At 47.8% G+C, this 144,179-nt stretch overlaps 1 long non-coding RNA gene across 1 annotated transcript; it reads right to left on the bottom strand.

Annotated features, from left to right (window-relative positions):
• Positions 1–38,315: 38,315 nt before the first annotated feature.
• Positions 38,316–93,968, bottom strand: LOC127491737 (uncharacterized). The gene is made up of 3 exons (XR_007920630.3): positions 93,870–93,968; positions 52,255–52,360; positions 38,316–38,469 (listed from the first exon to the last, which is right to left on the bottom strand). It is a non-coding gene; the product is annotated as an uncharacterized LOC127491737 (long non-coding RNA).
• Between the last annotated feature and the right edge of the window lie 50,211 nt (positions 93,969–144,179).

Raw genomic sequence — 144,179 nt, 5'->3', positions numbered from 1 at the left:
AGGCCCACCATAAAATGAGGTCAGAAATGTAGGCAAGACCCGAATCACATCAAGTCACATGAGCCACAGCAGAGTTGGGATCTTGTTTTAAGTACAGTGGAGGCCGGCGCCGTGGCTCACTAGGCTAATCCTCCGCCTAGCGGCGCCGGCACACCGGGTTCTAGTCCCGGTTGGGGCGCCGGATTCTGTCCCGGTTGCCCCTCTTCTAGGCCAGCTCTCTGCTGCGGCCCGGGAAGGCAGTGGAGGATGGGCCAAGTGGTTGGGCCCTGCACCCCATGGGAGACCAGGAGAAGCACCTGGCTCCTGCCATCGGATCAGCGCGGTGCGCCAGCCGCAGCGCACTGGCCCGCGGCGGCCATTGGAGGGTGAACCAACGGCCAAGGAAGACCTTTCTCTCTGTCTCTCTCTCTCACTGTCCACTCTGCCTGTCAAAAAAAAAAAAAAAAAAAAGTACAGTGGAAAAAATTAGAGGAATTTAAGCAATGAAGCAGCATGATTCTACTTAGATTTAACAAAATGCCAACTCCAACTCATACATGGAAAATCACCCGAAGAGAACCAAAAAGGTGGGCAGGGAGGCCATTAGGAGGCAATTGCAAGAGTGTGGGGCAACGGCAATGACAGGAGCTGGTGGAAGCACTAGCCTTCAGTGGGGGCATAGCCTGTTGACCCAGCGCACAACCTGGTAGATTACAGGGCTAGCAAAGCAAGATGGGAGTAGATGTGGGGGTAGGAAGATACAGTTCTGTTCTCACTGCTTCCACGCTCTTGGAAAAATGAAGGGTGGTACTGTCAGTTGACAAGATAGAGGAGGATTCTTGGAGGTCATAGGTGGAACAAGCCAAAGATAAAAAGAGTCTTAGAGACTTTACCTTTATATTACATAAAAACATGAAAGGACACCATCCCCTTCTTCTATGAGAACCAGTTATCCTCATACAAAATAGCAGTGTAGTGGTTCTCAACAGGGATGAGTTTACCCCCAATGTCTGCAGATGTCTTTGAGTGTCATGACAAGGTGGTGTTACAGGCATCCAGTGCACAGAGGCCGGGGATGATGTGTAAAATATTACAGAGCACAGAACAGCACTCCCCCACCATAACGAAGAATGGTCTGGCCCTCAATGCCAGTAGTGACAAGGTTGGAAAACTTAGTTAGATGTGGCATATGCTTTAAAGAAAATGTTGACAGAGCTTGGCAATGATTAGATGAAGGGTAAAAAGGTAAACAAACAGCATTAATGATGGGTGCTAAGACTTGGCCCAAGCAACCAGGAAGCACCTTACTATAATGAAGAAACCTGTGCAATCGGCAGGTTGGAGGCAGGGGAGTACTGGGATATAGACTCAGGGTTTGGCTTTATTAAACTGTCCTCCAGTAGATGCAAATGTCTCCTTGTGGTAAAGTGCTAGGTGTGTGCAGGGCTAAGTTTGCTGGTCATCAACACACCTGTGCTATTCAAATCCATGGCTTGAAATGGATAAGATTGGAGATTGCCTCGGGTTAGGAAATAGGGACAGACGGATATTCAGAGGTCAAGAGGCAAGTGAGAGTGAAAAGGAGCAGCCCAAGAAACTGAAGAACTAGGAGTGAGTGCTGTCCTGCAGGCAAGAGTTGAACAAATAGAACGTAAGATGGAGAGACACCCAGAGCTTCAACTGTGTCCAAGATGTTTTCAGTCTTAAACAGGATGATAGCATTCTAGCCCTTTCACATTCCTGTTGTAGGAATGAAATCTTTAATTTAAAAAAAAGTTTATGGAAAACAAAGGAATGATTGGCTATAACAAACGCCGCTGAGATCACGTAAGACAAGAATCAGCTCATTGTATCTGGCAAATGTGCACCATAGGTGAGGAGGACAAGAGTGGTTCCAAAGGAGGATGGAGGATGAAAGGGGTCCTTGGAGTGAGCTGAAGAAGCCAAAGAAGTGGGGATGGTGAATGTGGGCAACTTCCTCAAGGAATTCCTCTATATAGGATGGCAAAGAACTGGGACAGAAACCGGGGGAGATCCGGGCTGGCCTTGTGCTGCAGTGGGTTATGCCACTGTCTGTGATGCCAAAATCCCATATGAGCACCTGTTCAAGTCCAGGCTGCTCCACCTCCGATCCAGCTCCCTGCTAATGTGCCTGTGAAAGCAGTGCCAGACGACTTGAATGCTAGGCTCCTGCACCCATGTGAGAGAGCCTGGAGAGAATTCCAGGCCCTTGCTGCAGCCACCTGGAGAATGACCCAGCTGATGGAAGACCTCTATCTCTTCTTCTCTCTCTCTCTCTCTGTAACTTTGCCTTTCAAATAAGTAAGTCATTAAAAAAAATAAAAGAAGGAAGGAAGGAATGATCAGGGTCCAGTGTCGTGGCATAGAAGGTGAAGCTGCCACCTGCAAACCCAGCATCCCATTTGGGTGACAGTTGAGTCTCAGTGGCTCTACTTTCAATCCAACTCCTGCTAATGGCCTGGGAAAAGCAGCGGAAGTGGCCTAAGTGTTTGGGCCCCTGCCACCCACATGGGAGACCTGGATGAAGCTCCTGGCTCCCAGCTTCAACCTGACCCAGTTCCAGAGCAAACCAATGGAAAGAGGATCTCTCTCTCTCTCTCTCTCTCTCTCTCTGTGTGTGTGTGTGTGTGTGTGTGTTCTGCTTTCTCTGTAACTCTGACTTTCAAATAAATAAACAAAATTTTTAAAGAGAAAAAAGGGCAAAGGAGTTTTAGAGCCAGGAAAGCATTTGGACTCTGTCAACTTATGTTTGGGGTTGTTGTTGGATTGAATGAGATACTATAGCATATACAGACCAGAAGAAAATAGTCAATGGTCCTGGAGAGAAAAGAATAAATGAGAAAGCGACATCATGGAGTTGATAAGAGAACAGGAGATCTGCAGGTGGAAGTGTTGGCCTTCAGTAAGTACAGGGCCGCCTCACGCCTTATACAGCATGGTGGCAAAGAAGAGGGCTGCAGCTGCCAGGCAGCAGTCATGGCGAGGGGAAGCTGCACCTCTGTCCTCATGGCTTCTGTGTTCTTGGGAAAACAAAGGGGGTGTCACCCGGTGACAAGACGGGGAAAGGATTTTGAGAAGTTAAGGAGAAAGGGAGTAAAAGGCAGACAGAATCTTAGAGATCTGAAGAGTGAATTAAGTAAGAAAATGTAGTAGAAGTGCCAGACAGAGCGAGGGCCCACTTGAGATTAGTGGGATAAATTTGGTGGGTTCTGGGTTTCCTCCAGCCACTCTGCACTGTTCGTGGGCTCACCTAGCACCGACTTTTTGCCACCTGTATCAAGAAGAGGGTGAGATGTAGGGGAACTAAAGATATCGCTGAGTCCTTCAGGGTCAGCACAAGAATTTATTCCTTTGCCTTGGTGATGACTCCCTTAGGGATTTTCTTTTAAATTAATCAGTGTATTGATTATTTGCTTATTGAAAAGCAGAAAGATGCAGGGAGAAAGAGAGAGAGGGAGAAAGATCTTCCATCCACTGGCCCACTCCCCTAAAAGGCCTGCAACATTCAGTGCTGAACCAGGCCAAAGTCAGGAGCAGGGAATTCAACCCACGTCTCCTATGTGGGAGGCAGGAACCCAACGACTGGGGCCATCAGCTGCTGCCTCCCAGGGTGCACATTAGCAGAAGCTGGGATTGCAAGCAGAGTTGGGACCTGAACACAGGTGCTCTGAGATGAGATATGGGGGTCCTGAGCAGTGGCTTACCTGGTACAACAAACGCCCACTCCCCTTCAAGACTTCTTTTCTTTCCCGTCTAGGAACCACGATCCAGACTATCCTGGTCTGTCAGAGAAGTTCTAACACTGTTGAAGCCCCCTCAGCCCTTAATGCACCCCTCTCTCCCCACAAACCAGCTCTGTCCCCCATGGAAAACAGAGAAGGGCAAACTTTGCCAGTCACAGCGGCGGGGTTATCCTGGAGTCCCCAAGCCAAAGATTCCCTCACGAGGAATCCCCGCTCCCATTAGACTAGAGCTGCCCCCTGAAGTCTGTCTCTCCTCTCACCGTGGCTGGGAGGGTGCAGTGGGCTGGATGCCCTGTGCCAGCAGGCAGAAGCATGAATGGTGGGGAAAGCCCTCCTATCTCTTCCTCCATCTGAGGGAACCCACAGAAACTTGCACTTTTCATTGTTACGGAATTTAACAAAAGCAGGTAGTTTGTGATTTAATGAAATGATTCAGACCGTGGCTTAAAGAGATGACTGCAGGTGTGCAGAGAGCAGTCTGGAACGGGTGCAAAGATGTTGAAGGCTTGGCTTTGGCAAAGGAGATAAATACAGATGCAGCAACCAGGGGACAACCAAGTAACGCATGGGTGGCTGTGTATGAGTGATGGGCTGGTGCCTACACAACCAATGCATGTAAGTAAGTTTGGCTCCAGTGCCCTGGTTCTTGGCTCTGCATCCACCCCCTCCACAGTCAGACAGTGCCCTCCAGCTGCCCTCTCCCCTGAGGGCCCGCCCTGCCCTGCCTCCCCAGCTGGGCCACGCTGCTCCTCTCCCCAGTCCCAATCAAAACCACTTCCTCTGAGCACTCAAAGGGCACTAGTGCTAACTGATAAATTAATTCAAGCTAATGCAAATTATGGCTTAATATGTTCCCCATCCCAGACAACATTTACATTTTTAAAAGTAGCTTCAGTTTCTTAAATCTAAATGAGTGAGTATTGTGGGAACATCAAGCCTTGTGGCTGGCAGCCAAGTGAGACTGTGAGAAACAATAGCACCTGTCTGGGGCCCTCTGAGGTCAGACATGGAATATCCCATCTGCTCCCCCCGATCATCAAGGGCCTCAGGAGCTAAGAGGCACCAATGTCAAATATTTCCCCCAAACCAGGAGATTTCTATCCTGAGAAAACATGCTTATAATAATCTCGGCTATTGCCTATATTACTCTAATATATGCAGATGAGATTACTCTGTGCAATCAAAATAAATCTATGATAGTGGGTTGCCTAATTTCCTCTTCTGCACCAGGGAACATGAGTTCCCTGAGTACAAAAGAAGAGAGGAGAAGAGGCACCTGCCCACCACCAGCTGAGAAGACCTCTCTCCCCGGGACTAACAGCCATGCTCAGGCTGTTCCAGGGCCATCTGCACAGGTGGGTGTCAGGTGAGGTCTGCTTCAGCTGCCTCTCTGCTCCTGGGAGAAGCAGAAGGGATTCCTGGGTTTCCAAGGGCTCAGCTACTGAAAGCAGGGCTGGGGCCAGTGCTGTGGCCTAGCGGGAAAAACCTCCGCCTGCAGTGCCGGCTTCCCATTTGGTGCTGGTTTTGAGTCCCAGCTGCTCCACTTCTAATCCAGCTCTCTGCTATGGCCTGGGAAAAGCAGTGGAAGATGGCACAAGTCCTTGGGCCCCTGCACCCACATGGGAGACCTGAAGGAAGCTCCTGGTTCCTGGCTTAAGATTGGCCCAGCTCTGGCTGTTGCAGCCATTTGGGGAGTGAACCAGCAGATGGAAGACTTTCTCTTTCTCTCTCTCTCTTTCTCTCTCTCTCTCTCTCTGCCTCTCTGTAACTCTGCCTTTCAAATAAATAAATGAAGAATATGAAGGAGGAGGAGGAGGAAGAAAGCAAGTCTGCAGCATGTCATGTAACTCCAGCCTTGCCAGAAAACTCCGGGGGGACCTGTGGATGTCTACTTTGAGAACCAACTCTGTGAGTGCCAAAGTTTTTCTCAAGAAGCCCAAAGCCTGACGCCAAGATGGTAGCTGTATTAATCCATTTTCTGTAGCTATAATGAAATAGTTGAGGAAGACTAAGACTACTTCATAGAGAAAGGTTTATTTAGCTCACAGTGCCTGAAGCTCAGGGACACGGCACCAGCATGGGCTCAGTTCCAGCAAAGTCCTCAAACAGATGGCACCACAATGCCAGGGGTGTGCACAGGGGAGAAATCACCAGCAGGAAGCCATGGAGCAGCTGGGCAGTGGCCGTACCTGGTCTTCTACAACAGCCATCTCATGAGAACCAACTCGGGGGGCCCAAAAGACCTCCCTCCAGACCCCATCTCTTAACCGTTCCATACCAACTTCCAACGCTTCCATCCTGGGGACCAATGTCCATCACACGAACCCTTGGGGACCAACCACCTCCAAACCATAGCAGCGATTAAGGCACAAACAGCTCCCAGCCCCAGCCCCAGCCCCGTGCCCCTCCCCCGCCTCCTCTCAGTTTTCCTTGGTCTGTGAATGAAACAAGTCGCAGTCCTCTGCTTTTCCTGCCCTCCCACCCCGAAGAAGAAAAAAGCTGAACTCATGCTCCAGAGGATGAGATACCAGGACAGGGAAGGGAGTTAAGCTGCCAACTGCAACTCCTGCATCCCATACCCAAGCACTGTGTTTGAGACCCTGCTGCTCTCCTTCCAATCCAGCTCCCTGCTCATGTGCTGGGAAAGCAGTGGGAAGATGGCCAAGTCCTTGGGCCTCTTCAACCCATGCGGGAGACCCAGATGGAACATCAGGCTCCTGGCGTTGGCCTGTCCCAGCCCTGGACATGGCCACCATTTGGGGAGTGAACCAACCGATAGAAGATCTCAATCTCTTTCTCTATCTCTCTTTCCCTCCCTCCCTCTCTCTCTCTCCTTTCACATAAATAAATCAATCTTTAAAAATAGAAACACCAGGACAAAGGCAAGGTTACTACCTGCCAAGGAACCCTCAGATAGCCTTGGGACTCAGATGAAGAGAGACCCACAGAGCCTCTGAATTAAGCATCCACCAAAGCTCTCAAAGTGGCCACGCACGCCGTTATTCATTATTTTTAGCTAGAGGACCCAGCAGGCAGCCCTGCTCCGTGTACAACTGATGGCTTCCAAGAGCAGTGGGACACACTAGTCCCCCAGGTGAATTCATTCTCCACTCGTAGTGCGTTGTGCATTGGTGTTACTGTGAAGTGAAGAATGTGTTTATCTTTGGGGATTAACACAGAGCCCAGTCACTCCCTAGGAGCACAGACCAAGAGCTGCTCCTGGTTCTCACTCAGTGATGGGAAGCCAGAGGTGACCATCTTGACCCTCCACCCCCAGGCCAGTCACGGCATTCCTTCTATGAACCTAGTATTCTCCAGAGTTAATCTTTCTTTTTTTCTTTTTTTTTCTTTTTTTTCTTTTTTTTTTTTTTAACAGGCAGAATGGACAGTGAGAGAGAGAGACAGAGAAAGGTCTTCCTTTGCCGTTGGTTCACCCCCAATGGCTGCTGCGGACGGCGCACCGTGCTGATCCGAAGCTAGGAGCCAGGTGCTTCTCTTGGTCTCCCATGGGGTGCAGGGCCCAACCACTTGGGCCATCCTCCACTGCACACCCGGGCCATAGCTGAGAGCTGGCCTGGAAGAGGGGCAACCAGGACAGAATCCGGCACCCCGACCGGGACTAGAACCCGGTGTGCCGGCGCCGCAGGGGGAGGATTAGCCTAGTGAGCCGCTGCGCCAGCCAAGAGTTAATATTTCACTAAATGTCTCCATGCATCTGGATTTTTGGTTACAGCCCCTCCACCCTCAGGCAGATGCTGTTGCTGTGCAAATGCAGCTGAAGTCAGCGTACACACGTTTTCCCGTGCTTCCTTGTGTTGGTACAGCCTTCCCACCCCCACTGTCTCCAAGGGCCCCATTCAGCCTGTTGTAGAACTCCCAAAACCTGGGCCCTCTCACCTGACTGCAGCAAGACAATCACTGATTATAAAACGCAGGAAAATAGTTTGTTTTTCAATAGGCAGAGAGCAAGGAGTCAGGCAGTTATGGCTCAATTCTCAAACTCCCCAAGAAATTAAGGGTGATGAATCTTACAGATTAAAGTTGGAGCTATGTAGTACACGATCACATGTGGGTCTCTACTCAGCCCATAGTGCTCCTGGCCTTCTTGGGATTGGTCAGTGATAGGAGGCTGGTGATGAAGAGCAGGCCCTCTGCCCTATCTGGAGCCTACAGGTAGATCGGGTCTTGCTTTGTTTGATCAGGGCCTGGAGTCCCTGTGGAGCATCTCAGAACAGAGCCTAGTATTGGACGATAACCACAGAGGCAGTAAGTGAATTCTGAGTCTTTGTGGTTTGAAGTCTTAGGGGGTGGGCCTTCTTCTTGTGCCCATCCCTAATGCTGCCTGGTACCCATCAAAGCGAAGGCTGAGGAACTGCAAGCTCAGGGCAGAGACAGGCCTGAGAGCATCTGCATGAAAGGCGTCAGGGGCAGGGGCTGGGCTGCAAGCTGCTCCTGCCTTCCCCCTGCTCCCAAGCACTTGGCACAGCGAGGCTCTCTCCAGCACGGGGCCCCCTGAAGCCTCCAGTGAAGCCTCTTCACTCTCTTGTCTCAAGGATCCTCTCCACTTTCTGGTTGCCACCTCCCAGTTCTCAGCTGCTGACACCTGCTCCAAATCCCTTTCTTGCTTTCTGCTACTCCCTGGGGTTCAATGCATCATTCTCCTCCCTGGTCCCCAGCCACCCACTCCTGGAAATGTGGATGTGCGTCCCTTCCCTATCTTGTGTGTTTTTGACTCCCCTCAGTTCTCACTTCCAGGCTAAAATCTGGCTTCCAGGGGTGGCAGGTCAGGCCATGGCTCCAGGCCCCTACTTCATCAGGAGAGGAGTTCACACACACCTCTCATTGCCCCGTTGTCCTGAAAATGGAAGTCAGAACATGAGTACTTCTGGTGCTGTTTTAATTCCTTACTTCCAAACAGATCTGCAACCTAATTGCTGGCCACCGAATGTGCCAAGAGCTTCTGAATTGTTGCAGACTGCTCAGAGACACTAAAAACAAGAACCAGGGACCTCCCTTGATTTCCATAAAACTCAGGAGCCCTATGGGAGACACAGGCCTGAAGAGTCAGAGAGTTGTGTTTTGGAAACTCCTAATGGAGAGCTGGCCAGGAGCAGAGGAAGGGCATTGCACACTGCCCAGGGAGACCAAGAGCCACAGAGGCTGACAACCCGGACGAGGCTGGTGACCGTGCACCAGGCAGCACCCGTGGATAGCACTAACATAAGCAGCACGGGACCACCCGTGGCACAGGCGGGCTCCCCAGCGCTCAGTGGAGCACAGGGATCCTCAGGATTGAGGAACTGGCTCTGATGAAATGTGAAGTCAACTTTTGAGAGCCGTGGAGTTTCTGACCTTAGACTGGACTGGTGGAGCCTGAGGGACATGGAGGCTGGACGTGTAGTGTCCTTGGATATTCCCAGAATAGTCATGACAGGAGGCTGGGATAAAAGCCTGACTCCTGCCAGTAAGCACACTGGAGTGTGAGGCGCTGAAATTTTAGGATACTCTTGTGAATGTACTCTGTCAAAGCTCATCAGTGAGCAAAGCCTAGAATATGATGATTATAAGTATGAATTATAAAAATTAGGGGCAGACATCAGGGTGCAGCAGATTAAGCAGCTGCTTGGGATGCCTTCAACCCATATTGGAGTGCCAGTTTCAAGTCCCTGCTTCTTTGCTTCTGATCCAGCTTCCTGCTAATGCACCTGGGAAGGAGGTGGATGATGGCCCAAGCACTTGGATCTCTGCCACTCACATAGAAGCTCTGGATGAAGTTCTGGGCTCCCGGCTTCAACATGGCCCAACCCTGGCTGTTGTAGGCATTTGTGGAGTGAACCAGCAGATAGAAGATCTCTCTCCCGCTGTTTCTTCCTCTCTCTTTGCCACTCTTTCAAATCAATCAATCAATAAATAAGTAAATAAATTTTAAAAAGAAAACTAGATGATTTTCTAGTTAAAAAAAAAAGTTTCAGGCAGTAATATACGCAGAGCTAACCTCAGACTTCATTTAAACTCTAAACTAAAAGAAAATAAGGTTTTGAAAAAAGGATTTTATATGATTCTATACCCAGCCAAATGTTGTTTAATGTGTAAAGGTAACAAACATTTGATATGGCTGTACAAGAATTCAGAAACTGTACCTCCTAATTTCCTTTCCTAAATTTTGCTTAAATTTCTTAAAGACATATAACTGAACCAAGAACGAACTTATTTGCTGTCTACTGAAGCCAACTACAAAAGTATCTAACTAATTGCTATAATTACAAATACAAATGCCAGAAAAACATTCTGATAGAGATGATACATAATGTAAATATAACATCTTAAAATATTCTAGATTAATGAAACTGATTTATATTAAGACAGATGGGGGGCCGGTGCCGCGGCTCAATAGGCTAATCCTCCACCTAGCGGTGCCAGCACACGGGGTTCTAGTCCCGGTTGGGGCGCCGGATTCTGCCCCGGTTGCCCCTCTTCCAGGCCAGCTCTCAGCTATGGCCCGGGTGTGCAGTGGAGGATGGCCCAAGTGCTTGGGCCCTGCACCCCATGGGAGACCAGGAGAAGCACCTGGCTCCTGCATTCGGATCAGTGCAGTGCGCCGGCCACAGCGCGCTGGCCGCGGCGGCCATTGGAGGGTGAACCAACGGCAAAGGAAGACCTTTCTCTCTGTGTCTTTCTCTCTCACTGTCCACTCTGCCTGTAAAAAAAAAAAAAAAAAAAAAAAAAAAAAAGACAGATGGGAAGGTGGGGATGGAAGGGGAAAATAAAATGGTAATGGTGAAGAAAGTGCAGTACATGTCAAGCTTCTTCTATGTCCACGGTCATAAGTATTATTTCACCTGCTATTTTTATCCTCAAAATACATAAGACTATATTATCCTACCTAATAATTCAGGTCAACATTTCTGCTGGAAATAACTAAAAATTCAAGAAAGACACTGATTAATTCTTTTTAAATCAGAGAAGCCCTGACAGCATGCCAGGGAATGACCAGGTCAGTGTGTGAAATTAGAAACCCAGCCAGGGGAGCAGAGGGACAAACAGGCTTTGTCTCGAGGGCACCTGTTTATCAAACTCTAGTACTTGAACTGGGAAAGGGGATGGGTGTCATTTCAACACGTATTCAGAGTCACTGCCCCCAGAGCTGGGACCCCAACAGATAGCATCTTTAAGATAACAATGAACTACAGCCGGCACCGAGGCTCAATAGGCTAATCCTCCGCCTGCGGTGCCAGCACCCCTGGTTCTAGTCCCTGTTGCTCCTCTTCCAGTCCAGCTCTCTGCTGTGGCCAGGGAAGTGCAGTGGAGGATGGCCCAAGTGCTTGGGCCCTGCACCCCATGGGAGACCAGGAAAAGCACCTGGCTCCTGCCTTCGGATCAGCGCGGTGCACCGGCCGCAGTGGCCATTGGAGGGTGAACCAACGGAAAAGGAAGACCTTTCTCTCTGTCTCTCTCTCTCAAAAAAAAAAGAATGAACTACAAGTAAATCTTCCCTCCCATCCCCCTCTCTCACCAACACAATCCCCAGATACTGATGAAAGCTGCTTTGGCACTGATCAGAAGAGTACAGAAAGGTGAAAATAAAAACTTACTTAAGAAATAGCAAACACAAGCAGTACTTTAGCAGATTGGTAGCTGAAATTTACTTGTTTGGGGGAAAAATTCCAAGGGCATGAGTTTAATTTAGCATATTTCTAAACTGGTGGTTCCCCCTGGGCATGCAATAAAAGGAAACACAAATCCTCTCTGCAAAATGCACCTTGGTACTGTGCTTTAAACCATCTCCCGGGCCCGGCATTGCGGCACAGCGGGTAAAGCCACTGCCTGTGATGCCAGCATTCCATATGCGCTCATGTCCCGGCTGCTCCACTTCCAACCTGGCTCCCTGCTAATGACCTGGGAAAAGCAGCAGAAGATGGCCCAAGACCTTGGGCCCCAGCACCCGTATGGGAAATCTGGATGAAGCTGCTGGCTTGTGGCTTTGTCCTGGTCTAATTTTATCCATCGTGGTCATCTGGGGAGTGAACCAGTAGATGGAAAAGCTCTCTCTCTCTCTCTCTGTATCTCCATATCTCTCTGTAATTCTTTCAAAATAAATACATTTTGAAGCCCCTTCATAGAATGTCCAGGGACTCCTTGAAACAAACAACATAGTTGGGCAAACAGGTGGCTGATACAGCTAAATGAAGAAGTAAGGAACCAAAAGAGGCTGAAGAAAGTGTCCAGAATATAAAACAGAGAGTTCTCTAAAGAGAAGGGACAGAAGTTAGGGGTATGGAAATAGTTGAAACAATAATGGTAAAGAATATTCCATAATTAATCAAAGACCCATAATTAATGAAAGACATCAATACACAGATTTAAGAAGCCAAGCAAATCTCAGCAAGGATGTATAAAAAGAATGCACACACAGTCTCAACGTATATAAAATGAAGAGCAACAGACAAAAAATTTTAAATCCTAAAACATTGATCATTCCAACAGAGCAATGCACAGATAACTAACTTCTCAGTAGTAATGGTGATACCCAGAAGCAAAATAGTAACTGCAATCTACCAAGAGAAGGCAAGTACCAATCAAGAAGTCCATTTCTGGCAAAAAAGTACCTTTCTTTCAAAAATGAGGGTGAAATAAAGCCCTTTCAGACCAACAATATGTAAGGATTCTAAGAATTATCATCCACCAACCTTAACCAACAGGAATTCTAAAGGATGGACTTCAGGTAGAAAGAAACTAACCCCACATAGAAGGACTGAGTTCAAAGGAGAAATGAACTAAGAGCACAGTGAACATTTGCAACAATGGACTGTATACATAACTATCAGTCCCTAAGATTCCATCACCTAGCGATATAGTAGCCGTCCTCGCTGGCACAGTGTTGTAACTGGCTAAATCATAATGTGTTTCCTAGACAGGATCCCTGTCATTAAGTGATACATGACTGTATAAACCAGGAGGGAAGAGAAAAAACTAAAAACAGCACAAGGCCAAGAAAATGCATTAACTCGAGACAGTACACTTAGCAATAATTTCTCAGGTAGCCACCATGTGAATAGAAACAGTAAATATTTCAAAAATGGCTTAAGAAAAATAAAATAATTATTAAAAATACTTCTCAAGTCCAAAAAAATGCAACAAAATACCATAAGAGAAACAAAACAGATCAAACAGATGGAAACACCAAAATAAGGTGGTAGATTTCAATGTGAACAAATTAGTAACCACATTAAATCTAAAATGGACTAAGTGCTCAATTAAAAAAAAAAACCCTGAATCATTCTTGCAAGAATTATATCAAAACCATAAACATATAGAAATGTTGAAATCAAAAGATAGCATTTTATTGGTATCTATTTACTTAATTTTTCAGTAAGCCTGGACATACATATTTTATGCATTTTAAAAATTATTTACTTTTAAATTGACAAAGAAAAATTGTGTATATTTATGCTATACAAAAGGATGTGTGTATATATACATTCTGGGATGGGCAAGTAAAGCTAATTAACACATGCATTACCTCACCTACTTACTTTTTTGTAATAAATACATTTAAGATCTGTTATAGCAATTTGGGGGTATATAACACATTTCCTTCATATGTTTTATATCACAATAAAAACCTTTTAAAGTACATTTTAAAATGTTTGTGATATTCAAAGGTAATCAACAACATTTAAAATAGGACATGTTTTCCAAGTCACTGAAGAACATAAAAGGATATTAAATATTTGATATAATGGAAGGCAGAAAACAAAGAAAAAGCAAAGAAGCATAAATTTGCAAAGCATAAAACAGTGGCAAATAAAAACAAATAAATCAATCATGAAATAAATATCAGGCATTTAATCACCCTATTAAATTTTTTTTTCCAATTGTGCTACAAGTCAAAAACCTACTATATGTTGTCTACAAGAAACAGACCTAAAGTAAAATAGCAGAAAAGCAAAAATAATGTTGTGAAATAAAAGAATGAATAAAGATTTTTCAGGCAGGAACAAAAAATACAACTCAAAAGTGCCAATGTTAAATCTGGAAGGTTTTATTCCAAGCAAAAAGCATTCAAGGAAACATAAAATGTCACTTCATATTTATAAAAATTATAATTCACAATGAGAATATAATATTCATTGATGTTTATACTTCAAATAATTCAGCAAATAAAAAGCAAAACTTGTTGGAAACACACAGGAAAATTGATGTACATCATCATTGTGAAACACTAAAATACCCACTCTTTCTTGAAAGATCAAGAAAAGAAAAATGAGATTTAAAGGATTTGAATAAAGTTAATGGAACTGAATTAATAGAAATACATCAGATTACGTACGCTACAATCACTCAATACACCTTCTTTTCATGACCCACAAAACATTTACTAAAATTGATACTAAGATACAAAGAAAGCTTCCATTCCCAAATGCTTATATTGTAAGCAATATTCTTTGACAACAAAATAAAACTGGTAATTCATAAGAAAAAATGTTTAGGTGAAAAGACCTGCAAATCAAAAGCACTTGCCTAAATTAAATACCTCAAAGAGAAAAAATTAGAAGAAAATAATCTGAGATACAAAAATATATGTATAAAATGCTATTTGTATTAGTGGAAATTTTTAAAAAATATTTATTTTATTTATTTGAAAGATAGAGTTACAGAGAGAGGTAGAGACAGAGAGAGAGGTCTTCCATCCGCTGGTTCACTCCCCAGATGGCAGCGACAGCCGGAGCTGTGCCGATCTGAAGCCAGGAGTCAGGAGCTTCTTCCGGGTCTCCCATGCGGGTGCAGGGGCCCAAGGACTTGGGCCATCTTCTACTGCTTTCCCAGGCCATAGCAGAGAATTAGATTGGAAGAGGGGCAGCCGAGACTTGAACCGGCGTCCATATGGGATGCCAGCGCTTCAAGCCAGGGCTTGAACCTGCTGCTCCACAGTGCCAGCCCCAAGTGGAAATTTTGAATTAACTTAAAACTTGACAGCAGAGGTCAGAAGAAAAAATAAGGTTCTTCTATTAAGCAGCTGATGGGACGTTTTTCTAAGAATATTAGTGTCATGAGAAAGAAGCTTATGATATAATATTGAATAGTTTCTGGGGCCAGCACCATGGTGCAATAGGTTAATCCTCCGCCTGTGGCGCCGGCATCCCATATGGGTGCTAGTTCTAGTCCCGGCTGCTCCTCTTCCAATCCAGTTCTCTGCTGTGGCCTGGGAAAGCAGTAGAAGACGACCCAAGTGCTTAGGTCCCTGCACCCATGTGGGACACCAGAAAGAAGTTACTGGCTCCTGGCTTCAGATCGGCACAGCTCCGGCTGTTATGGCCATTTGGTGAGTGAACCTACGGAAGGAAGACCTCTCTCTCTGTCTCTCTCTCTCTCTCACTGTCTGTAACTCTACCTCTCAAATAAATAAATATTGAATAGTTGCAAGTGGTACTGAATTTTGCCTATATATTACATACCATAATAATTATTGTAGACAACATCAGGAATAAATGAGTATGTGTATTACATAAAACATAGCCTAGAAGTAAATACACCAAGATCCTAACCCACTAGATATAGTTGGGTTATAGAAGTAGAGATGATTTCTGCTTAAATACTTTTCTCCATTTTTATTATAAATATGTGTACATTTTATAATTACAATAAGACGTGTGTGTTGATAAAAAAGAAAAACACTGTTAGCTACTGAGGGAAAGTTGAATTTGCCACTCTTATTGTTAGTGCATACCACTGAAGGAAAATGGGTTAATATTTATACTCATTTCAAAGGGTTGGCATGTGGTTAAATGAGATGGAATGTGTAAAGTCTTTAGCCCAGTGCCTGGCAAACTAAAGATCTCTGGCTATTATGATGAACTGCTTCTTCATATTTTTTATCATTATCATTCTAGGAGAATCCTTCAGTATCATCTTTTACTTACATACTTACTTACGTATTTAGAGTTGCCATCTGCTGGTTCACTCTCCAAATGCCTGTAGTGGCTGGGACTGGACTAGGCCAAAACCACAAGGGTGGCAGAGATCCAACTACTTAAACGATGACTGCTGCTTCCCAAGGTCTGCATTAGCTGGAAGCTGGACTCAGCAGCACAGCCAGGACTCAAGCCCAGGCATTCCAGTGCTAATGTGGGCATCTGGAGCAGTATGTTAACCATTAGACCAAAGAGTGCACCTTTCAATTCACTGATTCTCACTTCAACTTATTCAAGCCATCCATTTCTTCACGGAGTTTCTACTTCATCCTTTTTATAGCTATCTTTATTTCATTCCTGCCCTTTGGTTTCAAATATTCTTACACTTTATAATAGTTAGAATAGCATTCCTTGGGCCCAGTGCCGTGGCCCACTTGGTTAATCCTCCGCTGTGGTGCAGGCATCCCATATGGACACCAGGTTCCAGTCCTGGTTACTCCTCTTCCAGGCCAGCTCTCTGCTGTGGCCAGGGAAGTGCAGTGGAGGATGGCCCAAGTGCTTGGGCCCTGCACCCCATGGGAGACCAGGAGAAGCACCTGGCTCCTGCCATCGGATCGGTGTAGCACCGGCCGAAGTGGCCATTTGGGGGTGAACCAATGGAAGGAAGACCTTTCTCTCTGTCTCTCTCACTGTCTAACTCTGCCTGTAAAAAAAAAAAAAAAAAAAAAAAAAAAGAATAGCATTCCTGGGGCTGGGGCTGGTGCTGTTGTGTAGTGGATATGGGCACTGGCTTGAGTCCACTTCTCATCCAGCTCCCTGCTAATGAGCCTAGGAAAGTATCAGAGGATGGCCCAAGGGCTTGAGCCCCTGCACCCACATGGAAGAACTAGAAGAAGCTCTTCACTCCTGGCTTTGGATTGGCCCAGTTCCAGCTCTTGCAGTCATTTGAAGAGTGAACCAACGAATGAAGATCTTACTCTTGCTCTCTCTCTCTCTCTCTCTCCCCCCATAACTCTGCCTTTCAAATAAATAAATAAATAAAATATTTTTAAAATAGTATTCTCTATTACATTAAAGATCATTAATGGACTTTTGAAATCATTTTTACATTGTTCTATTGCTTTCATTTCATCTGAAGTGAACTCAACGACCATATGCTTTGTTGTTGACTGCGTCTCCATATTAGTCTTTTATGTGTGTGTGTGTGTGTGTGTGTGTGTGTGTGTGTGTGTTTTGACAGGCAGAGTTAGACAGTGAGAGAGAGAGACAGAGAGAAAGGTCTTCCTTCCGTTGGTTCACTCCCCAATGGCCACCAGGGCCGGTGCGCTGCGCTGATCCGAAGCCAGGAGCCAAGTGCTTCCTCCTGGTCTCCCATGCGGGTGCAGGGCCCAAGCACTTGGGCCATCCTCCACTGCCTTCCCGGGCCACAGCAGAGAGCTGGACTGGAAGAGGAGCAACCAAGGCAGAATCCGGCGCCCCAACCAGGACTAGAACCCGGGGTGCCGGCGCTGCAGGCGGAGGATTAGCCCAGTGAGCCCCAATGTATGTTTTAGAATTTCTGGTTACAGGCTCATTTGCAATGGGAGCTTCCCCCGCCCCTTTACTTTCTCACTCTCATTCTTGCTCTTGGCCTCTCTCCGTTTCACTCTTGAAATATTCTGGCTGTCCTGGGGTCCTAGAACAGAATCCTTCACCCATGAATGACTCCCTGTGACAATGTGGCGACCACAGCCCTGTCACTGCCTCAACAGGTGTCTTTGTCCCGAGTTGGCTGCAAGACTGCATCTGCTTCCTCTGCCCCTGAGGCAACTGCAACTCACTTGGAGGACCTGGAGTGCCGGTCAAGCCCACAGCCCAGAGCACCCCACACCCTGGGGTGAACCACAGCTCTGTGACTCAACTTGCTGTGTGGTGTGAGGAAGAAACAGAACAATCTCTCTTTGTCTTTTTTCTAAAAAATGAGGATGGAAATTAGACTGTCTCATAGCATTGTGAGAATTAAATGCAGGAATCCAGTGGAGAAACTTAGCGCGGTACATGACACGGTGCAAGCGCCCAGTGTATGTTAGCTCTAATTCTAAAGAGCCAGTCGCGGCAGCAACTCTCTCACGGCCCTCCCCTAGCCCCTTACTTCAAGCAGCAGACCAGAATCTGGTGCCCTTGCTTGTAGGGGAGCATTTGGTGTCTCTCGACCCCACAACATAGGCACTCCTGGCTGCCTGAAGCTGCTCTAGTCCCAGCGCCCAGGGGCTTACAGCAGGGGCCTTCTCAAGGGTTTGTGTTTCTGTACCATTTCTAGCCCCACAGGTGGTGTCTCAGTTTTGAGCTCAGCCACGTCTTCTACCCTGTCTCTTTTCTATTTTCCATGACGCCTGGCTGTGTGTCCTGCTGTGGATTTGCACCACCAACTTGACTCTTCTTCAAGCTAGGAAGTCAGTCTGACCATGCAGTACCATCCAGCATGTAACACGCCTGCCTACGGCGTATGAGCAGGTCACCTACAGGACGTAACGAAAGGTTTTAATCTACTTATGGGCTCTTTTCTAAGCTGACAGGTTTGGCTGCTGTACATGAGAGCTGATCCAAATTAGATACATTTCATCTTGAAGAAAGAGCTGCTTCTGCCTCACATCGCTTCTGATTGACCCGATCTGAGCCCCTTCGAAGCAGCTGGATCCAGTGCCATAGAGTGCTATGGCTTTCAGTCCTGGTTGACCATCAGATGGCCCTCTTGTTAAAAGTACAACACGGATGGTGCCGCGGCTCACTAGGCTAACCCTCTGCCTTGCAGCGCCAGTACACCGGGTTCTAGTCCCGGTCGGGGCGCCGGATTCTGTCCCGGTTGCCCCTCTTCCAGGCCAGCCCTCTGCTGTGGCCAGGGAGTGCAGTGGAGGATGGCCCAAGTGCTTGGGCCCTGCACCCCATGGGAGACCAGGAGAAGCACTTGGCTCCTGCCTTCGGATCAGTGCGGTGCGCCGGCCACAGTGTCCATTGGAGGGTGAACCAACGGTAAAGGAAGACCTTTCTCTCTGTCTCTCTCTCTCCCTCTCTCACTGTCCACTCTGTCAAAAAAATAAAGTAATTAATTAAATAAATAAATAAAGTACAACACCCAAACCTCCACCCCCAAAGTTACCATTTAGTAGGACTGGAATGGAACCTGAATCTTTGAAAAGTTCCAAACCTAAATGGCCCACGTCTTATTTGTTATTCAAGTGGCTAAAATCCAAGAGACCACGCCAAGTGTCGTGGGGATGCAGAGCAACAACAGCTTGACCACGCTGCTGATGAGGATGTAAAATGTGGACCGTCCGCCCACGATGTGCCCCAGCCACTTCACATCTAGATATTTACAGAAGAGAAAAATAGAGACAAAGGAAAACAAGCTCATAATAACTGTGCTTTGTTGGTCTAAAACTGCAAATAGCCTGAGTGCCCATCGACAGGTAAGTGATTAGCAAATTGTGATACCGCCATACAATGGCCTGTCTTGCAGCCATCAAGAAGGAATACACTATTGAGACGTGCAACAGCATGGATGAATGGCTGAGGGGAAGAAGCCAAAGTTTCTTCCCTTCAAAAACTACATACTACAGTGTCCCCTTTATATGACACTGGAGACAAGGACAAAAATCGGCTCACATGTTGCCTGGAGGGAGTAGGGCAGTAAGGAGGGACAGCCAGGAAGGTATTACAACTGAATACTGAATACAACCAAACTTTGGAGGATGATGCGCATTGCCATTACCTTGACTCTGCGATGGTTTCACGGATATAGACATAATTCAGAACTTCCAAAATTGTGCACTTTGAGTATGTGCAACTTATTTTACCTCAATTTTTTAAAATCTCAGTAGCCTGCCAGAATGGGATTAGTCTGGTCTTTGTGTTTTGTGTATTTTTTTTTAACTTGAGAGGCCAAAGGACACACAGGTACAGAGATCTCCCATATACTAGTACGTCCCCAAATGTCCACAACAGCCCTCAGCAAAGCAAGGGTTTGCCATCCAGGTCTCCCACGTGGGTGGCAGGAACCCAATTAGTTGAGCCATCACCATTGCCTCCCAGGGTCTGCATTAGCAGGAAACTAGAGTCAGGAACCAAGTATTGAACCCAGGCACCTCATATGGGAAGCAGGCCTAAGGCAGGCCTCCAGTCTGATCTTAAAGAGAAGCCACTGGACTGAAGTTAACCACCAGTTGTGTTCTTAATGCTCCACCCTGACTCCACCCTCGGGACACACCCTAGTACAATAGGTCCTCCAGTCGGACACCCCCAGATCCAACAAACCAAAAAGCACAGAAAATATTCTTTACAAAGAAAAACTGTATCTGTAATGAACACGTGCAGACATTTTCTTGTTGTCATTCTTCCTTCCAAAAGACGATATAACAACCATTTACATAGCATTTATTTATATTGCGTTAGTTGTTATAAGCAACCAAGATGATTTAAACTATATAGGAGAATGTGCATAGGTTAAACACAAATAATACACCAATTTAAATTTTATTTATCTTATTTGAAAGGGAGAGAGGGAGAGAGAGAAAGAGACATAGATCAATTTTCTGTAAGCTGGTTTACTCCCCAAATGTCTGCAAATCCATGGCTGGTCAGGTCAAGTCTGGGAGCCAAAAACTCAATCCAGATCTCTCATAAGGGTGGCAGAGACCCAATTATTGAGCCATCACCACTGCCTCCCAGGGCTCTATTAGAAAGAAGCTGGAACTAGCCGGCACTGCGGCTCACTAGGCTAATCCTCTGCCTAGCGGCGCCGGCATACCGGGTTCTAGTCCCGGTTGGGGTGCCGGATTCTGTACCGGTTGCCCCTCTTCCAGGCCAGCTCTCTGCTGTGGCCAGGGAGTGCAGTGGAGGATGGCCCAAGTGCTTGGGCCCTGCACCCCATGGGAGACCAGGATAAGCACCTGGCTCCTGGCTCCTGCCATAGGATCAGCGCGGTGCGCCAGCCGTGGCGGCCATTGGAGGGTGAACCAACGGCAAAGGAAGACCTTTCTCTCTGTCTCTCTCTCACACTGTCCACTCTGCCTGTCAAAAAATAAAAATTAAAAAAAAATTAAAAAATAAAAAAAAGAAAGAAGCTGGAACTAGAAGCAGAACTGAGACTTGAATCTAGGCACTCTTATATGGGATGCAATGTCTTAACCAAATGCCTGCTCCAATACACCAATTTGTATGAGGGACTTGAGCATCCGTAGATGTTGGACTCTGCAGGGTTCCTGGAAGCAATCCCTGTGCACACCAAAGGAAGACTGTAATTAAGTGAAGATTAAAAATAAATACAGACTTCAAAAAATAACATTTACACTGATTATTTTAATCCTGGCCATTTCTGCTAGCTCCTCAACACAGAGAGCTGTGGAGAACAGAATCACTCAGTGTTGGGCCCACAAGCATTTCTTGACCACCTAAGGGGAGAGCACAGGGCTAGGTTCCCTGGAGTGGAAGGGCGCAGGGAAGGAGACTAAATCAAGATGAATACAACACAGTCCTGCCTCAGAGGTCACGTGCCAAGGTGGCCAGGAGCCTTGGCTCAGCCTTCTGACAGCTAAATCGATAGCTGGGTGGCTGCAAGAAAAGCAGCGCATTAAAGAACAGAATTTTTCACTTTTCAAATAATTAGATTGCATCAAATGGACACACAGAGGTTGGCACCAAGACCTAAATTAGCGCAGTGCTGTTCAGGGACTAAGCAGAGAAGTAATAGCACCCTGCAAACTAGAGCCCACTGCCCAGTGACTGTGAAGACGGAGGCCTCCTGGGGAGACTGGGGTAGAGGAGTGGGACCCAGAAGGGCATCTCATGTGAGAGGGAGGAGGTGCCAGAAAACAGGCCTGGAAGGAGGCTTGGATTTTTAGGTAGAAAAGGGACGTGATTGGATGCATGTTTTAGAAAAATGAATGTAGAAGATGGATTGGATCAGGATGCGACTGAGTTCCAGCAGATGATGAGGGGGCTTTTGCAATCATCCAAGACAGCTGATGAAGCACCAACCCTCAGGCAGGAAAAATTAATCACTGAGAAATAAAAAACACTCTAATGTGGTTGGCTTCTCTGGATTCCTTTTAAGGGGAAACGAAAATTGAATTCATCTGATATTTTAGTTAAGAGCAAGTAATAAATTGTGTTCAGTAAGTACAGTGATGTTTTAAATATACTTAAAATTAAAAATAAAAAAATTCATGATCAAATAGGGAAGGAGGAAGAGGACAAGGGCAAAGGCAGGGGATAGGAAACAGATAAGAGAGAAGTTGCTAAAGCAGATCACAAAGAGGGAAAGATACTGTTGAAGACACTGGAATCATTCCTAGGAACAACAAGGAAGGAAGACTATGAGGGACTGTAAGTAGAGAAACTGCACAAGCTGTTTTGCTCACATCACTCTGTCACTGACCTGGAAGAGAAATTTAAAGGAACAAGACTGGAAGTAGGAAGAACAGCAAGCTGTTGCCATGGGGCAGATGAAGGAAGGCGAGAACTTAAGCCAAAACACTGAAATTAAGAACAAAGAGCAGGAAGGGTTTGAAAGCTAATTAGAAGATAAACTTGGCAGGACTTGATGAGATACTGAGTAAGGCATGTACTATGTTAATCACCATGGCTGCTTGGCCAGCTTCCCCTGTGAAGGATCAGCAAGTCCATGCCATTCAGGGACGAACTGAAGTGGTCACATTGCCTAGCACATTGACCTATGCCTCTTGCTACAAGTGCTTGGAGTGGGACAGGCAGCTAGCTGACTGAGGGAAGGCTTTTGGTACACACACAGCTACCCTGCAATGTGGCCTACATTCCAGGAATCCAAAACACCAAACACAGAGCAAACAGGCTATGAACAGACCCAAATGAAATCAAGTTGAGGCTCTGTGAGGAGGAGGTAGGGTTGGAGCCAGTGGAAGCCACAGGGAGCCAAAGTTATGAGGATTATTTATGATATAGCGAAAAGATAGGGGAGGAGGAAAAGAATTAGAAAGTCAGATGTCAGAGGAGAATACTGTAGATGCTGGATTCCACTAGCTGCCAGGAAGTTCCACCAACTGCAGGTTCTGAGGGCTCCTAAAGCTGACTTAGATGCAGATGTTCTTACGAGGCCTGATTCATCACCTTCAGACCCCTCTTTGCTTGTCTCCCAATAAGCTCCCATCTCTTGAGATAAACTGGCCATGTCTCTACTCCCTGGCAACCTAAAAACATAACTGGACTGTGGAAACTGAGAGGGAAGAAGACTCAAGGGTGACTTCCAGGTTCAGATCTTGGGTGAACAGGTGAATTCTGGCACTGTACATTAGAACAGAAAATCCAAGAACAGGAATTAAGTTAGAGAGGAGAGGATATGTCTATTTTTGGGTATCTTAAATTTGAGCTGACATAGGCCTTCTAGGTGGAGGCATCACACAGAGTTTGAGGGTTGAAATATGAGGAATAGGAGACTTCATCACCCCCGCACATAGTCATTAACTACCTTGGTGACTGCAGATGGGATCAACCAGGGCAAGTGTGTGCAGAGAGAAATGCAGAGGGCTGAGGTTAAAATCCTGGGAGCATCAATATTCCAGTGGCAGATGGAGAAAGAGGAGCCTCAAATTAGCCACAGGAGGGTTGGTTAGAGATGTGCAGGGGGCACTGGGAAACCACAGCACACAAAGGGTAGAAGGGTTATATGTAAGACCATGCAATGTTGAGTATCAAATGAACAGAGAAGTTAAGATAAGAACTAAAGGGAGTCCTCTGGATTTGAAAAATAAACTACAGATCAAAAGCTTTCAGTTAAGAGGAAGGTTGGGGAGGCTGGTGTCATGGCACAGCTGCTGCCTGCAACACTGACATTCCATATGGGTGCCAGTTTGAGTCTTGGTTATTTCACTCCCCATCCAGCTCCCAGCTAATGCTCTGGGAAAGCAGAGAAGATGACCCAAGTCCTAGGGCCCCTACTGTGGGGAGCAACCCGGACTGGACTGAGTTACTGGAATTAAGACTTATTCTATGCGTCTGCTCTCCCACAATATGGCGCTGGGAGAGGAGAAAACAGCTTCTACGCAGCTACCTCTTGCCAACTTGAGTGATGACCTCCAGGAGCTGATCCTGCTCCTGATTGGAGGAGAGCAGCGTACTCGGCGTGTGGGCAGCCGAGTTGGGATTGGCGGAGGAGGACTATAAAGGAGGAGAGAGACGGCATGCACGAGGAACATCTAAGGGGAACACCTGAGGAACATCTGAGCAGCCCCCGAGAGAGCCGACCGGCGGTGTGCCGCTCCCCCGCGGAAGTGGGGAATGTGGCAGGGGGAACCGCCCTTCCACGGAGGTGGAAGGGACGGTAGCCAACCCGGGAAGAACCAGCAGCAAACCTGGGGAGGGCCGAGCAGACGAAAGAACAGCGCAGGGTCCTGTGTCGTTCCTCCACGAAGAGGGGGAGCGACACCTACCACCCACATGGGACACCTGGATGTAGTTCCAGGCTCCTGGCTTTGGCCTAGGAAGCCCTAGCTGTTGCAGCCATTTGGGGATCAAACCAGCTGATAGAAGATCTCTCTGTCCTCCACCTCCTCCTCCCCTTCCCCCTCCTCTCCCTGTGACTCTGCCTTTCAAATAAACAGATAAATAAATAAATTTTTTTGTAAAAAGGTAAGGATGGAAGATCCCAAAAAGTCAAACTAGTTTGGAACTTTCTGTCAAAATGTAACAGGAAGTGCTTATGATCAAGATAGTGGGATCAGTATCTTAAGACAGCTCCTCCCCATAAACTCTAAGCTTACCAGGGAAGTGTGTGTGTGTGTGTTTCAAAAAAACATTAAAAGTCTCTATGAAACTGAAGTAGAAACTGCTAGAGTCATGAGGCCCACAGGGAAAGTGGGCCAGAGAAATGAGAAGTGGATGCTGGGATTTTAATCCCACAAAAGAATTAGGAGCAAATGTGCCTGGATGATGTCAAAGGACTGGACAACGCCAAGAGCTCTCTGCACAATGCCAAGAGGTGAGACTGAGTGCCCCACCTAAAAGTAGAAGTTTTGGTGGTGGTTGAAATGTGTTGCTTTTTCATGTTGAATAGGTAATGAAGGAAAATTAAAAGGGTAGAAACTGATACACCAACTATCAGTTGAACATGGCTATTTGAACATGTAAATTCATCTCTTCTCCCTCCCAATACTCTACTAAAATGAGAATGCAGAATGAAGAACGTAAGATCTAAAAGGATAAAAAGATTAGAAGATGAGCAATGGCAGAAAATCATGGATGATAAGAGGAGAAGGCATTACAGACCCGACAAAGCTGAGGACCAAGTGTGTATAGGAGAGGCTGCCAGATTCAGACACAATGCAGAATACCAGAAGTCTCCCTGTTCTGTAGCCACAGGAGCTGCAGAAAGCAGGGCTGGTGCTTGGGGATGGAAGAGACAGACTAAGAAATGTAATTCCCTGACTACTCCCCGATCTGTGCAGAGCCAAGTAACAACCTTCTTCCAATCCAGCATGAGATGGATGGTTCAATCTGTGGTCAAACTACACCACAGAGGGTCCACATTCAGGGAGACTAGACCAAGGAAAGAGTGGAGGGCAGATGTCTACTTGAAATTAGGATGTGATGGGCCAGCACTGTGGCGCAGAAGGTTAATGCCCTGGCCTGAAGCACCGCCATCCCATATGGGCACTGGTTCGAGACCTGGATGCTCCACTTCCGATCCAGCTCTCTGCTATGGCCTAGGAAAGCAGTACAAGATGGCCAAGTCCTTGGGCCCCTGCACCAGCATGGGAGACCCAGAAGAAGCTCCTGGCTCCTGGCATCGGATCGGTGCAGCTCTGGACGTGCAGCCAACTGGGGAGTGAACCAGTAGGTGGAAGACCTCTCTCGATCTCTCTGCCTCTCCTCTCTCTGTGTAACTCTGACTCTCAAATAAATAAATAAATCTTTAAAAAAAAAATTGGGATGTGATCAAAGCAGGACTCCCAGACTAATATCGTGCCACTCCAAGTTATAATCGTAAATGAACAGATTCCAGACCAGAAATTACTAGACCATTCTCTGAAGACACAGTCCCAAAAGAATGGACCTACAGATAAAATCATTTGTTGGTTTCAAATAAAGCAACAGGCTCATTGATTGGCCATCTCACAGTGAGGCACCAGTCAACAAGCACCCACAGAATGGTGCTTAAGTGCCTTTCTCCTGAATGGGAAAGGTCAACCCAGGACAGCAAGTTTTGAAGAAAGCCTCCAGGAAGAAAGGGGGAGGGAGAGCAAGTCAACCAGAAAAAAAGGAGATGGAGACGTGAAAAGTCAAGGGAAATTTTTTAAAAACTGTAATATCCTGAGAATATATTCATGACACAAGAGCAGACAAAAATAGGTTACTATAAAAAGGAACAGAGAATTAATAAAAAGGTCTTGAAATTTAGAAAAACTAGTGACTGAAATCAAAGAAAATCAATAGGAAAGTTGAAAGGTAACGTTGAGGGCTTGTCACAGAAAATAGAACAAAAAGAAAAAGAAAACATTGGAGAGAAAAAGAAAGATCAGTCCAAGAGGTTCGACAACAAATATCCAGAAAGAAAGGACAGAAAAGCAAAAGGGAGAAAACTATTTTTAAATAATATTTGTGATTTTTTATATTCCATAAAATGGAAGACAGGAGTTTTCAGAATAAAAAGTTGCATGGCATGCCTCGCAAGGCTCAAAAAGAAAAGCACCAATCCCCATGCACATCCATTTTGAAACCGTAGAACAGCAAGGCTGAAGACAAGCTGTCAAAGTCTACACGGAAGGAAAATAAATAGCATACACCTTCCAGAATCAGCATCACTGGCAGCTGGGATGAAACAGACCGATGTCTCCACAAGTCAGTGGGAAAATTATTTCAGCCTAGGACCTATGCTCAGACAAATGACCAAACAAGTCTAGCATAAAAAGTAGAATAAAGGTAATCGCAGAAAGCATAGTCTCAAAAAATTTATTTTCCATGCACCTTTTCTTAAGTGACTAGAGAATGATCCATCAAAAAGAGGATGCAAACTGGGGCTGGTGCTGTAGCATAGTAGACTGTGCCTCCGCCTGCAGTGCTGGCATCTCATATGGGCACCGGTTCTAGTCCAGGCTGCTACCCTTCCAATCCAGCTCTCTGCTTCTGGCCTGGGAAAGCAGTAGAAGATGGCCCCAAGTGCTTGGGCCTCTACACACATGAGGGAGACACGGAGGAAGCTCCTGGCTCCTGGCTTCAGATTGGTGCAGTTCCGGCTGCTGCGGCCATTTGGGGAATGAACTAGCAGATGGAAAATCTGTGTGTGTGTGTGTGTGTGTGTGTATACCTCTGCCTCTCTGTCTTTCAAATAAATAGAAAAATCTTAACAATAAATGAATAATAAAATTAATTAATTTACTAAAAAACCAACTATACATGTCTCAACATGAATTCATTTTTAAAACAAAATTTGATTTAAAAGTCAACCACCAAATTATATGTAGGATGTGATAAGTCTTATGTAAGCTTAAAACACAAAAATACTCCCTATTTGCTAATATGTATAAATGAAGGTAAACGCATAAAACATGGGCTGGAGGGATATAATGTGTCATTATTTCATTTGCTAATGAGTAATAATTAAGAGAGGCAGTATAGTGTCATACAATAGTTCAAGTTCTGCAGCCAGACTCCCCAGGTTCAAATCCCAGCCCCAGGTACTAGTTGCATGACTTTGGGCATACCACACAACCATGATCTCACCCATTTGCCTCATCTATACAATGATGCCATTCATTGAAATCATAGAATTATTGTGAAGGTTCAAGGAGTCAGTAAATATAAAACATTCAGAATAATACCTGATACATAGGAAAGCTGTGTTTATCATTTATTTAGCATAAATAAATTGAGAAAAGAGATTTGGAACAAATCAACCTCATCCTGTTTTAATATGTCTGTGTAGGGATCAATGAACCTGTTGCTTTATTTGAAACCAACAAATGATTTTATCTGTAGGTCCATTCTTTTGGGACTGTGTCTTCAGAGAATGGTCTAGTAATTTCTGGTCTGGAATCTGTTCATTTACGATTATAACTTGGAGCGGCATGATAGGAGTTTGGGAGTCCTGCTTTGATCACATCCCAATTTTTTTTTAAAGATTTATTTATTTATTTGAGAGTCAGAGTTACACAGAGAGAGGAGAGGCAGAGAGATCGAGAGAGGTCTTCCATCTACTGGTTCACTCACCAGTTGGCTGCACGTCTAGAGCTACGCCGATCCGATGCCAGGAGCCAGGAGCTTCTTCTGGGTCTCCCATGCTGGTGCAGGGGCCCAAGGACTTGGCCATCTTGTACTGCTTTCCTAGGCCATAGCAGAGAGCTGGATCGGAAGTGGAGCATCCAGGTCTCGAACTAGTGCCCATATGGGATGGCGGTGCTTCAGGTCAGGGCATTAACCTTCTGCACCACAGTGCTGGCCCATCACATCCTAATTTCTGTATCTGTAATACTGGTTCCTGTCTTTCCAGGTGCTGTGGTTTGGACCAGGTTTGGCTCCCCAATTCATGCAGATGTTTGGAGGCTAGAAACAAGGACAGTGTTTGCAAGGCGGATCAGGGCAAAATAAACAAAAGCACAATTATACGTGTCTCAGGCTGGCGCTGCAATGCACTGGGCAGAGCTGCCGCCTGCAGACTGGATCAGGTTGTGTTGCTGGGGTGGAGTCCTGTGAGGGAATCTTGAAGAGTTTATAAGAGGTGACCGAATGGGCCGGCGCCGCGGCTCACTTGGCTAATCCTCCGCCTGCGGCACCGGCACCCCGGGTTCTAGTCCCAGTTGGGGCACCGGATTCTGTCCCAGTTGCTCCTCTTCCAATCCAGCTCTCTGCTGTGGCCCGGAAGGGCAGTGGAGGATGGCCCAGGTCCTTGGGCCCTGCACCCGCATGGGAGACCAGGAGAAGCACCTGGATCCGCTTTGGATCAGCGCAGCGCGCCGGCCGTAGCAGCCATTTGGGGGGTGAACCAACGGAAAAAGGAAGACCTTTCTCTCTCTCTCTCTCTCTCTCTCTCTCTCTCTCTCTCACTGTCTAACTCTGCCTGTCAAAAAAATTAAAAAAAAATAAAAAAAAAAAGAGATGACCTGTGGGGAGCAACTCGGACTAGACTAAGTTACTGGAATTAAGACTTATTCTATGCATCTGCTCTCCCACAATATGGTGCTGAGAAGGGAGAAACAGCTTCTGCTCAGCTGCCTCCAGTTCAACCAATAAACTGTAGGACCTGCTCCTGATTGGAGGAGAGCAGCGTACTCGGCGTGTGGGCAGCCGAGTTAGGATTGGCGGAGGAGAACTATAAAGGAGGAGAGAGACAACATGCACCAGGAACATCTAAGGGGAACATCTATCTGAGGGAACACCTGTGCAGCCGGCCGGCGGTGTGCCGCTCTGCCACGGAAGTGGGGAAAGTGGCAGGGGGAACTGCCCTTCCACGGAGGTGGAAGGGACGGTAGCCAACCCGGGAAGAACCAGCAGCAAACCCGGGGAGGGCCGAGCAGACGAAAGAACAGCGCAGGGTCCTGTGTCGTTCCTCCACAAAGACGGGGAGCGACAATGACCGAATGAGCACACTCCCAATCGTGTGCTTACTGGCTCACCATATGATCACTCCTGCACAATTCTCCAGCCTCCCCAGATGCCTGGACCAATGACGCTGTCTGATCTCCCACTTTGGAGTCGGAAACCAAAACCGAAAGCTGAAACAAACTGCTTCCTTCAGAAGCAGCTGCCCTCAGGTACTTGTTACAGTGACAAAAACTGACGGATACAGAAAGTGCCTATCAAGGAGTGCAGTTGTTACTATCATCCCTACCCAAAGAGGCGGCGGAGCATTTGGAAATTTGGAACTGGTTTGTCAGAAAAGGTTGGAAGAGTTTGGAGGAATGAGCTAAGGAAATCTGAGAAAACCGCAAAGTGAGTGTTGAAGGCATCTCTGGTGAGGGATTCTGTGGACAGCAGAGGCCATACTGAGAGGGTTTCAGGTGCACACAAGAAGATAGATTATGGCCCATCTTTATTCCAGGTGGCAAACAACCTGACTTTTTGTGCCATGTCCTTGAGACTTTGTGGGAAGCTGAACTTACAGGTGGTCACCCAGTTTTTTGGCAAAGGAGATTTTAAGGAAGCAAAGCATTCAGGCTGCAGTGTGGTGGTTATCAACTACTGCGAATTTTTACCATGAGAACCAGGAGCAAAAAGAAGCAACCTGGCCAGAGGAGAACAAAGAAAAAGCTTCTTTGGGACAGGAAAACAAGGTGGAGAAACCTCTTGCTGAAGGGAGCCATGATTTTAGGGGACGAGACAGAAGGAGAAAGACCCAAAGGCATTTCAGAGACAAGCCATTCCATAGCAGGCTTCAGGGTACCTTCAAAGAAGATATTCAAATAGCAAATAAGTATGTGAAAATACAGCCAATGTCATTCATCATTACAGAAATCCAAGTGAAAACTACAATGATAAACAGCCTCATATGGATTAGGATGGCTACTATTAAAAAAACAAAACAAGGGGCCAGTGGCATAGCAGGTAAAGCCGCCACCTGCAGTGTCGGCATTCCATATGGGCACCAGATCGAGTGCCAACTGCTCCACTTCTGATCCAGCTCCCTGCTAATGTGCCTGAGAAAGCAGCGGAAGATGGCCCACGTCCTTGGGCCACTTCACCCACATGAGAGACCCGGAAGAAGCTCCTGGCTCCTGGCTTTGGATCGGCGCAGCTCCAGCCATTGCAGCCATTTGGGGAGTGAACCAGAGGGTGGAAGACCTTTCTCTCAGGGGGGGCCGGCTCTGTGGCATAGAGGGTAAAGTCGCCGCCTGCGGTGCCGGCATCCCATCTGGGTGCCAGTTTGAGTTCCAGCTGCTCCTCTTTCAATGCAGCTCTCTGTTATGGCCGGAGAAAGCAGTGGAAGATGGCCCAAGTCCTTGGGCCCCTGCACCCATATGGGAGACCCAGAAGAAGCTCCTGGCTCCTTGCTTTGGATCTGCGCAGCTCTGGCCATTGTGGCCAATTGGGGAGTGAACCAGGGGATGGAAGACCTCTCTCTCTCGTTCTCTCTCTCTGCCACTCCTTCTCTCTCTGTAACTATTTCAAATAAATAAATAAATTTTTTTAAAAAAATCTCTCTCTTCCTCTGCCTCTCTGTAACTCTGCAAATAAATCAATAAATAAAATTTTAAAAAAATTCAAAAATGAAACAACCAAACAAAAACAGAAAATAAGTATGGTTGGGGATATGGAGAAATTGGAATTCCCATGCACAGCTGGTGTGAATGTACTGTGGGAAAGAGTACGTGGTTGCCCCAAAAATTAAACATGGAATCATTACATTATCCAGCATTTCCACTTCCTGGGATGTTCTCAAAGAATCGACAGCAGGGACTGGAGACCCTGTTGTCTGTATCTGCTGTTCATAGCAGCATTGTTCCCAGTTGTCAAAAGGTGGAAGAAACCACATGCCCACTGATGACCGAAAGGAGGGACACTTGGCACATCCACGTGATGGGCTCTTACTCAGCATCCGAAAAGAAGGAAGTTCTGACACCTGCTACACCGAGGACACCTGTTACACCGAGTGCAATCAGCCAGTCACAAGAAGACAGACACTGTGTGATTCCACTTAGGTGAGGTACCCAGAGTTCTCAAGCCGATAGAAACATGAGGCAGACGTGTGGTTGCTGAGGACTTGGGGAAAGGGACAATGGGAGTTGTCGTTTGATGAGCGCAGCATTTTCAGTCTGCAAGATGCAGGGAGTTCTGGAGGAGGAGCACACAGCAATGTGAATGTATTGACAGCACAGGATGACGCATGTCACACGGTTAAGATGCTAAATTTCTTTTTTTAAAGGGTACAATACCATCTCAGTTATTTAATTTTTTTAGCTTTCTGTGCACTATTTCAAATTTTCAGCACTATTTGTTTCTTTATGACTCACATGCCATGTATTTCATCTTTGCATCAATGCCAATAGTGGGGGTAAAAAGGGTGTGAAGACCCAGGAGGTCTAAGCCATTGCATGCACTATTTTCAAATTTGACTCCAAGAAAATATACAATACATATTTTTGTTTGTAAGTACTACGTGTTTGACATTTTGTCAAAATGTCAAACCTTCCTCAACAAAGGAAGAGATGCACTTTCTGTCCATCTACATTTGTGAAAGATAAATTTCATCTAGACCACAGCTGCTTAGGTGGCAGTATGTGTAGTGGTGACCCACTGCAGAAGACTTAGCATGCCCGTCACAGTATTTTCACATGAATACAGTTATAAAGCTGGGTGTGCACAACTACCAACCAAAATAAGTGTGTATTTTGCTGTTTGACCTATTTCTTTATAAATACAATTTAACTGCTCATAACTGTTATACCTGTGGGACTGTCATCTGTACATCTGTTTGTGCTTGCAAAAATATTCATGTTATTAAAAGCTTCTCGTTATGTAAAGTGACCTGTGAAGTGTTCTGTCATGTTTTCATGTGTTCTTCAAATAAATCTCCCTTTAAAAAGTAAAAAGAAGATGCTAAACTCTGTGTGTATTTTAATTCAAAATATACATAAGTATAACTATGATAAAGGAAAAAAAGGGGTGGACATCTGACACAGTGATGAAGGCCCCACTTGGGACGCCTGCATCCCATATCAGAGTGTCTCAGCTCCACTTACTACTCCAGTTTCCTTGGGGGGCAGCAGGTGATGGCTCAAGTAGGTATCAGCCCAAGTACTTGGATCCTTGCCACCCATGTGGGAGACCTGGATTGAATTATTATTACTGTTCTTTTTCTTCTTTCCTCCTCCTCCTCGTTCCTTCTTTCTTCTCCTTCTTCCTTCCTCTTCCTCTTTTCTCTCTCTTTCCCTTTCCCCCCTCCCTTTCAGATAAATAAAATGTTGACAAAATTTCACAACAAATACTTTACGGGAAAAAATTTCAAATGAGAGTAAAGAGCTTGAAAAATAGCTAAAAGGATATACAGAGTTGAGATTTGTAAGAGAGCAGAAGTTTGAATACGTTTATTGGAGCTAAGTAGAAACAATCAGTAGAAAGGAAGAGCTTGAAAATATAAGGATGAAAGAATATGAAAGGAAAACGTCTGAGTATGCCATTCAGGAAGAACCTGCATAAATAATCTAGACTCTTGACAAGACATATGTATCCCTCCAAGCACACTCACTGTCAGAGAAGACACAGCTGGGGTGGGGGGTGGCGCTCAAGCAGTACCCAAGTGTCCCTGAACAAGGCTTGCCTGTGGCCACTTCTCTCAGAGCATTCCTGGCTCTCTCCATGTGCCTTTACCCAAGTAATTTTTACTTAAGATTTATTTATTTATTTAAAAGGCAGAGTTGCAGAGGGAGAACAATACAGAGAGAAAGAGAGAGAGACAGAGACAGAAAGATCTTCCATCTGCTTGTTCACTCCCCAAATGGCCACAATGGCTGGGGCTTGGGCTGGGCCAGGCTGAAGCCAGGAACTCCATTTGGGTCTCCCACATGAGTGGCAGGGACCCAAGCACTTGGACTCTCTTCCACTGCTTTCCCAGGCACAATAGCTGGGAGCTGGATCAGAAGTAGAGTAGTCAGGACTGGAACCAGCACTCCTATGGGATGCTAGCAACACATATGAGGCTTAACCTGCTGTACCACAATGCTGGCCCCTACGCAGGTAATTTGATGGTATGTGTGAGAACCATCATGACCAAGGTATTTCTCCTTAGTCCACTCTTCCAACCCTTGGAAGGCATCATGCTTCCATCACTATGATTTGGAGATTTATAATTTCTACAACCTGCCAGCAATCACTTAACTCATATTTATTGCACTAGTCATTTTATCTGTTCCATTTGAGCATCACCATGGATGGGGATCTTCCACAACCTAATTTACCTTGTTCTAATTTGGTATTTCATGCTGTATATTCTCTTTTTTAAAAGATTCATTTATCTATTTGAAAGGCAGAGTTTTAGAGAGGCAGAGGCAGATAGGGAGAGAGAAAGAGAGAGAGTGTGTGTTATCTTCTATCCACTGCTTCACTCCATAAATGGCTACAACAGCCAGAGCTGGGCCAATCCGAAGCCAGAAGTCAGGAGCTTCTTCTTGGTTTCCCATGCTGCAGCAGGGGCCCAAGCACTTGGGCCATCTTCTACTGCTTTCCCAGGCCATAGCAGAGAGCTGGATCAGAAGTGGAGCAGCCAGGACTCAGATCAGCTCCCATATAGAATGCCAGCACTGCAGACAGTGGTTTTACCCACCATGCCACAGCACTAGCCCCAGGCTATATATATTCTTATGTCAGACCATTTCTCCAAAGTACACTATTGTTCAAATTGAAAAGTTCCTAGCTTCTGTGCCTATTTACCTTCAGCTCCAATATTGGAATTGGCTCCAAAGAATACAGGTCCATCTGCTGCCCCTCATCAGTGCTGCTCAAGCACCAATTGTCTAAAAGGAAACAGCAATCTCAGCCTCACACTCGAGAGCAACCAAGAAACCACAAAGGCTTAAAAGACCCAGCATCCAACAAGTCACAGGCAATAGATAACAATAGCAACAAAAAGTAGAATACAAATACCAGCATCACAGATTTTTATGTAAAAATCTCTCCCAACTCTTTCTTTTCATGATCACCAAAGTCATTATTTTGTTTTTATCATAGGTAGTTTTGAACTACAATTTCCTTTGAATTAAATAGATATCCATTGTTTCATCCTGTGCAGACACAGCTTTTGGAATTTCAATTAAGAATATCAGAAAATGCAACTAAAAATAGAATCAAGCATTATAAGTGACTTTTCCTACCTCTCCCAAAAGTTCAAATGGAACAATTCTGGAAGGCCCTTAAAATGCATGCAGCATTGCCTGGGCCCCTCAAGGACAAACTCAAACAACAGCAGACATTGAAGGTAGAGCATAGATCAGTTTCAACTTTATATTCCCATTACAATCTCATTATACCAAATGTCAATTTCAGTAACAATCAAAATAAGTTTTAGACACTTTGTCTTTACAGCAAGAACTTTATTGTGTGCATTGACTAAATGTTGCCATGACTGGGGTTTGGATTTTGTCATTACTACCCAACCGCAAGAGCGGAGACATACAAGCACTTTCTTCATGGTAACATCATGGATAGAACTCAGATCCACAAAGTATTAAGATATTGTTGTTCTATTTTATTTATTTATTTTTATTTGTTTGAAAAGCAGAGAGAAAGAGACATACAGAAAAAGACCTTCTATCCACTGGTTCACTCTTCAAATGCCTGCAACAAGGGCCTATGTTGTGGTGCAGTGAGTTACGCCACAGCCTGCAACGTCAGGTGTCATGTGGGAACCAGTTGGAGTCCTGGCACTTGCCACCCAGCTCCCTGCTAATGTGCCTAGGAAAGCAGCAGAAGACAGCCCAAGTGCTTGAGTACTTGCCACCCACATGGGAGATCCAGTCGGAGTCCCGGGCTCCTGGTTTTGACCTGGCCACCAGGGCCAGGAACCAGCAGATGGAAAATCTCACTCTCTTACTGTAACTCTGCATTTCAAATAAATAAATAAACCTTTAACTCAAAAAATGCCCACAACAGCCAGGGGTGGGCCACGCTAAAGCCTGGAGTTGAGAACAAAATCTGAGTCTCTCACATAGTGGCAGTGACCCAAGTACTTCCATCATCACCTGATGCCTCCCAAGGTGCACATGAGCAGAAAGTTGGAATTGGAAGTTGAAAATTGGAATTGGACTCAAACCCGGGCACTCTGATGTGGGATGTACAAGAAGAGTTTTAACCACTATGCCAAATGCCTACCTCTAAGATTTTGTTTCGCCAAATCCAAACAAGTTGACCAGCTATTAAATTACCTGCTTGAGCCTGGGTGAAATCAAGTCTGTTATAGATGAAGAAAATCGCCACCCTTACGACCCTTGGAAACTTAGTTGTTTAGAATGAACGACTTACTTAGAGACCAACAGTAGTAGAGTTTCCCATTTTGCACTATCACATAGCTTTAAGTAAAGAAATTTTCTTGGCTACCTGCTGTATGCATTTCAGCAAAGAAGTCACCAGCATGGGCCACTTCCATGAGGAGCCACCAGTCTCTCAGGGCTGAGGAGGCCAGATGACCTGAGCTGACTTTGGATTACCTTTGGGAAGACTCAGTCAGCTTCCCCTTGTGCAGCTCAAATTTCTTTTTCTTTTCTTTTTTTTTTTTTTTTTTTTTTTTTTTTTTTTGACAGGCAGAGTGGACAGTGAGAGAGAGAGACAGAGAGAAAGGTCTTCCTTTGCCATTAGTTCACCCTCCAATGGCCGCCGTGGCCAGTACGCTGCGGCCAGCGCACCATGCCGATCCGAAGCCAGGAGCCAGGTGCTTCTCCTGGTCTCCCATGGGGTGCAGGGCCCAAGCACCTGGGCCATCCTCCACTGCACTCCCGGGCCACAGCAGAGAGCTGGCCTGGAAGAGGGGCAACCGGGACAGAATCCGGTGCCCTGACCGGGACTAGGACCCGGTGTGCCGGTGCCACAAGGCGAAGGCGGAGGCGGAGGCCTACTGAGCCACGCGTCGGCCATGCAGCTCAAATTTCTGAGCAAGCCCTCATCTAAGCCAACAATATCCTTGTTCCCACTTTTCCTTCAGAAGTTGAAGAGTGTGCCCCCTCACCATGTCTGCCTCCCTCACCATGTCTGCCCCCCTCACCATGTCTTATCTGATGCCTCCATTTCCTACCCCTTTGCCTTCTTCAGGTCAGCCAGGCACAGCTAAGACACCAAATGAATCTGCTATAGGCCTGATAGAAGCTGCCCAGGAGAGCTCAGTCAACCCACTAAGCTTAGAAGTTGCAAAAGCCATGGCCTACAGATCCTACAAATAAAGGGGAGAGGGTGTGACTTTCCCAAGATTGATAATCCTAGAGATAAACGTTTTGATCCTAATTGCCCAGTCTGTGGCTACCTCCTCCTGTTTGTCTCAGTCAACTACATTCCAGACCAGGCATCTTTTTCTAAGCCAAGTTATAACCAAAGTCAGTTTGTTTAACTCTTCAGTTGAACAATCTTGAGATGATAGGATTAGATATTTTTAATATTCGACTTAAAAGTCACCTTTCTGAAGTATAAAATTGTTTCCAAGATGCCTTTGAAAGCCATTTTTAAAACCTCATTTCGCTTACATAAAATAGCCAAAGCCAAGGTCATAGTTCTCAAAAGACTTTTCTGTAAAAACAAAGGTTAACTCACAATGGTAAAGTAACATGAGATCTTCAATTTTTCTCTTGGCTGTTAGACATTCTGGCAATCTTTTTTAAAAAGATTTATTTATTTGAAAGTCAGACTTACAGAGAGAGGGAGAGAGAGAGAGGGAAAGAGAGAGAGAGAGAGGGAGAGGGAGAGAGAGAGGTTGGTCTTCCATCTACTGATTCATTCCCCAAGTGACAACAACAGATAGGACAGAGCCAGGCTGAATTCAGGAGCCAGAAGCTTCATCCAGGTCTCCCACATGGGTAATAGGCGCCCAAGCACTTGGGCCATCTTCCATTGCCTTTCCCAAACCATTAGTAGGGAGACAGATCGGAAGTGGAGTAGCAAGGGTATTAACCAGTGCCCATATGGGATGTTGGCATCATAGGTGGTAGTTTTACCCACTGGGCCACAATGTCCCATTAATCTTTCTATATTATGCTGTTCCTACCGCTCTCATGTGACAGTCCTGACTACAACATTCTTATGGCCCCATTTTCCTGACACTTCTTTCAAAACCTAACCCATAGCAGTGGGAATTTTGTGCCAATCATACTTCTGGAACCAACTGCAGGTTGTTTTTTTTTTTTTTTTTTTTTTGAGGACTCCAGATTAGAGACAGAGAACGCACCCCCCCCACCCCCTACCCCCACACAGTATTAATATCCTTAGCCAAGAATACAATTGTATCAGAAGAGGTCATACAAAGCAGTAGCAAATGCAGTAACTCTCATCATGGTTTTCTTTGCCCTCCAGAGCCTTAATGAGTACTGACATTATACATACAGTTAGGATCTTGTCAAGGCTGATACATTAATTTCCTACATGCTCTCAGCTACTGTGCTATATTATACAGATAGCTTGTACATGATAGTAAGCCTCTCTCAGTTTCATACCCATGCTCCTCCAAAAACACCTTAAAGTATTAGGGGAACGTGGAATTAAAAGTTAAGTTTATTTTGATGAAAAAGTTTGCTTGAAAAAGTTTTGAAATCCATGCATACAGGGCCGGCGCCGTGGCTCATTAGGCTAATCCTCCGCCTTGCGGCACCAGCACACCAGGTTCTAGTCCCGGTCGGGGCGCTGGATTCTGTCCCGGTTGCCCCTCTTCCAGGCCAGCTTTCTGCTGTGGCCCGGGAGTACAGTGGAGGATGGCCCAAGTCCTTGGGCCCTGCACCCGCATGGGAGACCAGGAGAGGCACCTGGCTCCTGGCTTCAGATCAGCGCGGTGTGCTGGCCGCGGCGGCTGTTGAAGGAGGAACCAACGGTAAAGGAAGACCTTTCTCTCTGTCTCTCTCTCTCACTGTCCACTCTGCCTGTCAAAATAAATAAATAAATAAATCCATGCATACAGGGGTATTCAAAAATGTCGTGTTTATTGTGAAAAAACTATGCAAGCATTTCAACCTTTTTGGAACCAAAATAACCTTACCTTTTAATTCCGTTGTTCCGTGAACTTCTTGAAGTGCCCTTATATACTCTGCAATGGGGGTAGGGCCCTAATAGGGCCCTGAAAGCCACATCATGCCTTTGCCAGCCATTGTCCTGTTAGGCTGTTTTCCCCAGCAGGGACAGATGGAGGCCCTCTGGAAGGGGAGAGGAAGCAGAAGGAATGTCGGTGTCAGTTCCGGTGTCACCCTCATGGCGGGACCTCACCCAGCACACTGCAGTCGGCTACCAGAGGAGTTGGTTCCATTCCAGCTTCCTTCCACACTCCCACCATCAGCCTCATTGCGCCCTTCAGAGGTAGCTGCACTGCCCAAGCAGAGACCCTTCTTCAGAGGTCTCGGCCCCAGATCCACCATGCTGGAGCTTCTCCTTGGGCTCCTGAGGCATTAGCTCCAACCAGACAGCCCCTTCCCCACCCGTCTACCTCCTCACAATACGGGATCCTCCTCAGAGCTTCTGGACTTTGACAATTCCAACCTCCCTCCTTGTCCCCCAAGGTCTGGAATGGTAGCTGTAGCTGTCTAGTGCAGTTACTGTCTCTGTGCTGCCTCAATATTCCCTTGTTGCTCTTTCAGTCTCTCAACCCATTTAATCAATTCCCTATATCCAATTCTCCCTGTAGAAATGACTGGTATAGTTTCTACTTTGCCAGCTAGAGCTTGAATGACATAAAAATATATCCTTTGGTCAATTCTAAAACTCACCACTGTCAAGCATCAAGTCATTCTCCTTTTCACAGATTTCAACTGGGAACCAGTGCAAGAGGAAAAGACAAATTGATTCCAACCACCCCAAATCAGAGTTTGCTAGCTTTTGATCAGCTAGCAGGGAACTACTTATCCACATGTCTAAGAAAACACCACCAGATAGGAAAAAAAATCTAACTACCACAAAACTCCTGACATTTTGAGAAGCCTACACAATTTGAAATATACCCAGTTTTACATATTCCTTCCAGGAACACCTTCTTTGCTATCTTGCTCCTTACCCATATGCATCTATTTCCTCCACCATCCTCCACTTGCCAATCTTAGAATGAGGAAAATTTGTGAAGACTGGAGTTACAACCACCCAGAGGGTGTGTGCCTTCTGACTGAAATGAAATGAAATGCAGCATTTCTTTAAAAAGCCAATTATTTCCAACCTGTTCCATTAGAGTCAAACATGCTAAATGAGCATGTAGCATATTGACTTCTGTGCCCTGTGGCATCTGGGGCCATAAATGTCCCGCTTATCATAATACTCATCTCCATAGCTCTTGCAAATCAGGACCCTCCCCAGGAGAGCACGCATGGCCCACCCATAGCTCAGGATGCAAGGAGACAGGCTGCCGAGTGTAAGCGGAGCTGGTCTCCCCTGCCCTCCCCACTCCAGCATACACAGCTGGACCCGCAGCATGTGCTGGCCTGACCTTGAGCCAGGAGGCCCCTCCACCTGCATCTAAACAGATGGCGGACAGTCCCAGGCAGCCAGCCTGGTTCCCTGTGAGAAGGAAATCAGGCCGTCAGGGGATTGCCTCCAGGCTCATAGCGAGGGGAGCCCTGATGAGGCCCAGTGGGGAAATCTGAATGTGGGAGTCAGACTGTTTTAATCTTGGCTCTGTCGCTTTCTGGCCACAAGACTTTAAACAAGTTATTTAACCTTGCTGAGCCTCAGTTTCCCTCCATGGAGAAATGGAGCTGATGATGCTGACTTTAAATGGTTGTTGCAATGATTAAACAATACAATGTCTCCATAGCAACTTATACAGTATCCAACACCTGGGAAACACTTTAGAAATAGTAGGCATTGTTGTTATGTTTTGTTTTTTATAAATATGAACAATCTAGTGGATTTCAGATTGCTATGATATAAAAAATTTATTGTATTTATTTGAAAGATAGAGTTACAGAGAAAGGTAGAGCCAGAGAGAGAGAGAGAGGTCTTCCATTCCACTGGTTCACTCCCCAAATGAATGCAACAGCCACAGCTGAGCTGATCCAAAGCCAGGAGCCAGGAGTTTCTTCTGGGTCTCTCAAGTGGGTGCAGGGGCCTAAGGACTTGGGCTATCTTCTGTTGCTTTCCCAGGCCATAGCAGAGAGCTGGATCAGAAGTGGAGCACCTGGGACTCGAACCAGTATCCATAAGGGATGTTGGCACTGCAGGCTGGGGCTTTAACCTGCTGCGCCACAGCACCGGCCCCCATACTGTGCTTTCAATGGATCACTATCTCTGCTATGGGTATAATGTAGGCATAAAGGTAAAAAAGTAAATTTCGTGGCTTCTACAAAATGATCACTTCTGAAGCCCCTCTGGGAGATGCACTCCCTCCTGCCCTTCTCCTCATTCCCCGGTCTCCCCACCATTCTTGCCCACCCTCCTCTCCTTCCTGCACAGCACTGAGAAGGCAGGTGGGAGTGAGTTTCCTGCACGCTTCCTCTGGTGCTCTCTATACCCCACAAGTGCTGTCTGCTACCTGCTTCTGTTGGATCAATCTGTTGGCCTGCTCTTGCTGATCAGCCAAGGGCAGAGGCAGTGCTTGTCCCTCATCAGCAAGGAAAACTGCAGGCATCCAGCCGGGGTGTGTGCAGCACTCTCAGCTCACACCCTGAACTCGTACACAGGTGTGGCACTTGGGATTCACCAGGGGAGCCAGGCAATTACTTAGACACAGTGCTGTCTGATTGTTCCCTTCTCTGCAAGTGCAATCTCTCCTAATAACATCACCCCCACTGAATGCCTGCTAATTCTGTCGGAATGCATTTTAATTATCACTTCTTCTTATGTTGGTGAGCTGTTGCTGGAGTTTTTGATTTGTGATGGAAAATAGGGAAGCCATAAAGTATTTTGGTGACAGCTCCCTGATTAGGCAGCATTGCAGCAAAACAAGTTGTCACAATAAAACTGATTAATCAAGTTGTCAGAGTAAAACAAATTAATGCCACAAAAACCTTTGCTAGAAATTACCTCCGTATCTTGGGGCATTTGACTGATGGATTCCCTCTATTAGCAGAAACTTTCATCTCATGAGCAAGTCTTCCAACTCTGCACCTGGGATCTGAGTTGGGCTGGCAGCCCTATAGCAGGGGCGCAACTGAGAACCCAGAGACTATTGGAAGGAGACAGCTACTGACTTCATTTTAGGGATGTTTAACTGAATTTAGTTCCTGCCTAACTACTTGAGAGACTATGAGTACCTGAAATATAATTGAGGAGCTATAAAGTTTTAGTGCAAAATAAATTCAAAGACTATTACCTACAGGGGGCCTAAATTTAAGATGTTTAATCACAGTCTTCTGAGTGGAAAGTACATTCTGAAGTTTTTCTTACAGGTTTCGCTGTCTGAAGGAGAGACTTCGCACATACTGGAGATGACAATTCAAGTTTAGTAAAACATAGATGAGCTAGTGCTAGTGCACTGCCCCATTCCCTCATAACCAGAGGCACGGCCACTTCTCCTGGTATAAAATGATGTGCTGAGCCAAGTCTCTCAAGATTTTAAGCAGAAAGTGCTGACACAATGGGCCAGTTAGCTATGGGAGCTAAAGGCAGAAGAGGACCACAAAGTATTAGCAAGCCACACAGGGTCTTGATAAGCCACAGTTATAAGTAAGAAAAGGCTCTGAGGCAGAGAAAATGCAGAGTAGAGCAGGAAGAAGTCAGTAGGTATCAAGAAGAGAAAGAGAGAGTTGCCCAGGAAAGAGTTAGGAATTAACACTAATCACTATAGCAACTTCCATTCCAGAAGGATCTCATGTTCAATTCCAATTTGTAGTCTGGGAATAAAATGCCCTTCACAGGAGAAAGCCATAACAGGCCCAAGCGGGAACAGTCAGGGCAATGGAGAGAAGGGGTGAGAAAGGGTCTGGCAGAGTGACCAATGCTCAGATTATTTAACAAACAGGTGCCACTGTAAGTCATGCCAGAGTATGTTGCCTGCCTGTCACTCCTACACATAGGTCAACTGAGGCCAGTCCTTGGTTGCTGCACACAATGGTAGGCGTCTCAGATTACCTTAGCATCAACAAAAGGTCTAAAACAGAAAACATGGCCTCTCATACATCCCCACCAGGAGCTAATCACTGAAACTAAAATGAGTAAACATTAGTTGCAGCAAAAGCAGGGTTGGGTAGTGGGTCACAGCCTTCAAAGAGCATAAATCCTCTTCCTCTGATGCTCAAATACCACCCTCAGGAGACTTTGGCTGCATTGCTTATAAGGGAAGAGATGTACAGGTTGGAGGGGAGCAGCAATACAAAGTGAAGGGAAGTGGAGGTATTGTGCTGAAGGGTGGCCCCCAAATAATAGCCTTGAACCCTACCTTACTCTTTCAACTTCCTATACAATAAAGCATCAATACCTGCACAGATGCATACAAACACACACTTACGGCACAAAATTTTTTAAGATTATTTATTTGGTTATTTGGAAAGCAGAAAGAGAGAGTTTTCTATCCACTGTTCACCCTACAATCAGCCACTACGGCCAATTGCAGCCCTCCTGCGAATCCTGTCCACTACAGCCAGGGCTGGCCAGAGTGAAAAACCAGAAGCCTGAAAGTCCATCTGGGTCTCCCATGTGGGTGGCAGAGGCCCAATGACTTGGGCCATACTCCACTGCTTTCCCAGGTGCATAGGCATGGAGTTGGATCAGAAGTGGAGAAGCCAGGACCTGAACTGGTCCTCCAATGTTGGATTGCAGGAGGCAGCTTAGCTCACTGTGCCACAGAACTGGCCCCCTCAAAATTATTCTCAAATAAAATGTTACATATGAATATGTATGAGTTTAAAAATTGAATTACTGAATGCTTCAATCATTCTAAGCCCTGTCTTAATGAAAACAATAATGAAAGCTCAAGAGAATGAATGTGCTTCTCCTGCCTTCACATTGCTGTGCAATGCAACCCAAAGATCGCAGATTCCTGGAAGCAGATTCGGTAACTGGAAGGTATACGGGTAACTCAAATTTCATTTCAGCAAGTATGTCCCCTCCTTCAGGGAGGTCCTAGGGGCATGGAACACAGGACCAGGGTTTAGGGAAGTGTAAGATAACTCCAATCAGCACAGTTATTTGCAGTTCAAATCACTGTCATCAAGTTGCTTTGGTCCTCTTTGGTTCAACCTTAACACTTAGACACTGCTGTTATTGTCATCATCCTCACTCTGTAGTGAGGGAAACAGATCGAGCGAGATCAGAAGCCTTCCAGTGGAGAAGGGCCCCCTTGTTGCCAGTCAGAGTCTGCCAGGCCACGTGGGTGGGCACTTCTGAAAGCCCAAAGCCTCCAGCACAAAAGCCTTTCTCATACTACGATCAGAGACCCTCAGCCAAAGCTGCCGCTGGCAACAGGGGCACACCTGGCAGCTCCAGCAGCCTCTAACCCCATCCTGGGTAGGGGCCTCTGCCTGCCTAGACAGCCAGCATCACTCAATCATGCCCATCATTCTCATGCCTACCATATTCAGCTCTGACCAAAACACAGCCCCTGCTCACCTGTCCTCATCCCCACTCTGCTCTGTGCCCCTCGCACCTTTCCCCTTCCTTCCACTGCAGCCCTCCTGCGAATCCTGTCCATGTAGTCTTTATGTCACTGCCATGACCTTCCCCACCCTTCTTAAGGACCATCCCTCTACCTACGAGCCTCAGTGGACCTAATACGCCTTTCTCCTGGGAAGAGACTCCTCATACCCTCACCCAGCTAACAAGGAGAGGACAACTTTTTTCACTTCTTGCAGAGTTTTCTGAACACAACCAGCTGCTTTCCCATACTTCTTTGCCTTTGCTCATGCTGTTCTCTCCTCTTACAATGCTCTTCCTGTCATTCTTGCTCCCAAGTCCTATCCTCCTGACCAGTGCTAACTCATCTATCAAGAGTAATTCTCCTCCCTTCTCTGGGTGGTCATGTCTGACCACCTCCTCCTGCCTTAACTATCTCGGGTGAAGATTTCTTTCTTAGATGCACAAATTATTTCATTACAGCCACTCATTTACGTGTTTTCCTTTCTCCAATACCGGGAGCTTCTAGAGGGCAGGAATCATATCTTGCCCATCTCTGGATCCCCCAGCAGTGCCTGATCACTATTCATGGAATATAAAAGCAAGAATGAACGAGTGAACGAGATCCAAGATCCATGACCTTGCCACCTCTACAATCGAGGGCACCCAGTGACAACAGTCAACCAGCATATGGGATGCCAGAGAGAACTGGGAACCCTCCCTTACCTCCCTCTGCTGAGCAGTGCCAAAGGATTCAATCCCCAGGCAGCGCTGGGGGTGCTGACCACTCTTGATTTCTTATGTCACTGTCATATTTCCTGTGAATCAGGGATGAATTACAGAATCACCAGATATTTTTTAAAAAGGAAAGTAAGAGATAATTCATTCCAATTCCTCATTTTCAAGATGAAAACTAGCTGGCACCACGGCTCACTAGGCTAATCCTCCGCCTTGCAGTGCCGGCACACCGGGTTCTAGTCCCGGTCGGGGCGCCGGATTCTGTCCCGGTTGCCCCTCTTCCAGGCCAGCTCTCTGCTGTGGCCCAGGAGTGCAGTGGAGGATGGCCCAAGTCTTTGGGCCCTGCACCCCATGGGAGACCAGGAGAAGTACCTGGCTCCTGCCATTGGATCGGCGCGGTGCGCTGGCCGCAGCGCACCAGCCGCAGCGGCCATTGGAGGGTGAACCAATGGCAAAGGAAGACCTTTCTCTCTGTTTCTCTCTCTCACTGTCCACTCTGCCTGTAAAAAAAAAAAAAAAAAAAAAAAAAAAAAAAAAAAAAAAAAGATGTAAACTAGAGGCATAGAGAAATGAAGGAACTTGTCCCAGATCACTCAGCAATTTAGAGGCTGAGGCCAGACTCTAAAACCCAGTGGCCTGCCTCCTGGTCCATTGCTCCTTCCTCTGCAGCTACGGCCCTTCATGATGTTGAAGGCAGGAGGTTATTATCCTGGACTTCATGAAAGCCACAGGACCCGAAATTCTGCCACTTTTTCCCAGTCCCAGCTCCGGATTCAGATGGACCCAGGGTTACACTCCATCAGTAGCACCTGCTAGTCTAGTGGATTGGAATAGGTGAATTAACCTCTCTTAGACTCAGCTTCCTCACCTATATATTAGGGATTTCACACCCTTCTCTCAGTGTTAATGTGCAAATAGATAGTAAGGACGTGGCATGCATTACATACCTAATAAATAATTATCTTAAATTGCTTCTGAGTCATGAAAACAGTCACGTTGAACAGTTGTTTGCTTGCAAAGGCAGTGTTAAAGTCCACCCTATAGGCTTTCTGCTGAGAGACAGAAACTCCCCAGCTCCAAGTCTCTGCTGCACAGGGTCTTCCATTTTTTGCCTCGGAAATACTGCTTCTTTACCATGACAGGCATTTCATTTACATAAGCTCTTTAACAAACTCTCTAAATAGGTCTCCAAAATAATTTTCACAGTCCAAGCAATACAAATTGACTGCATACAGCGTGGAAGACAGACTTTCGGTTACCTCTGTAGCTTTTTACTATTTTCATTTTGTAGCCTAAATCAATGCCCTGCTATTTATAAATTGGTCCTATTCTTTTGCTACCACCTAGTTTACTTTCCTTCTTTCTTCCACTTCTTATTAATTTAGTCTGCCTTTTCTGTCAAATATTTACATGTTCACAGTTTAAAAGGGAAATATTCTGTAAGACTTATTATTAAAACACCAGCCTGCTTCCTATCACTACCGCAATCTCCACTCCATTTTCCACTCCGCAGACATAACTACTTTCAACCCTCTTACCTAATTTTCTTTTGAATTTACTTCTGTGTCACTAAATGGCATGCTTGTATTGCTAGTAAAAATATTTTTAGACTCTACTGGCTCATCTGGATGAAGATTCAATTCTTCCTCCTCTTCCTCCTGGTCCCATCACATACCTGCAGGCTTTCCCATCCTTTGTGCCCTTACTCACAAGAGACAGAAGGTAAATCTGGTTATGTTGATATTTAGTTAGATATTTATGCAAATGATCCTCACAACCAAGCCACTTACATACCTTGGTTGCTGTTCCATTCCTGCACATCACTTTATTTTCCCTGTATTCAATAATAGTCTTGTTGTCTTCTAGGTACTTATCATCAGTTCAACTCCAAACACTTCCCAATTGTGTAAGGCTCCCCCTCAAGGCCTTCAAACACAGTAGGTACGTCATCAGGGTCATGTTCTTGAAGAAATATCTCCAGAACCTTCTGGCCCGTACCAGTCTGTACTGCTTGCTCTCCAGGCTAATTACACAGCTGTCATTTGGGAACCTCTTTCTCTAATATGTATTTTCTCCACTCCTGCCTTGTGTTGGCATCTACTGCTTAGACCCTGTGCCTTCCTTTCTCTTGGTTTACCATCTCATCTTGCTATACTACAGCATTTAGTAGCTTCATAGGAAGAGATAGGCACAAGCCCTACGTTGTGGTAGAGTGGGTTAATCTGCCACCTGCAACTCTAGCATATCGTATGTGTATCAGTTCAAGTTCTGGCTGCTCCATTTCTTTTTTTTTTTTTTTTTAGAAAACTTTTACTTAATAAATATAAATTCAAAAGTACAACTTTTGGATTATAGCAGTTTTCCCCCCATAACCACCCTCCTACCCACAAGCCATCCCACCTCCTACTCCCTCTCCCATCCCATTCTTCATTAAGATTCATTTTTAATTATCTTTATATACAGAAGATCAACTTAGTATACACTAAGTAAAGATTTCAACAGATTGCACCCACACAGACACACAAAGTATAGAGTACTGTTTGAATGCTAGTTTTACCATAAATTCTCATCGTACAATACATTAAGGATAGAGATCCTACATGGGGAGTAAGTGCACAGTGACTCCTGGTGTTGATTTAACAATTGACACTCTTGTTTATGGCATCAGTAATCACCTGAGGCTCTTGTCATGAGCTGCCAAGGCTATGGAAGCCTCTTGAGTTCACAAACTCTGACATCATTTAGACAAGGCCATAATCAAAGTGTAAGTTCTCTCCTCCCTTCAGAGAAAGGTACCTCCTCCTTTGATGGCCCATTCTTTCTGCTGGGATCTCACTCACAGAGATCCGTCATTTAGCTCATTCTCTGCCACAATGTCTTAGCTTTCCATGCCTGAGAAACTTTCATGGGCTTTTTACTGGCTGCTCTATTTCCAATCAGCTAGCTCCCTGCTACCGTGCCTGGGAAAGCAGTGGAGAATGGCCCAAGTGCTTGGGCCCCTGGCAGCCACATGGGAATTTGGGATGAAGCTCCTAGGTTTGGCCTTGCCCAGCTTCAGCCATTGCAGCCATTTGGGGAGTGAACCAACCAATGGAAGATCTCCCTCCCTCCTTCTCTTGCTGTAACTCTTCCTTTCAAGAAAATAAAACCTCTTTTTTTTTTTTTTTTTTTTAGAAAAAAAGGTATGCATCACAAACAAGTTTCAAATACATAAATTTCTAGAAAGTCTGTATCCTAGGGGCCAGCACTGTGGCACAGCAGGTTAAAGCCCCAGCCTGCAGCACTGGCATCCCATATGGGCACCGGTTTGAGTCCTGGCTGCTCCTCTTCCGATCCAGCTCTCTGTTATAGCCTGGGAAGGCAGTAGAAGATGGCCCAACTTCTTGGGCTCTTGAACTCGCATGGGAGACCTGGAAGAAGCTCCTGGCTCCTGGCTTCAGATCAGCTCAGCTCTGACCGTTGCAGTCTTTTGGGGAGTGAACCAGGGGATGGAAGACCTCTTTCTCTCTCTCTCTCTAGCTCTACCTTTCTCTGTAACTTTGCCTTTCAAATAAATAAAATAATTCTTAAAGAAAGTCTGTAACCCACCCTCATATTTAATTGGTTGTTTGAATACAGAATTCTTGGTTGGAAATTGTTTTCCCCTCATGTTTTGAAAGTGTTACTCCTTTGTCTTTTTGCGTCCATGTGCTTGTCCTGTGTTATGAAATTTTAACATAATGTGCCTTAGTGTTGCCCTATTTTCTTTCTTTCTTTCTTTTTTTTTTTTTTTTTTTTTGACAGGCAGAGTGGACAGTGAGAGAGAGACAGAAAGGTCTTCCTTTTGCCGTTGGTCCACCCTCCAATAGCCGCCGTGGCTGGCACGCTGCGGCTGGCGCACCCGCTGATCCGAAGGCAGGAGCCAGGTGCTTTTTCTGGTCTCCCATGGGGTGCAGGGCCCAAGCACTTGGGCCATCCTCCACTGCACTCCTGGGCCACAGCAGAGAGCTGGTCTGGAAGAGGGGCAACCAGGACAGAATCCGGCGCCCCGACTGGGACTAGACCGCGGTGTGCCGGCGCCACAAGGCAGAGGATTAGCCTAGTGAGCCGTGGTGCCGGCCCATGTTGCCCTATTTTCCTCCATTGTTTTGATTCTAAAAATCGATGTATTCCTTGTGAGGAGTTTTACTGGGTAATTTTTTGATGATTATTTTTTCCCTCTGATTTATCTATTCTTTGCTTTCAGAGTTTCTTACTCGATCATTGGAACTCCTGGAGGTCTTTTGCTTTTCTATCCTATTTTCCATCTTTGTCTTTTGCTGTACTCCAGGAGTGTTTAACCTAACTCTGTTGTCATTCACTCATTCATTTATTTAACAAGTTTTTGAGTCCCAACTGTGCACCAGGTCAGGTTCAAGCTGATGGAAAGGCTGCTGTGAAAAAAACTAAATCCTTGTCATCACTGTGCAGTCTTTGGATGCTACAACTGAGTATTTTGTTTCTGCTGCCAAATTGTAAATATCCAAGAACTGTTTGCAATCTCCGAGTCTTCCTTCTTCATTAAATCCTAGTCTGTGCCCTTGGCTGCACTGTCTTAGATCTTTGAGCATTTTAATCCATTTCTTTGAAGTTTTCTTCTTGTAACAGTTTGCATTTCCTCCAAGGTGCCTTTGTTTATCTGTTTGTTTTTGGCTTATATTTTTCTTTTATTTATTTACTTGAGAGACAAAGAGAAACAGACAGATAGCGAGAATTCCCATCTGATTCACTCCCCAGATACCTGGTCAGCTGTGAGTGGGTCAGGACAAAACAGGAACCAGAAACTCAATCCAGGTCTCTCACATGGGTGGAAATCTCCTGAGCTAAGTCACCCAGATCATTAAGCACAGTTCCTACTTTCCACATTGCTGTAGGCAATAATGTTAAGTTTCTATTGCTACCTAACAGAGATCCCTCCCCCTCTAGTTTCCAAGATATGCTTCTTACTTCTTTTGACTGCTCAATGTCATTGAAGTCCAAATTTCTACCAACAGCCTGTCCAACTTCATTTAGGTGTTCTCTAGAACATACATCATAAATCTTCCCAGGCTTCATTCATGGGCCATTATAAAGCCACTCCCCAATTTTAAATATTTTATAGCATCAACCCACAGGTGGTGTCATATTAGGGATATATTACTATATAAAAAGTTATCCCAAACTTATCTGTGTAAAACATTAAACAGGGACTGGCACTGTGGTATAGAGTAAAGCTGCCACCTACAGTGCCCCCATCCCATGTGGGCGCCGGTTCGAGTCCCAGCTGCTCCTCTTCTGATCCAGCTCTCTGCTATGACCTGGAAAAGCAGAAGGTGGCCCAAGTCCTTGGGCCCCTGTACCCACATGGGAGACCAAGAAGAAGATCCTGGCTCCTGGCTTCAGATCTACGCGGCTCCGGCTGTTGCGGCCAACTGGGGCATGAACCAGCGGATGGAAGACCTATCTCTGCCTCTCCTTCTCTTTCTGTGTAACTGACTTTCAAATAAATAAATAAATATTTTTAAAAACACATTAAGCAGTGATTATTCTACCATTCCTATGGGGCGAGAACCCAGATGTGACTTAGTAGGGTCCCTCTGCCCTAAGATCTCTCCCAAGGTTGCAACCAAGGGGCCAGCTGAGGCTTGTTCTCAGCTGAAAACTGGGCTAGGGGAGGATCCACTTCCAAGCTCTCTTAAGTGACTGTTGGTGGAATTCAACATTTCATGGGCTATAGAATTGAAATCCTCAATTCTTTGTTGCTGGCTGGGAACATCTTTTGATTCTCTGCCATGTGGACTTCTCCACTGGGCAGCACACAATATGGCATTTGGCTTCTCCCAGGGCTAGTGAATGAGAGCCTGAAATGGGGAGTCCCAAAACAGAACTGCAGTATTTTTATAACCTAATCTCATAGGTGTGATGCCACCACTTTTGTTACGTTCCATCAGTTTGTCATGAAACACAAAGTACAGTCTTCACTTAAAGGGAGGAGACGACACACGAGCATAAAGGTCAGGAGGCAGGGATTTGGGGGAACTTACCTGGAAGCTGTCAGCCACAAGACTACACTACAATATACTGTGACATAATACGATACAATAGAATAACAGATACAATAAGACAACATGTGTCCGGCGCCGCGGCTCACTAGGCTAATCCTCTGCCTTGTGGCGCCGGCACACCGGGTTCTAGTCCCAGTCGGGGTGCCGGATTCTGTCCCAGTTGCCCCTCTTCCAGTCCAGCTCTCTGCTGTGGCCAGGGAGTGCAGTGGAGGATGGCCCAAGTGCTTGGGTCCTGCACCCCATGGGAGACCAGGAGAAGCACCTGGCTCCTGCCATCGGATCAGCGCGGTGCGCCGGCCACAGCACGCCAGCCACGGCGGCCATTGGAGGGTGAACCAACGGCAAAGGAAGACCTTTCTCTCTGTCTCTCTCTCTCTCTCACTGTCCACTCTGCCTGTCAAAAAAAAAAAAAAAAAAAAAAAGACAACATGAGCCCAAACATTGAGAAGTCAAAGCAACAGAAACACAGATTAGAGAGCAAAGGCCTATTCTTCAGATGAGTTCTTGCCAGGCTCACATTTTAGCATTGCAGTATTCATCATCACACTGGACTCCTTTGTTGCTTGATTATGCAAACTTTCCTAGGCCTTTAAAATCTAATTATGGTTTTTAGGCAATCGCTTGCATGATATTAAATTTGTTTAAGTCAAGTATTGTGTAACTAGGGGAACTACTGTAATTTAGAGGAGAGAAACATATACTGAGAAATGTAATCACAACATCCATAAAATCTGTGGCATTAGAAGAAACCTCAATTTCCTGGCATGACACTGACAGCGCCTGCTGTGGCTCTTCCAGCTTTGCTGCTTATCTTTCTGTGCTATCTGTTTGTAAGATTCATCACTGATTCTCAGCTAAGCCATTCATTTGCCAACCACAAAGCACTAATTGAGTACCTGCTGTATGAGAGGCCCTGTGCTCCACACACTGCACCCCACCCCTCAAGAGAATAAGTCATGATCCCTGTCCTGTGGAGCAGGCAGTCTGATGGGGAAGTACACAGGTGAAAACATCCTTACAAAACCCTTAAGTTGGCTCTCAGTAATTCTCTAGAATTCACAGGTGCATAAAGCTGGGGACAGGTAGTGGAGGTGGCAAGATTCAGCAGACCCCAAACAAGGGACTATGCAAATGTCATTTTGTTTCTTGTTTCAAAATTCTGTCCAAATTTAAGGAAATAGAAAAGGAAGCTTGTCTTTTAACAAGTCCCACGAAGATTTTGTCTACCTGAGTGTATAGGCCACAGGTGAAAAGGTTAAAGGCCATAGGTGGAAGGTTAAAGGAGATATTTCAAGGAGCACTTCCAAGCCCAGGTCTATAAAAAAATTGAAATGTGCTGCATTAAACCACTCTTCTATTCATTCTCTTTTTCTGTCCCAGCCAGGCTGGGCTTCCGTCACTTTCTCCCGTAAGCTTTGCTCCGTTTGCTCCATGCTTGGAGCCTTGAATGTGCTGGGTCCTCTACTATGGCACTCCCTCCACCCAATCATCCCTGCTCTTACTGATCCGCGCCCCCTCTTCAGCTCAGCTTGAATGTTAGTTCCTCTGAGAAACTTCTCATGACCACTACCACACCCACACCAAAGGAGTCCCCACTGCATGCTCGCATTAGCATCAAAGCTCTCGGGATCTAACACTCTTTATACTTACTCAGTGTCTGTCTGTCTCGACTGCTGGATTTGAAAACTCCCTGAGGACAAAGGCATTGGTTGTCTTGCTCGTCATCAAATTCCCAGACTCAAGCAAAGTCCATGGCCTGCGGGAGGGTAGAGTTGAAGGTATGAATAAATGAATGAATAAGAGTGTTCTCTGTTTCCAGAAGTAGTTACAGTATCATTTGATGGAGATGTTATGGTGAAGATTCTGGATCCCAACAAAAGTTGGGACTTCAGGATGCAGCACCTGAATTTTTAGCTCTGTTCCAATCCTACAATTTTAGAATACAGCAGAGAATAAGGTCATAGTAATGCTGTCCTTCACCTACAATGGAAACAGTCTACTATTTGAAGCATATAATAAAGTCCAATAATTTTACCAGTTAAGTTGCAAATCAACCCCATGGGTAAGATAAATACAAAGAAGATAACTGCTTGCTTTCTTTACTGGTACCCTTCAAAGGTAAAGAAGGCAACTGATTGAGTGAAGATTCATAAAGAACCCACATCCAGAGCTGAAGTCTTACTTTTCTAAGGTCTGCTCACCTGCTGCCTCATTGATAGGATAGTTTTGTTCTTAATATTATTTAGCTCATAGTCAACCGTGAGCATATGATGACATCCATGAAACTTCCCTCAGAAAATACACACGGGGCAGGTGTTGTGGCATGGTGAGTAAAGCCAGCATCCCATATGGGCACTAGTTCTAGTCCCAGCTACTCCACTTCCAATCCAGCTCCCTGCTAATGCATGGGAAAGCAGCAGAGGATGGCCCAAGTCCTTGGGCCTCTACACCCTCGTGGGAAACCCAAAAGAAGCTCCTGGCTCCTGGCTTTGGTCTGGCCCAGCACTGGCCACTGTGGCCATTTGCAGAGTGAACCAGCACATGGAAGATTTCTCTGTCTCTCCCCTCCTCTCTCTGTGCTCTGCCTTTCAAATAATTTTTAAAATTAAAAATTAAAAATACACATAAACAGGACAGGCAATTAGCTCAGTAGTTAACATGTTGCTTAAAATATCCACTCCATGTCAGAGTGTCTGAATTTGAATCCTGGCTTCAGCTCCTAAATCCAGTTCCTGCTGATGCACACCCTGGTGGGCAGCAGGTAATGGCTCAAGTACTTGAGTCGCTACAACCTACATGAGAGATCAAACTGAATTCCTGACTCCCCCAGACATTGCAGGCATTAGGGAAGTAACCAGAAATGGGAAAGCACTCTCTCTCTCTCTCTCTCTCTCTCTCTCTCTGTCAAATAAAAAAACATTAGTGTACGTAGACATGTTTATTAAGAAACTTACTTATTGTTTCAGAGTTTCCTTCATCTCTGTAGGGTTCATGACCAGATTTGAAGTTGAGAAGTTCTGGCCAGGCATGAAGTAGTAACCAAGATTCACAAACAGCTAAGTGGGAGAGGTGTTCCTAAGGACTCAGGTAATAAAATGCATAGTTTCCCTTCCCTTCCAAAATCCTTATTGAGTGATTTGAGTCTCCCAGGTGAGTGGCAGAAATCCAACTACTTGAGCCATCACCTGCTATTTCCCCAGGTGCACATCAGCAGTAAGCTGGATTTAGGAGATGGAGGCAGGACTCAAACTCAGGCACTCTGATATGGAACACACATGTCTATTTTTAAAGATTTATTTATTTATTTGAAAGAGTTACAGAGAGGAGAAGCTGAGAGAGAGAGAGAAAGTGAGAGAGAGAGAGAGAGAGAGAGAGAGAGAGAGAGAGGTCTTCCATCCACTGGTTCACTCCCCAGTTGGCCGCAATGGTGAAGCTGCACCGATCTGAAGCCAGGAGCCAGGAGCTTCTTCCGGGTCTCCCATGCGGGGGCGGGGGCCCAAAGACTTGGGCCATCTTCTACTGCTTTCCCAGGCCATAGCAGAGAGCTGGATCAGAAGTGGAGCAGCCAGGACTTGAACCGGCGCCCATATGGGATGCTGGCACTGCAGGCAGTGGTTTTACCCCTATGCCACAGTGCCAGCCCCAGAACACATGTATCTTAACCAGCATCTTAAATGGCAATGACAAAAGCAGATCTGATAATGACCAGCTGCACCCAGCCACTTATATAGACAAGTGGAAAGACAACATGATGGAAATACCAGAGAGAGGTCTTATAAATTCCTTGAGCTCAGAGTCTGTGTCTGCTGTTACTGCAGAATCCCAAGGGAAAAACAGACAGGTGGGCATTGGGCTTAGTGGCTACGATGCCCATACCCCACATAGTGGTGCCTGGGTTTGATGCCCATATCTGCTCCCCACTCCAGCTTCCGGCTGATGCAGATCGTGGGAAGCAGTGGTAATTAGGTTCCTGCCACCCACATGGGGCACCTAGATTGTGCTTCCAGCTCCAGACTTCAGCCCCAGCCCAGCTGTAGCTGTCCAGCTGTTATAGGTATTTGGGTAATGAACCAGTAGATGAGAGATCTCTGTGTATGTCTCCTCTCTCTCTCAGCTTCTCAAATAAATAAAAATGTAAGATTAAATCAGACAATGAAAGGGAAAGACTCATGGAACTCTTAAAAAGGAGAGACACAGGTGAAAAGAAACAGATGGGACTACAACAAGAACCAGAAACAGGTAGCAATGGGGAGATAGAGAACAAGAGATAGAAGAAGTAGGACCCAAGGGAGAAGTTTCGTCACCTCAGCCATGGCCTCCCCACAATTAGCTACAAGGCTGCCATGAGCACGCTAAGCTGGCCAACTGTGAAGCTGTTTAACTTGTTAGGATTTAATCAATAAGAACCAGTGTAACATTCGTGCTTCATGTTCCTCTTATTTACACAAAAGACAAACTGAAGAAAAACTCTATTTCTCCAGCCAAAAACATTTCCTCCAGGGAGCCAAGCTCCTTCAAAGTCAACAACAAAATGGTGAGGGGGAAAAAAAAAATTAAGCACTTCGGCAAGGCTATATTTAGATCCAGCCCAAAGATGGTTTCTGAGCTTTCTACTTCTTTCCAGCTGGTTCCAATCTCAGAAAATCTCCTCAATTAAATTGCCACCAATTTGCAGTCTCCTGTGGAGGCCTCTGGTCCCTTTCAAGCGAGAGGCGGGAAGAGTGGCTAGGAAGAGGAGAGCGGCAGCTCAGGGAGCCAAGTTCAATTCCTACTTCATCCGTCCTGAGCAGCCATGCCCCGGCCACATCCACAGGGGCCCTGATGCTGCCTCCAACCCTTGGCAGGCCAGGGAGACAGGAAATGCAGCCTCGTCAACAGTCCCTAGCTTTGAATCCTGGCCCTGATTCTCACGGCCTACGTGACTTAGCTGGTGACTTGGCCTCTCACGCCCTAGCTTGCTTTTCTGTAAAAATGGGGGTAATGACACTCACCCTATGGGGTTCTTGTCTTGGAAGGTATTGTCTTAGCCTTACACCTGTCACAGCAAATAGCTGCAGGTGTAATGAAAACATTCCCACCCCAGCGCCCACAAAAGCTGACATGGTGCTGTTTGTGAGCACTGACACCATGTGCTGAAAAGATCTGACAAAGCCTATTTCACCACCACACAGAAAAAAAACAGGTCTGCGTCACCTCTGGGTGTTCCATAAGCATCTGGCAGAGGAAGACAGTGGGCAGCAGTCACAGCTTTACCTATCAGTATGGGCTCAGTCAAGGTCTGCATCGCCCACCCAGGCTCCTGGAAACTTCTCCAGAACATGACAGTCCTTGTGGCTCGATCTCTCCTTAATCTGTCTATTCAACCCGGTGCTCTTTAAAATCAAATCAGTCACTCAGAGGGAGGAGCCCAGGCCCCGCTTGGAGTGGGTGCACTTGGCAAAGACTTCGGCAGGCCGAAGGAGGAGGCATTAACATTCGCAAGGGCAACGAGTCTCAAGCCAGTAGCCCGGGCGTCCGCCTCATCTGCATGGGCGATAACACACCGTGTGTTGTCTGCAAGGCCGAAACAGCCCCGGGAGCCACTCAGCCGTCTCCAGGAAATGGCTAAATGGCAGGTCAAATTGCCCATAACTTTGACGAGGAGGATGGCTGGATGATTCCAGGACCTCTCTGGGGAGAAATGAAACTCAGAATTTCAAGTGTCAAGAAAAGGAATCATAAAAAAAAAAAAAATACCCAATGTGGAATTACATCCTGCCATAAACTGGGGAAGGACTCGGGATGCAGAGACACCCTTGTGTGAGCAGCGCACATTTGTCAGGAAACAGCCTCGCCCAGCTGGACCAGGCCGTTTGCCTTCAGAAGAGGCCTGGCAGGGCCAAACCATCCAGACATCTGCAATTATAGCAAATCAATTTGTTTTTAAATTATAAGGCTGCCGGGAAGAGTCGACTCCCTGCTGGAAATACGCTCCGTGGTGCTCCGTGGCAGCCGTTATGAGATGATGTGGTGAGACCACCAATCTGTCCAGATTGGGAGGGCATAGGATTTATGAGGCTGGGTGTGCAGCCAACACCAAGCAGCAGGGGAGGGCAGGCAAGCTCTGAGCTGGCCCCTCTCCCACTCCAATAAGGCTCTTGATCCGCAAATGTCTGGCATGGCCACAACCCAGCACATGCACAAGTTACCAGAGTGCCCGCCTTAGAGGACCTTGGCATTCACTTACGTGAACTACAGCCACAGGAGAGGTGTTGCTTGTCACTCGGTCACATGTGCTCAGACCAGGTGAAGAGATCACTGCAAGAGGTTGGAATAATTCTAGTCTCTCAGGGTCAGAGCAGCACCTCCTGCGTGGAATCACCCTTCCTCTGCTTGCACGTGGCAAAAGCATTGGCAGGTGAGACAGACAGGCATTGCCCCATCACCCGGAGGGCCCTGTGGTTATCTTCATAGAACTGCATATGGCCTCTAGCCCAGTGGACAGGTTGGCTTGTCTTCACTGAAGGGCTGCAGGAAGTGCCCCGATGCGCTCAGAGGCAGGAGAAGGGACTTTCTCACTGTCCACCTTGCCTTTGTGCCTCAAGGTGGAGGTGAAGGCAAGGCCTCACCCTCTGAGGTCCACTTAGCCAGACTTCACTCCCCAGCCCTCTCCTCCATAAGGCCCTGTCACCCAGTGTCCCTCCTCCCCTCTCCAGACCCTCCACCTCTTCCAAACGCAGGTGAACCCTGGTCTAGAATCCTTTCTTGTGGGACCTCTTTCTTCTGGGCTCTCAGCGGGATGTCACAGGCCTCTGCTCACTATTGGACGGAAGGGGAGCCTTCATTGTCTACTGGATAGAGGGGGTGATGTGGGTACTTCAAATGCACTTAGGTCTCTCTCCTCCAGCTGGCTACACCAGCTTCCTCCATCTTTGCTGAGGTGCAAACCAGCTCACTTCTGCAAGAATTCATTTCCCTTCAAACACCATGTATTATCTTAGCTACATGACTTTGATTCTCTTCCTTGTGAAGCAATAATTCTGATCTTTTTAGATATCATTTGTCTCCTTTTGGGTCAATAAGGGGTCCCCAGTGCTTCTGCCTGAGCTATCTCGGACAATGGAAACTTGGTTCTAGTTTTCTCCTCTTCCCAGGAATGGAATTGAAATAGAAATATTTCAGCTCATTCTGCTGCACACACAAGCCAAGATACCCTCAGCATTCCTACCTCAACCCACAAGCCCAGCTCACAATGCCCCTGATGTGAGTCCTGCTGCTCCACTGCCAGCCAGTGGGCAATGGCAATCACCAGGGAGGGTCCCAGAAAAGAGCTTCACAAAGATAGCGAGAGGCTAAGCAGGCACGGTGCTCCCAGGCACTCAGGACCCACTGTGATGCCAGGGCGCATAAAGTTGAGGCCTTAAAGACCCCAGTGATCGCGAGGCAGGCTTGAGTATCAACATGGGAACTTCCAGGCCTCAGGGCCTCCCAGTCCTTCCCAACCAGCTTCTGCACCTTAGTCCTAGGTTTAAGGGTTTTTTTTTTTTTTTTAAAGATTTACTGATTTATTGAAAGCGAGAGATACAGAAAGAGAAAGAGATCTTTTTCATCTGCTAGTTCACTCCCCCAGATGGCCACCAACAGCCAGCACTGGGCCAGGCCAAAGCAAAGGGTTCATCCAGGTATCCCACATGGGTGGCAGGGGCCCAAACACTTGGGTCATCTTCTGCTGCTTTTCCCAGGCCATTAGCAGGGAGCTGGATTAGAAGTGGAGCAGCTGGGACATGAACCGGCACCCACACGGGATGCCGGCATTGCCAGCAGTGGCTTTACCCATTGCACCACAATGCTAGCCCCTGGGTTTACGTTTTGAGATACTGAGGGGTCCCAAGCTGTCTTCCTGATCATTTCCCCACTCTGGGGAACGTGGATGGCCATGAACCTTTCCTTCTGTACGACAGCATCTTCATCAGTTACCATATTCCTGTGGCTGGCATCCTCGGGGAAAATTTTCCTACTACTCCACATGTTCTTTAAAAAAAAAAAAAAAAGATTTATTTTATTTATTTGAAAGACAGAGTTACAGAGAGAGGTAGAGGCAGAGAGGTCTTCCATCCCGCTGGTTCACTCCCCAGATGGCCACAACGGCCGGAGCTATACCGATCCAAAGCCAGGAGCTTCTTCTGGGTCTCCTACGTCGGTGCTGGGGCCCAAGCACTTGGGCCATCTTGTACTGCTTTCCCAGGCCACAGCAGAGAGCTGGATCAGAAGAGGAGCAGCCGGGACTAGAACCGGTGCCCATATGGGATGCCGGCACTTCAGGCCAGGGCGTTAACCCGCTGCACCACAGCACCGGACCCTCCACATGTTCTTAAGGCCCGTTTTCTCTCTTTGGTTCTTGATTAAGCTTCTAAAAATAACACTGTCCCCTTTCTTCCCTCCTCACTCCCCTGGGTCTCTGCTCCCACTGTCCAACCTCACTGCCAGAATCTTCAATGACAGCCGTGGCGTGACCTCCAGGTGCTCCTCCAGGTGCTCTGCCTGCTCTTTTATCTTAAGGGGACTACACGATTCCCATCCAATCCAGGGCACCTTTGAGAGTGAAAATGGGCAGAATAATTCACCCCGGGGGCACACCAGAGGTCACCCTCGCCATCCGTCTCCCTCACAGACTTCTCTCCTTCTTATCCTTAAAACCCAGGGTCTCTCCCCAGGCTCTGTCCTTAGCGCCTCCCCTTTCCATTCCACACACTTCTCTCAGCTGACCTTGCCCAGCACTGGACATCAGTTGTCATCTAGATTCTAATGATTTTCAAATCTGTATTTCCAACTGAAATAGCCAGTCTCAAAGATGGCTCCAATGGTCCTCGAGGTCTGCATTGTGTGTGGCCTCCACCAACATATCAAGGTCAGTCTGTGCGGCAAGCAGCCTATGGGGGAAGGGACGGTTTAGGATTCTGAGACCGAGTCAACCGGAGACCTTGCTGTTTCTGCCCTGCTCCCCTAAATCACACACTCTGGGGGAAGCCAGGCGCTACCGCAAGAAGACACTCAATCAGCCCCTGAGGACAGGCCCACAGGATGAGAATTTCATGCCACGTGCCACTGGCACCAGCTTGACGGCCATGTGAGTGCGCCCTGTTGGAAGCAGATCCTCCAGCCTCGTCAAACCATCAGGTGACCATCTCCCTGACCAGTGTTTTGTCTGCAGACTCACGAGGGGTCCCCAACCTAACGCACCCCTTCCCATCATACTCAGAGAAACCGAAATTATAAAGGTTTATTGTTGTTTTAAGTCACTACACTTTGAAGGTAATTTGTCATAAAGCAAAAGATAACTAAATAAATAACTCCCTTTTTTTCCCTAGCTTTCTAACCAGATGCCTAAATTCCACAACTTCGTACTAGAATCTCCCAAAGGTAAGTCGAATCCGGTACTTCTGAACAAAACACATTTCACCTCCACTAACCTTCCCAAATGTGCCCCTTCACTGGCTCCCCTTGGAGCTAAATGGTAGCAGCACCCTCTCTGCGACTCAAGCCAGAAACCCAAACATCATCCTCACCATTTCCTCTCTCATATCCTGCCCACCATCACACCATCAGAGCCTCACAATTGATTTTTTCCTCCTAAATAAATATCTCTTAAATCCATCTACCTCCTTCCATCTACTGCAATTCAGGCCACTGTCATCTCTCTTCTAAGTTACTAAAAACAGCCTTGTTAGCTGCTCTCCTTGCCTCTGATTTTACCTCCCTCCTACAACAATTCTCTTCTTATAAGAAAATAAATCCACTGTCACCTCCGCCCTACTTGAACTCCCCCTTCCTGCAGTGATATTACAATGCATTTAGAACAAAGCTCACACCCCTACCGTAGCTCATAAGACCACCACCCTATGTCCTCTGCCCAACCCCAGCCTCCCATGTCACCATTCCCATCTAAGTCTGCTCTGCTCCCTCGTGCCTACTGGACCACACACATTCTGTCCCTCTGTGGGGTCAGTACCTTTTCCCTCCAGATCCATAGCTGTTACCTGACTGTTACCATCCTTCAGGTTTCAGCCCACAGTCACTTCCTCCAGGAAGCCTTCCTTGAACAATGCAGACCACCTTAGGTATTACTACAGGTTGGGCTCTTCAGAAAGCAAAGCTTGAGGTGGAGATCCAGGTGCAGAAGGTTTATTAGGGAGTGCTCTTGCAAACACCGCCTGGGGGCGGGAGGAGGCAGGATCAGGAAGAAGAAGCTGAGCTGTGCTGCAGTCCCCAAAGAGGCCTCAAAGCTGACCTCTGGGGGTCCTGAGGCTCAAATGACCTTCAGAGATGTCTCAAGTTAGCACAAGGAGGTCAGGCCTTGCACACTGAGGTCCATCGCTCACCAGATGCAGGCCTCAAAGCTGACCTCTGGGGGTCCTGAGGCTCAAATGACCTTCAGAGATGTCTCAAGTTAGCACAAGGAGGTCAGGCCTTGCACACTGAGGTCCATTGCTCACCAGATGCAGGCCTCAAAGCTGACCTTTGCGGGTCCTGAGGCTCAAATGACCTTCAGAGTTGTCTCAAGTTAGCACAAGGAGGTCAATCCTTACACACCGAGGTCCATCGCTCACCAGATGCAGGCTACCCCAGGAAGAGAGTGTGAATTCGGGTGTGGTGGTCATGGGAGGAAGTCCCCACAGGGCGCCTCAGCAGAGGGCCCTCCATCTGCCGGTGCAGGCACTGCTCCCAGCAGTGAGGGGACTGCACTCTGCATTCCCAAAGAGGCTCTCTGCGGAGCATCAGAGTGCTGCACGGGACCCTCTGCTGTTCGCTCCTGCACACCGGCACTCTCTCTCACCACTCTGCACCTGCCCGATGCTAGTCGGTGAGTTCCGTTTTTCATCACCGGGTCCAGCAGCTAGCACTGTCTGGCACACAGTAGGTGCCCAGTAAAATTCTGCTGGATGACTTTGACAGTGCAGAGGCAACTGCCAGGGCTCCCTGGAAGCCCTCCTCCCTCTGGCTGCCTCGGTTCTCACTTGAGCCACAACCCTGTGGCCCTCCCGAAGGCCTTCTGTTCCACAGTGGAGGACCAGGGTGGGCTCGTGCCAGGCAAAATTAACAAATCTGCTGCAGCCAGAAGCCCTGGAGGAATGTCGTTTCCTCCGTATTTTATTCTCACTTATTAAATTTTAAACGGCCCTCAAAGACTCCAGCCTTGCTCAGAAATCAAACAACAAAACAATGTGTTTGTTTCCTATTCATATGGTAGAGCAGGAAGCCCTGCTTCAGCAAAGCTGTGAATTACAACAGAAGAAGCAACCATCTCGTTTCTCTGCACCAACCCACGTGGCCCCAGTTGGACCAGCATCCTACAGAGAGGTCAAGACCGCGGCTCCCCGAAGCTCCGGTAGCCTGCAAATGTACTCACGGGCAGGCTGCTGCCAGGGTAGGACCAAGAGCCCTCCGGCAGCCGCTGGCCAGCTGGGGAAGTCAGAGGGGTCAGAAGGCTGTGCCCGAAATAGCTGATTGCTTACTTTGTTTTTGTGGCACTAGCTACGTGCCCTGCAGACTTGAGAGGCCGGAAGAGCTCTTGGAGAATTTCCTATGAAAATGGAAATGCTCCCAGGACAGGGAGCTACCTCCCAGAGCAGAGCCAGGGACGGTCCCTAGGGCTGAACTGCAGGCGTCTGTCTGCATGCCTCCACCTTCCCTACCTGAGTTGAGACCTGTCCCCTGGAGATGAGGCCAACGCAGCCTCTTAGATACTGAACATCTTGCACTAATACAAAAGCAAGTTATGCGAATCAGTGGTGAGGAAGATGGTTTCAATAGGGTTATCGTGTAGGTTCTCATCCACGTGAAGACACTGCTGAGAGTAAAACAGAGAGCTACTGGCCACTAAGTCGAGATGAGTAGACTGACTGTCCCAAGCAAACTGGATGCGTGGCTGCCTAATTTTAGACACACCCACGTCGTGCCTGAGCTTTCAACACTTCCCTGACCCTCTCTCCCCCACTGCTGGGTCCTGAGCCTTCCCGAAGGGCAAGAGGCTGTGGTGGGCGTCCAGGAGAAAATGCAGGTCGAGGAAGGGAGGGGCCAAGAGGGGCTGAGGGTCATTCACCGGCGTTATATTTCCTGTTTACAGTAAAGGTCATTTGCATATGAAATTTGGTGTGAAAAAAATGATCAAGGTACAGGTTTCCGTTCCTTTCTGTGACCCCCATAGTGCCCAGCATGAACTGAACAGAGTTTTGTGGGGAAGAAGATTCTGAAAGGGTGGGGGAGGGCACCCCACACCCAAGCCGCGCCCATCCCATCCTCTACATGCAAGGGTTGGGCCAGCAGCTCTTCATGCCAAGCTCTTTTTTGCTGATCACCCAGGGCCAAAGGCAGTGTGTGGGTCTTCACGGCACTAAGGAAACCATGGGGCCCATCACTCCACGAGTGGCCTGAGCAGCCAGAGGTCATCCCGGGAGGGAGGATGGGGACTAAGGCACTAACCGCATGTTCTTGTGTAGATGACCAGGACGTTGTCCTAACAGTGTTGTAGAGCAGGCAAGTGGAAGGTGGGTGACAGAGCACAGAATTCACCGTGGCTCCACCATGCCCCAGCTGCCGGCAAAGCTGCTGAGGCTGGCCACCTCGAGCGCCCATTCAACGCCCACATTCTTGTAGAGGGGAAGTGGGGGTGTTAATTTTTATTCCAGGCCCTTGTTATACACAAAGAAGCATTCTTGGTGTGGACAAAAAGATAAGGTGAATTTTATTCAGAAGGTAAGAAAACAAACACAGGTTGCCCCACACCGAGATAAGCATGAGTGGGCACTGGGCCCAGAAGGAGAAAGGGGTTAGGGGGAGGGACACAGAGAGAGCACTCCAGCACCTCCTCCAGGCACTGTCTCTAGAGGAAGAGAGAGGGAGAGCACCGCCTAGCACCTCCTTTATGAGATTGGGAGGTTGGGATGCATCTACAGGCATGATGCCACCAGGGAGTCTGACAGTACCTCCATAAATTCCATCCGGAGCTTAATACATATACCATCATGGTGTCTTTTGCCCCACATCCCAGATGACAAAGCAGATGAATCTCAGGAAAGGGAGTATTGTGACTGGTAAGTAGGAGGACTGTATCACACATGGGATCGGGGAGGAGGGTGACTTGCAGATACGTCCAGCTCGGTAAATCCTAAACTAGCTGCCTGCCTAGCCCATAGCACTCGGAGACTGGCAGGTGTGTTGGCCGCTAATCAGGTAGAAAACCTGAGAGAATGAGGCCAAGGGCACTGGTCAGTCCTCTCTTCAAGGAAATTGAACTCATAATTATTAAGATTCACTCTTGGCCAGCGCCGCGGCTCACTAGGCTAATCCTCCGCCTTGCGGCGCCGGCACACCGGGTTCTAGTACTGGTCGGGGCGCCGGATTCCGTCCTGGATGCCCCTCTTCCAGGCCAGCTCTCTGCTGTGGCCCGGGAGTGCAGTGGAGGATGGCCCGGGTGCTTGGGCCCTGCACCCCATGGGAGACCAGGAGAAGCACCTGGCTCCTGCCTTCGGATCAGTGCAGTGCGCCAGCCGCGGCGGCCATTGGAGGGTGAACCAACGGCAAAAGGAAGACCTTTCTCTTTCTCTCTGTCTCTCTCTCTCACTGTCCACTCGGCCTGTCAAAAAAAAAAAAAAAAAAAAGATTCACTCTTGATGAGAGAGACCAAGTAGTAAAAGGACACAAACCCAGTGATCGAGCTTCAGCCCCACAAAGCCCTGCTCTCAGAAGCACACCCAAAGGGTGGCCTCCCTGTGTCAGGAAGGACAACATTGCACATTGCACGGACAAGGGCAGAGAAGGACCAAGCAGAGCCCTCTAGGGCTGGAAGGCACCTCGGGCCACGAATCCTCTTGCCGAACTCCCCTGATGACACTAGTTGAGAAACAGCTACCAAATTTCACCACATCGCTAAGGACTGGAAGGATCTGCCAAGCCCAGCCATGACAAAGGCTAAGCGGTGAGGATGTGTGGGCAGGTGAGAAGCCCGAAGGACTTCGGGACAGCGTGGACAGCGGCTGATTTCCGGTGTGGTGGAGACGCTTTATGAGGTGTAGCACCAGGCAGCGAGACTGCCAGCCTCCACAACTCACAAACCATTTGGGCCCCGGGGGCTGTTCCCATGGAAAAGCTCCAAATACCATTGAAGGAGGCAGCCCTGGGAAGGAAGCACACAGCCTCTGGCTGGGAAGGGAAGAGGTTAGGGCTGCGTCCACTGGGAGGGATGTGACAGATTAATTGTCCAAAACACCATGTTACAGCCTCCTCTCCACATTCTACAGCTCTGCTTCCCTTTAAAATTCTCTTGTGAGGGGTCTTCAAAAAGTTTGTGGGGAAATGCATATGATATAAAAACTTTGCACAAATTTTTTTTGCACTAAAATAAATTTGTCTTTTGATTCCATTTTTCCAACCACTTTTTTTTTTTTTTTGACAGGCACAGTGGACAGTGAGAGAGAGAGACAGAGAGAAAGGTCTTCCTTTGCCGTTGGTTCACCCTCCAATGGCCACCACGGCCGGCGCGCTGCTGCCAGCGCACCGCGCTGATCCGATGGCAGGAGCCAGGTACTTCTCCTGGTCTCCCATGGGGTGCAGGGCCCAAGCACTTGGGCCATCCTCCACTGCACTCCCTGGCCACAGGCAGAGAGCTGGCCTGGAAGAGGGGCAACCGGGACAGAATCGGGCGCCCCAACTGGGACTAGACCGCGGTGTGCCGGCGCCGCAAGGCGGAGGATTAGCCTAGTGAGCCATGGCGCCTGCCTCCAACCACTTTTTGTTTTACCCTTGTCCTTGCCTTTTGGAATCTCTGTGGTGCCTAACTATGGAGTCCCATAGAGGTGCAGGCCTCCCACTCCCGCCTTCCATCACTTTCCCCCCAGCTCTCTCACTTCCTTTCCTGCCTGAACAGCCCAAACCTGAGCAAACCTGGCCAACCCTGGCTTCTGCTGTGCCCTGAGCCTAGCTGCCTTCCACAGCCAAGTGTTGCCAGCACCATTGAAATGGCAGGTGGCTGTCTCCGAGCTTCCAAGGCAGGAGCCCCACAGCCCGACACACAGGAAATTAGTTAATTCTACAACATGCCCGATTGAATCTGATTCTGGTTTCCTCTGTGCACACCTGAATGAAGCCATAGAACCCAGCATGAACAAGATCAGCAAAACATCTTGGCTGAGAGACTATCAGTTTGGAGTGACACGCCCCACTCCACCCCTAACCACCACCCCCAGAACAACTCTGCATTTTCTTCTGCAGTTGTCCCTAAATTGATTCAATATTTGCTAATATTTCCACCTTGTGGAAAGCATTGTGCTGGGTACAAAGAGAGTAAGAGGGTGACAAGCCTCACTTGCCTGCCTTGAGTGGCTTCTAGGGCAAGTCCAAGGATGAATGCATGTGATAATAAAGCAGAGAGAGGACCAGAGAGACCTAAAACAAATGGCCGCCAGGGGCTGAAAGGGGACCCACGGGGCTGGTTGGCTCATCCGGAAACATTCAAGGAGAAGCCTGTTGGATGGGCCTCCAAGGACAGAGCAGGTCTCCAGCTCAGGTTAGTGGAGAGGGAGAGATACTGTGCTAGAGTGAAAAGAACCTGTCATTTCACATCAGAAAACCTGAGATCAAACCCTGGTCATACCACTCACCAGCTGAGCAATTCTGGCCGAGTTGTTTAACCTCCGTGTGCCTTTTCGTCATTTCTAAAGTCAGAATAGTAACTGCAGGCTCATGGGGTGGCTGCAGGGATTAGATCAGCTCACATTGGGAAAGAGCCATGTCTGGCACACAGGAGTGTTCAGTGAATATCAATTTATTAATTCCAGACATTGCACTAAGTAGTCTCAGCATGAACCCCATGCTGCTTTCAGGCTGGAAGATGGCCAAGGGGAGAGGGCATTCGAGGTCACGGCAACGCCCCCAGCCAGACATTACGCCCCAGCATAAAACAATAAGTAACTTTCACTTGTTATCCCCAGAATCCCTCTCCCTGGAGTTGGGAGCACAAGTTTAAAAGCAAACGGAAGTCAACATCCAGAATAGAAAAGGCTTATGCGTGCGCGTGTGCATGATGCACACACGCACACACACACTCTCCTCTTTGTAAGAAAGGTTGCCATGGAGATGAAACAGAGAGACAGCAAAGACACAGAAGAGCCACTGAAATGGCTATAATTAATTTAAAGCATTAAAAACAATTAAAATTGTATTAAAGCAAGTTCATTTGAACAAGGCATGAATCGGGTGAGTGGATCACATCCAGCATGAACAAAATAAAGCATTGCTTTGGGATATTGGAACAGGCACCTTGGCTGTCTTCAGGAAAGCAACATAAATTATTGCACGGTATCCAGGAACAATAAAATACATAACCTAATTTATCTAATGTTTCTGAAAACAGGACAGTTCTCCAATAGTTCTGTATCCTCTAGTAGCTTTGTGCCAGGTTAGAAAACAAAATGGGGATGGAAAATTACTCCGTATCAGATAAGTGGGTTCAGGTTTCTTTGTCAGTCACTGTGACCATGAGTAACTCATGAGTGAAGAAGCCGGGAAAGCAGGGGCTAGCAGGATGGAATACCTGCTGTACACCAGCCACGCTCGAGGGCGTGTGGCATGCTTTCCTTTATTTCATACTCCCACAAGCTCCCTAGGGAAAGCGTGGGTGGCCCTGTTCTACCAACACAGAGCCCAGAAGCATTTGTAACTTACTCAGAATCTCACCACTCTTCAACAGCGGAATAAGCACCTGCCTTCAGTTTCACTGGGATTCCCAGACCCCTGCTCTTGCCACCACATCACACTGCTTCTCAAGGAAGAAAACAAAATGAGACACAGGACAATGGACAACCAGACACCATTGTTTTTCCTATTGATTCATTTGATAGGCAGAGAGACAGACTGACAGATGTACACCGTGAGCGTACTGTCACTGGTTCACTCATCACAAGAGCCAGGGCTGGGCCAAACTGAAGCCAGGAGCTGGGAACTCAGCCCAGATCTCCATGTGGGTACCCGAACCCAATTACGTGAGCCATCACTGCTGCCTCCCAGGGTGTGCATCAGCAGGAAGCCGGAGTCAGGAGTCAGAGGTGGGTACAGCACCCAGGTACTCCATTGTGGGATGCAGGCATCTTAACCAGTGTCTTAAACCCCCACTCCCAGGCACTGTTTTTGTGGGAGGACCTATTGCACATGTTTTGTTAACATTGCCTTATTTGATCCTCACAAAGAAGCTTCCTTTCACACAAAAAGAAACTACAGGGGCAGGCATTTGGTGGAGTAGTTAAGACACCACTTGAGACGCCCACATCCCATATCTGAGTGCCTGGGTTCAAGCCTGGCTGCACACCTAACCCCAGCTTCCCCTGGGAGGCAGTAGGTGATGGTTCAAATAGTTGGGTCCCTACCATCCTCCTGGGATGGATGGAGTTCCCAGATCCTCACCTTATACTTTTCCAGCCTGACTATTGCAGGCATTTGGTGGACACCAACCAGCAGATGGGAGGTTTCTCCCTCTCTCTCTCTCTCTCTCTCTCTCGTCTTTGCTCTCTTTGCCTTTCAAATAAGAAGAAGAAAGAAAGAAAGTACAGCACTCACAAAGCTCAACCTGCCCAAGATGACACAACCAATAAGGAGCAGAACCAGGCTTCACTCCCCAGCCATGGTAACTCTCGCCCCGCCCCCCAACTCCTATAGCCCTCAACGTGTCTGGCAGATGTCACACTCTGCCTACAACCCAGTGTCAAATGGAAGGGGTGGGGAGTGCCATGTGTCACCTTTCCCTTTAGACAACTGGGATGGCAGAGAACATTTTTAGCAGAGGCAGGTTTCACAGTGGACCAAGTAAGGCTTGGTCAGGCAGAGCCCCTTCCTGTTGATGGGGCTAGATGAGCTTGGAAATTTAGAGCTGAGGTTGGCAGCCCCAGGACCAGCATCAACACAAGGTGGCCTGTAGCCCTGAGGCCAGATGGAGAGGCAGACCCATTTATCCAGCGAAGATAGGCCTGTGGCCAGGAAAGCAGTGCTGAGTGTCAGATCCAATGATGGACAAAGGACCTAATGGGGAGAGGAAGTCAGAAGATCAACGACAGGTAGGTCAGGTGTAGGACAACCGCAGCGCAAGGAAAAGAAGTAACAGGAGCCAAAGCTGAAGGGGGGGGGGGGGGGCACGTGTCCTGGAGCCTCTTCATTCTTTGGTGTCTGACATGCATGTCCCAGGCAGATGGGTGGCTCCAGGGAGCTGGGCAGGAGACAGTGCTCTGCAATAAAGTCACTATTGCCATGTTGACATACGTGACATGGTTAACATGGCCAATTCCCCGATCCTCAGAAGGACTCCCACCACCTTGGCCAGCCACTCCTCCTCTAAGACCCCTCAGACCTGCCCATACTCCAGCATATGGTTCTTGTCGCTCCCCGTCTTTGTGGAGGAACGACACAGGACCCTGCGCTGTTCTTTTGTCTGCTCGGCCCTTCCCGGGTTTGCTGCTGGCTCTTCCCGGGTTGGCTACCGTCCCTTCCACCTCCGTGGAAGGGCGGTTCCCCCTGCCACATTCCCCACTTCCGCAGGGGAGCGGCACACCGCCGGCCGGCTCTCTTGGGGGCTGCTCAGGTGTTCCTTCAGATAGATGTTCCCCTTAGATGTTCCTGGTGCATGCCGTCTCTCTCCTCCTTTATAGTCCTCTTCCGCCAATCCCAACTCGGCTGCCCACACGCCGAGTACGCTGCTCTCCTCCAATCAGGAGCAGGATCAGCTCCTGCAGGTCATCACTCAAGTTGGCAAGAGGCAGCTGCGTAGAAGCTGTTTTCTCCTCTCCCAGCGCCATATTGTGGGAGAGCAGATGCATAGAATAAGTCTTAATTCCAGTAACTTAGTCTAGTCCGAGTTGCTCCCCACAGTTCTGACTGGCCAACCTGGCACATTCATCGGTAAATATTTTTAATGTATCACCCATGTACTATGTATGATGAGGACTATTCAAAGTGACAGGCTGAATCTTTTTTTTTTCCTAGGATTTCTTTGAAAGGCAGAGTTACAGAGAGGCAGAGGCAGAAATATACATATATATATATATGTGTGTGTGTGTGTGTGTATATATATATATATATATATAGAGAGAGAGAGAGAGAGAGAGAGAGGTCTTCCATCTGCTGGTTCACTTCCCAAATGGCCACAATGGTCAGAGCTGGGCCAATCCGAAGCCAGGAGCCAGGAGCTTCTTCCAGGTCTCCCATGTGGGTGGTAAGGGCCCAGGGACTTGGACCATCATATTCCACTGCTCTCCCAGGTGCATTAGCAGGGAGCTGGATCAGAAGTGGAGCAGCCAGTACTCAAACCAGTGCCCACATAGGATGCCAGCACTTCAGGGGGCGGCTTTATCTGCTATGTCATAACGCCCACCCCAACACACTGAATCTTGATTATAGTATAAGAGGATAGTATGGTCTCGATTTTACTAACACAGGCTTTGGAGGCTCAGCAGGAGCCTGAGTGAAGTAACCACAGGAGAAAAGGGCTAGGGGCTGGCAAAAGCAAAGTAGACAACCAGGAAAGTGAACGGCTGGTATCTGCTTTCTCGTGGCTTAAGGAACTGAGCTCTTGATTTATTTCCTATAGGGAGAAATTCCATGAGCTGTGGGGGAAAATGCTATGCCATAAGCTGCCTATGAAGAGGCCCTCTAACTCAGGACTTCATTAGCTCACTCCCTAGATGCATTAAATATAGATATTCAAGTTCAAGAGACAGATTTATTGATCAAAAGAGAAATCCAAAGTATGACAGAAGTTTCCACAGTACCTACAGCAGCCTCCTACCTGAGAGGCCATAAAGGAAGTGAGAGGTAGTAAGTGGCCTCCACCCCTCCTCCCCGGGAAGGTAAAAGACCTTTCTGGGCATCTTGCATCTCCAGAAACATTTACCCCTCCATGTGACTCTTTAGTGCACACAAACAAGGTACAAAAGCAATGTGTATGGATGGGCCAGTGTTGTGGCCAGCAAGGTAAACCTCCACTGCCTGTGATGCGAACTTCCCACACAAATGTCAGCTCAAGTCTTGGCTGATCTGCTTCAGATCCAGCACCCTGCTAATGCACCTGGGAAAGCAGAGGAAGACAGCCCAAGTATTTGACCCTGACCATCCACAAAGGAGACCCAGATGGAGTTCCAGGCTCTTGACTTTGGCCTCACCCAGTACCAGCAGTTGCTACCTTTTGGGGAGTGAACCAGCAGATGGAAGATCTCTGTTTCTCTCTCTGACTCTCCCTCTTTCTTCAACCCTGCCTTTCAAACAAATAAATATTTTGTTTATTAAATAAAGCAAGAGGCCAGTGCTGTGGCACAACATGAAAAGCTGCAACCTGTGGTGCTGGCATCCCATATGGTCCTGGCTGCTTCACTTCCAATCCAGCTCTCTGCTATGGCCTGGGAAAGCAATGGAAGATGGCTCAGGTGCTTGGACCCCTGCACCCACATGGGAGGTCTGGAAGAGTCTCCAGGCTCCTGGCTTTGGAATGGCCCAGCTCTTGCCTTTGTGGCTGTTTGGGGAATGAGCCAGTGGATGGTCTCTCTCTCTCTTTGCCTCTGTAACTCTCCCTTTCAAATAAATACATAAATCTTTAAAAACAAAATAAAGCAATGTGTATTCAAGATAGGATTTCCTGGTGAATAATCTCCTGTGCCTTAATAAGCTAAAGCCACCACAGAGCAGGCTGAGCTGGGAAAAGTCAAAGCAAAACAGAAGCAAGTTAGAGCTCCCATCACAGGGTGGGAGGTGGGGGCACAAGGGAGGAAAATGGGGTGGAGTCAAGGGAGGAAATGTTTAGTAGGCACCTGCTACCTGCCTGGCACTGTTCTAGGCATGAAGGGGTGGGTGAACAGGAGATGTATAGTCCTTGCCCTCATGGCTTCCATTCTGGCAAGGGAGGCAGGTGACTTAAACAAATATGTAAACTAATATCAGGCATTAAATAGGTGGTGCCGATCAAAGACCCTGAAGCCAGGATGCTCTTGGTGTGTGTGAGAAACAGCAAGAGGCCAAGATCAGGGTCTGTAAGGGAAAGACATAGGGTGGGTAAAGGCTGGGTCCTGTAGAGCCTCATAGGCCATAGCAAACAAGCTGGGATTTCATCCTGATTCCAATGGGAAGTGAGAAGTAGCTGAAGGTTTTGAAGTAGGACAGTGACATAACCTGATTCACATTTTTAAAATGTCTAGTTTCTGGTTGCAAAATGGATTACAAAAGGTTAGAAACAAACATGGGTTAGGAGTTACTTAGTTATTTTCTACATCATTTATTGAGGGCCTAACATATCACGTCTTAGCATGCATCCACTCATATAATTCTTACCACAAAAGACACTTTAATTATCTCCACTTCACAGGGAGAGACGGAGGCACAGGCAGGTTAAGTGGCAGAGTCAGGTGCTGAGCCGGGCCATCAGCTGGGCTGCATCTCCACAGTGTCCATGCAGGAGCTCATGGCGCAAGCAGTGTCGGCAGCCGACAGAGGGGACAAAAGGCTCAGATCCCTGTTATATTCAATATTAGTGCTGACGAGTGTCTAAATTGGATGGGAGGGCTGAGGGAAAGACAGCTGCAGACCACTGCTTCAAAGCCACCAATTTCAAAGGCCAACTAACAGCCAATCACAACCTCTAACTCAGTGGTTCGTCAACCTGGAGATAGAATATTGCAGGAACACAGACTCTAGAAGCTTATTCCACATCCACTGGAGGAGACATGAGTGGGACCCAACGGGGACCCTAGAACCTGCATTATTACATCACTTCTCTGTTGATCTTTAAAAAAAATATTTATTTATTTATTTATTTGAAAGGCAGAGTTACAGTGAAGCAGAGACAGAGAGAGAGAGGTCCTCCATCTGCCGGTTCATTTCCCAGATGGCTGCAATGGCCGGAGCTGCACCAATCCAAAGCCAGGAGCAGGAGCCAGGAGCCTCTCCCATGTCTCCCATGTGGGTGCAGGGGCCCAATTGCCTGGGCCATTCTCTACTGCTTTCCCAGGCCATAGCAGAGAGCCAGATAGGAAGTGGAGCAACTGGGACCCTAACCGGCGTCCACATGGGATGATGGCTCCAAGATGGCAGCCTTACCCACTATACCACGGCACTGGCCCTGCCTGATGATCTAGAGGTGGTTGTGCCTGGGCTGTGCTGGACAGGCCTACAGTTAACCTTACGTCATAACTTAGCACTCCTAGGCATGCTAGGAGCACCTGAGAGGTGATGGTGCCACCTCACCTGCAGAGGAGGATGTCAAGGCCTTGAGATGGAAGTGATCTGATGCAGTTATCAAGGGGTAGACCCAAGACCAGAACCTTCACCTCTTCACCCATGGGCCAGAGCCATATTCCACTGCTCTCCCAGGTGCATTAGCAGGGAGCTGGATCAGAAGTGGAGCAGCCAGTACTCAAACCAGTGCCCACAAAGGATGCCAGCACTGCAGGGGGTGGATTTATCTGCTATGTCATAACTGTCCCATGCTAACGTCTCCTGTGGAACTCCTTTTCCTGTCTGTCCCACTCCTCACTCAAAGACAGGCAAAGGACCCAGAATGACCTCTGAGGTCAGAGGAAGAGCATTATACTTGGAGCCAGAAGATGGCTTCGGGACCAGCTGAGAGATCTTGGGAATGCCTTTCTAAACTTCAGTTTTCTCATCTGTAAAACAGGGACATTAAGTCCTCATGCTATGGGTTAGATAAAATAATACACATTAAAAATGTAATAAGCGCTTAATGCTGGTTATTTTTTGGGCTTTTATTACCATTTATCCAGGTTCCCTGGTTTCTAATATGAAGTCTTTCTCCCACAGTGTGTTCTTGAGGATTTTAAAGTTTTCTCATTTAAAGAAAATTTATTTATTTGAAAGGTAGAGTTAGAGATAGGAGAGGTAAGAGACAGACCTTCCATCCACTAGTTCACTCCCTAAATAGCCACAATAGCTAGGGCTAGGCCAGGCCAAAGCTAGGAGCTGGGAACTCCATCCAGGTCTCCCAAGTAGGTGGCGGGGCCCCAAGCACTTCAGCCACCTTCCACTGCTTTCCCAGGTCCGTTGGCAGGGAGTTGGATGGGAAATGGAGCTACCAGGTCTAGAACCAGTGTCCATATGGGATGCCACTGCTGTAGGCAGGGGCTTAACCTGCTGAGCCACAACCCCAGACCTGAATTTTGAAGTTTTGTATCTCTGAGATCAAATGCGTGCACTCGAGGAGGAAGGAGCTATTCAGTGTTACAAGTAGCTTGGGAGCCAGGTGGCATGGAAGAGGCCACAGGAAAGAGGAGCAATGAATGGCAAAAACGCTATCATCCCTTCCCCAAGTTCATGGAAGGTCTGTGACGATGCAGTGATAGCAGCCTGCGGGGGGGGGGGGGGGTGAGAAGTGATGGGATGCCAGTTATGCTTCTCAGTGTTAAATAATTTCTGTGTTCTCAGGTATATCGGAACCACAAAAACCAATTACATTTGTATGACAACTTGAATCTCACAAAGTGCTTTCAGTAGATTGCTTCAAAAACTATCCTGCCATGAGCTGTTATTATCTCTGCCCCATTTTAGAAATGAAACATGGAGGCCCAGTTAAATCATTTGCCCAGAGAGACTAATAAGCCACAGATCTGAGTGATTCGTGATTTAACTCCCATCTAGACCCGTTCTATTCAACATAGAATACTACATGAGATACAAATGTGGGTTACAATCCTCCAACAGCCACAGTTTTAAAAAAGAAACAAGTTTTAACATTGCATTTTATTTCATTCAATAAATCTAAAATAGTATCATTTTATCATATAAGCAAAATTTAAAATTTTTAACTGAAATATTTTCCATTGTCTTTTCCCACAGTCTTTGCAATGCAATGTGGAGGTTACCCCTATCCCTCTAAGGCGGTTTTTATTTGGCATCTCAATTTGATCGATTTCAAGTATTAACTAGCCACAGTGTCTGCTGCGTTGGACAATTCAAGTTCAGGGGCCACCAACTGTAATTGTAAAGGACTAGACAAATATCTTGGCCTTTAGAGAGCTCATACATTCTCTATTGTGTATTCTTTTCCCTTTCCTTTTTATAGCCCTCTAAAAAATGCAGAATCCGTTCTTGGCTGACAGATTGTACAAAATGGGCATGGGCCGGCTTTGGTCATGGGCCAAGTTTGCTGTAGGCCATGATCAGCACATAGAAGGCAGTATCTGCATCCAGTGCCTGGAAGATAGCAGGCACTCACCAAACTGGAGTAGATCAGGCAGCATTTGTTGCTCCCACCTGACAGGTGTCAAGAGTGGAACCAGAGTCAAGTGACGCATGTGAGGCACACTGCTAAGTACAAGCTCAAACTAGACGGCTCCCTGTGCCATGCTTCTTGTTTTTTTTTTTTTTTTATTTTAATTTTTTTATTTTTTGCCAGGCAGAGTTAGACAGTGAGAGAGAGAGACAGAAAGAGAGTTATAGACAGTGAGAGAGGGACAGAGAGAAAGGTCTTCCTTTCATTGGTTCACTCCCCCAGTGGACGCTACAGCCAGCACTGTGCAGATCCAAAGCCAGGAGCCAGGTGCTTCCTCCTGGTCTCCCATGCGTGTGCAGGGCCCAAGCACTTAGGCCATCCTCCACTGCACTCTCAGGCCACAGCAGAGAGCTGGACTGGAAGAAGAGCAACCGGGACAGAATCTGGCACCCCAACTGGGACTAGAACACGGGGTGCCAGTGCCGCAGGTGGAGGATTACGAAGTGAGCCACGGCGCCAGCCATGCCATGCTTCCTGTAACACCTGTTGATGCTCTGTGCCATAGCTTGCACTGGCAGTCTCTCTCATCCCCAGCTACCCCGCCTCTTTGCCTCTGGATTTGGCACTGGGCTCCCAGCAGCACCCAGGGGCCTGGCAGGGAGGAGGGAGTAGGGCTCCAGGTCATTTTAGGAGCCAAGTCCCAGCAGTGCTCCCAGCAGGCAACACTGTCATGGCAAAGAGCCCATGTTAGGCCCTCTCCCTCCAGTCCAGGATCTCTCCAGAAATGAGTGCTCTTGCGAATTTAGAGGACATTCATTTCCCTTCTCCTTTCCAGGCTAAAAGCATCTGCCTCCTTCACAAAGAAGGTAGTGAACCAGTTATAATTACAGCCCATACACTGGGGAGCGTGAAAGTGACATTTAGTGATGCTTAAGCCTCGGATATGTGGTGGCTGCAGTAAACATTGTATAATTGCTGCAGTATCGATCCCAACAATTAACGCCAAAAACAGAGGCAGAGTGGAAGTCCTCCAAGAAACTGCCACAGCCTGAGAGTAGAAGGGAGCCCGGAATCTCTCTGGGAGACAGCTCCCCCTTCCTGAAATTTTCAGACTTAAAAAAATAAAAAAGTTCTCAGTCCAGAGTTTCCACAGCAGTTTTCCCAGAGTCCAGGAGACCACGAAGCCAACGGGCAGATGGAGGTGGAAACACAAGGCAGGTGTCTGAGAGACAGTCTGCTTCCCAGGCTCCTCTGCTCTAGCCAAGTGGTGTGGGCATGGTTCAAGTATGTCCCTCAAAAGCTCATGGCTGGAGGCTCGGCCTCCAGGTGGCAGTAGTGTGGTGTTGGGAACCTCTCAATAGGCGCCACCTAGTGGTTAGATCATTAAGGACGCCGTCCTTAGCAGGGATTAACCGGGTGCTCCTAAGAACCTTATGCATTCCTGAGAAACAAGTTGTTAAAAAAACAGCAAGCTCATTGGTCCAGTGCTGTGGTGCAGCAGGTTAAGCTGCCATCAGCAGTGCTAGCATCCCACATGGGCACAGGTTCTAGTCCCAGCTGCTGCAGTTCCAATCCAGCTCCCTGCTAATGTGCCTGGGAAAGCAACAGAGGATGATGGCCCAAATGTTTGGGCCGCTGCACCTGTGTGGGAGACCCTCCTGGCTCTTAACTTCAGCCTGTCCCAGCCTAGGCCATTACAGCCATTTGGGGAGTGAGCCAGTGGGTGGAAGATCTTTTTCTCTCCCTCTGTCTTGCCCCCTCTCTCTCTCTCTGTAACTCTGACTTTCAAATAATAAATCAATTTTATTAAAAAAAAAAAAAAGGCAGCAAGCCCAGCCCTCAATATCTCTACCTGTCTCCCTATCAGGTCTCTCCTCTACACATACTCCTACCATGACGTCATCCACCATACTATGATGAAGCCAGAAGGCCCTCACCAGGGACAGCAGGTACCAGGGCCAGGCTCTTGGACCTCCAGAACTGTGAGCTAAATAAGCTTCCTGCAGACCCTGGGAGAGAGCAGTGATGGCTTAAGGGGTTGGGTACCTGCCACACATATGGGAGATTTGGAATGAGTTCCCAGTCCCCAGTTTTAGCCTAGCCCAGCACCAGCTGTTGTAGGCATTTGAGGAGTGAACCAATGGATGGGAGGGGTGTGTGTGTGTGTGTGTGTGTGTGTCTACCCCAGATCAATTAAATAGGCATCTCTGGAAATCTCAGAGAACATCAAGCAGATTATCTTCTAAAGTAAAACAAAACAAAAACAATTTTTAAAATCTAAACATGTTATTTCCAAACTGCTAAAAAACAAACATAAAAACATTAAAGTAGCCAGAGAAATTTGAACCTTAGAAATCTGAATTTAGACCTACCATACGATCCAGACTTCCCACTTCTGGGAATTTACCCAAACTAAAACAAATCAGCATATGAAAGAGTTATCTGTACTCCCACGTTTATAGCAGCTCAGTTCACAATGGCTAAGATATGGAATCAACCCAGATGTCCATTAACCAATGATGGGTAAAGAAATTATGGTAGCTGGTGCCGCGGCTCAATAGGCTAATCCTCCGCCTGCAGCGCCAGCACACCAGGTTCTAGTCCCGGTCAGGGTGCCGGATTCTGTCCTGGTTGCCCCTCTTCCAGTCCAGCTCTCTGCTGTGGCCTGGGAAGGCAGTAGAGGATGGCCCAAGTCCTTGGGCCCTGCACCCGCATGGGAGACCAGGAGAAGTACCTGGCTCCTGGCTTCGGATCAGCGTGGTGCTCTGGCTGCAGCGCACCGGCCACAGCAGGCCATTGAGGGGTGAAACAACAGAAAAAGGAAGACCCTTCTCTCTGTCTCTCTCTCTCACTGTCCACTCTGCCTGTCAAAAAAAAGAAATTATGGTATATATACACTATGTAGAACTACTCAGCTGTAAAAGAAAAAAGAAAGAAAGAAATCCTGTCATTTGCCACAAAATGGATGCAACTGGAAACCATTTACTTAGTAAATTAAGCCAGCCCCCAAAAGACAGATATCATATGTTTTCTCTGATTTATATAACTAATAGAATACCTAAATATAATGTATTGGAATGAAATGGACATTTTGAAATCCAATGGTTGTTCACAGCCCTTGTCTCTACTGTTGAGGGACAATGTTTTTCTCTTCATACTATTTTTTGAACTCTTTACTTACTGTAGGGTTAACCTTATGAATATAAATAAACTGAAAATTATCTTTGCAAAAATTAAGGGTGGGAATAGGAGAGGGAAGAGGAATAAGGGTAGGATGGAGGGTAGGGTGGGAAGTATCACTATGTTCCTAAATCTGTATATATGAAATACATGAAACTTGTATACCTTAAATAAATTTTTTTAAAAATCTAAACATGTTATATTCAAACTGCTCAAAACCAACCATACAAAGAAAATCACTGGGGCCAGCACTGTGGCATAGTGGGTAAAGCTGCTGCCTGCAATGCCAGCATCCCATATGGGCACCGGTCCAAGTCCCAGCTCATCTACTTCTGACCCAGCTCTCTGCTATGGCCTAGGAAAGTAGTGGATGATGGCCCAAGTCCTTGGGCCCCTGCACCTGCGTGGGAGACCCCGAGGAGGCTCCTGACTCTTGTCTTCAGCCATTGTGGCCAACTGGGGAGTGAACTACTGGATTCCTCCCCTGCCCTCCTCCGCCTCTCCTCTCTCTGTGTAACTCTGACTTTCAAATAAATAAATAAATCTAAAATAAAATAAAATAAATACAGTAATCATAAGGAGATGGGACTGTAAGTTACCCTGATACATACACATTGTATACTTGTATTACAATACCACACTGTACCCCAGAAATAAGAGTAATCAGTATGCATTCATCAAAAAAAAAAATCAGTGTTCAAGGAGATGGAAATGTTAACCCGATTTGATCATCACACACTGTATACATGTATTAAAGGATCATCACACTCCACAAAAACATTCAATGAAAAAGTTTAAATCAACAGACAATACGAATCAGGATTTCCCATCGGCCTGCCTACTGAGAGCCAGTTCTTAAACATCTGCCAAGATGTATCTACAACAAGATCAAGGAAACAGAACAGAGAACTCAGAAACTGACCCAGATATAGTTGCATAATTTATTTTAGTAAAAATACAAAGGCAGTTCAATGGATAAAAGATAGTCTTTTCCACAGTGCCAGAATTAATTGAATATCTTAGAAATCCATATAAAAATAAAAATCTCTATCCATCCCTTGCATTATATACAAAAATATACTAAAAGTGGACTTAAATGTAAAAGTATTACATGAAAGCATAGGAAGGAATCTTTGTGAACCTGTGATGGGCACACGTTTCTTAGCACACTAAACTAATAAATCGGACTTCAGCACAGTAAGAGCCTCTCTCTTCATAAGACACTGTCAGAAGAATGAAAAAAACAAAATACAGACCAAGAAGTCAAATCACATATCTGATAAAGACTTGGCACAGAATACATAAAGGATTCTCAAAACTGGATAACAGTCAGCATGCTAACAATCCAATTTTAAAAATAGAAGAACTGCATGGCAATAAACACATTTAAGAAAAAAAAAAAAAAAGGCCGGCGCCACGGCTCACTAGGCTAATCCTCCGCCTTGCGGCGCCGGCACACCGGGTTCTAGTCCCGGTTGGGGCACCGGATTCTGTCCCGGTTGCCCCTCTTCCAGGCCAGCTCTCTGCTGTGGCCAGGGAGTGCAGTGGAGGATGGCCCAAGTGCTTGGGCCCTGCACCCCATGGGACACCAGGAGAAGCACCTGGCTCCTGCCATCAGATCAGTGCGGTGCGCCGGCCGCAGCGCGCCAGCCGCAGCGCGCCAGCCGCGGCGGCCATTGGAGGGTGAACCAACGGCAAAAGGAAGACCTTTCTCTCTCTCTCTCTCTCACTGTCCACTCTGCCTGTCAAAAAAGAAAAAAAAAAAAAAAAGATGTCCAACATTATTAGCCACTGGGAATATAAATTAAAGCCATAATGAGACAACACCATACATCCAACAGAGAGGCTAAAATTAATTTTTCAATGATAATATCAAATACTGGTGAGGCCACAAAGCCACTGGAACCTTCTACATTGCTGATGGGACACTTGGAAAGGCAGCTTGGCAGTGTAAGAACACAGTGAAACACACGTCTACCATGGAGTTAAGCAAGTCCACTCCCAGGGACTTACCTACGTGAAAGGAAACTTACACTCAGAGAAAAACCTGAATGTGAACTGTTTGGGGAGCAATTTTACTTGTAATTTCCAAAATTTGAACGTCTCAAACATCTCACAACTGGGGAATGGTTGAACAACCACGAACTATCCAGATGATGGAGATCCATACTCTATTCAGTATTAAAAAGGTCTGAGCTAAGAACCACACAACAACATGAATGAATTCAATGCACTGGACTAAGTGAAAGAAGCCAGACTCCAGGACCACCTATTGTATTATTCTATTTATATGCCTTTCTGAAAAGGTGAGAAGGTAGAAACAGAAAGCAAATGCATGTACCAGGCACGGGGGATAAGGGAAAAGGTTGATACATGGGAATTATTTGCAGTTATATAAATATTCTGTATCTTGATTGTAGTGTAGGTCTAACCTCTATATGTGTTTGTGAAAATGTGCAGAATGATGTATTTACACAGGGGAATTTTACTGTATATACATTATCCTTTAGTGGAAAAAAATTGTCCAACTTTTAAAGAAAGGATCCCTTTGGCTATTGGGTTGGGAAGAAATCTAGAGACAAGAGTGGAAGCAGGGAGACCACAAGAGACTATTGCAGTAGCCCAGGCAAGAGGTGATAGCGGCTTGGACTGAAAATCAGCCTAGGGGGGCTGGCGCTGTGGCACAGTGGGTTAACACCCCGGCCTGAAGCGCCGGCATCCCACATGGGCACCGTTTCTAGTCCTGGCTGCTCCACTTCTGATCCAGCTCTCTGCTATGGCCTGGGAAAGCAGCAGAAGATGGCCCAGGTCCTTGGGCCCCTGTACCCACATGAGAGGCCCGGAGGATGCTCCTGGCTCCTGGCTCCTGGCTCCTGGCTTCAGATCGGCACAGCTCTGGCCATTGCAGCCATCTGGAGCTGAACCAGTGGATGGAAGACTCTCTCTCTCTTTCTCTCTCTCTCTGCCTCTCCTCTCTCTGTGTAACTCTTTCAAATAAATAAATCTTCAAAAAAAAAAAAAAAGAAGAAGAAGAAGAAGAAGAAGAAGAAGAAGAAGAAGAAGAAGAAGAAGAAGAAGAAGAAGAAGAAGAAGAAGAAGAAGAAAAGAAAGAGAGCCTAGGACCTGGCGGTACATAAGGCCATCAGTGACCCCTATGGAGGCAGCTTTAGTGAGGGGCACAGAGAGAGTCAGGCTGTGAGGCCAAGGAGTGGGAGGTCAGCATTTGCACACAGCACCAGATCCCAGACTACCTGTGTGAGGTCATTCGTGCTGCCGTCACAGCACACCTGAGTCTGGGTATGGAGGGGAAATGCATTCTCTCACAGTTCAGAAGGCTAAGAATAAGAAGTCCAAGATCAAGGCACTGACATCTCCTAAGGGCCTTCCTGCCAGGTGCTCACGTAGTAGAAGACAGGAGGGCAAGAGAGACTGAAGGCAAGTCCTTACGGGGCAGAAAAGCAGAAGAAAACTCACTCCCTCTAAGCCCTAATTTAGAGCAACGTTAATCCACTCATGAGGACGGGGCCATCATGGGCCGTGCACCTCCCCCTAGCCCCAACCTCTCAATACTTTGTACTGGGGATTAAGCTTCCAATACATGAATTTTGGCAGGCACAAAAACATCCAAACCATTGTTCTACTCCTTGAAGGAATGGGCACGGCCCCCTCTCTAGGGGAGCCTCAGCTGAGATAGGCTTGGGGCTCTGGTGACCAATCATCCCAGTTTGCCTGGGACTTTTCTGTTTTTAACACTGAAAGCCTTGCCTTCAGGGAAACCCTCATTTCAGGGGCACCCAAATAGTTGGTCACCCAAGCCTGGTCCACAGCCTACCTCAGCCAGGTTCTGTGGTCACCCCACCATTATGCCTTTCCTATGGGGTGGTATCGCTCTCTTCCAAGGCTTACAAGCTTCTGAGCTCCTTGCTAATACTCTCACAGATGCAGGATGCAGGAATGCTTACGAAGAGAAAGGACACTCTACTGATTTTTATGTCACCCTCTGAGGCTGTCACAAAACTCTGGATATCAGGAAGAATTAAGAGTGGGGGTGGGTGTTGGGGTGCAGCAGGGTAAACCACTCTCGTGCTGCCTGCACCTTGTATTGGAGGGCCTGGACTCAAGTCCTGGCTACTCAGGTTCCCACCCACCTCGCCTCCTGCTAATGCACATCTTAGGAGGCAAAAGACGATGACTCAAGTAGGTGGGTTCCTGCCATTCACATGGGAGACCGGTATTGAGTTCTGGGCTTGTGGCTTCTATCAGGCCCAGCCCTGGCTCCCTGGCTGTCGCAGGCATTTGGGGACTGAGCCAGTGGATAAGAGACTTCTTCTTCTGTCTCTCCCTGTTTCTGTCTATCTGCATGTCACTCTGCTTTCAAATAACTAGACATTTTTTTTTTTAAGAAAAAGAGTAGTTTTGTCACTCCCCGGTCACCACGTTGAGATCCCTGAGCTCAGAACATCACACTTTGGGAACGCCTGTCCTGTAACAGCTTTGAATATAGAAAAACCACTTCCTCCTTCTCAAGAGCTTGCCTTTGTTTTCTGCCATTCTCCTGCTTTCTGGGTCTCCCCTTGCTTTCCTGATCCACGTTTCTCACTCTCCTGACTGGCCTAGGGAAGCAGGTGCCTTCCTCACACATATGCTGTGCAAGGTTTCAGAGCCTGGGTTCTCAGGTCCAACGGGACCAGCAATTGGGTCCTAGTTTTGTCACTTCCGAGCAGTGTGACCTTCGGCATACTACTCCTCTGACCTTCAGATTTTTCCTAAGAAAAACGGATATAATGAATTCTATATCACTGGGACATCTACAGGAATGAAATTCAAGGAGATTATGCATGGAAGAAAGAGCCCAATACTTGGGACAGAGTAAAGCAACAAATAAACCCAGCTCAGTATTAGAAAATGCTTCCAAGTATCATGCTCAACAATAGAGAGGTGGTTAATAAGTTAGGCTACATACATCATGATTTATTTATAGAATACTCCATCATACAGCCATTAAAAATAATGTCCTGAAGAATACTTAATGGCACAGAAAACTGTTCATAATATAATTTTAAGAGAAAAAAATCAGGCTATAAAATTCAAATCCCAATTTTATTCTTAAAAGAAAGTATGAATTGTGTCTGTGTATGTGTGTGTTGGGTGTGCATTTAGGGGAAAAAAACTAAGAACAAATATAGCAAAATGTTGGTTGTTTATCTTTTCTTTTTTACTTCCTTATAGTCTTCTATATTCTCAAGATTTCTTTAATAAACATGTATTATTCTCACAACAAAAGGTGTTATTTTAAAAATTCAGTCATCAATTTAGTCACTCAACAAAGATTTTTCTGGCATACACTGTGTGCCAAGCACTACTCTAGACTCTGGGGTTAATGAAAAAGTCAACAGACAGGATTTTCTCAAGACAGCCCCTAACCCTGCATTTAATTCTCAATTGTTTTAGGCACCAGTTCTGTCTCCACACTAAATGGTTTACTCCTCGAGGGGAGGGGCTCACCTGATTCCCTTCTCTGTAGCCTCCCAACATCGCACTCCATGTGCGCAGGAGGGGTCCAGCAGTGGATTTCACTTCCAAACCGGAGATGGATTGAAAATGGCCAAATTCCTAGTCTCAGCGCTCATAGGGAAAACACAGAAGAGTTGCCTTCCATGCTGGGTGCTGGCTGCCTGTTTCTGCCACTGTCCTAGGAGCCATGGACTGAACAGTCAAGCTTGTTACCTTCAGTGGGTTCTCCTAGAAGCACAGGACCCTGGAGCTGCCCAGCCCTTGTGAGGGGAGCTTGTCTTCCTCCAGACTCCACAGAGTTCACCAGAAGCCTGCCTTTTCCCACACAAAGCACCCCGAGAGCATGACAGCAAGTGTGTCTCCTTATATCAGGAGTTCTGTGCTGTTTGCACACCCTGGGTCTCTTGGACAATCTCAGGAAGGTTACAGCCTTCTCTGAATAATGTTTTTTCTACAGCTTACTATTTTATTTGTTTTAGTATTTTCTACTTAATACCATTAGTTGAACACTTTACTTAGCACAGACTTATTCTCAGGTGTTTATAATAATTGATAGAATTAAAAAGGAGAGAATGATCCAACATGAGAAGCAGGACACACAGCAGACTCATAGAATGACAAATGCCCTAAACAGCATTCTGGCCTCAGAATCAGCCCTTAAGGCATTTGGATCTGGCTAAAAAGCCCTTGAGAGCATTTCAGGCATGGAAAGCCAAGACACTATGGCAAAAAAATGACCCAAATGAAAGATCTCTGTGAGAGATCCCAGTGGAAAGCAGGGGCCATCAAAGAAGAAGGTACTTTTCTCTGAAGGGAGGACAGAACTTCCACTTTGACTATGGCCTTGTCTAAATAAAGTTGGAGGTTGTGGACTCAAGATGCTTCCATAGCCTTGGCAGCTCATGACAAGAGCTTCGGATGATTACTGATGTCATAAATAAGAGTGTCAATTGTCAAATCAACAACAGGAGTCACTGTGTACTTGCTCTTCATGTAGGATCTCTATCCTTAATGTGTTGTACTATGAGAATTAACGGTAAAACTAGTCTTCAAACAATACTTCATATTTTGTATGTCTGTGTGGGTGCAAACTGTTAAAATCTTTACTTAGTATAGAGTTGATCTTCTGTATATGAAGATAATTAAAAATTAATCTTAATGAAGAATGGAATGGGATAGGGAGTAGGAGGTAGGATGGTTTGGGGATGGGAAGGCGGGTATGGGGGGAGAACAGCTATAATCCAAAAGTTGCTAAATAAAGTTGTTAAATAAAAGCTTTCTATAAAAAAAGAATAATGTTTTAATGCATAAAATGAATACACAAGATTATAAAGAAAACTAAGTATACTAAAAAAAAAACTAAGTATACTGAAGAATAATTACTAAAATGCTATGCTTTGTATTATTATAAATAATACTTTTTATTTGAATCACACTAAAAACAATATATTATATTAGAAATAACAGGCAAGTTAAAGCTTGGTTTTTCTAAAGATAGATCTATTTATTCATTCATTCATTTGAAATGCATAATGAGAGAGAGAGAGAGAGAGCACGCACTTCCATCTGCTGGTTCACTTCTCAAATAGCCCCAGCTTTCAGGTCTGGGCCAGGCCAAAGCCAGGAGCCAGAACCCCATCCTGGTGTTCCACATGGGTGGCAGGGGTCCAAGCTCTTGCACCATTCTCTGCTGCCATCCCAGGAGCATAGCAGGGAGCTGGATCAGAACTACAGCAGCCCAGACTCTAACTGGCACTCAGATAGGGGGTGCCAGCATTGCAAGCAGTGGCTTAACCCACTGGACCACAATACAGGTCCCTAAATTTTATTTTTAAACAGAAATGCCGATATAAAGGCCATTTTGCCCAACTTGAGTAAGAAAATGAAAAGCAGTGGGATGTCTTTGATGAGACAATGCATTCATCACGTTGGACACTCAATTGATGTTGATGCGTGTGTTGGGGGCAGGGGATGGTAACAACGCTAAAAATCTCATCCTCTTAGAGTTGAAAGGGAATTTCCACAGCTTCTTTACAAAGTAAAGAGAGGACTCTCCTAGGGAGCACCAAAACTCTCCAGGGCCGTTTAGTTCAACTCCAGCTACCATGTTGCTTTTCATCCTACAATGAACAAGTTCATTTTTGACTTGGTCAACACTTCAGAGATAGTTTAGACCAGGCAGAGACAGGCAACTCAGGGCTCAACTGTGTTACCATCGAGATAGAAATCATTTTTTTTTAAGAGCTCTACAGTGTTTCCAGGAGTTTGTAAATCTTTCTTTTCAAATCAGTTGACAGAATGTTGTATCTCAACTCCCACCGAGGGAAAGTCCTTCCTCCAGTATTTATAAGTTGGCGAAGATAGCAGCCTCAATTCTCCTTTCACATTGGCGGCTTAGCCCAGGCAGCAGGCGGTGCTTTCTGAAGCAGCCAGAATGGTCATTTCACGGCCTTGGATTGAAAGATTCACCTCATGCAGGAGGTTAAAAATATCCGCTGGGCAAGCCAACCCAGGGCCAAAATTCTGCCCTTCGAACCATTCCAAAGGTGGATATTGTTTTTTCTTTTTGGAAACAAGTTTCACTTTGTTCATGAAAGTGAGCTTCTGTGTGACAGAGCACTTCCCTCTCTGCTCTCACTTCTTGACAAAACCTTCCAAGATGCCACTATTCCGAGACCGGCTTTTGAATAAAGTTGATGACTTTTATGGCTGTTGGGCAAAACTTCTCAGGATTTTGGGTGAGCCAGAGCATGTCTGTGTTAAATGTGGGGGCATGAAAATAATGAGAAGTGTTCCCTCTTGCACTGAGGTGGCAAAGTCAGGTGCACAGTGAGTGTCACAGGACCTCCATGTGGGCAAGGATAAGACACTTTTCTGTCCAGGCAGGTTTTTTTTTTTTTTTTTTTAAAGATTCATGCATTTATTTGAAAGGCAGAGTTACAGAGAGGCAGAGGCAGAGAGAAGAGGTGGGGGGCGGGGAAGAGAGAGAGGGAGAAAGAGGGAGAAAGAGAAAGAAAGAGAGAGAGAAAGAGGTCCTCCATGTGCTGGTTCACTTCCCAGATGGCTGCAACAGCCAGAGCTGCGCCGATCCAAAGCCAGGGGCCAGGAGCTTCCTCCAGGTCTCCCATGCGGATGCAGGGGCCCAAGGAGTTGAGCCATCTTCTACTGCTTTCCCAGGCCACAGCAGAGAGCTGGATGGGAAGTGGAGTAGCCGGGACTATGGAATGCCAGCACTGCAGGTGGCAGCTTTACCCACTACGCCACAGCGTTGGCCTCAGTTTGTTTGATTTTCAAAAATTGTTTTAACTTTATACCATTTCCAAAATGTCAGTGGTCTCTGGTTTCCAAAGGCCCCCACAAAATAAGAATTCTTGCTTGCCAACATCAGCAGGCACGTCATGAACAAAACAAGGAGGTAGCCACCCAAGATGATGGCTGGAGCTCCACCCAGTGACTCATTGCCAGAAATGGCGAGGTTGCCAAGGTCCCCACAGCCTGTTCTGAGATGTGCCAACAAGGGCACTACCCACAGGCTATACCTATGTTCTGGCTCACAGGGTAGATGAGGCTTCAGGTAAACTTCCTTCAGGAGGGTGGGGATTCTTTTGCTTGGCATATGGGAAGAAACTGGATTAATGCTTCCAGAAAAGGTGGTCCTGGGGCCAGCATTGTGGTGTAGTGGGTTTTAGTTATCACCCATGACACCAGCATCCCATGTGAGTTCCAGCTGCTCCATTTCTGATCCAGCTCCCTTGCTAATGCACCTGGGAAAGCAGCAGAGATGGCCCAAGGTCTTGGATCCCTGCCATCCATGTGGGAGACGCGGATGGAGTTCCAGGCTCCTGGCTTCAGCCTGGCCCATTCTCAGCTGTTGCAGCCATTTGGGAAGTGAACTAGTGGAGGGAAGAACACTCTGTCTCTCTCTGTTTCTCTTTCTCTCTCTCTCTTGTTCTCCCCACCCTCCCCCTTTTCCTTTCTCTCTCTCTCACGCTTTCTCTGCCTTTTAAAGAAAACAAATATATTAGTAAAAAAAATTGCTACAAAAAAGGAAAATCATTTTTGTCCTACCGCTGCATTAATGTGAATGAAGTGAAACCCAGAGTTTTCACCAGAATGTCATTTGCTTTACAGCAAATGATAAATTGTGTCAATAAAAGATAAATAACAAATAAAACTAAAATAAAATATTTTATTCCACTAACATCTTTTGAAACCTAGGATTTTGCTTATGGCTCCTAAGTAATTTGTTTGATAAATCAGCATGGGAGGGAATAATTTGTATGTTAATCAAGTATAGTGTAAAATATTCATTAAATTTTATGACAAATAAAATAAAGCAGATTTTACAATTAGCCAAAGTTTCGGTGTTATTAGTATCTTTTACCTTCTGTATAGGCAGGGATGACAGCAGTTGCTCAAGGGTCCCGGAATTTAGCTGTGGCTGCATGTGAGTTCCTATGAATTTCTGCAAATAATGGTTCTCATTTCCGGTATTATTAGTGCTTCTCACAATAGCATCATTTTAAAGGTGTGATATTTCACAGAATAATAGTATAAGAACAACACATGAATAACATGCTGTGCATGTAAGACTCTTCTTCCTAACATAACAGACACTGTGCAAACATAAAATAAACAGGAAAAGCAAATCAGAGCTTCCCACACTGTGCGTGACCCTTGTCATGGTGTGATGTCAGCAGTCACTCCCTGTTGCTTTAAACACCTATCAGCTTTAAACTCTATCAGCTGTGCAATCAGACATGTTTCAACTTATCTCTGCCCACAGAGTTAAAAATTCGCATTAGAAACAGTGAGAGTTGCAAAACTTGAGCAAGCCAAATGATTCTCCCCCTGTGTGCTGATCCACAAACAATGTCACTTAGGTAATGTCAGAGGAGCCGGGTCACCCGCATGAAAGCACTCATGCCCGGCTCCATGCCTGCCCTCCAGTAGACAGAGCTGCTGAGTAAGCAGGCAGCTGTGCAGCAGCAGAGTCTGTGGGAAGGCAGCATCAGACGCTGTCAGGCAGCCAGCCTAATAGCCGCTGCAAGTGCAAAATAGCGGTGGGTGTAAATGACATTTCCAGATACCTACAACAACTGTAATGTGATAGGAAAATATTTGTGATTTCTACTGATGACAAAAATCACAGGTCGGGCTGATATTCCAGGCTTGTTACCACATTTGTAATTGAAGGAAATGCTACATTTCACATACAGGATATTACAAATAAAGCTATAATTTTTCCTGATCCAAGTCTCTGACTGCTATTTCACAGACCTCTTGGGGAAAGGACTCCAGGTAGGAACTTCTGTTCTATGGTTCATCATGACCCAGGAAAGTGGGTCCCAAATTTCAGATAAGAGAAAAGAATAACTTTATCATGCTAAACTTAAAGAATTTTCTTCTTTGCTTTTAAAACACACTTTGTTTGAAATTAAAGAGACAGTAGAGCATAAGTTTTTTTTAATGTGTCTACTGGGTAAAAATGAAAAGTGACAATTCTATGTAAGTTCCTTTGCCTACATTTTTTAATAGTATTCATTGATCTAAAGAATCCAAAATCTGGCATCTGTTGGTCCAGGACACCATGACAAACCCAATACCTACCTAGTACCCCTAACAAGACTCTGTGTTAGGTCTTCTACCCACTCCTGCTCCCATTCCCAGACCACCGTGAAATCCTAGAGGTCCAAGCCATCGTGGCTGTACCATTGTCCCCGCAGACATGACCTTACTGGGAAGACCCTGAAAAGCGGGTGGGTATGCCTGAATGTCTCTTGTCTGGAAGTGCCGAGGCCATTTTGCCACCACGAGGGAAGCCAGCCCCAGGATGAAGTCAGCAGCATGAAGAAGGGGAGGGCCCCCTGGGTCCCTGGGGATGTCGCAGAGCTGACCATACCACCCAGGAGCCAGGCCACCCTGGACTTCTTGCTAAGCGAGATTGATATGAGATAGGCTTGCAGCCAGAGAGGTTGGCTGAGCTGAAAACCACAAGCCCCCATGTAATCCTACCCTCCCACTGACCAATCAAAACACCCCTTTTCACAGGAAGTGTCTGTTTCACACAGGACCTAAAGGGGGACACCATGAAAATATGGATATTGAGCTCCACATGGAACCTGTGGAGGTGCCATAGAATTCCCAGGTGGCTTCATGCCTGGAAAGGTACAATCCCTGACCTCTTAAAAGAGACCAGCAACTGAGAGAGGTTTTGTCTTCTGCAAAAGAGCACAGGCAGACCACAGCTGGAGAAGCTGTGTGGGTTCTCTCTCTCTCTCTCTCTCTCTCTTTCTCTCTCTCTCTCTTCTCCCCCACCATTCCTCCTTTCAGGCAATCCTCTGTCCCACTGCCCACTCATGATCGGTACTTCTATGGGTAGGACAGACCATGTTCGTGTGGGTATGCTCACTTTATCACCTTTTGAATGAAATTTGTTATCACTTTGCATTCCATGTACATGTCTGCACTTAGCATGTTTGCCTGGAAGCAAGCCTGGTGTGGAATTAGTACACCCCTCTGCCCACATCAAGATGACACCTAATGGTTCATAACCATTAGTGGAGTTCTTGAACATGCAGTTGAAGTCATCCTAGGGCCGGCACTGTGATGTAGGGGGTAAAGCCACCGCCTTCAATGCTGGCATCCCAAATGGGTGCCGGTTCAAGTCCCGGCTGCTCCACTTCTGATCCAGCTCTCTACTATGTCCTGGGAAAGCAGCAGAGGATAGCCCAAGTGCTTGGACTCCTGCACCCACACGCAAGATCCAGAAGAACTCCTGGCTTTTGATCACCACAGCTCTGGGCATTGCAACCATCTGGGGAATGAACCAGCAGATAGAAGACTTCTCTCTGCTTCTGCCTCTGCCTCTCTGTAACTCTGCCTTTCAAATAAATAACTAAATCTTTTTTTAAAAAAAAGTAAAGAAAAGAAAAAACAAGGCCTGGCATCAGGAAACTAAATATGCTTGCCCATATGGGCCTATGCAGATTATCTCTCCTGTAGCCCAGGCCCAATCCATGCCCATGCCTTGCCGATTTCACCTCCTAAATCTCTCACTAATCCTTCCCATTCTTCCCATCTCCACTGCCAACTCTAGCCCAGGGACTGCCAGCTCTTGTCTGATCTGAGACCTCAGCCCACCAGGTTCCACTGGGGCCTCTTCCCAACAGCAGCCAGAGTGATTCAGTTTTAATGCAGATCGGTTCACATTGCTTTTTCATTTAAAACCTGGCAATGGCTTTCTATTGCACTTAGAATGAAGTGCAACGTACTTCAGCCACCTACAAAGCCCTGAAGAACCTGGCCCTTGAGCCTCATGGAGATCCTGCAGAGCTCAGTTCAGTGACCACTTCCTCAGGGGACCCATGACTGCCTCCTCCCCCAGCACAGAGCTGGTGCCTTTTACAGATCCACAGCACTCCACAAAGCCTTTCCTGGCATTCAGTACACACATTGGATCCCCAGCCCTGATACAGCGTAGCTTTTCACAAAAAATATTTGTCAAAGGAACAGATGGCTGTTCACAAGTGGGGACAGATCCACCTGGGAAGTAGACTGTCTGCCCTGGAGCCCACCAGCTCCCAACCCTGCTCACAGACACAGAGACTCTCACTTGGCCACTCGCTCTCTGAACTGTGCTGGAGGGAGCATCTTACGAACTGAACGCTTATGTCCTCCTCAACCTCTCACGAATTCAAGCTCCAACCCCTGATGTGCTGGTATTTGGAAGTAGTGGGGGAGAGAGGACTATGGAAGGCAATTGGGTTTAGATGAAGCCATGAGGGTGGAGTCCTCATGACAAGACAAAGAGGCTAGAGCATTCCCCCCTCCTTGACCACACTACACACACACACACACACACACTCACACACACATGCGTGAGGATACAGCAAGAAGGCAGCCGTCTGCTAAACCAGGAGGAAAGCCCTCACCAGGTTCTTGTGCTGCCATTCCGATCTCAGACCCTTCAGCCTTCAAAGCTGTGCAAAATAAACTATTGTTTGATCTATCAGTCTATGGGATTTTGTTAAAGCAGCCTGAGTGAACTAAGACAATAAAAAAAAAAAAAAGCATGGGCTGAGAATGGACTCGTTCCAGTTCTGCTACTCACCAGCTACGTTTCCCAACTGTGTCCCTAACAGCTCCAAGTCTCAGTTCTTTGCCTGTAAAATGGGGTAATAAAAACATGAACCTTACAGAGTTCCCATGAGAATTAAATGAGACAATATGTGTAAAACTCTTAAGGGGGGCCAGCGCCGTGGCTCACTAGGCTAATCCTCCACCTGCGGTGCCGGCACACCAGGTTCTAGTCCTGGTCGGGGTGCCGGATTCTGTCCCGGTTGCCCCTCTTCCAGGCCAACTTTCTGCTGTGGCCTGGGAGTGCAGGGGAGGACAGCCCAGGTCCTTGGGCCCTGCACCCCATGGGAGACCAGGAGAAGCACCTGGCTCCTGATTCCTGGCTTCAGATCAGCCCAGCTCTGGCTTTTGCAGCCATTTGGAGAATGAGACAGTGGATGCAAGACCTCTCTCTTTCTCTCTCTCTCTCTGCCTCTGCCTCTCTGTAACTCTGACTTTCAAATAAATAAGCAAATATTAAAAAAAAAAAAAAAAAAAAAGAATGCCTGGCACTCAGTGTAAACATTCAGCTACAGGTACATTCACTCTTGTTCGAATGACTGCTGTAGAGCCTTAGAGAGCGACAAGTAAACAGCCTGATTCCACAGATGAGGAAATAGGCTCCCAAGACTGCAGGAGGAGCCAGCGTGGGGGCTCCAACGGGTGCTGTTCCCACCACAGCCCACACCCAACCTGATCTGACAGCTCTAGACCCTCTTAGGGCTAAGAAGGAGTGTGAAGAAGGAGCAGCCAGGCTGTTCTCATCTCAGAGTGATCCGAGCTCTTACTGAGTGAGGGCAGAAAGGACAGGGCAGGTGCTTCTCAGCCCCAAGACAGCACCCACTCCCTCAGGAGCACAAAGAGACACAGCCCAGGAGGATGTCCCCTTTAATCCAGTCCTGTTCACCTCTTCCCACTGGCCTTCCTGGAAAGAACCTTCCAGCCTGTTCCGTGGGCTTTCTCCCAACACAATGGCGGAGCTTTCTGCTCCCGCTGGGACCCACACAGACGCGAATGGCATCCTCATCAGGCTGACACACAAAGGTTATTTTTGCAAAGACACAGTGCAGAAATAGCACACATCTGAACACAAAGTGTACTCCTTGATGCCTGCCTTGTATTTCAGCCGAGAGGAGCTGCTTGACAATAAATGGGAAGGAGAGAGAGAGAGAGAGAACCTTGGAGCAGGTGTGCCAATGAAGGCATCATAATCAGCCACTTCTAAAGGGCGCACTTCCCCCGGAGAAAAGGTTTAAGAAAGTAAGCAAGCAGATTTAATGAAAAATTTCGGGCCTACTGATTGAAATCTATTGCATTTTCTTACGATTTGAGAACACATCATTGTTGCATTAGGCAATCTGGTTTTGACTTATGTAAATAGAAAACAAAATTTTTCAAGGAATGGGAAAGTTTAGGGAGGCTGCCTCGTCCTATCGCACTGTGCCGCTTGCATCTCCTTCCTCTTGTCTTGGGGATGAGAGTCACCCAGGCCCCTTCAGGCGGGAGGCCCCTCCGCTCCACTGTACAATACTGACAACAAGCAGCTGCTCCCAGAAACAGGACACCCTCCTTTACCTCCTTCCTTTGCAAAAGCCGACACCTCTGCCTGGAACCTCCACCCGGGCCTCTTTACTCATCCCATCCACAGTGAGCCTGGACAGTGGCCACCTCCCGCCAGCAGCCTTTTCTGGTGCATTAAGATCTTCTGCCATAAGGCAGCATTAAGATCTTCCCCCAGTGGGTTCCAGCGGCGCCTGTTGTCACAGTGATGGCCCGGCTGTAACTACCACTTCCAAGACACAGTTCCCCACGCCAATAGGTCAGTGCACCCACTCCTATTGTGATAATGATCACTCTGCTCATGTTACTCAATTTTAAAGCACACTTTTTTTTTTCACATTTAGAGGCTTTTGAAATCAGGATATTTTGAAAATAATGTGTGCACTGAGTGTGGCTGTGTTTCTGGGTTTTTTTCCTCCTGAAAAGCTGTTATTATATTATATTAAAATCAAAGAACTGTATTACTTAAACATGTGTGTTGACTATGAACTCCTAGGGAGCCTGAACTGAGTTCTAATCATCTTTGTGTCTCCACGCTACAACAGAGTGCGTACTATCTGGCCATTGCCCAAGGAAGGTTGAAGGCAGGGAAGAGGGGCTGTCTCAGTCTGTTTTGTGCTGTGCACAGACTGCGTCATTCAGAGACAGAAATCTATTGGCTTACAGTTCTGGAGCTGGAAGTCCAAGTCCAAGGTGCCAGCAGGTTCAGTGTCTGGTGAGACCATTTTCTTCCAAAACGGCGCCTTGGATGTTGTATCTGTGCATGGCAGAAAACAGATGGGTAAGAGAGAGGACCTGCCTCAAAGCCTCTTTCTATAGCAGGACTCGTCCACTTGTGAGGGCAAAGCCCTCATGATCTGACCACTTCCCACTGGGAACCAACACTGTTGCAGTGCAGGTTAATTTCCAACAAGAACACTGGGGAACACATTTATGCTGGAAGGGGAGAAAGGAAGGAAGAAAAGGAGCAGGAAGGAACTTTACAGATGAGCGAGCTTCCTCACACCTCTATTTATTGACTTCCCATTAGAAGGCACTAGGATTTCTGCCCCTAAGACTTTCCTTCGGGCTTCCTTCTCCCTGCAGCCTGGACACCCACCTCTGCTGGGGATTATCAGCACAACACCAGGGCAGTCAGCAGCCCAGGGCACGCACTACAGTGAGGCCTATCAGGAGCAAAGTCAGAGATGTAGGGTCCTCATTGAACTCAGCTTCACCAGCCAGCTGGCTTCTCTACGACTTGTGCGTTCCACAGGGAGGAGCTCACCTCTGCATCCTCCACCATCTCTCAGGTCCTTTCTCTGGCCCACCGAGCATGCCCAGAGCTGGGCTTCCCACTGCGGGTCTCACCCGACCGCGGAAGACTCCAGTCAGCTGATTTCCTCATGTTCCCCAGCTTATGCCTCCAGCGACACCTCCCCTGGCCCCTTCTTCAAGCTCCAGCTCTTCCACAAGGTCTTCCTTGGTCACCCCTCACTCCGAACAGCCCCTGTCACCTGAGCCATTCCCATCAGTCCTGTTCATGCTGCGGCTGTGGTTTCACAGCGTCTCTCACAGCACAGGGCTACACACACAGTCAGAGCTTAAACACGTGATTAAAACAAAGGAATGCAACAATCAGCCCTCTGGGTTGCTGCCCCTTCGTCCTCGGCTGGGTCCACTCTTCTTTCTATTCCAAGCCCAACAAACCCTTCTCTGGGATCCCTGGTCGGTTGAGAATTCTATCCCTTGCCTCCGGTTTTGCCAGGTCCTTTGTTAGGGACATTCTCAGACCACACTTCAAGCATCCCCCAGAAACTCGGGCCAAGGAGTCCCTCTTGACTGTCCTGATAGCTCTCAGGGCTGGCTTCTCTCCTTCTTGGCCGCTGTCCCTCTCTTACAGGTTCCTTTCTGGTCTGGTCAGATAACAACCTTCTTGAGCCCTCTACAATACACCAGACATCATGGGGGTATGAGAAGTGGGACAAGGAGCAGGCATATCGCACTCCGGGCTTGTACAGAATTCGCAGCCCACTGGCTCTGTTAGGTACTGTTGACCTGAGCTGCTGTGAAGTCAGGTTGTTCTTCCTTTACTTGATTCTGTAAACCTCAGGGTATGATTTGCATTTGCCCCTATTAAATTCCATTGTGTTGAACCTTATCGGTCCAGCTGGCAGTGACGGTTTCCTGCTGGCCTTCCAGTCCCTCAGCAGGGTCGGAACAAACTTAATGCTCACAGCTTTGTGGGCGGCCTCAGGGAAAGAATGAATACCTGTCCACATCAGGGCTTTCATGCACGTCTTGGCATTGAGATACCCTGAGACCCAGCTAGTTTAGCTGCCTTTAAGGCTTGTTTTCTTAAGTGTGGGACAAGCGCAATAATCACTCATTTTCTCTCACCTACCTCTACCCTAGGGCTCTTCCCACAGTGCTCCTCCTCAGTAAATGGCACCAGCATCCCCCTGGTGGCCAAGCTGGGAACTGAGGCGAATTCCTAACTCCCTCTCCACGCCCCACCACTAACAAGTTCCTGGGTTCTTCAGGCACCGCTCCCTCGGGCCTCTGCACACTTCCCTGTCCTTCACCGGTTGAACTTGCACCATTCAGGCCTCAGCACAGCCATCACTTCCTTCAGGACAGTTTCTCTGCCCCGTCGATCAGATGAGGGGCTCCTGCCACCAGCCTTCCTGACGGGGTACCTTTCTATCACTTCACCTAACTCACTGCATTTCATTGCTAATTTAACCGTGTTCAGCTACATCTAAGTCCTCTGAGGATGTGGTAGGAGTCTGTTTTGCTCATCTTCTCCCTAGCATATAGCAGCCACTCAAAACATATTTCTTTTTTAAATGTTGGATTGAAAATATGCTTTTAAGATTATTTTTATTTTTTATTATTTATTTGAAAGGCAGAGCATCAGAGAGAGAAGGAGAGAGAGAGAGAGATCTTCCATCAGCTGGTTCACTTCCCTGATGGCCATAATGGCCAGAGAGGGGCCAGGCTGAAGCCAGGAGCCAGGAATTGCATCACCCAGGTCTCCCATATGATACGGGTGGTAAGGGCCCAATTACTTGGTCCATCTGCTTCTGCCTTCTCAGATGGATTAGCAGGAAGCTGGTTCAGAAACAGAGCAGCCGGGAGTTGAACCAGTACTCTGATACGGGATGCCAATGTTGCAAGCAGCAGTTTAACCCACTGCACCACAACAACAGCTCCAATACATATTTCTTGAATTGCTGAATTAAATAGTAGTTCCATGAGTTTGATCAGGCAAGGTTTAGGTGGCAACTGATGTGGTTTTCCTGCCCTGAGAAGTCCTGGCCTGAGGAAAGTCTTCCAGCACTGGCCTCTAATCAGCAGTGGGACCTGAGTCAGGTCACAAGCCTCAGTTCCACATCTGGAAACGGAGAATAAAAAGGTACCACAGGGGACAGTCACAAGCTCCAGGGGACGATGCAGATGAAGGAGCCCCCAGACTTAAAATCCGGTTCCAATACAGGTGTGAGAAGGCCACCCAGCCATCTGTGAGCCGCTCGGCCCCAGCTTCAGCGTCTGTACCGAGGGCCTGAGTGCTGGAACTCATCACTCATCATTACCAAGTGCAGCAGGCCCTTCTCTTCACTCCTTCTCTGCCTGTTCTGCTGTCCTCCTCCTCCACTACTGAGCCCCTTCCAGAGGTGTCCTAACTGCCACTTTGATGGCGCTCTCTTGGTGGAGGGGTTAACGATCCTGCAGGCCCTAGAAACACATTGAATTCAAACGCAAAATGGAGAGCATTGTGCATTTCAGGGAAAGAGCAATTAGGAGCAGCAGTCACCGTGTACTCAGGAGGGCAAGAGAGCCGAGGAGAAAAGGAATCAAGTGACCTCATAAAGCCACTTAATTTCATTACCACCAGACACAGTTTCCCATTATTGCTCTTGGTGTTTAATGGTTTTATGATTCCATCTATTGATGCTTAGCTAGTTCATTAACCGTGCTGCTAAAAATACAATTATCTCCAACAAACCCTTCATCACGAATAAAAAGGGGAGAACCTCCATCATTAGCAGAAAGCAGCGGAGTGGACACACCTTCTGTGCGGTCCCTCCTGGCTCCTAGCTGGCACAAGATGACACCACACAAGCTTCAAAATACAACCTGAGCAGGCGCTTGGGACAGTGGCTAAGATTCTGCTTGGACAATGTGCATCCTGCATCGAGGTCCCTGGGTTCTGGTCCCAGCACCTCCTGTGACCCCAGCTTCCTGCTAATGTGCACCCTTGGAGACAACAGGTGATGGCTCAAATAGCTGGGTCCCTGCCACCCACATGGGACATGCAGATGGCTCCTGACGTCAGCCTGGACCATCACTGGCTACTGCAGGCATTTGGAGAGTAAAATCAGCAGACTGCAGAGCTCTCTCCATTGGTGTATGTGTGTCTTTGAAATAAGTAAAACTTATTAAAAAATCAACCAAACCACTGCCAGTTACTTAGCTGACTCCAACTAACTAGTTGGACCGACTGTGTGGATCCACTTGGCACTGATTCTGATGGGGTTGGGTAAGTCACTTGTCACAAAGCCAGTGCCTTGCAGTGGGAGACACAAGGATATGGAACCGCTCATTCAATCGCCAGCAGTTTACCAGCACTGGTTACACAAACAATGTGCATGAAAAAGTACCCTGAGGAACCAGCAGCCTAGTAGACGATCTGGGTCTGCTGAGGTCGGCGGGGGGGGGGGATCCCAGTTAGGGACCTGGGAGTCAGGGCTGGCAAGCAGAAGTAGGGCAGAGATGAAAGCAGGAGGACTGAGCGGGGACTGAGCAGGACAGATTTCCCATCCCACGGGGCACACACACTCGAGCCATCATGGTGGTGTGCCAGCCTGCAGCCTCACCCTCCTCTCCCGCATTCAGAGCCTCCCAGAGGAGGAAGGTGAGGTCAACCTACAGAACTCAGCTCAGCCGTCCGAAGGGGGCCAGGGGCCAGCAGGGGTCCGTGGAAGGGTGCTTAGGTGGCCTGCTTGTTCTGAGGAGTCCCCTCTGCCTGCCTTTCTGCTGGAGGCCAACTTTCTCCTGGCAGCCCTGTGTCCCTGGCTTCATATCCCTTGCACTGTCTTCTCAGGCCCCTTTGTAGTCCCTTGATCAAGACAGGCATCAAGACATTTACATTTGCTGTATCTGTCTGCTTATAATGCTTTTCCCCAGAGGGACTCTTCAGGTCTTCGCCTAAACCTTTCTGCTCAGTTAACCCTTTCCTGCCCCCCCCCATCCTGCCCCCGGCCCTGGCTGGTTCATCTTTCTCATAACTCTTACCACCACCTGAGATCTTCTAGATTTTACTTTTGCGTTTGTTGACTGTCTTCCCAACTAAAACGCCGCTCCTGAAGGGCAGAGTTCCACAGGTTGTTCACTGCTCACCTCTTAGCACTGCACAGCACCTGGCACTGACACAGTGCTCCGTGAATATTTGCTGACTGCCCGAAGGCACTCATTGACCTGCTGTCTCCCAGCCCCGCCAGCTGACTTCTTCACACACTCAGTGAAAGATGCCGAGAGGAAGCAGAAGCCATGGTGCTTCCTTCCTCTGTTTCTCCCTGTCTTTCCTCTTCTGGTGATGTCTCTAAAGGGGGTGTGTTATTCCCACCACCCCAACTCCACCTGCACCAGCAGCTCCTCCCCGTAGCGGTCCTGAGCTTGCAATGCCCTCTCTGTGTTCCAGACCTGGATAATACCCGCTTCTACTTTGTGGCGGCTGCTTCCTATGGCTAATATATTTGGTTCACCTCACAATCTCCCTCTTGCCATTATCTCTGGATCCTATGGCCTGTGTTAAATTCCCCCTGCTTAATAAACACAGCATGGCTTCTGCTGTCTTGGCTGAGTCCCGACAGCTACAATAAACACAGAAGTGAATCAAGCCACAAACACAGCCCTAGAGATAAAGACAAGGCAGGAAAAGGGCAGAGCTGTCCCACCACTCCCAACTCTGACAGGATCAAATAAGCCCCAAGAACAAGTCCTTGTAGTAATTTCTGATGATTCTTTTTATTTCTGTGGTGTCTGTTGTTACGTTTCCTTTTTCATCTCTGATTTTATTGATTTGGGTCTTTTCTCTTCTTTTTTTAGTTAGTTGGGCCAATGGGGTGTCAATTTTGTTTATTTTTTCAAAAAACCAGCTCCTCGTTTGGCTGATTTTTTGTAATGTTTTTTTTTGGATTCAATCCTGTTGATTTCTTCTCTGATTTTAATTATTTCTCTTCTCCTACTAGATTTGGGTCTGGTTTGCTGTAGATTTTCTAGATCCTTGAGGTGACTTGAAAGCTCATCTATTTAGTGCCTTTCCAATTTCTTGATGTAGGCACCTATTGATATAAACTTTCCTCTTAACACTGCTTTTGCTGCGTCCCATAAGTTTTGGTATGTTGTGCTGTTCTTTGGGTCCCCTAAATAAAGAATCATATCATCTGCAAAGAGGGATAGTTTGAGTTCTTCCTTCCCAATTTGTATCCCTTTAATTTCTTTTTCTTGCCTAATAGCTCTGGCTAGAACTTCCAGAACTATATTGAATAGCAGTGGTGAGAGTGGGCATCCCTGTCTGGTACCAGATCTCAGTGGAAATGCTTCCAACTTTTCCCCATTCAATAGGATGTTGGCCGTGGGTTTTTCATAAATTGCTTTGATTGTATTGAGGAATGTTCCTTCCATACCCAGTTTGCTTAGAGTTTTCATCATGAACGGGTGTTGTATTTTATCAAATGCTTTCTCGGCGTCTATTGAGATAATCATATGGTTTTTCTTCTGCAGTCTGTTAATGTGGTGTATCACATTGATTGTTTTGCGCACATTAAACTATCCCTGCATACCAGGGATAAATCCCACTTGGTCTGGGTGGATGATCTTTCTGATGTGTTGTTGCATTCTATTGGTGAGAATTTTATTGAGGATTTTTGCATCTATGTTCACCAGGGATATTGGTCTGTAATTCTCTTTCAGTGCTGCATCTTTTCCCGGCTTAGGAATTAAGGTGATGCTGGCTTCATAGAAAGAATTTGGGAGGACTCCCTCTTTTTTGATTGTTCTGAATAGTTTGAGAAGAATTGGAGTCAGTTCTTCTTTAAATGTATGGTAGAATTCAGGAGTGAATCCATCTGGTCCTGGGCTTTCCTTTGTTGGGAGGGCCTTTATTACTGTTTCAATTTCTGTTTCAGTTATGGGTCTGTTTAGGTTTTTCTATGTCTTCCTGGTTCAATTTAGGTAGGTTGCATGTGTTCAGGAATCTATCCATTTCTGATAGGTTTCCCTGTTTGCTGGCATACAAGTCCTTGTAGTAATTTCTGGGTTGAGTCCCCGACACACCCCAGCTCAGGCCTGGGAGGAGCCGCAGATACTTCCGGGTCTACTGGCCTTGCGTGCACTCAGGGATGGTTGAGCTTGCCTTTTGAATGCATTGGTGGTTACTGCTTCTTCTCCCTGGCAATTCAACCCAATGACCTATGCTGGGACAATTCACAGTCCTTTGGAACACTTCTTAAGGTGTCTGAGGTTAAGATGTATGAATTTAGCTGGTAAGTGCCAATTATTTTTCCTAGGAAGCTGTTTTCAGTAACACATCTCACTATCAATGGCATCTTGAAAGTGAAGAATTTCAGAAGTCACTGCCAACCCTGGACGCTTCTCAGAATCCTATGAGAAGTGCCTAAAAAATTCAGATTCACAGGATTCAACTTCCATAAGTCTTTATTCAGGGTTGACACTGGAGTTCAGGAGTTTATATACATATAGAGTATGATCTCCATATGGTATTAAGAAAAACTGAGGGCCCGGCACTGTGGCAAAGCAAGTAAAGGTGCCTCCTGCAGTTATGGCTCCTTTTTAAATTTTTTTATTTATTTATTTTGTTTGTTTGTTTGAAAGACAGAGAGATGGAAAGAGAGTTACAGAGACAGAGATCTCCCGTGTTAGTAAAATGGCACCGTCTTATCTGTGACGCAATCTACGGCCCGGACTCGGTCCTAGGCTCTAGCCCCCACCGCCATTGCTGGAAGCCGGGTGACCACAGGTGTCAGCTCCACCCTCACCCTAATGGGATTCGCTGTTCCTACTTCCCTGCCCGCCCCATGGTAAAGTTTTAAAAGAACCTGTTCCTGAACATGTGTGTGTGTGTGTGTGTGTTGATTTCTCTCTCTTGCACTCTCCTCTCTCTATTTTTCCTTCTTCACCCCTTCCCTCCAGTCTGTCAGGTTTCCCCTTACTCCAGTGTTTGGTGTGTTTTGTGGTGGCCTTACATCCCATCCACTGGTTAATTCCCCAGATGCTTGAAAGAGCCAAGGCTGCGCCAGGTGAAAGCCAGGAGCCAGGAATTCAATCCAGCACTCCCATGTGGGTGGCAAGAGGCCGACTGCTTGAGTCATCATTGGCTGCTCCCCAGGGTGTGCATTAGTGGGCAGCTGGGATGCAAGGCAGAGCCAAGGCTCAAACCCAGCCACTTGAATATGGGACGTCGGTATCCCAAGTGGTGTCTCAACCTCTGTACTGAATGCCTGCCCTGTTCCCATTTCTGTGAGTAGAAAACTGAGGTCAGAGAGGATTTTAACTTCCACAGCTTGGTAGTGGGGGCACCAGGATCGGGAAGCCCGTTTTCCCGTCATCCTATCATACCACCATACTCCCACTTTGACCAGGAAGAAGGGCTGCAGAGCTGAAATGGTCTTTCGGTGTGAAAACTCTGTCCCAGCCTAGCAGCAAGAATCAGAGAAGCCCCCATGGAGATGCAGACTCTCCTGGGATCCCCCAATGGAACCAGGACCCATGTGGTCAACCACCCGGAAGCTTCTCCTCTGCAGAATAGAAATGAGTATTAGACACAGCCTTGCCCTCAAGGTGGTTCCAGTCCAGCAAATAGCAGCAGCAATAAATGACAAGAGGCAGTACTGTCAAATTCAACAGGTTGATATGTGTGCAGAAGACTCCAGGGAGAAGCAATTCCCAGGAGCTTCAGGGCACTCTGGAACCCCAACCTGTCCTTTGAGAACAGCATTTCTGAGTGTGAAGAATGACACAACAGCTTTGGCTCCCTTGCTCCTCACACAACCTCAGGTCTTGTGAGCCCCATTGACAGATGCCCTAGGTCACACAGTTGGGGAACAGTCAAGCTAGACTGAACCTCGATGCACCTGCCTTCAAAAGCCCACACCCCTCAACTAGGCTTCTTATCTGCTGTCTGCAGAAGCTATTATTTATGAACGAAGAAACATAGAACACACTGCCAGATTCATTCAGAGAAGCCAAATCTTCCATAATCCTTCCTGGGTATTTTATTGTTTGCCAAAAGAATAGATTTGGGTTTTTTTTTTTTTTTAAATCAGAAGTCTGCTTAGAAAGTAAAGCAAACAAGCTGTAAAATTTGATATTTATTCTTTACCTGGCAAGCAGCTTCATGCAGGAGTGGGGCTGCAGTGAAGAGCAACCTGGCCTCACCACCGGGAGCCTGTTCTGCTTGGCATTGAGCTGGGGCAAATGGCAAACAGCAGGGCTAGTAAACAATGCACTGGCCGGCACCGTGGCTCAATAGGCTAATCCTCCACCTGCGGCGCCGGCACACCAGGTTCTAGTCCCGGTCGGGGCGCCGGATTCTGTCCCGGTTGCCCCTCTTCCAGGCCAGCTCTCTGCTATGGCCCGGGAGTGCAGTGGAGGATGGCCCAAGTCCTTGGGTCCTGCACCCCATGGGAGACCAGGAGAAGCACCTGGCTCCTGCCTTCGCATCAGCGCAATGCACCGTCCGCAGCGCACCAGCCGCGGCGGCCATTGGAGGGTGAACCAACGGCAAAAGGAACACCTTTCTCTCTCTCTCTCACTGTCCACTCTGCCTGTCAAAAAAAAAAAAAAGTAAACAATGCACCATGGAGTCCACCAGGCTACCAATGCCACGGGGACGTCTCTTCACTCATCTAGCAGACAGGCACCCAACACTCATAGGTAACAGGCTTTGAGATAAGAAAACACCCCTGTCCTCAAGAGGCTAAATCTGATGAGGTGGAAGAAAAACCGCTATTGCAATCCATGGCAGGAAGTGATGTCACACAGGTCTGTGAGGGTACCTAGCAGGAAGCAACCAAGCCTGCAAGAATGGAGGGAGCAAAGAAAGAGAATCAGAACGAAACTAGAAATCTCAGGGCAGGCTTTGAAGATTAAGAAAGATTTTTTTTGTACATACAGATACGGAGGTAAGACTTCTCAACAGAGAGCACAATAAACCATGGGAGTAGAACAGATGAGCAGGTGGCTCAGTGGCTGCATCATCAAACCACAGCGCCTGATTCAAGGCCCAGCTCCACTTCCAAGTCCAGCTTCCTGCCAGCGTGCACTCTTGGAGGCAGCGGTGATGACTCAAGTACTTGGGGCTCTGCCACCCACGTGGGAAACCCAGACTGTGTCCTAGGCTCCTGGCTTCAGCCTGCCTGGGCTCTGGCTATTACAGGCAGTCGGGAAATAAAGAAGATAAAAGATCTGTGTGTGGGTGCACCTTTCAAATAAATAAATAATTTAGAAGCATAATAGGAGAGAGAACTGTGATAGCACCGTATGTGAGGACAATGATGTAGCAGAGCAGAATTGGGGTAGAGAGGAGGCAACATGTGGGTGATACCTAGGGAATGGGTCTCAGATTGATAAGCTGTCATTTTGGGTTTTTTTTTTTTAATGCTCTAGCACAGACTGATTTATTTCAGAACCTGGCTTCATTGATATTTTAATTATATGCTTACATCCCACAGCAACTTCGAATGAGAGCAGGTACATGAAATGAGACAATGTGTGTGAAAGCACTTAGAGAGCTGGGAAGTGTTGCACGAAGTATTATTCTAGACATGGTCTTTGCATTGTTCTAAGATTCTTGAGGTGAACACTCAGTCCATATCCAAACACACTCCCTGAGCCCCTGTCAGGTGCACAGCCAAGGGCCCAGGAAGGGGGTGCTGGGGGAGAAGGGATCCACACAGTACTTCCCTGAATGCCTCCCTTTTGCCATTCACAGCATGGTGCTCGCTCACCAAGCACCACTGAGAAGGCCTGAATGTTGGGATTCCTCTAGGAACTCATTAGCAGAGCAGAGCTCTGTGGCTGAAAGGCACTGGACTTGGGCATCATCCCACCTCTCTGCCTGGGAGGCCTTGGCTTCAGTTCTTATCTGGAACATCCAGAGATAACCAGGCTGAGGCCGGGCCACAGAAGGCAGCAGCACCCCCCTCACCTCTGCCTCAAGCATTGGCACCGGCCTCCTGGGGAGGGAGGCCATAGAGCTGGGAGGAGCACAAAGCAGAAAGGAATGAACGCTCCAGAAACTCTGAGGTCCAATCCGTCTCTGTCTGTGGCCTTGGGTGTCGCTAAACAGCACCTGCAGACTTGGTTTCCTCTCTTGAACAAAAAAAAAAAAAGAGAGAGAGAGAGAGGGACAGGAAGGTTATCAAGAAAACCCCAAGCCCCAGCTTATCCAATGGTAGATTCCAAACACTGTGTCCATTAATTCACTGAACTCTGCTACTTACAGGCAGTGCAGTAGAATACAGATTTTTTTTTTTTTTTTTTGACAGGCAGAGTGGACAGTGAGAGAGATAGACAGAGAGAAAGGTCTTCCTTTTGCCGTTGGTTCACCCTCCAATGGCCACCGCGGCCAGCGCACCGCGCTGATCCGAAGGCAGGAGCCAGGTGCTTCTCCTGGTCTCCCATGGGGTGCAGGACCCAAGCACTTGGGCCATCCTCCACTGCACTTCCCTGGCCACAGCAGAGAGCTGGCCTGGAAGAGGGGCAACTGGGACAGAGTCCGGCGCCCCGACCAGGACTAGAACCCGGTGTGCCAGCGCCGCAAGGCGGAGGATTAGCCTAGTGAGCCGTGGCGCCGGCCTGATATTATTTTTCTATTGTTTATTTATTTGAAAGAGAGAGAGAGAGAGATCTTCCATCTTCTGGTTCACTCCCCAAATGTCCACAATGGCTGAGGCTGGGCTAAACTGAAGTCAGAAGCCCAGAACCCAATCCGGGTCTCCCATTGGGGTGGCAGGGCCCCAAGCACTTTAGCCAGCACCTCCCACTTGCCAGGATTTGCATTAGCAGGGAGCTGAATCAGAAGCAGAGGCAGGATTCAAACCCAGGCATTCTGATAGGGCACAGGGGCAGGCCAAGCATGCTTATCTTAACCACTACACCAAATGCCTGCCCCCAGAGAACAAAGATTTTTAAAAAGAAATTAATTTGAATAATAATACTGGTGGAATGGGATCTCCTTGTAGCTCTGTACCCTCTTCCCTGGGAGGTAAGAACACAGGCAGGAGGCCTGGGGCATGAGGAGAGGGGAGGCTTCTGCTTCTGAGAGTGCTCTGAGAGTTCCCGCTGAGAACACTGAGGCCAAGGCGGCGTAAAAAACAAATTCAGTACCTTTCAGCCACACAGCAATGCCATGCCAATGAGTTGCCGGTCTCAGAATTCACACAAATTCCTAGCTAAAAATATAAATATGTCATGTTTAAAGCCAGTGATTTATCTGAAGTCCTTTAGGGTAGACAGATGAACAATTACAAAACAGTCACACAGTGTTGTGACAGAGCAAGGCCCTAGCACAGGGCTAGGCACCTAGGTGGCAGCCAGTAGACACTTGTTCAGTTAACACAATCATAAGAACAGGGCATGATGAAAGCGCTCAGGAGGGGTTCCCAGCCCGTGGCGGGGCAAGGGAAGCATCCTGGAGACGCAGCTCCTGATGCCTGTATTTGCATCACTGGGGTGCACCCCAGCTGAGTGGCTGGCAGAGCGGCCCTCTCAGGGGTGAGAGGCATAGCCACACCCTGCCTCCAGTGCAGAGAGGCTGAGGGGCTGAAGCAGCAATAGCGCCTTTGCCAGGGGAGGTGTCAGGGGGCTGTCCTGTGTGCCCAGGGCTGGGGAAGGTAATCGTGACAGAGACAGCGTCTACTCACACAACAGTGTTTGCAATGCAGCCCACAGGGAGGGCCCACTGCGGACACCTTGCTTTCCCTGACTCACTGGCTATCTTGTTTGGTGGAAGCACAGCAGAATCCAGACCTAAATTACTTATTCCAGCTCCTTCCTTTAACTTCCTGATATAATCATCTTGTCAGGCATTTGTCTTCATGCCAGAAGAATGAGTTTGCCCAAGGCCAGTCCTGTCAGCTCACTCTTTTATCGTTGCAGAATTCTAGACAGGCTGAGAAATAGGATTTTAGTTCATGTTTTAGCTGGTGAGAGTACAAACCTGCAGAGCTGCCTTGGGAAAGCGAAGGATAGTGCAGGTGGGCATATGGCAGGGAGAAGAGCACCAGCATTGGCTCTCAGCTCAATCACCCACCAGCTTCAGGGCCCTGAGCAAGTCCAAGAACTTTTTGAGTCTAAATTTCCTGACCCAGTGAAGCACGCAGAGGGGTGCTGTGACCTCCACAGAGGGGACAGATCATCAGCCTGTAGCACAGCAGATACACTGGCCACATCTCTGGAAGCACACACTGCTGTCTGTGTGTGTGTGTGTACCCCACAGGGAAGCAGCCGGGGGGATAAACACACCAACCTCTCTCCCTGCCACTCTCCAGCCCCGCCCCCTGCCTGTGCCACTCAGTGGATAAGCTCAAGCAGCAGCTAACAGGCAAGGGAGGTCTTGAAAGGAGGCTGCACAGGCCAGAGCAGGTAGGGAAAGCTGAGAGATTGGATCTGGAGAGTCAAACACAAGGTTCCCAGCACACGCCACAAACACAACCCACAAGTCAGAGAGCCAACTTTGAGTACGTACTGAAACAAAGAGGGCACAAAACCAGTAAGAGCATAAAACCCCCATCCAAGAGGACCTTCCCCTGGCTCTTCCCCTGGCTCTGTGCTCCTGCCAACCTGGGGGGGTCAGAAACTACAGCTGCTAATTCAGTGGGGTGGAGGCTAGGGAGAAGGTGGTACAGAGGCATAGACACAGCGAGCTGGCTGTGCCCGCTTGTCCCACTGCAAGCCTTCCTTCTGAGCTGCAGAATGGACCACTAGGAGTAGGCAGGCCACAGCAACAAACGGAACCACATTTAGTGACTCATGTTGTATTTTGTTCATGTAACAGCCCAGGGACACTGTAAGTTGGGGTAGTAGGGAAGGCAGGAGGTTTTACTCCATCCACATAGTTACTCAGAGACCCAGGATCATGATCTTTCACAGAGCTTCTACCAGCACCTGGGGATCACGCCAATCTCAGCCAACTGGACAGAGACTTGGTATGAAAGAGTCTATATAGGAAGGTTTAAGAAAATTTATGTATCTTCATTTGAAAGGCAGAGTTACAGAGAGTGAGAGGCAGAGGCAGAGAGAGAGAGAGATCCTCCATCTGCTGGTTCACTCCCCAGATGGCTGCAATGGCCAGGGCTGGTGCGGGCTGAAGCCAGGTACCAGGAGCTTCATCTGGGTCTCCCATGTGGGTGCAGGGCCCAAGGACTTGGGTTATCTTCTGCTGCTTCCCAGGTGCATCAGCAGGAAGCTGGACTGGCACCAGCCCCTATAAAGGGAGTTTATAAGGGACAGGCCGGGAAATGAACCTTATCCCTCCTACTCACATTTCACTGGCTAGAACGTAGTCACATGTCTACCTCTAACTGCAAGGGAGACTGGGAAATACAGTCCAGCTAACCAGCAATGTGATCAGAACTTTCATTATAAATGGAAATGGGAGCCAGGGGACTGGATTCTGGTGGATAGTTACCAGTCTCTGTTTACAGAGAAACTTCAAATCATGAATGTTGCTATTATACAGAATAGACATCTAATTTCCTGAAAGAGTCTGTTTTGTGATTAAATGATACAAGAAAGTTTTATGGTTTGACAGCTATAGAAAGACTCATAAGTTTTGCCCTATATTTTGCCAAAGGAAAAAAAAAAAAAGAGTACTAGCCAGAGAGTAGAATTAAACAATCCTGAACAACAGTAAGGATAACAGTTAGAAAGCTGTTTGCTTATACTCTAGAGAGCCCCACTTGCTCAGTGTGCTACTTCTCTGTGATCAGAATGTGGGTGGCATTGTCTTTCTCTTTACCTCTATGAGAGAATTGTTCTGCATTTCTTATAATAAATGTTACTTTCAAATGAGAAATGTATATAGTACACTCATTTTTTTTTTAAAGTCAGTGGAGTTACCCAATCTTCCTATTCTGGTCCCATTCAAAAATTTTTTAAATGTTTATTTATTCATTTGAGTCAAACAGACAGAGCTCCCATTCAGTGACCCATTTCCCCCAAATGCCCACAACACATGGGGCTGGGCTGAGGCCACAGCCAGGAGCTGGGAATTCAAGCTAGGGTGGCTGGCACTCAACTCCTTGGGCCATCACCACTTCCCTCTAGGGTCTGCATTAGCAAGAAGCTAAAATTAGCAACCAGAGCTTGGAATTGAACCAAAGCACTCCAATATGGAGAACAGATACCTTAACCAGCTCTTAACTGCTAGGCCAAATGTCTATTCCTGAATTTGGCTCTTTACTAACTACTAGTAATCTCTGCTTTTAAAAACTATGTATAGGGGTCAGCATTGTGGTGCGGTGGGTTAAGCTGCCACTTACTATACCAGCATCCCATATTAGGATGCCTGTTGGCATCCCAGCTGTCTTACTTCTGAGCCAGCTCTCTGCTGGGAAGGCAGCAGAAGGTAGCCCAAGTGCCTGGGCCCCTGCCACCCACACGGGACACCCAGATGGTGTTTCAGGCTCCTGGCTTCAGCCTGGCCCAACCTCAGTTGTTGTGACCATCTGGGGAATGAACCAGTGGATGGAAGATATCTCCCTGTCTGTCTACCCACCCCTGTCACTCTGCCTTTCAAATAAATATATAAATCTTTTTTAGAAAATAAAAACTATGTATATATTTATGTCATACATATTTATTTTCCTCTGCTCTGTTAGTGGTGCCTTTATTGTTCAAGCCCCTCAGCCTCCAAAACGCGACCCCCTTTGACGCCTCTCCCTCATGACAGCACTCAGTTGATGATGGAGAACCTGTTACGCACAATGAAGTTGGTCTCGATAGAGAAAGGAACTGAGGGTAACAGAGCAAAGAAGGCTAACTCAAGGGCCCATCACTATGCAAGCGTCATCAGGATGATATAGTGAACACAACATTCATAGCAAATTACAGAGAGCTCTGGGTCAGGATCCAGATAAAACCAATAAAGAAGTTTGCCAGGGATGAAAGGCTCATCGATGTCCTCCGGAGACTGCGTCCAGGGGACAACACTTTAAACTATGTTTGACTTAATCCTGCTTAGATCGGGGGCTGGCACTGTGGCACAGTGGGTTAACGCTCTGGCCTGAAGCGCCGGCATCCTATATGGGCACCGGTTCTAGTCCCGGCTGCTCCTCTTCCAATCCAGCTCTCTGCTATAGCCTGGGATAGCAGTAGAGGATGGCCCAACTCCTTGGGCCCTGCACCCACGTGGGAGACCTGGAGGAGTCTCCTGGCTCCTGGCTTTGGATCTGCGCAGCTCCGGCCATTGCAGCCATCTGGGGAGTGAACCAGAAAATGGAAGACCTCTCTCTCTCTGTCTCTACCTCTCTCTCTAACTCTGCCTGTCAAATAAATAAAATAAACCTTTTAAAAAAATCCTGCTTAGATCCAAGCAAATCCAAGCACCACTCACCACTTCCTGACCCCTCCTCCACAGTAATTGGCATTTGATGTCCAACCTGAACCATGGAGAAAGGATCGAACCCAGGGCATGTTCTCCACATTCTCCGAGGTGCCCCTCCACAGGAACAGTAATACTCTCACTGCCTATTAACGAGTCCAGACGTGTAAGGTGCTGACCCTTGCTGCAATAGTTTCTAGTGCTACCATGAAAAGACATAGCAGGCTGAGTGCCGTCAACAGCAGAAACACATTGTCCCACAATTCTGGAGTCCAAGAAGTTCAAGACCGAAGTGTTTGTTCCAGGCCTCTCTTGTTGGCTTGTATCATCTTCCTTCTGTACATGTCTGCTTCTTAATCTCCTCTTCTTGTACGGTCACCAGTCATACTGGATCAGGCCCACCCTCTTCACCTCACTTCACCTTAATTACCTCGGTAAATACTCTGTCTTTGAAGACCACCACATTCTGAGGTCCCGGGAGTTAGGACTTACAACCATCCCAACCAGTGGAAAGGAGGAAGAAACTGAGTTACAGCACTCTACAGCGTGTTCAGTGTTATCACCAGGAAGGTGTCATTCCAATCTTCCACCTCCCCATGCCCCCTTACAGATTAGGAAACTGAATTCAGAATGGCTACTTCCTGTGTCCAAGATCACCTAGCAAGTGAAGGCAGGAACTGATTCTGACCCACCTTCCTGATTCCATGTCCAAGGGTCTCTCCACCCTGGACTCCTACAGCAACCCTGGCCTGGAGCCTCATGCAGCCATGAAGCTTACGGCGCACAGGTTCTAGCTCTTCTCCATCACCTGCAGCTTTCACTTTACATCATTATTTTGGTATCAGTTTCCTATTCGTATGATTTTTCTCCCCAACCACATTTTCAGTGTGTTAGGACAGCAATGGCTTTTCATTTGCACAGATCCCTTCCATAGCAAGGCTCTTTGGCAACGGCTGCTGTTGTTGTGTGGGGACCAGGTTGAGGGTATTCTCTGAATAATCTAAAGGACATACCCACCCCTCCAGGGAAGCACACACATTCCTGAGATTGTTGGGCTGGATCCAGCTAGACAGATGGGCCTCTGTCTCCTTCTCCCAACACAGTGGCTCCACAAACCAATTAATTCCAGAGACGATGCCCAGCCATCCCCGCCTGGCCCCAGGGCCCTCCCAGAGCTGGGAAGATGCCAGGCCTCAGCTTGGGTGGGGCACCTCCAGAGTTTAGCTCCTGGCAACAGGGCTGGATAGCCACACTGGCCTGTTTGCCTCTGTCCCTCCCTGTACTCCATCTCCCCTCTCTCTTCTTTCCAGGCTCCCAAGGTTGTCTAAACCTAACCTCTATCTCTTGCTGGTTACCAGAGGCTATGTACTACTCTAACCACTATAGAGCAAATCCACCATGTGGAACAAGAACTCCAGAAACAGTGTCAAAATAGTCCTAGAGTTCAGTTCTACCTCCCCAGTACAGGGAGCCAATCTGGAAAGAAAACTCAAATAGTCTACATGGCTCTTCTGGTCACTCTGCAGTAAACACCCCCCCCCCATCCCTGCACATGGTTGTGTTAAAGTGCAGTCTTAATTCAGTACCTACAATGGCCCACTGCCATGGAATAGACAAAACTTGCAACTTGACTTCAGATGTCCTCCCCTGTCCAGCTGGGCTCTGCAGCATACAGCCTCTTTATCCATGTGTGACTTACCAGGGAGAAAACCAGGGGTGTGGGGGTGGGGCCTACAGTGGTCACAGAGGTGACTGCCCAAATCTCTCTCAGGAAAACCTGCTGTGGGGAGCAGAGTTGACTGATACCCCTGTTGCCACCCTTGGATCCAGCCCACATTTGCAACCACACCGTGGTTGCCAGGGATGCCCCAGCCGGAGGCTGAGCATGGCACAGGTGCCAGAACCAGGCCACTCCTGCCTGCGGGGGACCCTTCCTACAGGCCAGCTTTGCGTGGGCCTAGCTGGGCGCTTGCCAGCCTCAGCCAGCTTTGTACAGCGTTGCACTGTGGTCTGAGAGTCTTCCGCCCAATCTTCTTTCTTTTCCCCTTCTGAATCAGGTTCCAAAGCCTTTCTCTGCCCAATCTGCTTCTCCAGGACCCGGGCCCTTGTGTAGCCTTCCTTTCTCCCCTCTGGCATCTTCTACTCCTGTAGCCAAAGGGCCAGTAGTGTCGCTCCCCGTCTTCATGGGGGAACGACACTAAACCCTGCCTAGGCTTCATATCCGAGTCACGGCACCATTATGTCGCTCCCCCTCTTCGTGGAGGAGCAACACAGGACCCTGTGCTGTTCTTTTGTCTGCTCGGCCCTCCCCGGGTTTGCTGCTGGTTCTTCCCGGGTTGGCTACTATCCCTTCCACCTCCGTGGAAGGGCAGTTCCCCCTGGCCGCATTCCCCACTTCCGCAGGGGAGCGGCACACCGCCGGCCGGGTCTCTCGGGGGCTGCACGGGTGTTCCTTCAGCTAGATGTTCCCCATAGATGTTCCCTGTGCATGCCGTCTCTCTCCTCCTTTATAGTCCTCCTCCGCCAATCCCAACTCGGCTGCCCACACGCCGAGTACGCTGCTCTCCAATCAGGAGCAAGTCCTACAGTTTATTAGTTGAACTGGAGGCAGCTGTGCGGAAGCTGTTTACTTCTCTCCCAGCGCCATATTGTGGGAGAGCAGATGCATAGAATAAGTCCTAATTCGAGTAACTTAGTCTAGTCCGGATTGCTCCCCACAGATCCCCCTTTCTTTTTATTTAGCGTTGATACGCGCCTGTCTTCGGTGTCCCGCGGCACACACTCTGCTCTACTTGCTAGAGTTGCCACAGGCTCTTACAAGTCCTATCAGGCAAACCGAATCCGGGTCCTCTCTTCGCCATGTTGTGAGGAGGTTTTTAGGCGCTGATGTGTGCCTGTGTTCGGTGCCCTGCAGCGCATGCTCTGGTCGAGCCTGCAGGGGCTTACAAAACCTATCAGGCAAACCGAATCCAAGCCTTCTCATTGCCGTATTGTGGGGGAGACTTATTAGTGTTGGTTTGTGCCTATCTTCGGTGACCTGCAGCTCATACTCTGGTCGAGCTGCTTGCTGGCGCTTACCGCCTTAAATCAGGCAGACCGAATCCAAGCTTAATATTGTTGTATTGTGGGGAAGCCTTACTGATGTTAATTCGTGCCTGTCTTCGGTGACCTGCGGCGCATAAGCTGCTAGCTGCCCGCAGGTGCTCATCGCCTCACTTGATTAGGCAGACCGAATCCAAGCTCTCACATTGCAGTGTTGTAGGGAGGCCTTTTTATTTCTCTATTTCTCTATCTCCGGGCATTCCTATTTCTCCCATTTTATTTCTATCTTCCAGCATTCCTATTTTTCTCATCTTACTTCTAAACTTCTGTTTCTCTTATCCCCGCAGCTTTCCGGCACCTCGCCCCGCCGGCGGGTTCCCGGCTCTGCGCCGCTTCAGCCCGCGCGCCTCTCTCATCTGCGCAGCTTCCCGGCTTTGCGCGGCTTCCCGGCTTCGCGCGCTCCGCGGTCTCCACGCTTAACCCTTTCGCGTCTGAACCACGGCCTACGCCAGCCCCGTTCCCTATCTATTCACGCCCCGTGCTCTCTCTGCACGCGGCGGCTTCCGCGAGTAACACAGCGTAGCTTACGTGTCCGCCACTATCATTCAATCTAAGTTCCCCGGGCTAGCCTGGCGAATTCAACCCAGCGTACGTCTCCGCCCCATGATTTGGCTTCCCGTCCTTTGCTCCCCGGGCTAATCAGACGGATCCCAATCTGGCTCACGTTTCAGCTTCTGGTTTCAACTTTTCGCCCCCTATTCCCGGGCTAACTTGGGAACCCCAAAGTGGCTTTCGTTTCCGCCTTGGCCTGCCCCCCGCGGCTTCAATTTCCCTAACATTTTTCTCTACCCGGTATGTTTCCCCAAGCTTTCCTCCAACGATATTCCTCCCTCATTTCTCCTGGCCTCTCCCCACAGTCCGCGTCCGAGTCTGTTTGTTCTAGCTCTCACTTTCGCTTTCGACCTTAGAGATTTCTCCCAGCTTCCCCCCGTAGTCCGTATCCGAATCTATGCCTAGGCTTTCAATAGCTTCTTCCGGCACCTCTTTCGTCCGGCTTTTCCCTAGGCTGTTTGCTAGTCTCTCTCTCCGATATTTTCCCAGTTCTTCCCGTTTCTTCCCTCCTAAGTTTGCTATCCGTCCTAGGTTTCCTATCCGAGCTAGGTTTCCTATCCGAGTCACGGCACCATTATGTCGCTCCCTGTCTTCATGGGGGAACGACACTAAACCCTGCCTAGGCTTCATATCCGAGTCACGGCACCATTATGTCGCTCCCCCTCTTCGTGGAGGAGCAACACAGGACCCTGTGCTGTTCTTTCGTCTGCTCGGCCCTCCCCGGGTTTGCTGCTGGTTCTTCCCGGGTTGGCTACTATCCCTTCCACCTCCGTGGAAGGGCAGTTCCCCCTGGCCGCATTCCCCACTTCCGCAGGGGAGCGGCACACCGCCGGCCGGGTCTCTCGGGGGCTGCACGGGTGTTCCTTCAGCTAGATGTTCCCCATAGATGTTCCCTGTGCATGCCGTCTCTCTCCTCCTTTATAGTCCTCCTCCGCCAATCCCAACTCGGCTGCCCACACGCCGAGTACGCTGCTCTCCAATCAGGAGCAAGTCCTACAGTTTATTAGTTGAACTGGAGGCAGCTGTGCGGAAGCTGTTTACTTCTCTCCCAGCGCCATATTGTGGGAGAGCAGATCCATAGAATAAGTCCTAATTCGAGTAACTTAGTCTAGTCCGGATTGCTCCCCACACCAAAGGGCCAGTAGAAACCAAGGACAAGAATGGTCAGTCCTGCCCCTTTTCCCTCTCTGTTCCTCCTGTCTCACCTGGCTGTTTTTCCTAGTAGAAGCAGGGGGAAAGGAGGGCAATTACTTGACTGGCCCTGACCTAAGATGACCTTGGACCTGCCAGGGCTTTTACACTGACAGTTACCCTCATGCGGCATTTTCATGGGCCCTGCCATGTGGGCACGCATCTTCCACCAGCTGTGCACAGCACCGGCATCCCATATTGGAGAACCAATTCCAGTCTCAGCTGTTCTGCTTCCAATTTGCTTCCTGCTAAAGAGCCTTGGAAGGCAGCAGATGATGGCCCAAGTGCTTCAGCCCCTATAATCCACGTTGGAGACCAGGATGGGTTCTGGCTTCGGCCTGGCCCAGTCTAGCTGTTGAAGCCATTGGAGAGTTAACCAACAGACAAGCTCGCTCGCTCTCTCTCCCTTTGATTCCTCCTCCTCCCCAATAACAAATACATAAATAAATCTATAAAATTAAAAATAATTTATAAGGTGCATGGTACATGATTATATGGCGGAGAAAACACAAATTCTAGAATCAGTCAACTTGGAGAGTCAGAGCTCAGCTCTAAGGACCAGCTGTGCAACCATGGGCAAGATACTTATCCTCATTAGCCTCAGTTTCCTGATCTGAAAAATGGACACAATAAAAGTACCTACATCGTGGGATGGTTGTAACATGAGGCTTGATAAAGGGCTGGGTAGGAAACAAGCTCCTGGGTGCACCTCTCTCACCGCAGAGGCTGATGACTTCTAGGCAAAGCCTCTCGGGCACCAGGCCCAGGACCCGCTGGCCCACTGTGGTTGTGAGCGTCACAGTGCAAAGGCCCCAGATGGGCCGGGGCCTCACGCCATCTTTCCTGCACCCCACACGCTGTACCTCCCAGGCCCGGGCAGCACAGCAGGTCACCTCCGGGCCCTGCAGTGGTCTCACAGCTTTCCCTCATCTGCCTCCTCACTGCCCCATCCTCGTGCAGATCTGCCTCGTGGTCCAGCAGATCCCTTCCCTCATTGAGCTCACATTCTACTGCCCATGCCAATCTTGCTCATTAGCATATAAGCTTCTCAATAAGAAGTGTGCATGGGAGGTCTGGTGCACTAGAGCTGACCAGGAATATTTGCTGAAATAAAATGCAAAAGTGTCTCTGTTGCTTCTCCACCAGGGGAGAACCCCCACCCTCTTCCCTTACAGCCTAGCTCCGAGGATTAATGAGAAGCGACGTGATGGTGCTTTGTAAAGTTAAAACCGTTTCAGCCAGATAACAGCTCTAAACACAGCAGCTACTGAGCAATGCGAACTATGGGCAGCACACCCTGTATCACCACTTCCTTGCAAAATTCTAAACACGTGAAAATACAGATTGTCATCCCTTTTAACAGAGGAGAAAGCCAAGGCTCGGAGCAGTGGTGTGATGGCCCATGGAGGAGAACCACACTGAACCCAGTGTGCCCGGCCCTGGTCCCTGAATGCTCCCCACCACGCCACGCAGAAAACAAACTGCTCTCCAGTGTGACACACTTTCTCCTCTTAGGAACGACACACTTCTGCATCCCCCAAGGGGCTCCTTAGCAGGGACTGTGTCTGCCCTAAATGACAGAAGAGAGGGTAAACCAGCCGCTGGCACTGAGGAGCCCAGATGTGGAATTTCCTGGCCAGCCCTGGGCCTGTCCCCTCACCCCACCCTGCCCCCAGTGTCCTAGTGGACGTGGTGCCCTCGGGCTCTCTGAGCAGTGGAGATCTTCAGAGGCTGCAGCAGCCTTGATCTACAGCTATGACAGGTGACTAATCTCCCTGCGGTGGGGAGGGAGGCACCTGCTGAGGTGCCGCTCTTTACACACACACACACACACACACACACACACACACACGGGCCTTGAGACTCCGTTCAGCAGAAAGGAGGGGGAGGAGAGAGCAAGTGAGTGACAGGGGAGGCCCAGTGTTCTCGATTCACCTGGTGAGGCTGCGAGTGCCTCTCATCTGGGGCTGCTTCCCAGGCCTGAGGTTGGTACCTGGCTGTCTCAGCAAGGCCTCTGCTCATCACCATGAAGGAGCAGAAATTTGGAATTAAAAAAAAACCCACAGTTCCAGGATTCTGGAGCCCTAGTTCATGAGGCTATGTTTCCCATGTCAATAAACAGCCAGCTCCCTGTGTCTTTTTTTTTTTTTTTTTTTTTTTTTTTTTGGACAGGCAGAGTGGACAGTGAGAGAGAGAGAGCAGAGAGGAAGGTCTTCCTTTGCCATTGCTTCACCCTCCAATGGCCGCCGCAGCCGGCGCACTGCGGTCGGTGCACCACGCTGATCCGAAGGCAGGAGCCAGGTACTTCTCCTGGTCTCCCATGGGGTGCAGGGCCCAAGCACTTGGGCCATCCTCCACTGCACTCCCTGGCCACAGCAGAGAGCTGGCCTGGAAGAAGGGCAACCGGGACAGAATCCGGCGCCCCGACTGGGACTAGAACCCGGTGTGCTGGCACCGCAAGGTGGAGGATTAGCCTAGTGAGCCGCGGCGCCGGCCCCTTAAAGTGTCTTATGACTGCTATAATTCCGTGGGGGAAAGGTCATATTTGCCACTGTGCTATTAGCGTAGCACACAGGCTAAGACGCAAACAACTCCACACCAATGTAAATATTTTTAATGGCGTCATTCCAGCTCTCTGGTGCGTGCGCTTCCAGATGATCACACGGTGGAAAGTCAGGGAGGGAGACCTCCGCTGAGAAGGAGGGGCTGAACCCGGAGACAGCCGGCTCCAGCCTGGTGTGAAATCGGGTCTGAGTCCTGCATCTGAAACTACATTTACTCACCCTTGCTTGAGATTTGATCACTATCTGATTGGATTATGAAACAGAAAGCTGAATGTTTAAACAGTTTTCGAGGAACCTTCACACCGCCAGCACAGGGACTAGAAAAGGGATGAAGCAGGCTGACCTGGGGCAAATCACTGACCCACCCTGGGCCTTGGTTGCCCAATCTGTAAAGTAAGAATAAGACACCCTGCCCTGCTGCCTCTGGGGCAGTAGTCAGGCCTACCTTGACGCCTTGCAGGGCCCAGGGCAAGTTACAAATGGAGGCCCATAAAAGCATATGTCATAGTATCCAAAAGTTATAAATCAAGCTAATAAACCACCAAAATATGCTTTATCCTCTGACCCTGACAAATCTATTGGACTTCAGAACTCTTGGATGCCTCAGAGTTCCACAGCACAGCCTGGACAAAGGCTTCCCCTGTTGCCATCTTCTCAACCCACGAAGGGCCTTGCACACATGCTCATGTGTAACCCAGCCTGCAAGTGCTCACCCTACACACACACACACACACACGCCTGCCAGTGGGCCCTGGGGTGTGTGCGCCAGCAGCACCGACCTCTCTCTAGAGGAGGAACTGAGGAAAGAGGCTTGGTCATGAAACCAGGGCTGTTTGGGCTGGAAACTACAGGGTCCTGGGTACGCTCAGAGTCGTCTGGAAGAGCAAGCAGTCCACTGACTTCACAGACTCCCACTGTGGTCAAGTGGACATCCATAGGAGGCCACAGAGGGATCAGGCAAGAACCCATTTTGCATGAGTCTAATAGCAACTGTAGACATGGTACAAGTGACATACACAATATACGGAACACCTTCCAGTCCATGAGGGGAAAAAAAAACAGCTCCTCCATAGAGAATAAAGAGATCTCATATAAAAAAAATAGGAATAACTCCTAAGATGAAAAGGCCAAAAGTTTGGGAGCACATTTTGTCGACACGAATGCGAGAGGCAGTTACTCTGATCCCACTGCTGGTGGGAGAGGAGGTGGGATGGGCTCTTGGAAGCAGCTTGGAAACTATTATAGAGACTAAAAATACATACACTCTTTGACCCAGCAATTCTACCATCTAGTTGCAGAATCTCAATAAATACTTCAACAGGAAGGACTATTCATCACAGCATTTTTTAATAGCAAAATATTGGAAGCAACCTAAAAGTCCACCAATGCCAAACTAGTTCGCTCAACAATGTCTTCCCATGCAACAGAATAGTGTGGAGCAGATCTGTGTGAGCCCAGACATGCAATGGCCTCCAACATTCATCGCAAAGTCATAAAAAGAAGAATGGCCCAGACGGTGGTGCTGTGCCGAGGTTTTTTGCCGAAAGAAAAAAACACATATACAAGGGAATTTGAGAAAGTCTATGGAAAATGGAATTAAAAGACAGGTTTATTTTGATGCCAAAAAAAAAAAAAAAAAAAGAAGCAAAAATTCACACTTAGGAGAAGTCTTCGAACACTGGATGGGAAATGCGTATCGTGGAAAAACTAAGCATGGATTTCAAAATTTTATGCTCTAGTGAACTTATCTTTTATTTCCATTTTCCATGACCTTTTCAAAGTCCCTCTGTGGATTTAGGTTTAATGTGCAGGATTCTCTGCATCTGGGAGGGGTACTATCCAGCTGACACAGTGAGACGCAGGAGACAGACTTTTTTATTATTTACTTTTATGCCTTTTGAATTTTGCACCACGTATATATTTGACTTACTACAAAATATTCAAATAATAAAAAATGAAAAGCTTGGTACAGACTCTGCTTGCCTCTTTCTTAATGGCATATATTTTTATACCTTATGTCACCATGATTTAGATAGCTTTTTACATTGCCTTCTATATTTTATGATTTGTGAGGGCAGAATTCATGTCAAATGATACCTAATTCTTTGTGCATTTATTATATGCCAAGTTCCCTTCTTAACACCTCAAATGCAGTATCTCACCTATTTCTCCATGACGGCCTCTGACATGCAGGCTATTATCCCCATTTCACAGCTGGGGAACCTAAGGCTCAGGCAGGATGATGAAAACTTTCCCAAAGCCACTGAGCTGCAAGATGGGGAAACTGCCTGATTCCAGAACTGGCTGACTCCATTTCTGGCTGACTTCAAGATCGCCTTGACCACTACGCATAGTAGCTCATTGTTTCTATTCCCCTCACCATGCCGACACACACTCACACATAGGACCGGGAACTTCGGGAGAACTCAATGACCGCTTGTTCAATGGATGAGTGAGTGAGTGAGTGAGTGAAGGAACTACTACACCAACAGGGATCCTGCATCTGCTCCTTCCAGGTCGTATGCATGCTGTTCCCAGATTTAGGGAGGGTGGAGAAGCATGGCCTCCTTATAAATCACCGTTAAGTTTCCTTTCCCCATTTCTGTCTGGAGAAGGAGTTGACCAACTAAGGAAGATGAAGGGGCTGGTGGTTTTGCACCAAAGACATTTGTTAAGCAAAGATGCTGGGCTTGGCCAAGAGCCTGAGGGCCTAATCCGTCACCTCTGCATAAAACATTGCTCACCTCTCGAAGTTCAGAAATGTCAAAGAACAGAATGCATGGGCTCTGGCCACACAGAGCCTGTGGGCTCCCTCCGCAGCAGGTCAGCTTGTGCAGTCCGAGAGCTAAGCAGCAGCAAATCACATATAGGATCTCCCTGTGCAAGCAAAGCAACACACGTTGCTGGTCCCCTCCCCCAAAAAGCAGCAGGCGTCCTCATGTGTCTGATGGGTTTCCAGACTCAACACAAAGCGCACTTAGGGCTTCCGCGAGGCGATCTGAACTAAGCCTGTGATCCTTACACACAACTCTGTCTCCTCATCTTGCATGATTTATGTGGGGTTTAAATAATAAATGACATGGATGCTGTAGAATTCATGGTGCTCCAAGTAGGTCATTAAATAAATCACTGTATAATTTATATAAATGAACCTAAATCATGTAGTAGGAGGATTTCATTAGGAAATCAATCCCGTGTGTGGATAAACACGAGGACTGGCGGGAACAGGGGTGTTTTTGAGAAGTCCCTGTGTCCGTGACCTCACATGAATGTGCTCTGGGCTGGGGGGCATTTCACCCCGGCCACCCACTTAGCCACGGGCTCAAGCTTGCAGTCCCCAAGAAGGCCTCCTCCTCCAACTCTGAGTCCCTGAGCTGGCTCATCCAGCAGGCATCCGTCCCCAACAGGAACTCAGATACCTCCCGCCATCTCCATAGCAGAGGCTTGTTGCATTTTCAGTGAGGAAACCCACGGGGCTCTCCTGCCAATTACCAGCCCAGGCTGACCTTGAACACAGGCCAAAAAAGCAGCCCAAGTGTGTTTGGCTGGCAGGACTGTTCACCTTGCCGTGGGCAGACATCTGCCTGACGCTACCGCCAATCAGCGGATGCCCACCCCAGCCTCCGTGCAGAATCCCTCCCAGCCTGCGTGGGGAGACACAAAGGGGCAAGTCTGACTCGGGGAGCTTAAACCCCTCGGCCTCCTCTCCAGGCTCACCCTAGGACAAGGGATGCCCAGGACCTCCAGCCCAGCCCAGAAAGCACGTTAGGAAGAGCAGCCTGTGGCAGCTCTACCAGCCAGGGGTGGGAGGCCTGCAGGCCGATCCTATTGAATGCAGGGATGTCTTAGCAAGAGGGAATTTGAGCAAGAGGGGGGCTGTGTTTTTGAAACCACACTTGCGAAAGGTCAGTGAGGTCAAGTTCACCTAGATGCAGATGAGAAGCTGACCTAACAAGTTCTTCAAACGTTACAGGCTCTGGGAGGCTCCTCAGAACCTTCTGGGCACTTGGGCAGCAAGGCAAGCTGAGGGAGTCAGGAGGTGACAGACACAGGAGCATCCAGCACGTTTCAGTCCCTCTGAGAATGGCAGTGACTCTGACCCCGCCAACACCTGAGTGCCAGAACCTCTTGGCTGGCACACTGTGAACACTGCAGGTCCAGGGGTCAAGATGGCTCTTTAGGGGCCAGGGTGCAGAGAGCCTTGAAGACCACAAATCTGCCACCCCATGGCTTGGGGACCAGGCCCTTCTCACCCTCTGTACCTGTGGGTCACCTTTGCTCTAACATCCACGAGTTAAATGAATTCACTGTCCTTCTCTCTTCTCTGCTGGACTCAGTGGTACCGTGTCCACGATGTTCCTCTCCCACCCACTGTCTTCACCCCAAGCCAGCTCTCATCATCTCACATGTGAGGAACAGAAATACACCTGCAACACTGGGAGGAGCCTGAGAGTTCTATCCGTCTTGTGGCAGATGAAGAAACATAGGCTCGGAGAGGAAGTAATGGACCCAAGAGCACACAGCTGCTTAGAGGTAAAACTGGAGGCCTTTCCCTTACTGCACAGGCTACCTTCACAGCGGCAGCCCAACCCCTTATCCTTTCCCTTGTAAGCCCCTCCCACGGCACTTCTGGGGGCCCCACCCATCTCACTCACAAGCCTAGAAACCAGCAGTTGGCACACTCCCCTGGTTACAGTTTCCTGGATTAGGAATGTTCATCTGCTTCCGCCAGCCAGATTTCCTCTCCCAGTGTTTGGAACTAGGAATGAGGACATTCTAACTCCGTCTGAGTTAGTCTCTGGAAGATGGCTCTATGCTCACCCTGTGCTCCGAGGTGCAAAGGAAGGAGGCTACAGAGGAATGCAGACACAGAAAGGAGAGATGAGAAGGAGAGAAGACTGGTGGCTTTGTGACTCATCCCGGCCCTTCCCGTGGGCCCTAGCCCCTACTGGGCCACAAGGATGGCTTTAGGGTGAAATCTCAGGGGAAAAAAAAACTGAATTTGCCATGCAAATAACTTCAAAAGTCTCTTATCCTTGTAGGATTGTGCTCTGAGCTATCTCAATCTGGTTCCTGTTGCTTGCAATCAAAGAGTCTGAAGTAATTCACTACTCACCTCAAGCACCCCAATATGTGAAGGAGGATGTGTGCTGAGGATGTACACGAATGTTCTGAACTCCTGCCACGGAACACCATAGCTCCCCACCCAGCCTGAAACTCTCCTCCAACTTAAATTCACAGACATCATCTTTCTTGTCTTGACTGACCTCATCCCATCACCTCAGTGGGCTTACCCTCTCCTGTACAGGTTCTGCTTCTGCATCTTCACAAATGCCTTTGTGCCTTCTGCAATGCCCTGGACCTTCTCTCCGGCACTCTCTGTCCCTGAGTGGCTCCAAATTAACTTTCCCTGGAAAAGCTGTCCGGAAAAGCCTCATCCAACTCTAAACAGTTCCTCCAGTCCCAGCTCCACTCTGTTTCCTCTTCCTGTACGGAACAAGTCCATACAAGCACACTCCCAGTGACGTGAATTCTGTTACGTCTTGTCTGGTGTGAGGGCTGACTTCCCGCTGGTCTATAAGCCCGCTAGCAAGGCAGACAAGGCAGGCCCTCCCCACAGCATCCAGTGCAGTACTTTCTGCATGACAGACAATAAATGTAACTGCCTGACAGTCTTAAATGGGAAAAGTAATAGGCCAGCGTCCAAACTTGCTCCCTGTAGGCCTCTAACTGCCTCCCTGAAAGTGGCAGGTGTCAGGAGCTCCTCCAGGGCCTCCACCTGGTTCCAACCCCAAATTAAAATGTGTGGCTGCACGAATGACTCAGCCCTTTGGAACCTTCTGAGCAGGGATCAGGTGGGAGGCAGCGCTGAAGGCTGCAGGGCAGGATCTTGGAAGGAAAGACCCATCAGGGAAGGTGTGGGTGGGAATGCACACAACCAAACCCCTAAACCAGGAGGGGAGCTGCCTCAGGGGCACACAGCCCTGGGGGCACACGGCGGGATGGGAACCCCCAACCCAATTCCAAAGCTTCCCTGTAGTCTTCCTCCTCCAGAGGCTGCTTTTAGCATCATGATGAGTTGACTCTGTACTGATACCTCTTTCATATCCTACATTCCACCCGCCACTCTTAACTACTCTTTTCCAACACAGAAACAAGAAAAATCTGACTTCTCAGTCTACAATCATCCCTTGGTATCCATAAGGGATTGGATCCAAGACTCCGGCAGATACCAAAACCCATGAAAGTTCAAATCCCTTATATAAAATGGCATGGTATTTGCATATACATCCTCCTGTATACATCCTCCTGTATCCATCCATGCAAATCCTCCTGTATACTTTAAATCATCTCTAGATTACTCGTAGCACCTCACAGAATGAAAGCATTAGATAAAACAGCATTTACACAGTATCATTTAGGGAATGGTGGCAAGAGAAAAAGTCCATACATGTTCATTGCAGATGCATTTTTCCCCCAAATATTTTGGATTGGAAGTCAGTTGATCCATAACTGTGAGGTTCACAGATATGAAGGGCCCACTTTAATTGTCTCAAAAACTCTCTTGTTTTTAACCAAGAAAAGAAAATTAACATTGATCAGGGCTCCTACTATATGCTGAGTAGCATATCTCTCATCTCATGTAATCCTCACAATAATGCTGTTGGGCAAATTACCATTATTTCTATTTACAGAAGAGGAAACTGAGGCTCGGGGAGACGAAATATCTTGCCTAAAAATACTAAGTGTACATAAAACCATGCAATAGGAGGTGGCAGAGCTTGGGTTTGAATCCACTTTCTTTTCATGCTGAAGTCAGGTATTTTCCCAAAAACCTCCCTGCCTCCTGAGATAAGGCAGCAAAGCTCCAAGCCATGAAAAGCCTAGGTCCTTCCTGGATGACAGCAGGGCATGGACATCAGCAGAGGGCACTGTGTCACACTGCCGGAGAAACTGAGCAGAGGAAGAGTAAGATCTTGATAAACATTCCAAGACTCTGTCTCATTCAAAGTGCTCTGTCCACCCAGACCAAAGAGCACAAGTGAAGAACAATGGATTAGACAACAAAGCTTAGGAACTGACTTGAAGGTGACTATCTGCTTTCTGCAAGAAAGGGGAGAAGCGGATAGACCTCCTTTCCCACTATCACAAATTAATAAATGTGGATTACCATCCGTCATCGTCATTGTTAACTACCACTTATTAAGTGCTTGCTGTGTACTACATACTTAACTTGCATTATCTCACTTAGCCTTCACAACCACCCAAGGAAATGCATGTTAATACCCCCATCTTCAACAGAGGAGGAGACTAAAGGCAGACAGGGCTGCATCAACTTTCTCCAAGCCCACAGATGACTACATCCAGGACCTGAGTCCGTAGCATGATCACAGCAGGGGCTTTGCTGGTCATCACCTCGAGTGGCACTAGGTGCTGGCTCTGAGGTCTCACAGGCTCAAGGTGTGGGTACACCATGGAGGAACAGGAGAGTAGCCCCCCAGGGAGACTAGAAGAGAATGCCTGTAGGAATAGGAGGAATGATGAAGCATCAACCTCGGGCAGCCTGGGGGGAACCTAGCACAGCACAGACATTCTTTTTTTGTTTGTTTGTTTTGTTTTTTTGACAGGCAGAGTGGACAGTGAGAGAGAGAGACAGAGAGAAAGGTCTTCCTTTGCCGTTGGTTCACCCTCCAATGGCCGCCACGGCCGGCGTGCTGCGGCCGGCACATCGCGCTGATCCGAAGCCAGAAGCCAGGTGCTTCTCCTGGTCTCCCGTGTGGGTGCAGGGCCCAAGCACTTGGGCCACCCTTCACTGCACTCCCTGGCCACAGCAGAGAGCTGGCCTGGAAGAGGGGCAACCGGGACAGAATCCGGTGCCCCGAACAGGACTAGAAGACATTCATTCTTAAACTTGAGCCAACCGAGGACCAGCGCTGCCCAGGGGGAAAGAACCGACTCCTTTCACCGTGTAGCTGCAGCATCCTACTTTCACCCTGTTTTCCAACATTCCTGTTGAACAGTGACTCAACATGCCTGTGACCAGAGCCTTCTGAGAGCCATGACATTCTTGAGATTAAAATAAAACCTCTGCTTTAGGTTCCATTCCAATGCTATATAAAATGCTTCATCTCTACTGCTTTTTTGTTCGGGCTGTTATTTGGTAGGAAACCTAAATATAAAAGGACAAAGTTCTAAGATTTACATCTCCTTTTCAAGCCTGGGGAAGAATTGTTATTTTGGTGGAGAAGGCTTGTGGCAGCAGTTGATTGCAATGCTGGGTTCAGGCAAGTTTTGATAGCTGTGCTAATGCAGTCCATTTGCATTAGAAGACAAGCCTGTTAACCAGGGTAAGTGCTGATGACTGCATAGAAATTACAGAGTGAAACTTCAGTCTAGAAAATTGAAATTGTAATTGATCTCCATTTTCATATTCTGCTTGATATTGATGTAACATAATCATCATAAAAAACTCCACAAATAATGTGGATCATTTACAGTTTCAAATAACTGTGCTCGTGTTTTAAAAAATAAAACAGGTTTATGGCTCAGTAGTGCCTCCTCTTATCCACAGGGGATGTGTTCTAAGACCCCTAGTCAGTCCTACAAACCACAGATTGTACCTACACACCACAGATTGTACCAAACTCTATACATATTATGTCTTTCCTACATACACAGGCCTATGAAAGTTAAATTCCTATGATAGGAACAATAAGTGATTAGCAACAATAATAAAATGGGGCAATTATTAATAGGACAATAAAATAGGCCATTATTAAGTAAAATAATGGTTCCTTGAACACAAGCACTGTTTTACCATGCCAGTCAGCTGGATAAGCAAGACAGCTAAGGCACTAACAGGTGGACAGCACACACAGCATGAATACACTGGACAATGCAGTGATTCATGTACCAGCTGGGACAGAATGGGATGACTCAAGACTTCATCATGACACTCAGAATGTCATGTGATCTAAAACTTGGGAGTTGTTTATTTCTGGGATTTTCCATTTAATATTTTTAATCCCTGGGTAGCTGAAACCATGGAAAGCCAAACTTCAGGTAAAGGGAGGACTAGTGTATCGGGTGAGTGACTCCTTAATGTTAGGAAAATGGCACAGTCCTATCTATGGCGCAATCTACACCCTGACACCATCCTAGGCTCTGGCCCCCGCCACCATTGCTGGAAGCCAGCATGACACCCAATCACAGGTGTCACACCCCCACCCCTATCCTAATGGGATTTGATGCTCCTATTTCCTGCCCGCCCCCGGGGCGGGGGGGGGGGTTGAATTTTTTTTTTTTAATTTATTTGAGAGGTAGAGTTACAGACAGTGAGAGGGAGAGACAGAGAGAAAGGTCTTCCTTCTGTTGGTTCACTCCCCAAATGGCCGCAACAGCCAGAGCTACACTGACCTGAAGCCAGGAGCCAGGAGCTTCTTCCTGGTCTCCCATGGCCCAAGGACTTGGACCATCTTCTACTGCTTTCCCAGGCCACAGCAGAGAGCTGGACTGGAAGAGGAGCAGCTGGGACTAGAACCAGCGCCCATATGGGATGCCGGCGCCACAGGCAGAGGATTAACCTACTGCGCCACCGCAACCCCGCCCACCCCACCCCCCACCCCCCGCCCACCGTGAAATTTTAAAAGGACCCGCTCCTGAACACGTGTCACTCTCTCTCTCTCATTCTCTCCGTCTCATCTCCTGATCGCTTGCTCTCTCTCTCTCTCTCTCTCTCTGGATCTCTCTTACGCTCTCCTTCTCCCTCTTTTCCTTCTTCGTCCCTTCCCTCCCGTCTGTTGGGTTTCCCCCAGTAGGCTCTTTCCCTTACTCTGGTGTTTGGTGTGCTTTGGGGCGGCCTTACACTTGAGTTCATGCAGAGAGGCAGAACGGTGCCAAGGGACGAGTCCAAACCTGGGACTGAGGCACCAGGGTTCCAGTGCCAGGTCAGCCACTTCCTGGGTCGTGCCTCAGAAGCTCTCCGTCTCTGCTCCACGGCAGTGATGAGAGTAACTACCTCTGTGGGAAATCCCTGGGGTCACGTGCAGAGGAATGCCTGGCAAAAGTAGAGCCTCCTGAACATAGTTCCCTCTCACTGGGTAGGTAGTACAGTCAGATTTTACCTGAGCCCTGTGCCCTGGAAAACACTGAGGGTTAAAAAGAGCCCGCCCTTTCGTGTTATAGGTAAGGGTGTATCTCAAACGTAAGACATGTGCAAGATGCTCTTGCTTATCAATGACAAGGCCACAAGCATATCTTCCAGCTTCCCGTTCTTTACCTCATAAATCAACAGTTACATGTTTTGTCCCCAGCAGTTCACTAAGGACAATCAGATCATTGGATCATTGGCCAAACCTCGTTGGCCAAACCTCTCTACTTCCTCCAGGCCCCTGAACTTTGGTCACTCTCAACCTGATTGAGCAGACAGCCCCTGAAAACAGGCTGACTTCAGGGTGAAGCTCTGACCCGGTCCTCTCATCCCACTTCCTCACACCAGTTCTTTTCTCCTTCTGAAAGAAAATCCTGGGGCCAGCACTGTGGCAGAGTCTCTGCCTGTGATGTCAGCATCCCATATGGATGCCAGTTCAAGTCCCGGCTGCTCCACTTCTGGATCCAGCTCCCTGCTAATGTGTCTTGGAAAGCAGAGGAAGATGGCCCAAGTGCTTGGGCCCCTGCACCCACGTAGGAGACCTCAAAGACGCTCCTGGCTCCTGGCTTCAAATCGGCCCAGCTCCAGCCATTGTGGCCATTTGGGGAGTGAACCAGCAGATGGAAGACCTCTCTGTCTGTCGATTCCTCTGTCCATAACTCTGCCTTTCAAATAAATAGAACAAATATTTAAAAAGAAAAAAAAAGAAGGAAAACCCCTTTTTGCAGAAATTTTGAGATGCTTACAGATTCCGATACTCCTTGACTTTCCATTGGGTTATATCCCAGTAAATCCACTGTAAGTTGAAAATATCTCAAGTCCAAAATGCATTCAATACACCTATCAAACATCATAGCTTAGCAATACAGTATCCTGGAGAGTGATGACCTGGGAGCTGTGGCCCACTGCTACTCTCCAGCATCTCCAGAGAGTATCTATGCTGCCTATCATTAGCCCAGAGAAAGTTTGAAATTCGAAATTCAAAGTGTGGCCCCTCCTGAATGCATATTACTGTCACGCCATTGCAAAGTTGAAAAACCATTAAGTTGGGTACTATCTGCTTTATGGTCAGAGAATTCTTCCTATCACAATAGTACCTTCCCTCCCCCACCTCCCTACAATAATCCTTCAAATAGTCTCTTCTTACTAAGTCTAGATTTGCTTTTTCATTTGACAGCTGCAAGCAACAGTGACTAAAGCTGGCTGTGGAACAACTCTTAGGAGCTCTCAGACGCAACTGCATTCTGAAATGAAAGTAACATCGAGAGAACTTTCCAAAATGGAGTCAGGAGGCATTGAAGGGAGCTGGGCTTTTGCATGCCTCAAGCTGCTGCCTAGGAGTGTGTACTTGCCTCACCTCCACCCATTGACTGATGGCACCTGGAAAGACTGGGGAGTTACATTGTGTCCAGAGGTGGCAGACAAGCCTCCAAAGATTATCACTTTTTGTTCCTGGGAATTTTTAGTAAGGATATGCATTCTTTCTTTATCTTTTACCAGTCTCATAAATCCTACTCTTCTTGTTCTTTTTTTTTTTTTTTTTTTTTTTTTTTTTTTTTTGAAAGGCAGATTTGCAGAGAGACAGAGGCAGAGAGAGAGAGAAAGGTCTTCCATCCACTGGTTCACATTCCAAATGGCTGCAATGGCCAGAGCTGTGCTGATCCAAAACCAGGAGCCAGGAGCTTCTTTGGGGTCTCCCACATGGGTGCAGGGGCCCAAGGACTTGGACCATCTTCTACTGCTTTCCCAGGCCATAGCAGAGAGCTGGATCGGAAGTAGAACATCCAGGACTTGAACCGGCACCCAAATGGGATGCAGGCACTGCAGGTGGCGACTTTACCTGATACACCACAGCGCTGGCCCACTCCTACTGTTTCTCAAGGAAGATTCCTACCAAAGAATTTTTGCTACTCTATAATAAATCAGTGCCGCTTGCCCCGTCAGCTTCCACCTTTGCTGCCTTCCATAGAACACTCCTGCAGAGCTATCTGAAACTGTGTCCCAAATTGCAGTTCCTAACAACACAAATAAACTTCTTTTAAAATTTCCAGGCTTGAGGCCGGCGCCGCGGCTCAATAGGCTAATCCTCCGCCTAGCGGCGCCGGCACACCGGGTTCTAGTCCCGGTCGGGGCGCCGGATTCTGTCCCGGTTGCCCCTCTTCCAGGCCAGCTCTCTGCTGTGGCCAGGGAGTGCAGTGGAGGATGGCCCAGGTGCTTGGGCCCTGCACCCCATGGGAGACCAGGAAAAGCACCTGGCTCCTGGCTCCTGCCATCGGATCAGCGCGGTGCGCCGGCCGCAGCGCGCCGGCCGCGGCGGCCATTGGAGGGTGAACCAACGGCAAAAGGAAGACCTTTCTCTCTGTCTCTCTCTCTCACTGTCCACTCTGCCTGTCAAAAAAAAAAAAAAAAAAAAAAAATTTCCAGGCTTGAATTAATCAATATCTTGTTTCAGAAAGTGCCCAGGAAGCAAGTACCTGAGAATAACACAGCCATATCCCAGGATCCCACTGCTCTCCAGGACATCACTGATGCTAGATGCTGATGTGTTCCCCAGGGATAAATTCTAATCAACCCTTCCTTGACCTTTGACCTGCACCACTGAAACCTTGGTGACATAATCAAGGCCCTGGATGGGAGCGCTTGTCTGGCCTCTGGTCAGGAGCCAGGGTCAGGAGGATCTCCCCATGTTGGTATCTGAGAGAGACGTAGCAGCCAAATCCCACCACAGCATACATGGTGGGGAAGAGAGCTTGACCTTGGGCACTGGGGAGGTGATAGCTGTCTGCTCTTTCTGTCTAGATTCTAGATTCTGGTTTCTGTTTGAGGGAGGGGAGGTTTTATTGTTAAACAAGATTCCAAAACTTGCTCTCTGCATCAGTAATGTTGGTATAAACCTATGACCAAGGTTGTGTGCCTAAGAGCTCCCCAAGGCCGTGTGTGGATTCACAGATGATGTGCCTCACACCTTTGGCTCTCACCCCCTGCCCACATCTTTGGCTTTGATGAATTGGCCCAGATGCCGAGGCAAGAAAGGTCCTTTTGCTATCCTCCACGGTCTGCAGCTCCTGATTCTAAGCTCTTCCCCTTAAGCCTGAGCCACTTATCGCTGAAGAGGATCCTAACCCCATGTGACAGGAGAAAGAGAAGATGACAGAATTAACCTGCTACCTGCTTCTGCTGGGACTTCTGCCAAATGCCAGTGGGGAGCTGCAATAAATTGCTATGCAGCATGCCAATGTGACAGCTGGTGACCAGCCATCAGGGCAATGCACCAACCACAAGGATTTCAAGAACCCCTCAGCACACACAGAAAATGAGAGTTATTGCAAATCCAGGTGTTCCGGTCTAATTGCACGAACCAGTTTGAAATGTTAATCTGCTCCCCAAATCTACATTTTGCATGTGAAGACTGTAGAAGAGAGTGTCCCAGCCAAAGCTTAATAAGGGAAAGCAACACGTTTTTCCCTCACATATTTACCTCTTTCAGGTTGTTCCCAAGCCTTGGAGCAATAGAATCACAGAGAAATGGAGCTAGCACTGACCTTGAGGGCATCAGCTCTGTGTCCTGCTGCAGTGCCGCAGCAGTCACACTGTGACAACCTGGCTCTTGGCAAGGCGAGCCCACGCTTCCTAGAAACCTGCCTGGCTCTGCCTCTCGGGCAACACAACAGCTAGGTGTGACTCCACTTCACCCAGGGACTCCTACTGGTGCAGAATGAGCCAAATACACGTGTTCTGGAAGGCAGTAAAAGTTGGTCACTCAAAGAACTTGAGGGGCAGACATAACTGTCATCCTCTCCGGGCTCTGCCCTTGCCAACTGTGTGACCTGGGGCCTGTTTCTTATTCTCTCTAAGTTTCATGGAGCCTCTGCCTCCTTCTCTCTAGAAATACGGGTAATGGCACCTGCCTTTCAAACTGGGGTAGTCTTTAGCTCACTCAGTGTACAAAAACACTTGCCAAAGCAGATGGTTCACAGTAAGGACACAGTGAAATAGCCATTCCTGAGCTATTCATTAGCTCTGTTAATTTTATCTTCACTAATCTCAGAAATCAAAATATGGCTTTCTATTAAAGACCATGCAGGGTGGCATTAGCCTATTGATCAAGACACTGGTGAACATGCCCACAGACTATAGCTAAGTGCCTAGGTCTGACACTGTCTCCAGCTCAACTCCAGCTCCCTGCTAATGCAGACCCTGGGAGACAACAGTGACAGCTCAAGTAGCTGGGCACCTGCCACCCACATGGGAGACCTGGATTGAGTTGCTGGATCCCACCTTCAGCCCCAGCCAGGCTGTCATGGGCACTGGGAAAGTGAACCAACAAACTGAGCTCTCTCTGTCTGCCTCAGTCTCTCTGCCTCTCAAATAAACAATAACATATTTGAAATTTTTGAAAAGACAGCAAAACTTTCCCAGTCATCCAGGCCCCCATCCTCTTCTCTTCAGACTCATTTACTGACACTTAAGGCTGGCTACAATCTGACCTATTTTGCCTCAAGTTGACCTGTAAGAGGTTTGCGACCCCATTCCTCTTCTTCCTGCCCACCTGCATAGCATGCTCTCTATCCTGCCTCTCACATCCCAGAACACCCTTCTGCACACTCCATCCTCCCAGCCCCACTCCAATCCTGCCTTCCACACAAAACCTGCTCAGCAGATACTGAGCTAGCCTTGACTCCATGCGAGACCTGCACCACCAAGGCTGGGATGGAGAGGGGCAGAACAGGCTCAATTCCTGCCCTTCCCTGTGCTTCAGTTCAGAGCCTCCAGTCACTCCCTCCCCTGAATTACAAGGGCACATCACAGTTTATTGTCGCCAACCTTCACAGCTGAGCTGTCTGTCATTATTGCCTCTTGGGTGCTAAATTCTTAAGAGAAACAACACCAAGCAACGCTATGAAGGAAGAATACAGGCTTTGAGATCAGAGAGTGCTGCATAGCAATCGCTGCTCTGGCCATATGACCCTGGTGTGTGCTAAAGCCTACAACAAGAGAAGATGTAGTGCCCACATGGAACCGGTGCTGTCACAGCATGACACTGCTGGCTCCTCCCGCAGCGAGCTGTGGACACCACGTGACATCTTAGCATCACCGACCCTTAGCTTCCATCATGGCCGAATCTCAGGAGCACCCCGGCCAATCTCTAGACTGGACACTAGGCAATGCCTTTTACTCTCTCCTTGAAATCTGTGTGTGATATACAGGAAATGACATCAAAGCCTTCCTGTCCTTATCAGTTTACAAAATGGCCAAGCCAAATTTTTTGGAGAGTCCTTTCTCCTCCACTCTACAATGCTGATTATTGGTATATTTTTAAAATTGTCTAGCAAATCTCTATCTTGTTATTCCAAAGCTGGGTCACCATCACCTGGCATCTTCTGGGGGGACGAATCTAGGAGAGAGTGTGGGAAGCACTGGGTGCCCTTTCAAACAAACTCCCCTGGTTCTGCACAACATTGGGCCTCTCTCAGTGCTGTGAGCACTGAGTGCTGTTCCCCTGTAGGGGCTGCTGCTTTCTGGACACAGTAAAGCTCACAAGGACTCCCAACCCTGTCAGCCGTTGCCTCTTTATCCCATGTTCTCTGGCTCTCTGTGGCTGGGAGGCAGCTTTTGGGTAATAGAAAGCAGGCAGAAGATGAGCTGACCTGCATTTGCACAGAGAATCTTTGCTGTAACCAAGTCCCTTCTGAATCCCACTCATAAAAAGCACTGAGTCCATTAAAAGGTGAGTAGACAAAGCAGACCACCTCAATACCCACCAACATGACAATTAAACAGTATGAAAGGGAATCCATTCACAAAAGCGCTGGGGACAGAAGGGGCTGGTAGGAAAGGGCCAGGCGAAGGAAGCAGCCGGTGAATTAGACACACTACGGGCCAACATCCATGACCTGGGGCTGCAGTGAGATAAGGGACCGTCTGTCAAGGTGAAGCTCCCCTACCCCCAGAACAGGAGCTGGAGACCCAGAGTGGGCAGAGGAGCTGCCGCGAGGTCACTGACTGAGGAAGCAAGGTCCTCAGAAGACCCCAAGGGCCACTCTCCACATCACTTTGCTCCCAAGCTGAGGATGAGACTGAAAATCAAGCAGAGAAATGGGAAAACTCTATAGCGGAGAAGAGGAAAGGCTTCGAGGTGTACCCTGCTGGGCGGCTGTGGGCATGGGGAGGCCATGCTGAGAGTAAGAGGGGGTGTCCCATGAGATTCGTGAGGGGAGCATATGTGGCTTTCTCTAGATGGTCCCAATTTAAAGCAAGGACAAAAACTAGAGATGCCACCAGATATTGACTGAGTGTTGGGTTTCCTGGATTGGTTGCTGCAAGCTGTGAATCACAGTTCTGTCTTTTTGCATGGTCTGGTCATTGTCCATTTATATATTCAATATCTCAAACCTAACATAGAGAGGATCCAGCAAACAGTGAACTAAAGAGTGAGACGAAAAAGTTCAGGATGACACACTTAGAAGGAGGTCTGTTCCAAATGGGCCATTTTCCAAATAAAATGATTACAAAACTGCATGTCCTGAGTAATATGGTGAAAAAGATAGGTCAACAAGAAAACAGACACATGCAATTAGAAATTCCAGGATGAGAGTCCAGTTTCAGATACGACATAAGTGAAAATGAGTTTTTGTTTTGAAGAACTAATAGCACACTGCAGGACTCCATCCGACCTTGATGCTTGGAACCATCCCCTTTGGACAGCAAGTGTTTAGTGATATAGGATGACATCGCCTTCTCCACAGAGCCAAACACTCTTCTGATTCTGCAGCGAGTCATACGCCTAAGTCACAGCATTGCTAATACTATGTATTGATTTTCAATTTCAGAATCAACTTATATATAAACAAAGCTTGAAAGGACTAATTAAGGTAATCTCACGAAGTGTTAATTCCCAAACCTTGGCAGTGTCAAAGCAAAGTTAGCGCTGACCAGTATGGAGAAGAGGAGAAAGGAGGCAATGGAACACCAACCTCCTCATGCTACGTGGGAGCAAACCAGAGCTACTGAGTCAGTGAGCCGGGGAATGACGGCTGGGGCACATCGTTTAAAATCACGGAGGAAATAAATGGGATAATAAAAATATAACCAAAAATTGGCAGGAGGAAATTGGAGAAGACGTGTGCTTCATCTGTCATAATGGGGAGTCGACAGCCGCAGCTTTGTACTGATGAATCAAGAAACAGAAATGCAAGCAGATTATTGAGTTATGACAAAACCACCACCCTCCGTCCCTCCCAAACAGTCCTGTGCAGAATAGGACCGGCAGGACAGGTGCCTGAAGAGAGGAGCTTCTCACTTTGTACCACTGTGCTGTTTCCAGTGCGATTTCCCAGGCCTGTGTGATGACTACTCTTTCCTTCTTTTCAATTTGAAAGAAGAAATCAGGGAAGGGTACTTGGCCAGGAGGCGAAGATGCCAGTTAAGGTGTCTGAGTCCTACATGGGAGTACTTGGGTTCAATACCCAGCTCTAGCTCCTGACTTCAGCTTCCTGCCAGTGTAGACCTTGGAAGGCAGCAGGGATGGCTCAAGTAGTTGGGTTCCTGCCAGTCCCCTGGGAAATCTGGACTGAGTTCCCAGCTCCTGGCATTGGCCCAGTCCAGCCCTGACTATTGGAAGCATTTGGTGAGTGAACCACCAGGTAGAAGCTCTCTCTGCCTCTCCCCCACCACACCCAAATTAATAAACAGGAAAGAAAAGGAGAAGTCAGGATTTGGAGGTGTATTCAAGCACTCACACAGAGCTAACTCCTCTCCCTCAGAGCAACCCCAGCCTATTACTTGACTCCGATCACCCCTTTAGTGACTACAGCTGCACTGTCTCAGACTCACTTAGTTGGAGACACGCAGCAGACACTGAACACACACTACTTGCATGGCTGAGAAGAGAGTGATTCCTTCCTTCCTTGAGTACTTACTGAGCACCTACTGTGTTCCAGGCACTGGAGATTCAGGAGTGAACAAAAGTCCCTGCCCTCATGGAAGGAATTTCTATTCTTGCGGATGAGAAAGACACCAAGCAAGCAAACCCTGTCCTTCCTCCACCTGCTGAGAGAAAGGAACACAGGCTTTAGCCAGACAACTGAGCGCGTGCAGCTCTGTTATTGGCTAGGCCGTCCTGAGCCAGTGAATGCCCTGCTCTGCACTTTAGCGTCTCCATCAGCAAACTGGCCGTGCCAGACTCCGAGGTGGAGTTACACACAGGCACTTTTTTTTTTTTTAATAGAAAATATAAAATCAGGCCAGCGCCGCTGCTCACTCGGCTAATCCTCCGCCTGCGGCTCCGGCACACCGGGTTTTAGTCCGGGTTGGGGCACGGTGCCAGTTCTATCCCAATTGCTCCTCTTCCAGTCCAGCTCTCTGCTGTGGCCCGGGAGTGCAGTGGAGGATGGCCCAAGTGCTTGGGCCCTGCACCCCATGGGAGACCAGGAAAAGCACCTGGCTCCTGGCTTCGGATCTGTGCAGTGTGCCGGCCATAGCGGCCATTTGGGAGGTGAACCAACAGAAGGGAGACCTTTCTCTCTGTCTCTCTCTCTCACTAATTCTGCCTGTCAAAAAATAAAAAAAGAAAGAAAGAAAATATAAAATCAAAGTTTCAACACCAGGGGAAATAGCTTGAATAACATAAATGTCAAAAAACTTCTGGCTTCATATGAACCGAGTAAATGAAAAATATTCAGATTAAAGACCACTATTGTGGTGCAGTGGGTTAAGCCACCCCCTGCTATACCAGCATCCCATATCAGATCACTGGTTCAAGTCCTGGCTGCTCCGCTTCTGATCCAGCTCCCTGCTAATGTGCCTAGGAAAGCAGCTGAGGACAGCCCAAGGGCTTGGACCCCTGCCACCCACAAGGGAGACTCAGATGAAGCCCCTGGCTTCAGCCTGACCCAGCCCTGACCATCATGTGTATTTAGGGAGTGAACCAGCAGATGGAAGATCTCTTTCTGTCTCTCCTCTCCACTCTCTCTGTCACCCTGCCAGTCAAATAAATATGTTAACAGATATTTGAGAGATGTTTAGACATGGAGCATTTTGGAAATGCATAGCCTGCTCTTCAATCAAGCATGACTCTATTTCCCATTTGTCACAGGGCTCTACTGCTAACCAAATAGTAGGAATCCAGTGTCTGATACCCCTCTTAGAAAACTACAACATATTGTGATAGTAAAGGCCCTGAAAAGTCCTGCAGCGAACACCTACTCAACCTACAGTTTCCCAATTTACTTGATCCCAGAACTCTTTGACCCGCACAATGGGTGGAGTGCTGGCCCCCCAACACACACCCCCGGCTGCCCACTCTCATTCTGCTGAACTACACTTAGCAGCACACACTTCAGAAAATGCTGATGTAGAGGGTTTGTGAATTCCACTTAGCTCGAGCCAGAGTTTATAGTCTCCATGAGTTCCTTAGCACTAAAAATAGTTCGCCAGACTTGAGCGAGGCCCGTGTGGCTGGCTGCAGGCTGCAAACAACCAATTTCCCTCTGAAACGCCCTTCACATTCTGCAGGTGGCACATGAGTGACCACGCAAAGCCTACCTGGGCCCCTCCGGCTCCTGCCACCAGGTCAGGTTCAACTGAGTCTGAACCATCCCGTGCTGCCACCTAACTGGTGCTGGGGAATCCACCCCAAGAACACCTGTCCCTCAGATCATCATCCTGCAAACACGATTGGAACGCAGAGCCTGTCCCAGAGGGAGGTGGGTGCAGGCGGTTTCCTGGGGTGCTCTTCCCTCCCCCCCCCCCCAGCCACACAAATCGCTCAAACATGGGGCTACTCTTGGTGTTTAGCACCACAGAGAAAGCTGTCCTTGGGCCATATGGGCTTGGCCAGAAAAGAATTTGGAGGAGAAAACTGCCACTGCTGGGAAAAACCAGTGCATCAAAGGGCATGGCTATGGCATTTGCTCTGTCGCCATGACATCTTCATTCTGAGCAGAAAGCAGAGTCTGCATAACCCTGACAGCTGCGGGTCCGCCTGCGGGAAGCCTGGAGCCCACTGTCCCTCCAAATGGCAATTTCTGTTCTCCCTGCCTTTGCCTCGGTGGCTCGCAGGCTGTCCCCCAAAGCCTGGCCTGGCTGCGTTCCCTTCCGCACAGCCGTGCAGGCAGCAAGTGCATGAGCTGCTGACCCACACACGCCGCCCTCTGGACGTGCTAGACACAGTGGTAGAGGCACAGGAGCTGCCTCCTGGGAGGGGGCAGGGTGTGAGGAGTCCCTTTCCCTCCAGAACCTTCGTCCCCACCAGCTGTACATGCCTGAAACAGTAGAGGGAGAGCTTAGTTCCTTCGGCTGAAGAGGGGGGCAGCACAAGGGAGGTGCCGGCCTCCTCCCCTGTGTGCTGCTTGGCAGGCGGCACAGTGCAAGCTGGGAACTTGTCGCTATTGTCCTGACTTTGCACCTCTCCCCAGCCTCGGACCTACTAAACTTCCTGCAAGATTTTAACCCCTTTGGGAGCCAGCACTCTGGCGCAGTGGGTTAACACCCTGGCCTGAAGTACCGGCATTCTGTATGGGCGCCGGTTCGAACCCAGCTGCTCCACTTCCTGTCCAGCTCTCTGCTTGGCCCGGGAAAGCAGTGGAGGATGGCCCAAGTCCTTGCGCCCCTGCGCCCACGTGGGAGACTGGGAGGAGGCTCCTGGCTTCCGATCGGCATAGCTCCGGCCATTGAGGCCATCTGGGGAGTGAACCATCGGATGGAAGACCTCTCTTTCTCTCTCTCTGCCTCTCCTCTCTCTGTGTAACTCTTTCAAATAAATAAATAAATCTTTAAAAAAAAGATTTTAACCCCTTTAAATGAAGGTACCTTCCCATGTTGTGGGAAACCAGTTAAAATAACCCCCAAAAAGTATGGGGAAAGAAGGCTCTTAGAAGTAAAAATGGCAAGAAGTCGATCAATGTTGAAGCTGAAGGGTAAGTACAGATTGATTACGCTTATTTCAATTAATCAATTTATTTATTTATTTGAGAGACAGAGTGCCCATCCTCTTGTTCACTGCCCAAATGCCTTCAACAACCAGAGCTGCACCATGACAAAACCAGGAACTAGGAATTCCACTCAGCTCTCCCACTTGGGTCACAGGGAACTAACCAGCTGAGCCATCATCTGCTGCCTCCCAGGATACACACAAGCAGTAAGGTGTAATCAGGAGCGGAGCCAGGACTTGAGCCCCGGGACCCAACGTGGAACGTGTGCATTGCAACCGGCATCTTAACCACTATGCCAAGCATCTGCTCATGACCACACTTTTCTCTCTACTTTTGTCTGTTTGAAATTTCCATAATATAAATGTAAATTAAAATATATCCACAAATATGTTTTATATACATATACAAATATACTTCAAAAGTTTGTGGAAAATGTAATTAAAAATATATATACTTGGGTACAAAAAATTAAAATCCATGCATAGTTTTTTCATAATATATACTGTCTGCAAACCTTCCATGAACTTTTCACATGCATAGATTTCAAAAATATCTGCACCAAAATAAATACCATTTAATTCCATTTTCATAACCCTTTTTAAGTACCTCCATATATGCCAGTTCCCCTTCTTACTTAATATCAATTGAAATAACTACCTGAGATTCAAATTGAATGTGAATGCACTTTAACATCATGTTTTGGAGAGCAAATCTAGATAGTGAAAGAACTGAAGGATAGGGGAGTTCTCTGTGGGCAGGAGAAGGCCACGGCTGGGAGGAAAGGAGAGTCAAACCTATCTGGGAGGCTGGAAGCGTTCTTAGTTTCCAAATGGTCAAGGCTGGGGTTTGCTTAGGAGCCATCACGCTGGGATTGGAAGTTTGCTGGAGGAACTAAATGGCCATTTGCTCTCTCGGCATTGTTGGTTTCTGTACCACCCATTTTTGCTATTGCCACTTCCGTTTGTGCAGCTTATTGAGTGTTAGAGGCCAAGGCTTTGACTCAAGCTATGAACACCGTTTGTGGAGCAGTCTGCCTGTTGTCTCAGTACGCCCTGTTTTCAAGTTAATGGCCATTCTTTTCTCTGGCCCAAGGACACTCGTGGATCTGTTCTCAATCTCCAGCCGATTAAAAAGAACTCACTCTTCATCCATAATTTATTGAACCATCTTCATTCAGGTGTCTCAGATGAGCCATCCTTCAAAATACTGTGAAGCCAGAGAAGCTGACTGTCCCATCCCATGTGCCCATCATCTCCTCTTTAGGTTACCCTATAAACTCAGGCCATTCCTCTGCTCAAAAAAATAATCAATAAAAATGTAATTCTGTGACAGGAATGCCAATTCTTAAAGCATTCAGAAATCATAGTCTAGTTAAATCAGCTGGAGTTACAGCCACCGTGGAATATCTATGCAATGGTCCAAAAGGATGAATTAGAACCACAGGAGTTGATTATTCAAAAAAGTCCACCTGCCCTCTGGGTCAAAGGGACAAGATCACTTTCTGCACAGAGAGAAAGAGTTTACCTGTTAATACTGGAACGGATAGCTACCCCTTAGCAGAAAGCCAGATCTAAATGGATGCACACAGTGGGATGGCAGAGTGTGGAAATGATCTTTGTTCCAGGAAAAAGTACAGCTATAAGGAGACTTGACAGCCGCTGAAAGGAACAAAGGTAGGCATAGTTTTTGCATATTTATGCCTGCCTTTTGGGGATGGGAAGCAGCTACCTTAAGATTCAAAACTAAGTTTCTAAGCATTGGAATTTTCTTTATTTCTGCTTTAAAAAAACTTTTTTTTTTCTTTTTATTCAAGAGGCAGAGAGAAAGAGAGGCAGAGACAGAAAAGCAAACAGAGAGATGTTCCATCCATTGATTCACTCCCCAGATGCCCATAACAACCAGGGCTGAGCCTGTGGCTGGATCCAGGAGCTGGGATCTTACTCCAGGTCTCACATGGATGAGGGAACCCCAACTACTAAGCCATCTCCTGCTGCCTCCCGGGGTGTTCATTAGTAGGAAGCTGCAACTGAGAATCAACCAGGAATCAAGCCCAGGCACTCTGATGTGAGCCGTGTGTATCCTAACCAGTAAGCAAGCGCTCACCCCTGATTTTCTTCTTTTAACATCTGAGTGTTTAGTAAAGATCTTTGAACATGCCAGGAGATCCCAGTCACAGTAGGCACTAAGTAAGAAGGGAGATGTGTTGCTCCTGTATTTCAAAGGGGAATCTGTGTGCCCTGCAGTGGATGGAGGTCAGATGAGGAAGGCAGGCTCACAACAGAAGGCATGCCTTGAGGCTCAAGCTCTTCTAGCTCGCACTCAGATCTGGAAGTTTTCTTTCTGTAACTCTTCTCTGCAGGAAGTTCTGTGGCTACTTCAGCAGAGTACGGCACGGCACGGACTGCCACATCCTCTCCCTGTTCCTTGTTGTGTAATCTGACCTTGGGCTGCGCCCACGGCTGTGTGGAATAAAGACCACATTGCCCAGCTTCCCTTGCTACAGGCTGTGGCCATTTGACTAAGTCGAAAGAAAATAAGAGGATATGGTGAGCATGACTTCTAGGCAGAGCCCTTGCAAGAGAAAGAGGGACTTCTTCCTTTTTCCTGCTGGCTGGATCATGAACATAGTGACTGGAGCTTGAGCAGCCCTTTTGGACCACAAGGTGGAAGCTTCAGGTTGAAGATGGAGGGTTCTGGATGATTGTGGTACTGCCACACCAGTGCAAGAGCACTTGTAATGATGTGAGAAAGTTATTTAATAAAGTTCAATAGATGTTAAGACACTGTTGTGTTGGGGTTTCTATCATTGGTAGCTTAAACCTGGGTAATAGAGAAAATCTTGCAAGGTCTTCTACCCTTAAAAAGAATCCAAGGCCTTTATCATAGCAGGGTGTGTGTGTGTGTGTGTGTGTGAATCTTTTCCTGAAATAGCTCAGTAGCCGCTCACATGCAGAATGGGGCTGGAAATAAGGTGGCCATGCAGGAGTCCGGAGATGGATCATGTGCCTCCTCTTTTATTTCTATAGAGAATTCCCAGTCCAGATTCTGTTTTCTCCAGCCCACTCCAGACGGGATCACTAACCAGACTGCAGGATGGGCAGGCAGTGGTAAGGAGGCTCTCTGGGGGCCAGCACCGGCACAGTGGGTTAAGCAGCCCCCTGCAATGCTGGCATCCCATATGAGCACCAATTCTGGCTGCCCCACTTCTAATCCAGTTTCCTGCTAATGGCCTGGGAAAGCAACAGAAAATGGCCCAAGTGCTTGGGCCTCTGTTACCCACTTGGGAGCCTCAGATGGAATGCTAGTCTCCTGGCAGCAGGTGAAAGTGTTTCTCTCTCTCTCTCTCTCCCCCTCTCTGTAACTCCCTGCCTTTCAAATAAATGAATAAATAAATCTTTGGGGGGAAAAAAGGAGGCAGCTCTCTATACTCTCCTATGTATTCAGAGCAGCTTCAGCTGATCCCTTTACCTGGTCAGATGTCTGAGTCAGGAGGGTCCAATTACCGTGACTAATGCACCCCTGAGGTTTTAGTAAAAACCCCAGTTGTGATACCAGGCTCTTTATCCCTTCCTCCTCCAACAACCCAACTGAAATTCAGCTTATGTTTCATCAGAACTGAATCTTTCAGATCCACTGTCACGATGCAGATTTTTATTTATTTATGAGACAAAGAAAGAGAACTCCGATCTGCTGGTTCAGTCCCCCAAATTCCTGCACCAGCCAGGCCTGCACCCGCCAAAGTCAGCCACCAAGAACCTAATCCAGGTCTCCCACATGGGTGGCAAGGACCCGCCACCTGAGCCATCACCTGCTGCCTCCCAGGGTGCACACTAGCAGGAAGCTGGAATCATGAGCACAGCCAAGGCTTGAAACTAGGTACTCCAGCCTGGGATGTGGACACCCCAACCAGCATTTTAACCCGCTAGGCCAAACGCCTGCTCCAATTATGCAGGCTTTCACGACTGCCCTAACGAGAAAAGACCATCATCCTCTAGGCTGAATTCACATGAAAAACGTGAAAGCCAAAATTCTTCCCCAACAGCAGGGGCTGAATTTGCTGAGAAGCAACTGGATGATGGTTACATGAGTGTCTAATTACAGCATTCAAAAGGTGACCACTTTTGCCACGGAGACTTCATGGTGGTGCCAAGTGCAAGCTGTGGGGAGCAACTGGGAGCAACTCGGACTAGACTAAGTTACTGGAATTAAGACTTATTCTATGCATCTGCTCTCCCACAATATGGCGCTGAGAAGGGAGAAACAGCTTCTACGCAGCTGCCTCCAGTTCAACCAATAAACAGCAGGACCTGCTCCTGATTGGAGGAGAGCGGCGTACTCGGCGTGTGGGTAGCAGAGTTGGGATTGGTGGAAGAGGACTATAAAGGAGGAGAGAGACAACATGCACCAGGAACATCTAAGAGGAACACCTGTGCAGCCCCCGAGAGAGCTGGCCGGCGGTGTGCCGCTCCCCCGCAGAAGTGGGGAAAGTGGCAGGGGGAACCGCCCTTCCACGGAGGTGGAAGGGACGGTAGCCAACCCGGGAAGAACCAGCAGCAAACCCGGGGAGGGCCGAGCAGACGAAAGAACAGCGCAGGGTCCTGTGTCGTTCCTCCACGAAGACGGGGAGCGACACAAGCTATCTTACTCTTAAGAAGAACAAGTACAAGAGAAAGAAAATGGAGCTGTTTGTTCTGAAATACAGTAAGACTGATGAGATTCTCTGGGAGCATCCCTCTGACATCAAGTGTTAATAATCCTTGCTCAACAAACCAGAAGTGTGTGTGTGCTGTGTGTGTGCTGTGTGTGTGTGCGTGTTAGTACAAGACCAAAGCTGCTTTGAGTATTAAACTGTTTGTAGAGGCTGGCGCTGTGGCCATCAGCATCCCATATGGGCACCAGATCGTGTCCTGGCTGCTCCTCTTCCCATCCAGCTTTCTGCTAATGGCCTGAGAAGGCAGTGGAAGATGGCTCAAGTGCTTGGGCTCCTGCACCCACATGGGAGATCCAGAAGAAGTTCCCGGCTCCTGGCTTCAGATCATCCTGGCTCCAGCCATTGTGGCCATTTGGAGAGTGAACCAGCAGATGGAAGACCTTTCTCTCTGTCCCTCCCCCTCTCTGTAACTTGCCTCTAAAGTAAATAAATAAATCTCTAAAAAAAATAGTTTATAGTCCAACATTTTAAATACAAAGATCTTATTCTTCTTTTAGTGTTATTTATTTATTTGAGAGACAGAGAGACCTGCCATTCCTGGTCCACCCCTCGATTCTTACAACAACCAGGCTGGGCTAGAGCTGGGAACTCAATCCAAGTCTCCCATGTGGGTGGCAGGAACCCAATGACTTGCCACATCACTGCTGCCTCCCAGGGGTTGCATTAGCAGGAAGCTGGCATCAGGAACCAAATTCAGGTGCTCTGACATGGGTCAAGGTGTCTTAACTGCTAGACTAGTGACCACTCCAGAAGACCCTATTCTGGAAAAGACAAACTGTGGTGATGGAGAACAACTTCCCAGCTGCCAGGAGTTATCGGTGGGGGAGGGAGCAACAACAAAATCAGCACGGGGAGGCTCTTTTTGGGGAGAGAAAGGGGAGGATGGGACAGTTCTGTATTCTGATTGTGCTGCTTCCATGAATTTATGTAATAAAGCTCACAGAACTAGACGTTTAAAAAAATCAAGTTTACAGAATGTTTCTATGAAATTAAATTTTACAAGCTCCCTTCTGAGCAGTGAAAAGCTCCCCAGAGCCATAGGATGGTTCACAACACTTGGCAGGAACATACAGCACTCCTTGCGGGCACTGCCAGCGCCTGGGTGTGCTTCATACACAGAGCCGGCGCCGCGGCTCACTAGGCTAATCCTCCGCCTAGCGGCGC

The sequence above is a fragment of the Oryctolagus cuniculus genome, chromosome 1, assembly GCF_051225735.1.
Source record: "Oryctolagus cuniculus isolate XC-2025 breed Fujian yellow rabbit chromosome 1, ASM5122573v1, whole genome shotgun sequence".
NCBI lineage: Eukaryota > Metazoa > Chordata > Mammalia > Lagomorpha > Leporidae > Oryctolagus > Oryctolagus cuniculus.
This window is presented reverse-complemented; position numbering and strand designations above follow the sequence as displayed.